The following is a 144,179-nucleotide window of genomic DNA, read 5'->3' as shown; positions in this document are numbered from 1 at the left end:
CTTTGTTCATAACCACTCCTCAAGCCCGAGCTGACCTGCTCTGGACCAAGGTGTTCGACGGGCCAAAAAACCCTGGCCGTTGGCCCAGAGGAAGCGCCGACGAGGCCCGATCAAGTCCCGGAAGTGACGGTGGAAACGCTACTGGTCCTGGCACGCACTAGCACACCCACATTTGGCCCGACAGTACATGAAACACAGCCAGTGTAACCTTTTTGGAGCCCATTCACACACATACACACCCCGGGTAGTCTGTAGGGTAGTGTTTCTCAAATGGTTTTGCTTCAGGACCGCAGATTTTACATAGTCAAGCAAATGTCTGTATTGTATCACAGTAGGTAAAACAAAAACACTGATTTTAACTGTATAGCCACACTCATTACAACATACTCACATTACAAGTAGCCGAAATATCTAATAATAATTAAATTAAAATAATAAATAAAATCTTACATGTTGAAGAATCTTTACAGCACGGATTAAAAAAGGAAGGCAAATGCAACTTATAAATGGAAAGCCATTTACATCACAGCAACTTTTTAATCTCACAATTCTGAGATTATTTCTTCCCATTTTGAGATTATATCTTGTAATTCTGATTTATTTTCTTACAATTGTGTTTACATTACACAAAAGGTATAAACTCCGGATTCTAAGGAAAAAGTTCAAATTTAGATCTAAACTCAATAAACGCAAGATATAAACTCAGAATGCAAAGAAATAGTTAAAAATAGTTAAAAATTGCAATTCTGAGAAAAAAGGTCAGAACTGTGAAATGTTAACAAACAAATTGCACGAAATAAAATCAAAATTGGGTTACACTTTATTGTGTCGTTGTTACAGTGTTTATAGATTTGCCCTCACATTATATTAGGTGGCCTTAAGTACTATGTACTTACGTCAAAAAATAAGTACAATGTACTTACTGTATTTAAATTGTATTGCAAAACACCTTTGCTGATATTGAGGTGGGATACGGGTAGAGTTAGGGACAGGTGTGGTGATTAGGGTGGTAGTAAGGTGGTAAGGTAAGTTTAAGACTAGTGTAAGGGAAGTGCCAACTGTGTAATTACAAATGCAACTACAGAAATTAATTACAGACGTAATTACATGTAGGTATTTTTTTTAAATGTAAGTACAATGTAAAAACATGTATGTACACAATAAGTTGTCTATATATATATATATATATATATATATATATATATATATATATATATATATATATATATATATAAATAAATGCATTTTAATTAATCATTGTATCAAATGATTAATCAAAATGTTAGTACATAGTAGTTAAGGCCACCTAATATAAAGTGGGTCTGTACATTTAAGTACCAAGTACTTATATAGGGTTAGGATTAGGTTTGGTTTAGGGTTAGTTGCCAGGGACAGATTACAACGCACAGGCCTACCGGGCACAGGCCCAGGGCTCTAGAACACAGCCCTGTCATATGTGCCCGAAGCCGAATACCTTTTTCACGAAAGGCACAGATAATGGCTTCAAAACGAATATTGAATAAAAGGGAAAATATTCGGCAGACACAGTCCCTCCTCGTGTTTGCTGGACAGCAGAGCCAGGGGTGAGCACAAAATACATAAATCTTAAATATCACCAAGCAATAGTTTGTTAATGAGTGTGTGAAGTCAAGCGAATGAGACTATTTGACATGTCTATTTAAACGTTTTAAACCTTATACCATATGATACACAAATGAGTGTTAAGTTGTTAACTCTGGAAATAAAATGAGCACAGTGCAATCATAAATCTAATAGCTGTGTGTCTCTCTCAGTGCGTTACTCAGAAAAAGCTTTGTCAAGTCAAGAGTAAGCTCATTCACATTTTTTCGTATTTGATGTGTATTTAAATGTCATAATTGTGTCATAATCAATCCCTGTTGTTTGCATGTAATCATGCAGCGTTATTACACAGTTAATACACAGTTATTATGCAGTTATTACTATAGTAACTACAAGGAACATTTAACAAGAACCCTGTAAAATAAAGTGTTACCTAAAATTGTATGGTATAAACCCACTAATGCCTTGTTGGGCCAGGTGCAATTACAGATGCTGGGTAGTCAACGGTAGCAGTAGTGTAGGGATAAGACACATGGCAGAATGTACTGACGCAAATCCACGTGTTCAAATCCACCTTTTGCCGAACTCGCTCTACTCCCTTTTCCCATCACATATTAGATCGGAAAGTTATTTTCAATAAAAATGTATAAAATATTTGGAAAGTGTAAATAAAGAGTCTAATGTGTGTTTAATGATAAAGGGTTTATTAGGGCTGGGTATTGACAAGTTTCCACAATTCGATTAGATTAGATTTTCGATTTGGTCCAATTCGATATTGATTATTTTGGATTAATATTAGGTTTTTAGAATACATGGCAAATTTTCTCAAGGAAAACAAATCTCTGAACTAATGCTGTAAACTATGGGAGTCAGTTGATACAACATTAGCATACTAATTTACCCATTTACATGCAAACCAGTAAACTGACAATGCAAGTAAACCGCGTTTACATGACTTTATTAATAAACCGGGCTATTTCCTTGTAACATCAAAAATAATAACGTATCTGACTCGTATTCCAAATGTTGTCAGTTGTGATGTTAAATAAAGCGTGCACCGTGTCAGCAGGAGATTTACTGCTCATATTATCCCTCATGCAGTTACAGATGCAACGTTTTGACTCCTTCTACCTTCTACTTCTGCTGCATGAGATGAGAACAGTTTAAATTTTTCATAGTTTAAATTTTCTGGGTCTTAAAAGAGTCTGTGTTTGTGATATTATTTGTGTTCCTTATTTCATGCAAAATGCTGGCTCGCTCTGTCTATATGCATTTAAATCTGCTCTAAGTTTGCGTTTTTGTCACCTATCACATATGCGCACTTCAATAAGCCGACAGAAAGCAGTTGAATGCGCTTACATGCCACACAAAATCGGGCTAAGCGGCAAAATACTACCTTTCCCAACCGGTTTATGCTTATGCCGTTTATGACCTTACTCCTATAAAAGAAACTGAGTTACCGCGTTTACATGACCATGTTCATTGTCGGCTTATTGGGCATAATCGGCTTAAGAACGTGCACTGTAAAAAAATCCAACTTATGTTTTGTATGACAAATTCGGCTTTTAAAGTTTATTCAACTATTTAACAAGAAAAAAGTTAAGAAAACTCAAACAAAGTTTGTACAACTATTGACTCTAATTTGAGAAAACTCAAAAATGTTCTGCAGCTGGTTGTAACTACTAGGGATGCAACAATACAGTTAGTCCACGGTTCAATACATACCTCGGTTTTAACCACGTTTTTTTTTTTTTTTTTTTTTTTTTTTTTTTTGCTATTCTATTCTTAGGTGACAGGAACAGAAAAAGGTTAAGGAGAAAAAAAAATATTGTAATAAAATGTAATTTTTTATTGTAATACTCTTTCTTTATTTTACTTAAAAGACTTGAAAACCCTTACTTAAACTTAAAACTTTACTTAAAAACAACCCTTGTACACATTCCCAATGTATTGTATAATATAAAATAAATATAAAAGTGTTACAGTGGCAGCTCAGAGACATACAGTAGCATTTAAGTATGAAATTTAATGAATAAATGTAGGCTAAATTTAAAAACGGCACCAAAAGTAGTTCTTTGGTGTGTAAAGAACCTTTAAATGGGCTTGAAAGGTTCTTATACGACAGTGGTGCTATATAGCACCTTTATCACCCCAAAGAACCGCTGAAGAACCGCTGAAGAACCATACAGGGGCTTAACAGGTTCTGTATATGGTAACGTTGCTACATAGCATTTCAGTCATCCAAAAGAACTGGTGAAGAACCGCTGAAGAACCACTGAATCACCAAGATTTGGTGCTAGACAGCACTTAAAGTGGTTCCCCTATGATTACAAGCCAAAGAACCACTTTTAGTACTATATAGCACCGATTTTTTTTAGAGTGTACTGTATGAAAGGTCTTTTGTTTTGTTTTTGTTTTTTGTTTAATTCATCATTTTAGAGGTGAACTGTCCCTTTAAGGACAAGCGGTTCACTGGGTTGAGCTGCTGTCAAATGAAGACCTGGTCATGACATCCCATATACACTCTCAGAAAAAAAGGTACAGTGCTGTCACTGGGGCAGTACCCTAAGGTACAAAAGTGAAAAGATACATCTTTGTACCTTACTCACCCCAAAATGGTACATATTAGTACCCTAAAAGGTACATATCAGTACTTTAAGAGTGCAAATTAGTACCTTTTCAGTTTTGTACCTAGGGTATCGCCCCATTGACAGAAATGTACCTTTTTTTCTGACAGTGTACAGACCAATACAGACACGCGATTTTACTTTCACTTTAGACATAAACGACTGAGTTTATATGTTAAATTTGACAGTATTAGTGCAGTAAGACTGTCCAGTAATCACGTGTGTTTGACAGACGTTAAGTGCGCGTGCTCAAAGCAAAACAGCATAAGCACGCAAATTAAATGTTTAACCGACAGGGCTTTAAAACGCGGCTAAACACCCCCTAACTTTATTGCATATGATTGGATATTTGCTTATATCAGCGCGTAGACTCACAGGCACACTCAAACAGCCAAAATAAACTGAGAGACATATTTCAAACGAAGAGAAACGTAAATAATTAAGTAAATGCAAAACCGAAAAAAAAACGCAATTCACCAGCACGTTTTGAACTGTGAATGCCGTACCGAACGGTTCAATATTATATTGAGTATTGTTGCATCCCTAGTAACACTTATTGCAAAGAAAATGCTGCTATTTTTACATATAGTGTAATCTATTGCCATACTTGCACTTAGTGTAAGAATCTATTGGTATTTGAAATTAAAAGTGTAAATTGCAGCAATTGCTATTTTATATGTATAGTGTAAGTAGCATTTATCACTAAGTAAATATGCTATTTTCACTTAGCCAGCTGAAAACGCTGATATCTGCCTAAGTTTTACGATATGTTACTTTGCTGGCTTTTGTTTTAAATCCTTTTGTTCCTTCATCATGCTTCCACTGTGATTGGATGGCTGGGTAAAAAGTGACAGTGATGAGCGTGATGAACATTCTTCAGCTCTCGCCGACCGATAAAAAGCGCGGAGCGTTTAGTGTAAATAGCCGCTGCCTACATTAAAGCTGCTGTCCTTAACTTTTTTTGTGTTCAAGATTTACAAAAATTATATAATGAGAATTTACAACATGGATCCATTTTCCAAACCGTGTTTTTGTCTTACCCTGAATCATTATGGAACACTTATAATAAGTGTTTATATTGGGACTATTTCAGGCCAGACTGGTAGGTACCGCTGCGGAGGAGCACAGTACCTGCGTGATCCGCCATAGACATAAACAGAGAGAAGTAGCTCCGGCTGCAATGCTCTTCCGCAAGACGCATGTTTATTAACCACTAGAGTGCAAAAAGTTACGGACTGCAGCTTTAAATTGCAAGGCCCTACTCTTATTTACAAAGTCAATCACTCTCAGAGAACAAACACAACATAACTGCATGTTTTTTGTGTGACTTCGCACCAGACTAAATGGATGTAGCATCTAATCCGTGAACCAGTTAATTGAGCACTTGTGATATTGGATGTTGTGCCTGGCTATGACGTGTGTCTTCACAATTCTGAAAATAGCTGGCATTTCGCTCTGACCCACTGGGGCAAATATCGCAGACCCTCCCCAAACAGCGTCGCCATCCTTCCAGTCTAGAAGAAGCGGAGAAGATGAACACTAGCTCCCAATGCCACATTCTCCCCAAAGTTCAATCCATTACAGCCATTCGATACGTGAGCCCCATATGGAATCCGCGGCGGTTGCCATGGCATCCGCATAGCAACCAGTGCAGTTGCTGTTGCCTCCAGTTACCTTTTGTAAGCGTTTCGGGGTGAGGGGATGTGAAGGAGGGGTGACCGTGTCTCGGAAGGGTTCAAAGCACTAGATTATGGGATAGAAGAAGATGAAAAATGGGTCACAGTAACAATAGGAGTATACAAGTGACTGACAGCTGTTTTAAAGCTTGTCTGCGTGTCATGCAAATAGCGTTGGGGAAGCGAGGGGTGGCGAATGAACCACCCCTGGTCTCATCTCCTCCATATTGTGTGGGCAGGAAGCTGACTATGATTTCGAGGCTGAATGGGTGCAGTCAGATGAAGAGAATGAGGCCGAAGTGAATGGCATCCGTTCTGGGAAGGCACACACAAGTTGACTCCACAATCTCTGGACCCCCATCATGCCTTTCTGCGAATTAATCTAAGCGAGACTCCGTCCCGGGAGCCAACTGTAAATAACCAATCCCTTAGCCAGTCCGCTGGGGCCAATCAGAGACAGAGCAACACAGGCCTGCTGGCTCCATGTTTAATTCATAAGAAGACTTCTTATTTTAGAATGTACATAAAGCTACAGAATTTTATGCCCGAGCAGGCAAAATTGCTCTTAATACACATACATGTGTATGGTGGAGCTCACGAAAACATGTCCAGGTCACATAATTACTACAAAAGAAAAAGAAGACATGTTATTTTTCAAATTATTTATTTTTTATATATAATCATATTGTTAATGTAATTATATTTACATGATAATAAAGCACATTTTTCACTGAAAATCTTTTTTTTATAATCCCATTTATTAATAATGGTGATTCATATCATAATGCAAAAATGTCAAAAATATGTATTCACTTTTAAATAAAAAATAAGATTTTATTACTGTAATGTTTTACAATAAAAATGACTGCATTATATAATTAACATTATGACTAAAGGAAAATATTTAAAATAAACAGTAAAAATTTGAAAATGCGTTAAATTCTTGGGAAAAATAATGTCATATGCAGAATATAATTGCATGAATTATTATATTTTTATTATTATTATTATTATTATTTACTAAATTGTGCCCTGGACATTTTTTTTGTGAGACTGTGTGCAATTAGGCTATATTTATAATTTTTTTGCATTAGAGGAATAAGAATATGTTTTGCTTTACAGTAATAATTTATATTACAGTAATGACATAGTTATTATATTACAGTTATTGTGACTTCTCTGGCTCTCAAAAGAAGCACACACTCCCTGTTCCACGTGCACATTCTGTCACACTGCGAGGTAGGCACATAAACATGAATATTTCAGATTGTTTCAGATCGCTCTGCATGCCCCCACCCCTCGCTCAGTCTGGTCCCAACAGACCGTGTAGTACTGTATGTTTCTAAATATACATGTGTGTGTGTGTGTGTGTGTGCGCGTGTGTGTGTGTGTGTGTGTGCGTGTGTGTTTATGTGTGTGTGTTACGCAGTCAAGCATCTTTAAGGAAGAAGCGTAAACACAAGATCACAAACCTCATTTAGGTTAGCACATTAGCCTAACTAAAAGTCTGTTGATGTGGGATGATAAAAGAAGATTGTGATAAAACGATCTGTGTGCATGTACTTTTATGTATGTGTGTGTGGGAATGAGGTTCGGTAAATGTGTGATGCAAGCTGATGAAAAAGCTGATGAAAAATGGCAGTGATAAAGCACCCTTAGCCAATCAAACACCTGGCTCTCTGTGATGTCAACACAGATCTGTCTCACTTGAAGGCGGCTCTTGAGCGCTCTTCATGTAACTATGTTCTAGAATATTTTATTCATCTCCTGAAGAATCAGTGCAGGGCTTGAGCTAGAATTTTCCATGGCATCGCTCTGTACGCTTCTAAAGGCGCTGGAATCATATCTCTGCCACTTTGTATATTCATTTATTGCAGCTGAAGAGAGTGCAAGGGAAATATGAGTAAACACAGATGACATTGGCTGCATCCGAAAGCACATACTTCCCTATTATATACTAGGTGAAAAATAGTATATGACAAAAGATGTATGCCCAAATTTGCATTATAGAGAAGTATAAAAGTACTCGGATGACCTACTTCTTATGCATACGATGGACACTTTACAATCCCATGAGGCCACAAAAGAGGATTTTTGAATGGCAGTGAAGCAACCGCACCTTATGATCACGTAATAAGGACAACATGGCGAATGTAGTATGTCTGGATTACATTCATACTACACACAGACACACACAAACACACACACACAGACACACAAACACACATACTAAAGAACAGACTTATTTTTCATGAAGTAATTACTTATTCTTAAAGGAAGTGTATGTAAGATTGTGGCCAAAACTGGTACTGCAATCACTTTCAAATGACTGTAGAGCGGTGTACCCCCCTCTCCCCCTCCCCTTGACTTGAGGTTGCCAGATTGGCTGCAGGATCATCAGGAACGTTTGTAGCTGCAGTTGTGGTAACTAGAGCAGAGCTGGCAACCCGGATGCCGAAACACTACTGACTTCGTGATTGGTCGATAGGTGGAGGGCGGAGCTTCAGGCCAAAACACATGTCAACATCAACATCAGTTGAGGGCTGCAAAAACAACATTCAAATGACAATATCCTGGCCAGACTACTGTTGTAGTCTGTGATATAAGTGTTTGAAATTAACATGATTTCTTAATGTCTAGTGACATATCAGGGCCATTTTATGATTAATAGAAATACATTTCTTACATACAGTTCCTTTAAGTTCCTTCGATTTCAGTTGCAGCCATATTATAAGATCAGTGGCTGACATATAGCCATTCTCTCTCATTGGAATGTTGTTTTAGTGAACGTACCTTGTATACTGTGCTTCAGCCCCACCAACTCCGGATACAGCTTATTATGGGAGCGCACTCTCTCTCGCCGTCTCTGTCTTTCCGCTCACACACATTCGCCCAGCCCCCATTTGTGACCACTACGGGTCACTTCCTCTTCCCGTGCCAGAAAGGTCAAAGGTCATTCTGAATCCACCCCTGTCACTTTTTAAAGCAAACAAAACTGGGATTCCTTTCTCACCATGCATCTGTCCATGTGTGTGTATATGTTCTCATAGTGCATCCTGCTGCCATGTGTTCCCCAGGTAAGTGACGCACACGGACCCTGCCATCCACGTGATGTAAAAGAAAACGTGATTCATCAGAATAGGCCACCTTCTTCCGTTGCTCCATGGTCCAGTTCTGATGCTCACGTGCCCACTGTTAACATTTTCAGCGATGGGCAGGGGTCAGCATGGGCACCCTGACCGGTCTGCGGCTATGCAGCCCCATGACACAGGTCTTTTCATTTCATAAATCTGATTTATCATTTTAGCCGTCCACGTATTATTAATTAAAATAAAGCTTAAATAAAATAAAATACAAATGTTGAATAAAATAATATATAACTAAACAAAGATTAGAAATTTTGCCTTTGCAAATAACTGAAATTATTTTATATAAAAACAAAACTGAAAAATAAAACTAATAAATATAACAAAATTATAAATTTAATTATATTAAAAACATTTAATTTTATAAATGTAATATTCTTTTAATTATAAAAATATATATAATTAACTAAAGTAACAATTTAATGAAAATAAAAATAAAAGCTTATTCAAAATATAGCTAAAACTATGATAATATAAATGAATAATTGTCAAATAAAGGCACGTTCACATTTGCATGTTCAAAGAGTAACAAATTTGATTACAATGATTTTGTTGTCACAAATTTTGAGAATCATGAAAACTTTATTTGGTTGTTGGACAAAATCGACAGTCTTTGAGAGAGGCATCTATTTAAAAAAGTTTATGCTAGCTTATATAATATGCAACATAAAAGTCGTAAAGGTATTTAGTGTTCCCTTTATGAGTAGTCCACAAATTGCCTCTTTTCCTAATCACGACAAACTCCAGATACTCCAGCTGTTCCAGACATAACATTACCAAAATGGTGCTTGGGTGTGTGTGGTACATTCTCAAATTTGCATGTTAATGAGGAGAACGCAATGTTGACTTCCCACAAATTAGTTCTACGTGCCCCAAAATCGAAATAAAATGAGGGCACAAATTAGTGCAGTGTGGCCAATTATTTAGCTAAAATGAGGGAACAAATGAATGTAGCCAGAAATTAACATAAGTCATAAAAATAAATCTTATTTTTGTGAGAAAAATTCCACATGTGAGTAAGAAGAAAGGCAGAGTTTGTACATGCATGCTCATTGACTGTCAAAAGATGTGCTGAAATCTGTGTAGTTTATGAGAGAATGTGCTGTTGGGAATTGTAGTCCAAATGTCAGCTGCAACACTCCTCCTCCCTCCCCTTTGTCCAAATGTCAGCACCTTCGACAAACATCCTAATCACCCCCTCTTACAATCCTTCACAAGATTTAGAGGCTCCCCGATCTCGTTTTTTTTTCTTTCTTTTTTCTTTTTTTTCTTTTTTTCTTTTTTTCATTTTTTTACCCTGTCCAGCCTCTTTCCCAAAAATCTCCACGCGCAGCTAGCAGGACAGCATGGCTCTGCTAATGCTATACAGGCTCAAGTGACCTCTGCAAGCCACCTAATCCAGATGAACACTGTCTAGACTGATCATTACATTCTAATCATGGCCGTTACATGTGCCAGTCCTCCCGGAGAAGAGCTGCCTGCAGGGGGAGATCAGGGCTGGGACGGGTTGAGTGTGCATTAAGGCCGCATCAAATTGCGCACAAACATACATGTGAGATTAATACATGAAGTGTTTTGAATAAATTATGCTAATAGCCAGATTGGAGGATTTAGCACAGACCTAGCCAGCTATGCTAACAATATGGCTTCTCGAACTCATCTGCAACTCCAAACTACATGTGGATTAGCCAGTTATTAGCAAATTACTTATTGGTGCCTTGTGTAACTCTAATTACTCATGATGTAATCTAGACGTAAAATATTGAGTACATTAAATGGAAGGTTAGCATAATTTATTTTGTGTGTTGTTATGAGAACAACATAGACAAAAATATACATCTACAAGCAGGTTTGTTCCTAAAGACTGCTATAAAACAAAACGCAATAAGCAGATACTGACGTAAGCACATGTCAGCCCATACCACCTCCCGGTGTGTACCAGCTCCTGCCATGTGTGAGCGTGCGCATGTGTGTGTTTGTGTATGAAATATTTATGCAGACAGGCAGATGGGAGAATGATGCTGAAGCTTTTTTGACCCCCATCCTCCTTCCTCTCTTTCCTCCCCAGTGTATCTTAGTCTTTTTTCCTCATTCTCTTCGCCTGCACTGCCCTAATCTCTCGTTTTCCTGCCGCCGTTAGTGTCAGCTGTCACATCAGATCACATTATTGGGAAGTGTGTGTAGGTGAGGCACCGTTTAGCAGCAATGCAGCAGCAACTACACTGTGCCATATCTCTCTCTCTCTCTCTCTCTCTCTCTCTCTCTCTCTCTCTCTCTCTCTCTCTCTCTCTCTCTCTCTCTCTCTCTCTCTCTCTCTCTCTGTCTCTCTCTCTCTCTCTCTCTCTCTCTCTCTCTCTCTCTTCTCTCTCTCTCTCTCTCTCTCTCTCTCTCCTCTCTCTCTCTCTCTCTCTCTCTCTCTGTCTCTCTCTCTCTCTCTCTCTCTCTCTCTCTCTCTCTCTCTCTCTCTCTCTCTCTCTCTCTGCGCACACACACACACACACACACACACACACACACACACTGCATTTGTTGCTGTAAAGTTAATGATCTACTCACTGGCATGGAAAAATGTTTATTATTCATTATTACATTTAATAATAATAATAATAATAATAATAATAATAATAATAATAATAATAATAATAATATAACAAACATTATTTTATACTGATTAAAAAAATATTATAAAGAGAAATTTAAAGAAAATAGATTTGCCCTATTTTTAGGTCATTAATAAGCAAATTTGTGAGATTGATCATGTGATCATGTGAATGCCTTTATATTATTATTAGCCATTCAAGCAAAAAAAAAAAAAAAAAAATGAGAACAGGACAAAAATAACAGCATTACAACGACAAAGTATTGTGACTGAATTGTCACATTTAAATTAACCAATTAAATCAAATATATATTAAAAAAAAATTTAAATAGCCCGTTCAAAAAACAGCACTTATTTACTGACCCTATATATATATATATATATATTATATATATATATATATATATATATATATATATATATATATATATATATATATATACACCAAACAGGCATAACATTATAACAGGTGAAGTGAATAACACTGATGATCTCTTCATCACGGCACCTGTTAGTGAGTGGGATATATTAGGCAGCAAGTGAACATTTGTCCTCAAAGTTGATGTGTTAGAAGCAGGAAAAATGGGCAAGCGTAAAGGGTTCAGCGAGTTTGAGAGCCAAATTGTGATGGCTAGACGACTGGGTCAGAACATCTCCAAAACTGCAGCTCTTGTAGGGTGTTATTGGTCTGCAGTGTTCAGTATCTATCAAAAGTAGTCCAAGAAAGGAGCAGTGGTGAAATTGGCGCAGGGTTATGGCCTGTCGCCAATTCACCCCTAGGCTCATTGATACACTTGGGGAGCGAGATCAGATTTGATGTGATCTCATCAAATAGACGAGCAACTGTAGCTTAAATTGCTCAAGAAGTTAATGCTGGTTCTGATTTTTAAAAAATCCGAATACACAGTGCATTGCAGTTTGTTGCGTATGGGGCTGCATAGACCAGTCAGGGTGCCCATGCTGACCCATGAGCAACATTACATGAGCATCAGAACTGGATCACGGAGCAATGGAAGAAGAATGATGAATCACGTTTTCTTTCTTTTACATTATTTTCCATCACATGGATGGCTGGGTGTGTGTGAGTCGCTTACCTGGGGAACACATGGAACCAGGATGCACTATGAGAAGAATGCACAATGAGGCAGTGTGATGCTTTGGGCAATGTTCTGCTGGGAAATCTTGGGTCCTGCCATCCATGTGGATGTTACTTTGACACGGACCACCTACCTAAACATTGTTGCAGGCCACGTATACCCTTTCATGTAAACAAGATTCCCTGCCCTGGTGTCTGTGGCCTCTTTCAGCAGGATAATGCGCACTACCACAACGCAAAAATGGTTCAGGAATGGTTTGAGGAGCACAACAACGAGTTTGAGGTTTTGACTTGGCCTCCAAATTCCCCAGATCTCAATCCAATCGAGCATCTGTGGGATGTGCTGAACAAACAAGTCCAATCCATGGAGGCCCCACTTCGCAAATTACAGGACTTAAAGGATCTGCTGCTAACATATTTTATGCTAGATACCACAGGACAACTTCAGGGGTATAGTGAAGTTCATGCTTTGATGGGTCAGGGCTGTTTTGTCAGTAAAGGGGGACCAAAGGGGACTCTGAAGAAGAACATCCTTTTACCTGTGGTAAAATCCCTGTAAAGGCCTTTTGCCATTGTTTACAGTTTTACTCTGCTTTGAGTATGCAGTTTGCATATCCCCCATGTACCATGCAAAAGTACCTTCTGGGAGAGTAAGGTAGCAATTTATCATATAACCCTCCAGGTGAATGCCTTGCTATCAGTCCCCTGTGGTTTTGATTTAGGAGCGATACTCACTTTTGCTAAAGTGGCCGTATGGCAGCCATCTCCCCGTGTCCTCCCCTTTTATTTGCCCCACACAGGTTGCCTGTCACTCATCACGGTTCTTTGACCCTATACTGATGAGATGTGACCACCCACTGCTGAAAGGCCTCTCAGTAATCCAAACCCCCGTCTATGGTCAGCGCTGTTTGTTTCTGATTAGCCGGCTTTATTGCCAATGTGTCTGTGTTTGTTTGGAGTTGGAGACTTCCCAGCATGCTCACTCAGCTGTCTTACTTCGGGGTCAAATGCTTTTTCGACATGAGCCGACAACACTAAATCTGAATAGTGTTTCATTGCAGTCTTTCACGTGAAGCAAAAGCACTTTTTGTGTCTATCTGCATAAGTGTGTCGGCTAAGTGCCTTCAATGTAAATGTTTTTTTTCCAATTGTGTGTGTGTATGGGATGTTTGCTGAGAGGAGAGTCCTGTCTACATTTGATTGGTCCCAGGGGCAGTAATTATGTGTGTCAGGGGGTTTCTTATAGGGTAAGTACAATTCTATTGATCCAGTGTGATTTGCATCACAAAGCGCAATAAGGAGCCTAATTGGTGCTTGATAGCAAACACATGGCTGAGAAAGGCTCTACATCACATAGTCCTCTTTGTTTCTTACTTGTCCTTTATTTGTGGTGACACTTCTAACACAACTTAAAGTGCTTTAGAGTTACTCAGGAATGCAAAGAGGCAATATACAGTAAAACGCAACGGGCCTTTTAGTAGCAGTGAGCTTTTGTAATTAGTGGTGTTTGCTACGGCAAGCATCTCTATTATTATAGCTTATATTTTAAGTTAGGGATTTCAACAAACCCATAACTTCAAGTATTAAATTTTGCATACTGGCAAAAAAAAATCACATAAACCTACTTTAAAAAAGCTCTAGACTCATCTAGGGACCCAGAACTTAGCATATTATGCAGCATTTTAAAAAAAAAAGAGTTAGCATTAGCAACTACCCAGAACATCCCAAGAAACCACCTAGAATATTCAAATAGAAATAAGCTATATATATATATATATATATATATATATATATATATATATATATATATATATATATATATATATATATATATATATATATATATATATATATATATATATATATAAACTCAAGGTGACCAAGATACCCACAATATGTCAGTCTGTGTGCTGTTAATGTAGTAACTTAATTCAATAACCAAAGGAATCCTGGTTTGTCCTTTCAGAAAGTGTTGTCGTCCTGTACTCATCCTTCTGTGGCTTCAGTGACAGACTGTGACAGAGGGGTAAGTGGTGTTTCCCATTCCAGTGCTTGACCCTGTGCTGAGTAGCACTTTGATGGGAACCAATTACCCCCGGACAGCACCTGTCAACACACGAAGAGAGCGGACGCAGATGAGGCAGATACTCACCTTTACACCCCACACACAACAGGAGCTCGTCTCCTGCTGCCTCATGATCTTTACTTTCAAGGGTCACATAGTACACATCAAAAGAGCAACATTTTCTTCATTTAACTAATGTAAGGACCCAAAGTAGCCCTTTACATCAGTGGTTTTCAATCCTGGTTCTGGGGACCCTCCGCTCCGCACATTTTACAATTCTCCATTATTTAACACAACCAATTCAGATCATCAGCACATTAGGTCCCTCACGAAAAAGAAATGTATTCAAGTGTGTGCTATTAGTATACTTCTTTTTAACAAAAAAAAATAAGAACGTATACTTTGTCTACTTTTTATGTACTTAAAATTGCACTTAAGTATACTTGACTTGTACTGACAGAAAAGTCTATGAAGGCCTACATTAGCCTTTACTTGTTCTTAATCTTTTGGTCGAGATATACCTTAAAGTATAATTAAGTATTCTAAGTAAATTTGTGTTTACTCTTTTGGTTGAGTAGCCTTTTATATACATTTTTTCCAGATAGTTGTACACAATGTCTTATAAACTTATACAGTCTGAAAATATTTATTTTAGAGCTGTCAATCGATTCAAAAATTCAATTGTGAAATATTAAATGCAAGTTAACTCGAATTTTTATCAGTTCTAAATTAACCTTAAATGAATATTTTTCAAGTTTTTAATACTCTAATCAACATGGGTATGGACAAATATGCATGATTTATGCAAATGTGCATTTATTATTAGTGAAATCATATTCAGAGTATTAAGACTAGGAATGTATCAAAGGTCACAGATGTTTTTCAAATAACTTGTTCATGTCTCTTAAGGCTGAGCTTAAAAATTCTTAATAAGCAGTGTTTTCTCTCATTTTAAGAATGTAAATAACGGGAGTTTTTACACTGGCAGTTTAGTTCAGAACGGGGCACGGTTTGCATGAAAAATCGGTCATTTGAAAGCTGTCATGCGGACCTGGGAGCGCACCATGGTACCGAACCCCGAGACTAGCTGGAGGAGATGCACTGAGTTCAGTCAAACTGTGCAGCGATTCACGTGAACAGTGTGAGAAACACAGACTCGGGAGAGCTCTTGTTCAGAAAAGTAACCTGCGCATTCATTTCATTGTAATGTATAGTTCAATAAAACACATAAGTGGTGATGGTATTAATGATAGTGTTAATGATTTACCTCGGATATATGAGCGAGAGCGAGCTTGCAGTGTATTTGCGCATCGCGCATGCAATCTCCCCCCATCACTAGCATGCAAAAAAAAGCCCCCTTCATCCAATATAATAATACATTTTATTTAAAGGCGCCTTTCTCAGCACTCAAGGACACCGTACAAAATATAATAATACATTTAAAAACAGTAAGATAAAAAATAAAAATAAAAATAAGTAGATAAAAAGAATAACTAAACAGCATGTGACATTAAATAGAATTAGCAGTTTGAAACAGATATGTTTTGAGGTGCGATTTGAAGTGAAAGAATGAATCGATGTTTCTGAGTTGCAGTGGTAGTGAATTCCAAAGTCGGGGAGCAGAGCGGCTGAAAGCTCTGCTCCCCATAGTAGTGAGACGGAAAAGGGGAACAAACAAGTGTAAGGAGGAAGAAGATCTAAGAGAGCGGGTAGGGGTTTGAACCTGAAGAAGATTAGACAAATATGGGGGTGATAGGCTGTGGATGGCTTTGAATGTTAAGAGAAGAATTTTGAATTGAATACGGAATTGAACCGGGAGCCAGTGAAGCTGTTGGAGAACCGGAGTGATGTGGTGAATAAATGGGGTTCTGGTTATTATGCGTGGAGCTGCATTCTGGACCAGTTGAAGTTTGTGAAGGGATTTTAGAGGGAGACCGAAAAGGAGAGAGTTACAGTAGTCCAAACGTGAAGTGACAAGACTATGGACAAGTACAGCTGTAGTGTGTGGAGTAAGGGATGGGCGGAGACGATTAATGTTTCGTAGGTGGAAGTAGGCAGACCTGGTAATGTTATTGATGTGAGAATGAAAAGATAATGTGCTATCAAGGATGACACCCAGACTCTTGACCTGGGAGGAGGGTGAAACTGGGGAATTATCAATAGTGAGAGAGAAACTATTGTTTTTCGATAAAGTGGATTTAGTACCAATGAGTATAACCTCAGTTTTATTACTATTTAATTTAAGAAAGTTTTGTGTAAACCAGGTTTTTATTTCGGAAATGCAGTCAGTAATAGTGGTAGGTGGGAGAGTGGATGAGGGTTTGGTCGAAAGGTAGAGCTGTGTGTCATCAGCATAACAGTGGAATTGCATATTAAATTTACGAAAAATATATATTTTTTTTAAATATATTGACCCGTGTTCTGTTTTCTATCATACCCCGTGGATGTTTGTGATTATGTAAGATGCTCACAAATGCACCAGGGTTCAACCGAACCAGGTTGACCAGCGCTGCGGGGGAAACCGAAAACTATCGCACTCGGACTTGGACTGCAGCAAATGTGCTCAATGTAAAAATGCCCTTTTCTTTATTTCGACCTGAAGTTTAATAAAACTTAAACCGAGAAAAATGGTAGTTTATTTGGGGTATATAATGTCACGTGTTTCAGAATAGTAATGTTAATGTTATTTTAAGGTAACGGGTTTCCTCACGTTTTTAAGTTAACTCATTTTACAGAAGTTTACTTCAAATCTACTTTAATCTTTCCCCGCCATTGGCTGAATTTTCTCAGGCTATCCATCCAAGAAGCAGAATCAAGTAATAAAAGATTGCTTACACTATCAACTCATCTCTCTGCCTGCCTGCCAATCTGTTATCTGTCTGTCTGCCTGTTTATTTGACTGTAAACTATTTGTAATCATCTGTCTTTCTGTATACTTATCTGTCTGTCTGCCTGTCTATATACTCATCTGCCTGTCTGTCGGTCGGTACACTCATCTGTCTGCCTGTCTGTTTATCTGACTATAAACTCTTTATAATCATCTGTCTGTCTTTATGTCTGTATACTCATCTGTCTGTCTGACTGTATACTCATCTGTGTGTCTGTATTTCTTTCTATCTATCTTCCTGTCTGTCTGTATACTCATCTGTCTGTTTGTCTGTCTGTCTGTCTTTATGTCTATCTTTCTGTCTGTCTCTCTATCTTTCTTTCTGTCTGTATACTCATCTGTCTGTCTGTCGGTCTGTCAGTCTTTATGTTTATCTTTCTGTCTTTCTGTCTGTCTGTCTGTCTATCTGTATACTTATCTGTCTGCCTGTTTTTCTGACTATAAACTATTTATAATTGTGTATGTCTGTCTGTCTGTCTGTCTGTCTGTCTGTCTGTCTGTCTGTCTATGTGTATATATATATATATATATATATATATATATATATATATATATATATATATATATATATATATATATATATATATATATATATATATATATATATATATATATATATATATATATATATATATATATATATATATATATATATATATATATATATATACAGTGCCTTGCGAAAGTATTCGGCCCCCTTGAACTTTGCAAACTTTTGCCACATTTCAGGCTTCAAACATAAAGATATAAAACTGTTATTTTTTGTGAAGAATCAACAACAAGTGGGACACAATCATGAAGTGGAATAAAATTTATTGGATATTTCAAACTTTTTTAACAAATCAAAAACTGAAATTTTTTATTTCACAAATAAAAAACGTGCAAAATAATTCGGCCCTTTACTTTCAGTGCAGCAAACTCTCTCCAGTTCAGTGAGAATGTTGACCTAAATGCTTCAAAAGTGTCGTTTAAAGTTTGCCACAAGCCACCTGAGAGACACGCCAAACATGTGGAAGAAGGTGCTCTGGTCAGATGAAACCAAAATTTAACTTTTTGGCAACAATGCAAAACGTTATGTTTGGCGTAAAAGCAACACAGCTCATCACCCTGAACACACCATCCACACTGTCAAACATGGTGGTGGCAGCATCATGTTTTGGGCCTGCTATTCTTCAGCAGGGACAGGGAAGATGGTTAAAATTAATGGGAAGATGGATGGAGCCAAATACAGAAACATTCTGGAAGAAACCCTGATGTCTGAGTCTGCAAAAGACCTGAGACTGAGACGGAGATTTGTCTTCCAACAAGACAATGATCCAAAACATAAAGCAAAATCTACAATGGAATGGTTCAAAAATAAACATATCCAGGTGTTAGGCCGGGGACACACTGCAAGCGTGCCGTGAGCGTCTCGGCTGCGTGGCGTGTCCGTTTTTATTTCGGCTCCCATGTTAACCGGTTACCGCTTGCATACTGCCTGCGTCAGCCGCACGGTTCACGCGCGGTCCGAGCCGCGCGGAAAACGCGTGCATGCTTCAAATAGAAGAGTCGCCTATTTTTCACGCGACACGCGAGCGTGTTGGAAGCGTTTCTAGGCAAAATAGCATAGGAAAAGATGTTTATATGCCATTTTGACACGAATACATATTAATAAATGACATTTTGATGTTTGAAAGTCTCTAGGTTAACATAAATGCAGATATAGGCCTAATTGCAATACTAAAAAACGACATAAACCTGTCAATACAGAATGAAATATTCTGTAGCCTATTTTGCCGTCAATACCATATGTATGGCCAATAGGCTACTGCCGACGTTGTCTTTGCTGTATCAATAGGCAATATATTTATATTTAACATGAAGTATGGGGCTTCCCTGTACATTAATAGCAGCAGCAGCGCCGCGTCAGACACGCTTCTGGTGTGCAAAGACAGAGAAAACGCTGCGCAGCCGCCCCGCGGCTGACACGCAGCAGAAACGCCACGCTTGCAGTGTGTCTCTGGCCTTAGAATGGCCAAGTCAAAGTCCAGACCTGAATCCAACCGAGAATCTGTGGAAAGAACTGAAAACTGCTGTTCACAAACGCTCTCCATCCAACCTCACTGAGCTCGAGCTGTTCTGCAAGGAGGAATGGGCAAAAATTTCAGTCTCTCGATGTGCAAAACTGATAGAGACATACCCCACGCGACTTACAGCTGTAATCCCAGCAAAAGGTGGCGCTACAAAGTATTAACTTAAGGGGGCTGAATAATTTTGCACGCCTAATTTTTCAGTTTTTGATTTGTTAAAAAAGTTTGAAATATCCAATACATTTCGTTCAACTTCATGATTGTGTCCCACTTGTTGTTGATTCTTCACAAAAAATACAGTTTTATGTTTGAAGCCTAAAATGTGTCAAAAGGTCGTAAAGTTCAATTGGGGCCGAATACTTTCGCAAGGCACTGATATATATATATATACTCTGTATATTCATCTGTCTGACTGTTATATATGTCTGTATACTTATCTGTCTCTTTCTGTCTATCTATCTTTCTGTCTGTCTGTCTGTCTGTCTGTATACTTATCTGTCTGTCTGTCTGTTTTTCTTTCTGTCTGTCTCTATATATACTCATCTGTCTGTCTGTCTGTCTGTCTGTCTGTATGTTTATCTGTCTGTCTGTCTCTTTATATACTCATCTGTCTGTCTGTCTGTCTGTCTGTTTATCTGTCTGTCTGTCTGTCTCTTTATATACTCATCTGTCTGTCTGTCTGTCTCTTTATGTACTCATCTGTCTGTCTGTCTGTCTGTCTGTCTGTCTGTCTGTCTGTCTCTTTATATACTCATCTGTCTGTCTGTCTGTCTGTCTGTCTGTCTGTCTGTCTGTCTGTCTCTTTATATACTCATCTTCTGCCTGTCTCTTTATATACTCATCTTTCTGTCTGTCTTTCTGTCAGTCTGTCTGTCTGTCTCTTTGTCTCTTTATATACTCATCTGTATGTCTGTCTCTTTATATACTCGTCTGTCTCTCTGTCTGTCTCTTTATGTACTCATCTGTCTGTCTGTCTGTCTGTCTGTCTGTCTGTCTGTCTGTCTCTTTATGTACTCATCTGTCTGTCTGTCTGTCTGTCTGTCTGTCTGTCTATCTGTCTGTCTATCTGTCTGTCTGTCTCTTTATATACTCATCTGTCTGTCTGTCTGTCTGTCTGTCTGTCTGTCTATCTGTCTGTCTGTCTCTTTATATACTCATCTGTCTGTCTGTCTGTCTCTTTATATACTCATCTGTCTGTCTGTCTCTTTATATACTCATCTTTCTGTCTGTCTTTCTGTCTGTCTGTCTTTATATATACTCATCTGTCTGTCTGTCTGTCTGTCTGTCTGTTTATCTCTCTGTCTGTCTCTTTATATACTCATCTGTCTGTCTGTTTATCTGTCTGTCTGTCTCTTTATATACTCATCTGTCTGTCTGTCTGTCTGTCTGTCTGTCTGTCTGTCTGTCTGTCTCTTTATATACTCATCTGTCTGTCTGTCTGTCTGTCTGTCTCTTTATGTACTCATCTGTCTGTCTGTCTGTCTGTCTGTCTGTCTGTCTATCTGTCTGTCTGTCTCTTTATATACTCATCTGTCTGTCTGTCTGTCTGTCGCTTTGTATACTCATCTGTCTGTCTGTCTCTTTATATACTCATCTTTCTGCCTGTCTGTCTGTCTCTTTATATACTCATCTGTCTGTCTGTCTGTCTGTCTCTTTATATACTCATCTGTCTGTCTGTCTCTTTATATACTCATCTTTCTGTTTGTCTTTCTGTCTGTCTGTCTGTCTCTTTATATACTCATCTGTCTGTCTGTCTGTCTATCTCTCTGTCTGTCTCTTTATATACTCATCTGTCTGTCTGTCTGTCTGTCTGTCTGTCTGTCTCTTTATATACTCATCTGTCTGTCTGTCTGTCTGTCTGTCTGTCTGTCTGTCTTTCTGTCTGTCTGTCTGTCTCTTTATATACTCATCTGTCTGTCTCTTTATATACTCATCTTTCTGTCTGTCTGTCTGTCTGTCTGTCTGTCTCTTTATATACTCATCTGTCTGTCTGTCTGTCTGCCTATCTGTCTTTCTCTTTATATACTCATCTGTCTGTCTGTCTGTCTGTTTGTCCGTCTGTCTGTCTGTCTGTCTGTCTCTTTATATACTCATCTGTCTGTCTGTCTGTCTGTCTGTCTGTCTGTCTGTCTGTCTGTCTGTCTGTCTATCTGTCTTTCTCTTTATATACTCAACTGTCTGTCTGTCTGTTTGTCCGTCTGTCTGTCTGTCTGTCTGTCTGTCTGTATGTTTGTCCCTATATACTCATCTGTCTATCTCTCTCTTTATATAATCATCTGTCTGTCTGTCTGTCTATCTGTCTTTCTCTTTATATACTCATCTGTCTGTCTGTTTGTCTGTCTGTCTGTCTGTCTGTATGTTTGTCCCTATATACTCATCTGTCTGTCTGTCTGTCTCTTTATATACTCATCTGTCTGTCTGTCTGTCTCTTTGTATACTCATCTGTCTGTCTGTCTGTCTGTCTCTTAATATACTCATCTGTCTGTCTGTCTCTTTATATACTCATCTGTCTATCTGTCTCTTTATATACTCATCTGTCTGTCTGTCTGTCTGTCTTTCTGTCTGTCTGTCTCCATTGGGTTACATGGGGAAATGGGACCGTGGGAAGTGAATGGCTTTTTTGCAGTGTGTTTACAAATGCTTTGTGCTCCAAAGGCTCCTTGAATTGAGAGTTCATGCCTTGACCTTCATTTTTCACTAGCCACTGTGCTGTGTAATCTTCTTCATTATTTAAACGTTTTCCGCTGTTACCCCTAGAGACCACTCAAATACCCGTTTGTGACCTCGTTTTTGATATTGTATAATTATCATTGTCAGTCTGTTCTGACCAAACTGCATACAGGGTTGCGTTGTCTCTTTTTCACATTGAATTTCAGTAGTTTTTCACTTTTCTTTCAGTAGTTCATTCTTGAAAGTGCACATCTAGTCGCTTTTCAAATCTCAGCAGTGTCCTACTTTATGGGATACATTGTGTGTTTTCATGTTTGTGTTGTATGAAGAGTCCTCACACGCTTAGCATGCAAAAATGTAAAGGCGGCAGAGAAGCTTAAAGCCTTCAAGCAACACTGTTAGGTGAAGACCCAAGAGAAAGACTAGGCAGAAGCTCCATGCCTTCTGAAGTCTACTTTCAGGCATTAAATTTACAAAAGAGAGAGAGATAAAGAAAGGGAGAGAGAGCTGCCTACCACAGCAGAGCAGAGCCGCCATTTGCACAGAATTAGGTCAACACTTTCTCCTCCTCTCCTTCCCCTCCCTCCCTCCCTCCCTCCCTCCCCCCTTTCTCTCCCGCTTCTCTCCGCTCATCTCTTCTCCTCAGCCACCCGATTATAAATTCTCTTTCACATCATAAGAGCAGCTGGCAGTGGAGTGGGAGAGAGAAGCAGAATACAACCCCTCAAGTCTGTCTTCCTCACGTGTGAGCTGCTAGTGTCTTTAAAGCATGGAAGAGAGTCGCTCACAAACCCTGCCACTCTCCATCGACACAGTGGGTACAAAAAGCAGGTGCATGCTGGGCAAAAAGAAAATCGGGTTTTAAGAAAGAAAAAACCACCAGAGAAATTGCAAGTAAGAAACTCGGTACATAAATAATGAGTTGTTACTCAGTAGTGGGTGTTACAATACATCTATATAGATTGATACATCAATCTAATGTCTAACGGTACAAGGTATCAATACAACACGTTAAAAATCGATGCTATTTTTATATTGAAGAGGCACCTTTGTTTAAACAACACATTTTCACACGTCAGTCTATGCATTCTCGTTTAAAGGGGGGGGGGGGGGGGGGGGGGGGGAATCACGTTCTCACCACAAACGAACCGCTCCAGAGTTCGTTTGAAAGCGTACTGAGACCAGCTCTTCAAGGAGGTCTCGGTACGCTTGTTTGGTCCGCACCTGAGTGCGATTGTTGCTTTCAGACCTGACCAAACGAACCGCACCAAAGAGGGAAACGAACTCTATTACGATTCAACCGAACTAAATAAGGCAGGTGTGAAAGCACCCTGAAAAAAAATGATTTTGTAAAAGAGCTTAAATTTAAATTATATGAAATGTATACACACAGTAGAATGATGTTAAGATGTTTTTAAAATGTTTCTTATGCTCACCAAGGCTGCTTTTATTTGATCAAAAACACAGTATTGATATTTTAAATTAATAATATTTTTCTATTTTAATGTACTGACAAAGCTGATATTTTCATATTTTTTATTGATTAGCCACTTTGGTCCTCAAATAACATTTCTTCTCATCCATGTTGAAAATTTCTGCTTAATATTATGTGGTAACTGATACACAATCACTCAAAAGTTTGTGGATAGTTAAAATAAACAAAAAAATAACACTTTTACTCAAGTCCACAGTCACTTTTGATCAACGTAAAAGCAACACAGTTTTCAACATTGATGATTATTATTAATAGAGCACCAATAATAATAATAGATCATTGAGCGCTAAATCAACATATTAGAATAATTTCTGAAGATCACATGACACTGACGATTATGGATGGTGAAAATTCAGCTTTGCCATCATAGGAATTACACTAACAATATAACTAAAATTTTGATTGAACTTAAAGGGAGGGTGAAACACTCAGTTTCAGTCAATCTCTTGTCAATCTTGAGTACCTATAGAGTAGTATTGCATCCTTCATATCTCCGAAAAGTCTTTAGTTTTATTATATTTATAAAAGAAAGATAGGCTGTACCGAGTCTTTCCGGAAAAAAACGAGCGCCTGGAGGCATATCATGTGGGCGGAGCTAAAGAATGATGAATGCGCACAAAGCGATGACGTCCTCAAGCGTGGAGAAGCCCTATCGACCCCCATGGCTATATCGATCTCAGCTAATAGATATATGATCCAGAATCATTCGGAGGCTGAAATAAATTGAACAGGAGAAACAGCAACAGCAGGACGTCCGTCTCTGTGGTATGTACTGTATTTAGTGGCCTGTCAACATTTGTGTGTCTTTACTCGCAGTTTATGAGGACATGATTCGGTTTATGGACTATTGTATGCGACTAAACCTTAGCAGTAGCAAGCAAAACGGTTTTGCACGTCAGACTAGTGTTACGTTATACATAGAACAACAGTGAAGTAACCGTTAGCGCGTTTGAATGACGAAGCACGCGATCGTGTCGTTTACTGATGTTTACTCATGCGACGATAAGCAACAGCACAGACATTTGAAGCAGTTTTACTCACCGGCTGCTTCCAAAACAGGACCGAACCTTTATCGCTGGGACCGCTCCGTCAAAAACACACTTCTTTGGTATGATTTGGTGAAATCCTGACAGCAGTGACCGTGGAGATCCACTTTGCGACACGACTGACGCGATGTTGTGAAGCTTCCGTCATTTCTGCGTTCAAATCGGTTCAAATACAGCGCTGCCTTCCTGGAATGCTCTGCTGAAGCGTTGAAGTCGCTCGACGTCACCCATAGGAATAAAGTGGAGCGTGGCAGATCATAAGTGTTCACGGACGACTGGATCTGCAGCTGAGAGTGTTTATGGGCGTGCATTTCCTCTCTCGCTCTAGTCACGCGTGCGCACCCTACCGGGAGAAGAGACTGTACGGCCCATACAAGGACCTTCCAGTCTATTAACGTCAAGCCGAGCCATACTCGAAAAAAACTCTCCGAAACTTGTGAGAAACCGGAAGGAGTATTTTTGACACATAAATACTCCATCAAACGTCCAACATTAGTTTTTGAAACTTTGTCTATGTTTAGGATGGGAATCCAAATCTTTAACAGTGTAAAAAGCTCAGTATGCATGAAACAGCATTTCACCCCCCCCCCCCCCCTTTAAATTATCTTTCGGAGTTTGTGAAAGACGCTGGGGACAGTCAATAGACAAAGCTGAATCTTCACAAAAATTTACAATTTGCTTGTGTTTAAAGCCTTGTAAAAAGCAGCGCACACTCACCTCAATCGAGGCCACTGAATTTAGACTTATTTTACTTATTTTTTTGCTTCAGTAGATAAAGTCTATGGTTGTAGGAGCCATATTTAGAAAATCCAGATTAAAAAAAGGGATTTGTTTAATTTATTTATTTTTATATTTTCTGTTTTGGCCTAATAATTGGCCTAACCTGTCCACTCGATTGGACTTGCTCCTCCTCCTTGACGCATGCGTCACTACGGCGCGAAAGTGCAGGTCTTAATAGAAACTGAGAGTCGTTGAGTAGACAGGTGAGAGTGTGGAGAGCAACAGTTTCTTCAATCGCATGTTGATACAGATGAACGTTTATTGTCTTTGAAAGTTTAAAGTTTGATTTGCTGGAAAGTAAACCGGAGATTGTAATCAATAAACCGCGACCCTTTATTGCTATGAATACAACTCTGTGCGTGCTTAGTAACGTGTGTATCGGGAGAGACTCCACCGCTTACCTCAAAGGGCTAAACAAATTGAAAAGGAAGAGAACAAGATTAGCCTGAACAATGGTTTTGCATAAAAGGACTTCATCTTAATCGAGTTTATTGCTGTTTCTATATCAGTTCACTGGAGAATAGAGCGCTATGAAACAGTCTTCACAAAAAGTAACTGAAATTTAAAACCGTTTGCTAAATAAACTACAACAGGGAGTGCTAATCGTTTTGCAGAACTTTTTGAGGTATCGGAAACTATCGTATTGCTATGAGAATCAATATTGTATCGAATCGTAATTAATCGTCCTATTTACATCCCTATTACTTCTGCTACTTGTACATTACACATCACGCTGGGAAAGCATTCGTTACATTGGCCTGTTATCATCTCAAATGTGTCACTTGCTATTTGTTACATTCGCACAAAACTCAACAGTACATCAACCTACAAAGAATCTCTTCAGCAAAAGAGTGTCTAATGCCTGAGGCTTGTGGAAATGTATGCTTGTAAACCGGCATATAACAAAAAATGAAATACTGTACTTCCAGCATGCATTGGAGCTTTGAGAGCGGTGAAACCTTTAAACAAGGGAATCATGGGAGAAGGAGTTGAGTGAATAAAGAGGCCTATGCTGATCATTAGAGTATAAGATGGCGCCGTGTCTGAGAGGCATGTATGATTTATGAGAGCTGGCACAGCTGAGTGCAGTCTTGGGCGATCTGTCATCTCAGTCCCTCTGTTTTCTTCTCCTCTCTTCCCCCCTCTCCTTCTCGGTGTCTTCCTGCCATACAGGAGTGATGGACTGAAACACCAGGTTAAAACGGTGTTTAGAAAGGGTCAGCCGCTATAGGACAAACACTCTGAGTACACAGAATTGTATTAAAAAGAGATGTTTACATACATTTTCTGTTCACCACGGCAGCAGTAATTCACCAAATGATGATCAAATGATGGAGAAGAGCATTATAACCGGGCATACATCCAGACGCACTGTGCAGCCAAGCGCACTTTCTGAATTTTAAAGAGCTGATTCAGGTGCCTGGATCATAGTCCAAATTTAGTACGCCAGATTGTGCTCGTCTGCTGCATTCTAGCTCTCAGAATCTCCCACAACGTGAGAATTGCGCCTTGCAGAATGCATTTAGTGGTTTTTGTGAGCATGCGTATGCTGTTGCAAGATTTGCGTAAGTCTGTTATTGAATTGGGAGCTAAAATAAGACCCTATCAAACATACACCCCCTTTCTGTCTTATTACTCTGATGCTTTTTGTTGCGATACGCATCAAAAGGTATTTATAATCAGTTATAGAGATGTGACATTTAGTCTTTTGTTCATCTGTCTTTATTTATCACACATCTCATCAGGCCTTTGTATCTCACATCACAGCGTGGATTCTTCTTGGCTGTTAGGGAAGAGAAAGACAGAAAGAGAGAGAAAGAGAAAATTGAAACTGTGGCTTCCCATCCTTTATCTGCGCAATAATGCTGTGACGATTACACATACATGTATTATTTTACATAACACGTGATTGCAGCATAATCCTGGTGTGTTATGCCTATGTGGTTGCCATGAGGTTTCTGTGTGATTTATAAGGTATTGAAGTGCTATGTGCTTGCTTGGGGTGTTCTGGGTGGTTGCTAGGGCATTAGATGGTGGTTGGTAAGGTGGTCTGTGTAGTTTCAAGGGTGTTTCTGTGCAGTGTTTGGAATGCTATGTGTTTGCTAGAGCATTATGGGTGGCTGCTAGGTTGTTGTGGGTGATTTTAGGGCATTGCCATTAAAGAAATTGGTCACCCAAAAACTTACTCAGCCTCAAGCCATCCTAGGTGTATATGACTTTCTGCTTTCAGCTGAACACAATCTGAGTTATATTGAAAAGGCATTGAATGGTGCTTGGAAAATAGTGTATAAAAAAACTTGGGCACTATTCAATGCCATTACAAAGCTGAGAAGAGCCAGGATATGTTTGGCTGAAAGTAGAAAGTCATATATAATGGCTTGAGGGTGAGAAAATTATGGGATAATTTTCATTTTTGGGTGAACTCCCTGTTAAAAAAGACATCAGCATAAGCTGGTTAGGTATGTTTTGAAGCTTGGCAGCTTGTTTGAGTTAGGTTAATCTTGTCCTTAGTTGGTCATAAACTGGTTTAAGCTGGTCAAATGCTGGTTCTTAACTGGTTCTATAAGCAACTAGCTTAGGACCAGTTTATAACCAGTTTAGGACCACCTTAAACCAGCTCATGACCAGCATAAAACAGCTCAAAATGCTTCAAAGCATACCTACGCTGTTTTGTTAGGTTTTTTTTTTTTTTTTCAACAGGGCTATTCCTTTAAGAAAACAGCACACCTTTCCTCAATAAACCACAAATGATGAGGTATCATTCATGTCTAAAGCACAAATAATAGAAGAGCAATATAGCAGTAGTGATTTTTGCCTGACACAGCAGCACTAGTAACTAATACTGGCTCTGCTTTTATTCACTTTGGCACTGGAGCACAGTCTCACCTGGCCGTTTCATCTTAAACATCCTGTTCACGGGGGATTCCTGGGTGGAAATGTTTGGAGTAGTGAGGTGGAAATGTGGGACATGGGAAGCATTCCAGTTAAAAATGAACGCCTACTCAGCCCACGCTGTTTTCAAATGCTACCGCTGATGCTAGGATGTAGGTCAGAGCTGTCCATTCTTGCTCCTTAGAGGCTAGTGTGTAGATTCAGCAGCTAACTGTATGTTAGCATAGGTCTACCACCATGAGGTTTATTAATGGGGGAAATTAGACCATTCTATGTTGTACATTATCAAAAGAGTTTTGCACAATCAATGGTAAACTAATCATAAGATTTAAAAATATATTATTTTTATAGGACTAATGCATTTTAATTAAAGGGGGGGGGGGTGAAATGCTGTTTCATGCATATTGAGCTTTTTACACTGTTAAAGACTTGGATTCCCATCCTAAACATCATTTCAAAAACTAATGTTGGACGTTTGATAGAGTATTTCTGTGTTAAAAATACTCCTTCTGGTTTCTCACAAGTTTCGGAGAGTTTTTTTCGAGTATGGCTCAGCTTGACGTTAATAGACTGGAAGGTCCTTGTATGGGCCGTACGGGCTCTTCTCCCGGTAGGGTGCGCGCGCGTGACTAGAGCGAGAGAGGAAATGCACGCCCATTAACACTCTCTCAGGTGCAGATCCAGTCGTCCATGAACACTTATGTCGGTTATAGTCCGCGCCGCGCTCCACTTCATACCTCCACTTTGACATCAAGCGACTTCAACGCTTCAGCACAGCATTCCGGGAAGGCAGCGCTGCATTTGAACCGATTTGAACGCAGAAATGACGGGAAGCTTCACAACATCACTTCAGTCGTGTCGCAGAGTGGATCTCCACACTCCAAGAAGTGTGTTTTTGTCGGAGCGGTCCCAGCAATAAAGGTTCGGTCCTGCTTTGGAAGCAGCCAGTGAGTAAAACTGCTTCAAATGTCTGTGCTGTTGCTTATCGTCGCGTGAGTAAACATCAGTAAACGACACGATCGTGTGCTTCGTCATTCAAATGCGCTAACGTTACTCCATTGTTGTTCTATGTATAACGTTACACTAGTCTGACGTGCAAAACCGTTTTGCTTGCTACTGCTAAGGTTAAGTCGCATACAATAGTCCATAAACCGAATCATCAACTCCTCATAAACTGCGAGTAAAGACACACAAATGTTGACAGGCACTAAATACAGTACATACCACAGAGACGGACGTCCTGCTGTTGCTGTTTCTATTTCAGCCTCCGAATTAGATTCTGGATCATATATCTATTAGCTGAGATCGATAGCCATGGGTTTCTCCACGCTTGAGGACGTCACCGCTTTGTGCTCGTCATTCTTTAGCTCCGCCCACACGATACGCCTCCAGGCGCTCGTTTTTTTTTCCGGAAAGACTCGGTACAGCCCATATTTCTTTTATAAATATAATAAAACTAAAGACTTTTCGGAGATATGAAGGATGCAATACAACTCTATAGGTACTCAAGATTGACATGATATTGACTGAAACTGAGTGTTTCACCCCCCCCTTTAAGAGCCATGCTTTATGCAAGTGTCTTAAATCAAATATGTATGGATGGGGAGGGGGGTTGGGGGTGGTAATTTGCACAGTTGTAGGGCTTAAAGGATTAGTTCACCCAAAAATGAAATTTATGTCACCCTAATGTCGTTCCTCACCCGTAAGACCTCCATTCATCTTCAGAACATAGTTAAAGATATTTTATATTTAGTCCAACAGCGTATGGACACTATACTGTCCATGTCCAGAAAGGGAATAAATACATCATCAAAGTAGTCCATATGTGACATCAGTTGGTTAGTTAGAATCTCCTGAAGCATCGAAAATACATTTTGGTCCAAAAACAGCAAAAACTACGACTTTATTCAGCATTGTCTTCTCTTCCGCGTTTGTTTTCAAACCTCAAATAAAGATTCAAACCTTCATGAATCAGCAGATTGATTCATGATTCGGATCACAAATGTGACGTGATTTCAGCAGTTTGGCAGTTTGACACGCGATCCAAATCATGAATCAATAAGCTGATTCATGACATTTTTTTAAAAATGATGAAAGGAAGTGTAAAGGAAGTGTATGTAAGATTGTGGCCAAAACTGGTACTGCAATCACTTTTAAATGACTGTAGAGCGGTGTCTCCCCCTCCCCCTGACTCGAGGTTGCCAGATAGGCTGCAGGATCCAGCAGGAACGTTTGTAGCTGCAGCTGTGGTAACTAGAGCAGATCTGGCAACCCGGATGCCGAAACACTACTGACTTTGTGATTGGTTGATAGGTGGAGGGTGGAGCTTCCGGCCAAAACACAACATGTCAACATCAACATCAGTTGAGGGCTGTAACAACAACTTTTAAATGACAATAACCTGGCCGGACTGCTGTTGTCTGTGATATAAGTATTTGAAATTAACATGATTTCTTTTATGATTAATTGAGACACCTTTCTTACATACAGTTCCTTTAAACAAAGAGTGAAATAAACATAGACTATTTTAATAATGATTTAAAACAAAATGTTGTCTAATTTTAATTTAAAGGAAACAACACTGTGGTCTGATGTTTATAAATAAAAAAATTAAAATTAAAAAAAGTAAAAAGTATCCTACAAACACATTTATGTTAAATGATTTCCTTCTTATGCCAAAGTCTATTTTGTAAATTTAAATAAACCAGTAGGCAGACTGCTTTGAAGGTAAGATGTGTTCCAGTAGGGGGTGCGTGAAGCAGTCTTGCCCCCAGCAGCTCCGCTGTCTTTGGTTGCTCAGCATTTACTAGCTGGACCATCTCTGATTGGCTGCCACATCAATGGACGATAAGCATTTACTGACTTGACAGTTCCTGATTGGGTGAGCTCAGCCGTGTCTGGGCTTCCCCATTGTATTTCAGACAGTGGGGTATACGTCAGTGTGGCAGGAACATTGGGCCGGTGGCATTTAGCAGCCAAAACCCCTCGTTCATCCGCGGAGGGAGGATAATTCAATAGAGAAACGAGGAATCGATTAATTTTCCACCATGTAATTTCTGTGATATTAAATGTTTCTCTCCCTAACAAACACGTTCCTGTTTATCTCCGAAAACAGACACCCAAAATGTGTGTGCTTTAGTATGTTTGCAACACCCAAACCTCGATCCCAGCTGTCGGCTTGTTACCCAACCCCTACCCCCACCCGCCATCCCACACACACACACACACACTTACCCCTCCTATTGTTCCTATTGAACACAGGGACCAGTGTTATTGACTCAGCAGACACACTGACCACTGCCTGGACTCGCTTCAATACTACCATCAACAACACACCCCACTAACACTGTCCGCCATTCCCCTCTTCCCTCTCCACACACACAGACACACACACACCCCACCACCAACTGGCACATGGAGGGGGAGGGACGGATGCCCAAGGGTGAGAGTACAGAGTGAAAAGGATGGCGAAGATATCAAGGACAAAACAGAGAGAGTGTTCGATATTACCATGCATCCAAATAATAGCAGATTGTCAGTCAGACGAGTAAATAGCCTATATAACTGTCTGCCAAATGAGATGATGACAGCGAGATAAGAAAATGGAAGAGAGGCGGTGAGATTTTGACGAGACGGGGGGAGAGAAAGTGAGCAGGAGAGGAACAGTGTCTAAGCGGTGACTGGACTGAGTGATTAGTCTGTGCTGGGTGAAGGGGCTCTAATGGCCGCTCTGTGAGCGGGGGATCGTGACTAATGAGAAGTCAGACAAAGCCCCCCGCATGTCTCCCATGGACACCACCCCACCACAGAGACACACCACTGAGCGAGAGGGAATGAGGGAGGGGATACTCTTTAGGAGATTTTAGATTCAATGATTTTAAGGGGCTTTATGAATTGTTGATGTTTAACTCTATAAAGCCTACTGTATCATAATTGATATGCAAATGTATAAACAACATTAACAAACCTGTTTACTGCCAGCCTTCTTGCATCTGATTACAAGGCCTTTTAGTATAATTTTTAAAATGCCCTACCCCCTTCTTCAGTTACATTTTTATTGTTTTATGTATGAATTGTATTACGTATTATGTATTGTATTATTAGTATGTATTATAAAAACTGTTATATCTTACTAATATTTTAAGATGAACGTACTGGACTGAAGCAGCTTAGCAACTTGATTATTATTATTATTTTTAATTTTTTTATTAATGTTAAAATATAAAGGATTGATTATGATACATCAGGCTTTTGAGAATTTATTTGTTATATATCTCTCAATCATCATTGTATTGCATTGCCCCCAACAATAACAAAACTACAGAGCTTTGATCATAAAACAAATCATTTAAATATAATAAGTTGGGAGATATAGAGACAACTGATATATATATATATATATATATATATATATATATATATATATATATATATATATATATATATATATATATATATATATATATATATATATATATATATATATATATATATATATATATATATATATACATTTTATGTAAGTAGTCTGAAGGTCTCATTGATTAATGCTATTAATATTTTTGGCCATGTAAATATCAGAAGCTGCACCAAATTCCCTATTTTTGTTTAGTTTAAAATCGAATATAATTTAGGTGTTTTTCCCTCTTTGTGAATATGCTCAACACGATCACATGTATCAATAGAGTGTACAATCTCATGGAATGTATACGTCAAAATGAGTTTTGGTCGTGCATATGCAATGCAGTTTTTCGCATGCATATGATACGCTCTTTATGGCTTGCATATAACACGCTCTTGGGTACGATGGGGGTGATGGGGTGGGTGGTCCATATGTATAATACGCCATAAAGTGTGTATTATATGCACGCGAAAAACTGCGTACCATATGCACGCCAAAGCTAATTTTGCCGTATATATTCCAAACTACTCATACTATTTATACACATTTTCGTGAGATTGGGCTCATATGCTCCACAAAAAGCCTAATTTATAAACATTTTTCTGGATATTATCAGGTCTGTAGATCAATTTAAATGCCTGTGATTGGCCAATGCGTGTATGTGTACAATGAAAAGTGACTGTGATTGGTTACAACATGGCAAACTGTTGCAAAACAAAAAACGAATTGCAAACAGAACATGTTGACCCTATACAGGACAACAAAACTAAATTAAATGTTTTTATTCATTAAATGGATCAAATTGAATTATTTATGTCCTCTAAATTTGAATTAGATGATCAACATTCACAGATAATATTGCAATAGATTCTATCCACAATGAATGTTTCAATCAGTTTCTTCAAATAAGTTATCTGTATTTAACCTAGTGGAACGAAAACTCACAAAATGTTTCTTGAAGACGTCAGTGAGATATAGTGTTGTCACATGTCCTCTAGAATTTCAAAAGAGTTACAGATCTCAACAACATATCACACTTAGCATAGATTTGTCCCATTGGGTCTTCTCTTTGGGCGACATTCAAAGGTTTCAGTATGAGCTCAAGACGCTTGATGAGAAATGTTTAAGCTCATTGACCCAATGGGACAAATCTTAGCTAAGGGTACAGCATATAAACTGTACTGTACAGCATTTAAGCCATAATGCTCTTTACCGTCTGTCAGCAATTGTTTCAATTGTGCAACAGTTGTTTGACAATTGTACTCTGAAAGAACTGTAGCAGAAGGCTCATACGTTGAAACACGAGAGCCCCGTTATGTCCCGTGAGCTATGAAATTTTCCTCTGGGTATCATTCTCTCCTCCCTCAAAATGCCTGGCATTCCAAGAGGATTCCAGAAATTCCCTAGGCTCCATCAAAGTGTTTCGCTCTACGTTCTGAACACACGACTCAAGCGTTTACATGCCAGCACTGCGCGCCGTGTCTTGTAAAACTCACATATTCCCATAAACAGCTGATTCTGTTCAAGTAGGCGGGTTTTATTGACATTACAGTTACAGTAGTACATAGTACTGGAGTATCACAAACAAACCATGGCAAGAATTCTTTCTAGCAGAGAGATATTGATCAAGCAATCCAAAAAGATTCTCTCCAATGGATAGGCAAATAGAGGACTTAAACTGTAACAGAGAAACAGCACAATAAGGGTCTGTCAATGGCTAATTATGTAAATAGCTAATAGAGCTATTTAGTCATTCAAGCCCTATTGTTGAGCTGTTCAATGGTTTACAGATTTTATTTATGACCAGGACTGAAGGAATACATGAGCTTTTTATATTCCTATCAGCCTATCAAAAGCAAACACGGCCTACTTTAAATTGTATAGAGTGCTAACGAGGCGAGACTAAATGTCCATCAGCCCTGTATTTCTTCAAGAGAGACGAATATAGTGATTCAGTGTGTCGACACACACTGTAGCTGCGCTCTTTGATCTCAGGCTCGTGTCCTGCTGTGCTGCTTCCTTTTGGACATTTTTTGCTGATTTTATAGCTACAATTTAGTGATTACTGTATAATCAGTGTCTTCTTAAGGGCATATCTTACTTATTTTGTGCAGTTTGTCAAATGTTGTCTATTTTAAAAGTTAATTTATTCATGTGATGGCAAAGCTGAATTTTCAGCATCATTACTCCAGTCTTCAGTGTCACACGATCCTTCACGCATCATTCTAATATGCTGATCTGCTGCTCAGGAAACATTTTTATAATCAATGTTGAAAACAGTTGTTCTGCTTAATATTTCTGTGGAAATTGTCATAGCGTTTTTTTCAGGATTTTTGATGAACAGAAAGTTTGAAGAACAGCATTTATTTAAAATATTTTGTAACATTATAAATGTCTTTACTGTCACTTTTAAAGGGATAGTTCACCCAAAAATGAAAATGTGATGTTTATCTGCTCACCCCCAGGGTTTCCAAGATGTAGGTGTGTTTGTTTCTTCAGTAGAATATACTTTTTTTTTTTTACTCCAACCATTGCTCGTAAAATTCATGTCAAGGGGGTGTTTTGAGAGTAAAAACACACAGACATACGAATCCATATTAAACCCTGTGGCTCGTGGCAACTCGTCTTAAGACACGAAACGATCAGTTTGTGTGAGAAACCGAACAGTATGTATATAGTTTTTACCTCAAATAAAACACTATGTACATCTGCCATCCCCATGGCATCACTGCCTGCAAGGGAGGTCAAATAACACAATATGGCATAGAGATACACGCAAGAGATCACTTCCTCCGCTTGTATTGAGATACGCCATATCTTGTATATTTGACCTCACTTGCAAGAAGTGATGGAGCGATCGCTGCGTTTGTACATAGTGTTGTATTTGAGGTAAAGAATCATATAAATACCGTTCGGTTACTCGCAGAAACCAATCATTTTGTGTCTTAAGACATCAATGTGTCGTCACGAACTGCTGTGTTTAATGTGGATCCGTATGTCTATGTGTTTTTCACTCTCCTATCTCTCATAGAAATAAACTATTGACATGCATTATACGGTAACGGTTGGAGTTAAAAACCTTCATCTGTGTTCTACTGAAGAAACAAACACACCTACATCTTGGATGCCCTGAGGGTGAGCAGATAAACATCACATTTTCATTTGTGGGTGAACTATCCCTTTAAAGCATTTATTGCGTCCTTGCTGAATAAAAGTATTAATTGTTTTTAATTAATTTTTACAACACTTTTTTAACACTTTTTTTTGTTTTGTTTTTTATCTTATTTCTTCTACCCCTCTTAGATGAATGAGCAAATACACAAATTTTGCTTATGCATGTAAATAAAAGCAAGCGTTTTGTCTTTATTCTATCTGTATACTGTACATTTTAAAAATGTAAATGTATTACTATTAATCAGAGGCGGGCAGGGTACACAGCTTCATTACTTGAGTAAAAGTACAGATACCCCTTGCTAAATTGTACTCAAGTAACAAGTAAAAGTACTGCAGTCAGATGTCTACTTGAGTAAAAGTACTGAAGTACTTGTTTTTAAAAGTACTTGAGTATCAAGAGTACATTTTCTAAATATTCCATTACTTCTGCCACAGTGCGAAACATCTACATGGAGTTATGAAAAATGTTAATGTTAATGTCTTGGAGAATGTAAAAGTACTTAAAAGTAAAATCAAGTCATTTTCATCTTTTTACCATGTTGCTTTATTTCACATTTCTCATTTGGCCACAAGGCAGTAGCACAATGGCAACGGTCTGACAAACCTCTGCTAGTTGTAATGGATTTTTTGCACCCACATTTGAACCTGACTGTGTTAAACACACCGCATGCTCAAGAACATCACGGGTTGGCACATTTCCGGGATGGACCTCTGCATCTTCATCCATCTTATCTAAATCTGATCATGGAGTTGACTTTGGCGGAAAGCTGAAGGTGATTGCTGATAGGCTGTCGCAGTCAGTGACGCCTGCAGTCACAAGAAGAAGAAGAAGAAGAAGTAACGGTTACTTACGGTTATGGATGGAAAGTAGCAGAGTAAATTGTAAAATTTTTGCCTCTCAGATGTACTTGAGTACAGTCATGAGTACTTCCCAAAAATAATACTCGAGTAAAGTACAGATTCCTTGTACTGTACTCAAGAAAATGTACTCCGTAACTGTCCAGCTCTGCTATTAATACAGCTTTTGTGTCTCTAGGATGTCAACCCAGATTTCTGTGGAAATATGAACCTAAATAATATTTCTAATAAATAAGTTTTATAACTTCAAGGCTGATTTATACTTCTGTGTCGGTCCTGCACCATAACCTCTATGCCGTGGGCTACGTATCATTTTTCATTTATACTTCTGAGTCCTTGTCTGCGTTGACATGCAAACATGCAGAAGGAGCATGTGTACCCCTGAGGGAGGGGTTCTGACAGGCCAATCACAGAGCTTGCGGTCCTCATATATAGAATTGACGCATTGTTAAATTTTTGGAGAGGTGCATGTCAGGGTACGTCATAGGGTTTGTCTCAATCAGCTCCCTAGTTCAGTAGTAAGGGCACTGATCAGGGAGTCAGCCCATTGACTTATGTCCTGATTAGTGCCCTTACTACTGAACAAGGGAGCTGATTGAGACGCACCCATAGTCTACGCGTGCAACACAGCCAACGTAGCTACGGCGTACACTCAACGCAGAAGTAAAAATTGGGCTTAATGGTTTATCATTTTTAATTACACTGAAAACTGTTAGTCCTGTCTTTGTCAACCAAGTTACCTTTCTGAAGGAATATTACTGCAGCAATTGTTCTTGTAAGTAAGGAGGAAGAAGGCAGGGTCGGCGTGTCTGGCACTCATGGCTTTTATTTCAACACTCTTAAACACGACATAAACATGCGCACCCCGCGCTCACTATACCTCAGTCTCATATAACTTGTACACCACAATCTTTTCTCTGTAGTCCCAGCCCAGCCACAAGTGTCCAGTATGCGTCTCTCTCCCTGTTGCCTGTTCTCTGCTGGCTTATATACTGTCTCTCCATGCCAATCACTGCAATCAGACACAGGTGTTCATCATTATGCACTTGACCTACTTACTCACCGGCACTCTCTTGGCTCTTTTTCTCCATGCGGACCTCGCTAAACCACGCCCCCTCTGCCACAATTACATACCAATAGAGGGAATGCACATGACGTCATCGTCAGCTGGAGTGACTGTGATTACGCCCAGCTGAGTGGCAGAAAGACTGAGAGGCAGCATTGGTTTACAGCGCGAATGCAGCGAAAACACAAAAAAACCAGGCCCGGTGCCAGAGGGGGGTAGGGGGAGGCTTGTCCACGGACCGCATAGTCATCGCTGTTCTGAGCTTGAGACGGACTTGATAATAGCGTGTAATTTTCTCACTCAAACCACTGCCAACTGCTGCAGCTTCTGCTTTTAGAGTGAAACGCTGCACATAACTGCTTGTCTGTGATATGTAATCCTCTGTACGAATTCGTAATAATTGCATATTATCAGCGAAAAGGAGCTAGCAAAAGATCCAGTGTGTATCTGTATTTGCACTCGTCAAATGAATCCATTTCCAACGTGTTTTCGCCTCGGTGAGTAATGTAGCCAATCACAGACATGTTTGTGGACTTCTACAACAGAATTGGCCAATCACAGGTGTTGAATTTGGAATCACTTACCGCTTGAGCATTTGTCCAGGCGCTGAGTTCAGTTAAACATGCACAGCAATCCTCTGTAAGTGCAGACAATGTGAAAATAAGAGATTCATTGTATACCAACGTCACTGCGGAACTTTATGAGATTGCGTTTATTGAATGGGTGACAGCTTTTAGTGAATATAAAGTATATTACCACGACTACTACACGCTTCAAAGCACTGACCCATCCACATATACATGCGGGATTCACTTGAAAAATGTGATGAATGACAGTAATAAACATTCTTGTCGAAATGAGGCTCCTAAAAATGTCAGGAAAACACGATTCCTGGCTGCATATCATTATCCATGGATCACTGAATCTTTGGTAAGTTGTAAGGATTGTTTGCTCTACTCGTGTTTTCCTCCATTAACTCCGGTCACGCAGCAGCTCTTCTGCCACTCAGCCCCGGCTTAGGGGGGCGTGTTACGGCGGGAAAGTGACGTCGATGCATTCCTTCTATATTTTCAATTAACTGGAACATGTTTAAAGCTTAAAGGAACACTCCACCGTTTTAAGAAATAGGGCTTATTCAACTTCTTTCCTACATTTAGATATGTGGGCAAATGCATTTTTGTCTCAGTGCATGCATTGTTTTAGTTTGGCAGAGTTGCCGCTAGCTTAGCTTAGCATAATGAATGGAATCCTATGTTGCCAACTTGGGCGCAGAGATATCACGCAACACATTGCGATCGCTCAACAGCCGGAGGACGTGAGGATGAGAGCCGTGATATCTCTGCGCAGCAGTAGCAGTGCTACGCCTGTGTGCTTCCCCATAATATAGTCCTAAGTCAATATCTGCCTAGGAAATCGTCTAGTCTTAATCTGCATCGCTATTTGTACTCATTGTGAATACGCAGGCCACAATAAGTAATTAGGTGATGGTTTTTTGGATCACTTTTACTCGAGACATGCTCTGGCAACATAAGATTCCATTCATTATGCTAAGCAAGCGGTGACCCTGCCAAACTAAAACTATGCATGCACTGAGACAAAAGTGCATTTGCCCACATATCTAAATGTAGGAAAAAAGTTGAATAAGCCGTATTTATAAAAACGGTGGAGTGTTCCTTTAAGGTTATACAGAAATTGATTTAAGCACCAGGTTCATAAGATCACCCAACTATTATAATTTCTTTTGACATGTTGCTCTCTTTTTTTGCACTTTGAAAGGGTTTCGCATTGCATCCTCTGAACACGCCTGCATTTGATAAGCCTGAACACAATCCACAGACATTATTAATAACCCCAGTGAGATTCTGACAGGGCGTTTTGACAGTATCTGACATCAGGCAATCTTATCTGAGAAGCAAAGGATTTTGGGAGGGACAAAACAGCGATGAGCTTGCGGCAGCCTTCCTGTCCGGGACTGTCAGTGCATCTCGCTCACTTCAAAAGACGGCAACTTCACAAAGCCCGGATTGTTTAAGGCTCGCTCCCGAAGCCGGAGAGCTCAACTGCTTTTGCATCTCCCCCCACTCGCCGTCCCATAAAGAGAGTTTTAATGACTGCCTCACAAAGCATACTGTTGTACCAGCTCCGCACAATCATTGTCATTGAAAAGGACTTGAACGTTTAATTAAATCTATAAGCTTTGGTAAACAGTCATTTGGATTGAGCGGTTGTCTAATAGGGGACTGTATTGACAATGAGTCTATGACCATGGCTTTCAGAGAGGTCAAACCTGAGTGCTGGCAGAGTGGGGGCAAGTGTGGATCGGCCAAAACGCCCATTGCCACATAAGCATCCAATTCTCATATTTGCTGGGTCACCACTGATCTGCCGGAACCTGTGCTAACGAACGTACTGGCTGGTGGCGCTCAGTCTCGCACCCCTGTGAAGAGCGGTGTTAACGAGGCCAGATTTTAGAGGGAACCAGCAGGCGGTCACTTTGAAGCAACATTTGCATCCGTGAATACAGCAGGGCTACAACCATTATGAAAATAGTATGCTGTTGTGACAGTCCCCAACAGGGCTACTTCCTCAGATCCTCCATGTAGCCACTTCCTCTTCTGTGCAGACTATTTTGGTGATGGCCCCGTGCCATTCCGACTGATTGACAGCTGTTAAGTGCTGTGAGAGGAAATCATCCCAAAGGCTTCAGTGTCATTTCAGGGTTATGCAGCCACGGTTTGAGATGTCCTCCAATGTGGTGGGACGGGGCAGCTTTCCAGACAACTCCTGGCGCATCTCTTGAGCTGCTTTGCCATGAGGTTTGCCCTCCCTCAAATTTTGGTTGGTGACCTAGTTTGGCTGCCATTCACATCGAGCAGCGAGAGAACCTTTGGCATAGTTTTCATTTGCACAAATAAGCTAATAATGGTTCACCCCCACTTCTCCTAGGAAAGCAAAAAGGGGCAAAGATGGCACCACTTCGTCCTAAAAACAAAATGAGTGTGAAAACAAAATGAAAATGATTGTGGTCAGGGTGAATGTAAGAGCATGAGTAAGCAAGCAAGCAATCGTAAGAACCAACCTATTTGCTTAACAACGATAAATTTACTACGTATCCTGCCGACAGACAAGGAACGAGGACACATCACAATCTTTAGCTGATTTTCCACCGTCGAGCCAAACCATTGTAGTTGCTTAACCGTTCCATTCAAGGCATATATGGTTTAATGTTCCACTGTGGGGCTGATAGCAGAGCTCTTCTGCAAACATGATCTGTCCCCGGCCACTGATGTGATGAGCCCGTTTTTTCCAGCCTCTTCACTAGAAATGCACTGAATTGGGCATTGGATCAGTCTTTAGCAGCATGATGGTGGACAAGGAGTATGATATATTGGGAGAAAATCTCTTTGGAAACTAAAGTTGCCAAAGGCTCTACTGTTCTTTTTCTATCTGTAAATATATTTTGGGAATCTACAAAAATAAGGATTACTTAAAACCAACTAGGGATTTGTCAATCTCAGGAGCCTGCTGGATAATGTATCATTTAATGGTGTATAAGGATGATGTCTCAAATAAATACTGTTCTTTTGAACTTTTTGATGAATCAAACAAAATGTACTACGTTTTTTACACAAATATTGAGCAGCACACCTTTAAAAAATGTATTGAAAGACATTCAAAAATGTTCAACATTTTATTTTATAGATTTTAAATTATATGTTGTTTTGTTTTTCTTGAGCAGCAAATCGGCATATTTTTAAATAATTTCTGAAGGATCATGTGGCACTGAAGCCAGGAGTAATGATGTTGAAAATTCAGCTTTGCATCACAGAAAAAGAAAAAAAAAAAAAATATTTAAATTTTAAATATTCGTTAAAACTTATGTAACAGAGGCCAGCTAGTAGAAGTTGCTGTGCGAGTAAACCTCACTCCTCTGACTTCAAAAGACGCGCTAGCGACTGACGCTAGGGGTTGCAGCTTTTAGCCTCCTTTTTAGAGCGTCTGAATCTCATGCCGGCAGACCAGGGTTCGAGTCCCGGTCCGAACAGTAGGGGTTACATTGGTGCCGTGACCCGGATGGGAGTGAGGTTTAGGGGGGTGAGTGTAACAGAGGCCAGTAAGAAGTAGTTGCTGTGCGAGTAAACCTCACTCCTCTGACCTCAAAAGACGCTCTAGCGACTGACGCTAGGGGTTGCAGCCTTTAGCCTCCTTGTTAGAGCATCCGACACTCATGCCGGCGGACCCGGGTTCCAGTCCCGGTCCGAACAGTAGGGGTTACACTTATATAATATAATATATATTTGTTTCATGGGCACGCTGTCAGTGTTCATAGCCGAGTTGTAATATTTCAGAAAATTACAGTTTTACTGTATTTTTGCTCAAATAAATGCAGCCTTGGTGAGCATAAGAGACTTTTTTCAAACACATCACTGAATCTTACTGACCTTTTTACCAACTTTTGAATGCTTGAGCATCTTAAATGCATAATTTAAGAAATGGGATTCCAATTGGGAATGAAAAAGAAAAAATACATATTGGAATAAGCTATAAGAACGACACAATAACCAATACTGAATAATGAGAAGAAGGCTGAGAATGGACGTATCTCTCATTACTGCCTTGGCAGGAGAGACGATCCTCTTCACCCCAGAATCTTTCAAACACTGTCTTCTCACTCTGTCTCACACACACACACAGACACACACACACACCACCATATACAAGTGAGGGTAACTGCTCTTTTTTCATTAATTAGATTTAGCCTCTGTCAACCAAAACCGAGCTTATCTCTCTGCCCAGAATGTCCACAGCGCTGTCGCCAAAGCACACTGTTCTTTATCAGAGCGCTCGGGCTCAAAAGCCATGGCTCCATCATTTAAATGCTTGCCTTTTCTTGTTTCGCCCCTCCATTTTGTTTCTTTGTGCTTTGGGTGGAAAGGGAGGCTGTGTTTCATGCGCACGCTGTCAGTGCTCATGTCCGAGCTGTGTTAAAGCAGTGTGTCAGCACTGTTTTCCTCTCATAAATAGCTCTGTCTTCTCTTTACAATATCTTCCTCATTGTGCATCTAATAGGGTGTGTTATTATGAGCAGACAAAATAAGCGACAGCTGGGTGTGAATGTGTGTGCATGGGTTTAGTATGGGGGAAGAATCAGTGCGGTTCAGTAGGGCAGTGCAGGCCCACTGGCAGTGCAGCTGCAGCATTACTGGGTCAGTGTGCCATCGAGTTATTCGGCAACACTGTTCTCTCTCTTTATCTCTCTCTCTCTCTCGCTCTATCTCACCCTCCCTCTCTTACTCCCTCCCTCATGCTTTCATGTTGGACATCACCCTTAAAAATGCCAAACTGTGCCAGGCAGTCAAACGCTGTGCACTGTGGTCAGCGGCCTTTCTTCTTTTCCTTCCGTGAAGGTGTCTGTAACCTCTAGCATTTAGTGGTGAGGTTAAAGAGGACAGGCTGTTTTGCATGCTCTTAATATTTAAGTCACCATTAAGTCAAAATTTTAAATATTTTTTTAATGGAATATCGCGGTGTTTATTATGAATGATTTATAATCACAATAAATTCTGTAGGGAACATCTCAGTTCTGATGACATGTGTACTGCCGCAAGGGCGGGACAACCTGTCACTCACATGAGATCACAGCAATAGAATGCAACAGTCGGGCTCCAGAAGTAAAAACTTTCATTTTCTCCAGTAGGAAATTGATTTTGAACAATAACTTATAAACCTTCAAAAACAGGTTGTTAATCCATGGATATTTCAGCATTATTTCAGTTTGATTGTTTTTTAAATAATAGTGTTTAACAAGTTGAATTCTTGGTGAAAAACAACATTACTCATGGTGCTATACAGAAAATTACACCAATCAGAGAGTCGAAAAAAGCAACACACTCCAAAATAGCTCTTTAACTCCACCCACTCCCATGAAGCACTGTGAATGTAATCAAGTCAATCTCCCTACGCTCTCAAAATACTGAAGTGTGTGTGTGTGTGTGTGTGTGTGTGTGTGTGTGTGTGTGTGTGTGTGTGTGTGTGTGTGTGTGTGTGTGTGTGTGTGTGTGTGTGTGTGTGTGTGTGTGTGTGTGTGTGTGTGTGTGTGTGTGTGAGCCTGTTTATGTGGTTTATGAGGACACAAATTTGTATAACTACTTGGTTATTACGCTGGTATTACACTATAAATGTCGTTTATGAGGACATTTCAAATATCCTCATATTCCAAATAGCTTTAAAAACATACTAAATTATGTTTTTTTGAGAAAGTAAAAATGCAGAATGTTTCCTGTGATGGGTAGGTTTAGGGGCAGGTGCAGTGTAGGGGGGTAGAAAATACGGTTTGTACGGTATAAAAACCATTACGCCAATGGAGAGTCCCTGTAAACCACATAGACCAACATGTGTGTGTGTGTGTGTTTAAATGCGTATTTTGGAATAAACCTTAAATATATTGTTTGTAAATTAGTAGTTTTATATTTCTCTATTGTTTTTCATTTGATTATGCCGTTCACAATGCTTCAGGGCTTTCCCTCACTACAACCGTTGAGTACACAGTCTTGTACTTTTGTCTTTTTGTCTGATTTTTAAATGCTTCAAATCAAAGTTTCTAGAGTTGTGATTCACCTCAAAGCTGATTTTCTTGGTTAATAGCTTATAACTTTTTAATGAAGACTTTTAAAAAATCCCTATGGGAAAAGATACAGCGGCACTGAAAAAGGGGGCGGTGCTACTACATTATATAGCAAACCACAATGATCCAATGAACCAATGGAAGGATGGAAAAAAATCAAGTTCTGTCCTTCTTTTTTTTTCCTCTAATTCGAGAAGCCATTTCACGTTACTATAGCGATGAAAAGACACAATGTCCGTTTCATTTACATTTATAAATGTCATTCAATCAGTCGTTTTGTTTGATCCAGTGATAAAGTATGTGCCCTCTATATCTAGTGCAAGTGTTAGTTCTCCACACACACCCACACATAAGATCACACATTCACAAATTGGGTTACACAATTTTGTGTCCACAGCCCTGTAAAACTGTTTAACCCCTTTTTGACACGTGAGCATACCACTGACCTTATTACTAATACTACGACAACAGCTGTAAACAGGCTTGTTTGTTTGAGCTGCGCAAATGCACGCACCGAAAACACACCAGGTAACCTAAACCTAAACAACAGGTTGAAGTTAAAAATTAATCAGTTTTGCAACCGAGATAGTCTTACAAACAAAAAAAATAGTGCATGATTTTATACATGATCAACGGTGAGAAAATGTGAGTAGTGCTAGACAATGTAAAAGTATCTAGCATGATTGTTTGTGGATGGTTGCTTTGGGCATTATGATGTGGTTGCTATGGTGGTCTGGGTGTTGCTATGTGGTTGCTAGGATTGTTGCTTAGGCGTTGCTATGGTGGTCTGAGTGGTTGCTAAGTCATTACTAGGGCATTTTGAATGGGTGCTAGGGCATTAACTAGAATGTTCTGGGTAGCTGCTAAGGCTTTACACTCTTAGAAGAAAAGGTTCTATATAGAACCTTAAAGGGTTCTATCGGCGCTATGTATTTGGAACCCCTAAAATGTTCTATATAGAACCCTTTATATAGAAGTGCCAAAAGGGTTCTTTCTTGTCATTATAGAACCTTTTTTAGCATAAAAGGTTATTTGGAGTTAAGTAAAGAACCCTATGGTTCTATATATAGAACCCCAATGAACCTAATGAAGTGTACTCAGCTCCAAAGAACCTTTTACGCTAAAAAGATTCTATAATGACACCTTTGGCACTTAACAGGATTCTATATAGAACATTTTAGGGGTTCCAAATATGTAGCGCTTTTAAGGTTCTATATTGAATCTTTTCTTCTAAGAGTGTATGGTGTTTTGGGTGGTTGCTAGGGTGTTTCTAGGATGTTCTTTGTAGTTGCTAAGGCATTAACTTGGGTGTTTTTAATGGTTGCTAGAGCAGGCATGATCAGGGTGATTCTAGGTTGTTGTGGGTAGTTGCTAAGGCATTACCAGGTTATTTCGGACGATTGTTACGGCATGATTCTAGGTTGTTGTGGGTAGTTGCTAAGGCATTACCAGGTTATTTCGGACGATTGTTACGGCATGATTCTAGGTTGTTGTGGGTAGTTGCTAAGGCATTACCAGGTTATTTCGGACGATTGTTACGGCATGATGTTCTGGATGGTTGCAAAGGCATTACTAGGGTGTTTTGTGTGGTTGCTATAATTGCTAGGTGGTGGTTGCTTGTCTGGGTGCAAGATATGCACTGAATATTGATAATTAGGGTAAGAGGGATTGTTTAAATCACTACATTTAAAGTAACACTTTATTTTGGTGGTCCCCTTTAGACATTCTATCAACTACGTTGCACCTCCATGTCAACTTACTCCCATTATAGAGTATTAGTGGACTGTCTTCTGCTCCCCTAACATACTTTCTCATCATAACAATCTGAGTTAATTTTACTATACATTTTGCTTCTTTTTGTCAAGTTAAAAAAGAAACATTTGTTATGCAAACTGTCTTTCCTCAGATGTGTCTACTGATTGCTGATGTGTTTCCTATGATGGCTCATTCACTTCCTCATGTGCTTGTGTGTGTGTGGGTGAATGTGTGTGTGGGGAGAGCTCTGCCCTACGCAGAAAAATAAAAATAACCTTTAGATCCATGTGAGTAGATTTAGCCCACGTCCTCACGTTTTTCTATTCCGCTCCCAGAATCTAGTGTAAAATGAGTGGTGGAAAGGAGAAACAGAGTGAAGAGGAGCGAAGCCATTAAAATATGATGTTTTATTAACAAAATTCGGGAGGAAAACATTCAAATGATCTTCCCAATCTGCAGGAGAGGAGGCTTATGTATATAGCCGGCTCAGCAATGTTCCTCCACAGTTTTTTCTGCATCCCTCCATCACCCCGACTACTCACTATCGGCTTGTTTTCATCCCAGCCAGGGATACGGGGGGAGTACTCAGGGTTTGGGCCATATTCTGAACTAAGAGCCCTCTCCTCTGACAGCACACCTAATACACATACTTTTTTACTATATATGATTATTTGAACTCATGAAAAGAAGGAGATGGACCAAATATGGACATTTATTTTTGTTTTTAATAAAAGAAAGGGGATTTGAAAGGTGGTTGGCACCTAAATCCATTCAGCCTAATGTCCAATGTGTCCATCAAAATGGCAGTGGCTGTAACACACTGGCTGGCCTGCATGTTATCTCCAGACTCACCTGTGTCTGCATTGTGCTCCTTGTATCAATCTCTAGCCTCAGGCTATTCATGGCAGAGTCTATACACAGTTCTCAGAATTGCACTGTGAATACAGTGGTTTCGTGTGATGGGTGAAACCAGAGGTGTGTGAGGTAAAAGTCCCCTTTACACCTGGCATTAACATGCAGCATGTCCATGCCAAGTGTGACATATTTAGTTAATCCTGGAACAATATTCCTGTCCGGAAATTTGCATATCTCTATAACCTAGCCCTATATGTTATCCCTTAAATCAGAGGGAAATGATAGGTGAATCTGACTGGTTAATTGGAATGTTGTTCCAGGATCAACAAAGATGTTGATCCAGGAACATGTTGTACTTGGTGAAATCAGATTATGCTTTACATGCATTTCGTATTTTGATAGTATATAGTTATGCTTTAGCTCAATTGTTGCAATCTTACTCGCTCAACAAAATGTAAAACAACACTTGGCTTTGTTGTCTCATTAACAAGTAAGATATTAAAACATTGACAAAATTTTAAATAAAATGGAAAAAAACGTAGGCCTACATTTTAAGCTGAATAATAGCTGATTTTTTATTGAATATTAAAGCCAATTATAGGTCATTAAAAAAATATTTACTGACTATTAAAACCATTAGCATCATTCAAATAATAATTTGATGAATTCTAAAAACACTTTTTATTTAAAACTAATAATTTAGCATTTAAAAAAAGATGGGTAATGATTTATAGGTCGGTCGTGTTTCCCTATATATTCCCACAGAAAAAGATATGTGTTAGTTGAAAAAAGTCCCCAGCAAAAATTGAGAGAAGTTGCATATTCGAGTGGAATATTAAATTGGATATGTTTAATAAATCACGTGATCAGACTGCAAGACCTACATTTATGTGATCTTTTTCACATTGGAAGATAAGAACAAAAATAAATTAAAACAAACTTGCAAGAATCTAAAAAACCATGACAACAAATTCTGACAGATAATGATTATAAATAGCACAACCTCATCTTACTGGTCTAGTAACATGTGCATAACAAAATACATTTGCTTTAGCTTATATTTGTGTAATATGGTCAGAATCCATCCATGACCACCTCTGAATGTACTTTCAATGATTCGATCACGATGCGTTGTGATAGCTTTTAATATAGCTAAATCTGATTATGATCCAATCACAAAAAACCAGGTGTGAAGGGGGCCAAAGGGCAGCAGCATGCGAAAGACATGCATCTGTTCGCAATACACAAACAGCTTGAGCAGTGTCGTAATTCAATTCACAGTATCTCTCCTCCATGCAGTAAACAAACCATTTTTCTTGTTTGGAGATTGCAGTAAGACAGACAGCTCCAGTGTCTCCATAAAGGACATGAGGACCATTCTGTGAATTGTTAGTGGTCAGGAGAATGTGGGATAGGTGGTAGATAATAACATTTAAATAACAAATACACCTTTTTTTGTGATTTAAACAGCTGAGGAGAGGTCAGCTCTCGCGGAATGAGCGCGCGAATACGAAGTAAACACTATTAGATGGTAAACAGTCGCCTCTAATGTAATATAGGACCATCCGCTCAATGAATAGCTTGGTACTTACTGAGGCAGAAATGCCCGTGTAAATTTGATCTAACTCTGTTTAATGGCTAATTGGCATATTCACTGGAATTTACCCTCTGGAATTTCCCAGATACTGCTGATGCTGCCTGTTGTGAGGAGGTTACACAAAAAGGGAAAGTAAAAGCAGAAACTGACATAGGGGGCAGATGTGACAAAGCGAAAGTGAAAGCCACCATCTGAGAGTAAATGTTGAAATAGTGAACTCATTCAAGGGATTCCCGTTGAATGCCATGGCTCAACAAAAAAAAACCTTAGGTTTTTACCACGTGCTAGTTAGTTTGCAAACACAGGTGGGGCACATATCTTTCATAGCATCACCAATAGCCTACGTCTGGGTACAGCAGGTGCTTTCCATGCGGTCAAATGCAGAACTAACAGAGGCCAAATGCTGGTATATTGAAATACAACTATGTTCCTCTAAAGGGAAGTAAAGGGAATGTTTGATGGATTAAAGTCCCATGTTTAGGGACTTTACTGTTGGTGTTGTTGAAAAATCCTGGCTTAAAGGGATATTTCACCAAAAAATATTTCTTAGGAAATTTTCTTTCTTACATGGAAAACAAAAGGAGATATGAAGACAGAATGTTCGTGCTGGCATCTTTATAATTCATGAAAGCATATAGTGAACAGAGGCTGGAAAGGAAAACTTAGAAAGCACTAAATACCACATTCTATATTCATACTATAGTTTTGTGTAAGAAGCACAACAACATTTGCCATCATCATTTACTCACTCTCATGTCGTTTCAAACCTGTTTGAGCTTCTTATGTAGATCACAAAACCATTTTGAAGAGTGTTTGTTCATACAATGACAAACCAAAATGTACACCTTCAACATTTTCTCATATTATCACAGTAGAAAATGGTAAAAAAAAAAAATTATGACAAGAACTCAGTTAAACTGTGTGAGACCAACCAATCAGCTGTCAGCTGTTAAATTTAAGTGCACAATTAGATAATACCATTTCAACCAAATTCCTATGCAATGCTTAATTTTAGTCTGGTGTAAAAGGTCGCATTTGCGATTAAAGAAAAAAACATGGTCAGGTCAAAGTGTCAAAATCATTTTGGTCCCCAATTTTCTTTATCAATTTTACTGGCAGTCCTGTATGAAGAATTTTGGGTATAATCTCAGTTTCCTTTGTTTTGCTATCCTCAGCTTACATAAATTAAATATAGTGTCCTGCACCAACTACTAAAAAATTATATCTGGTGTCTGAATAAATTAAGCTTTTTGGTTTGACTGTAAGTCAGTGGGGTCCAAAATAACATTCAACCTTATTCATTTTGGAACGACATGAGGGTGAGTAAATGAAAAAAATAGACTTGAATAGACTTTTCCTTTCATCCTTGCATTTCTGCATATTCAAACTTTTTGACTGTTTGAAGATTATTATTATTATTATTATTATTATTATTATTATTATTATTATTATTATTATTATCACTCTTTACCTGATAAAATTATAAAATATGTTTTAACTGCATCAAGAAGAGTGAGAAGCTGCACATAGGGCAGCATGATGTACGGCTCTCTAAACTTTGTTTCCAGGCCAGATAGTTTATTATTGTGACATGCCAGTCAGGCCTTATGCGAAACATCTAAGAAAACGTCCCAGAGCTGACTGACCTTTAGGCCTTTTGACCCTCCAGCACACTAAGGCTCAAATCTAAAGTCAAGATTATTTTCTTGCCTTCATCTTTGCCCGAATTGAACATCTGTCGCTTAAAAAGCAATGCCATATGCTGCCATTGTCTCCGGAGATTCTTATCTCGTCTTACTGATCGATGACGACGGCCAGATTAAAGCAGCAGACATGTTTTGGATAATAGCAGTGTGCGTTTAATCAGCTAAAAGTCACCTCTGGTGGGGAAACTCACGAAAACCTAATAAAGTACTAGTATGTTACTAGATATTTTGTAACACAGAAATTTTCACAGCTGGCAAAACTGTTTAGTCAAAGCTTTCGGTTAATAGGAAGAGGAAAATGGGATGTTTGTGTAAAGTTGTCAATGTGTGAAACTGTAAGTAATTTTTGATACATCGATTTATTAAGCAATACAATGTTACATCTCTCTACTTCTGCCCCCCCCCCCCTCTTTCTATCTCTCCCTACCCTCCCCTCATCCCAGCTTGTGATGCTCATCAGTTGCCTTCTGAATGGAGAACAATAGGGCCTTTTGAGGATATAAATCTCACTCTGTGTTCAGGCATGAAATCTGGGCAACCAAACAAAAAGGGCCATTGAGTGTTGTGAAGAAAAAAAAAACAAGAAAGAGATAAGATGCCCCACGTTGAGTATAGCAGAAACCAGTCAACTGCCCCTGGGCCATATGAGAGAGAGAGAGAGAGAGAGAGAGAGAGAGAGAGAGAGAGAGAGAGAGAGAGAGAGAGAGAGAGAGAGAGAGAGAGAGAGAGAGAGAGAGAGAGAGAGAGAGAGAGAGAGAGAGAGAGAGATGCTATTAGGAATCAGAAATAGACAGAGTTTAGAGTGGGTCACGCACCTCCCCTTGATGTCCTCCCCCGTGCTCTCACTTCCATCAGGGGAGAAGTTTGCTCAGAGGACAACGGAGCAACAGCATGTGCTGACTTCTCTTCCAGACAGCTGAGTTTAAAGTTTAAAAGTGCACTCCGTCTCAGAGTTCTCGCCTCTCACACCCTGAGGAGACTCTGAGCCCGCGCGGTGTCTTCTGCTGAGTCATGGAGTCCTGCCGGTGGTACTAGACAAAATATCATAACCTATATAATTATCATGGCTCAAACCGATCACACGCTAGAGCTCACATGCTCCTGAGAGCGTGCTGTTGTTTAGCCGATGTCAATGCACAGCACACATCTCGATTACAAATCTCAGATGCAGAGAAAAAATGTAAGCTCAATTATAGGGGCGTGCAGGGCCGAATTTACCACATATTGTGACATATGCAAAGTAACCCCACCCAAACCAACCCCCCACAAATACCCTTCCTCCTAACCCTGACCTCGGTAGCTTATATACATACTAGGCTATATCATCACCGTTAGCCCAAACACTCATATTCAAAATGAAACTATCAAGAAATAGGAAAACACACTGTACTTTTTTTTTAAATATATTTAAGCACTGTGTTGTCAAAGTCGATATTGTAGCTTTATTTATTTTCAGACACGTGCATATGTCATTTTTAACATTCTACCAAAATCAAGCTCAAATGGAAATGGCTTTTGACCAGAGGATTACGGACATACATTTGTTCTGTGCATTACTCTTTCATCAACTTACAGTTTGTACATTTTACTGTAGCTATGTGGCCACTTTGTATATATATAAAATGACATTTTGAGGGTCTAATTGAGTAACAAGGTTTAGTCACAAGCTCTTTTTTATTAGTTTTCAGTGATAAAATATTTGCAAAACACACAGACAGACATAAAACCTGTAGGGGTGATTCAAGTTATACTATATTTTTATTTTATTTTATTCTCCCTTTCTGTGTAAAGCATTTTGAATGGCCACTGTGTATGACATGTGCTATATAAATAAACTTGCCTTGTCTTGCTAGTAGTAATGATTTATAGAAAAATATGATGAAATATAGAGGTATGTCTTAAAGAGTTTTACCATTATAGTTATTTCTCCTCCGTGTGATTGGGTCCCCTCTGGACATGCGAGCATAAACACATGCCTAGAATGCCTATATGCATAAATCCGGCCTTGGCTGTGTGGAAAGAAAGGGCATAATATTCATTATTTATTTTTTATTATTCAGCTACTAATATGACATGTATGTATCAAAACTGTAAATATGTGAATGTTTTAATTTAGCTATTAAGTTGAAATGCCCTGATATTAGACTAGTTTCAAGGTCAATCCATTGTGACTCCCAAGAGTGAGAGGGCGTTCAGATGTTTCTGTAGCATCTCGGATTGAAACATTAGGAGCAAAAGATTTGTTAAAGTTGGATTCATTTCCACAACTAATCCAGAACTCTGATAGAAAGACAAATTGTCATCGTTCAAGAATTTTACAAATTTGTTCATATTTTACGCATTAGAATGCATTAAATTGATTAGAGGTTAGAGTTAAAGGGTTAGTTCACCCAAAATAGAAAATTATGTCATTGATTACTCACCCTCATGTCGTTGGACACCCGTAACACCTTCATTCATCTTCGGAACACAAATGAAGATATTTTTGTTGAAAGCTGATGGCTGAGAAAGGCTTCAGAAAGGCCTCCATTGGCATTCAGTACATTCCCACTCACCCACTCACAAGACCCATAAAAGGCACTAAAGACGTCATTACAAAGTCCATCTCACTACAGTGGTTGTACAATAATTTTACAATGCGACGAAAATAGTTATTGTGCGCACAAAAATCAAAATAACGACTTTATCCACCAAGTTATTGACGTGAACTCGACGCATACGCGAGAATATGACGCAGATTCCGCTGTTCAGGGACATGACCCGGAAGAGGAGGAGCGCTGCTATCGTACGAGTTTTAGGTGAGTTCACGTCCGAGAACTGCACGGAAGACAATATCTTGGCGGATAGTCATTATTTAGATTTTTATTCTCGCTGCTTGGTAAAATTATTGTACAGCCACTGTAGTAAGATGGACTTTGTAATGACGTCTTTAGTGCCTTTTATGGGTCTTGTGAGTGGGTGAGTGGGAATGTACTGAATGCCAATGGAGGCCTTTCTGAAGCCTTTCTCAGCCATCAGCTTTCAACAAAATATCTTCATTTGTGTTCCGAAGATGAACGAAGGTGTTACGGGTGTCCAACGACATGAGGGTGAGTAATTAATGACATAATTTTCATTTTTGGGTGAACTAACCCTTTAAGGCATTTATAATGCTACAAAAGTTTTATCTTTCAAATAATTGATATTCTTTTCAATGTTAATTTCTGTTCATCAAAGACAAAAAAAGACAAAAAAAAATTATATTCTATTCCCAAAAAAATATTAAACAGCACAACTCTTCGATATTGATAATAATGTTGCACCAACTCACCGTATTAAAATGATGATAGAAGAATCATGTGACACTAAATACTATTTTAATTTGTAATTATATTTAAGTATATGGCTGTTTTAACTGGATTTTTGGTCCAATAAACACAGCCTTGGTGCACATAAATCTTACACCCCAAACCTTTGAACAGTAACATAGATTAATTGCTGTTCATTATTACATAGTGCTCTGTTGGTGCATATAAATTAAAATGATTTAGTCTTATTCCTTTTAGGTTTTAATTTCCTGAATCCTGGGAAACATGCCTTAACTGTGTTTTAGTTTTTACATGAAACACAAGACTGAGAAATATTGAGATATTACAACTGAGATTGGCAGCACATCAGCCCGTTAAATGCACCAAGGGGGATCTGGGTAACTCAGAGGAATGTGAACTCTGCTCACTTGACCTTAAGGTCGCAGTGGTAACCACTGAGCCTACCAGAAAACTCTGCTTTGGTTGGGAACAATTCTAAGAGACTTGAATGTGTCATTTATTCTTTCCTTGGCAAATTTCCCCCATCCATTCACTGCACTGGACTGTAAAGTCAGCATCTAGTTTCAGTTGAGTCCATAATGCTGTGGGGCGACCAACCCCCACATTCACACCATCCTCCTCTCTCGCTCCCTGCTGTGACCAAAACAGTCACAGATCTGAACAGAGACTGAGAACCAGTTCTCACCTGCCCTGTCGGTCTGATGTCCCTATCATTGGCATATCAACACACCCATTGACATTCATGTGCGAGATGTTGCTCCTGCAGGAGTTATTTGTTGTCTGGCCATGCAGCTCCGCAGGGATTAAAACACCAGGCCAAAGACGACTCTCTGCTGGATGGAAGGTGTAAACTGCAGGCCTCACTGTAGTGGACGCTGGCCATTTACTTTTCCCTCCGACTTTCGAATGATCTGGCGACAATAAAGGCCTTTCAGCTATTAGGAAAGGGGAAAGCGAGAGTCTGACGCATGGATGATGAGGAGATGTGTCTTGACCCGTCATCAAGAAAATGAACCACATCACAAAAGCTCCGGGCACAAGAAACCCCCCTTCTTCACTCCATCACACCCAACCCCCAACTCTCTCCCTGGAGAAAAAGAGGAGACTGTTTCAATATATGAGCTTATTCATTACATTCTCTCATCTGACACACACAAGAAACGTATTCTGCCCCGTTCCCCCTCCCTGAGGTTCTGGACATTCTGAGAAAGTGGCGAGATGCAAATGCGGTGAAACATTCTTCACGAGCGTTTGCATGCCTTGCATTCCTCCACAAACAGTTTAGACTTTATGTCATTTGACAAGGCCGAAGAGAAAAAAACAAGAGGGCTACGTGAAGGAGAGAAAGGAGAATAAGAAAAGATTTATATGTTGTATAATATATCTTAGAGAATCATTGATGGCACTTTGAGAAGATCTGATTATCAATATAAAACAGTGAGGACCAATAAAACAGTGACGCTCAACTATCGGATTGCATCCCAAAATGGGTCACAGGTCTGTTCTCATGCTAAATACCATAAAATCATATATAGATAGGATCATAAAATAACGTTTGAACGTTTAAAAGGGAGGATACATTTCTTGCCATATCTTTTCATAATGCCAAAGGTCATGAGTCCAATCAAACTTTATGGTGGCTTGGTGCAGATTCATCTGTCACTTATTAATATTGCTAATACTAAAACATAGTTTGGCCAGTTTGTTATATGTTTACCAGACTGGTAAATCACACTTTTGCATCTGTCCATGCACATTTATGCCTATGTCATATTATAATACATTTGTTTTTTGTTAGTTTATGCAAATAAATGAATACATTTCAATTTTTTGTCATGAATTGATTTTTAATTCATGCTGTTATGAAGTCTTTTTTTTATACCTCAGGTATGAATATTGTGTTCATATTGCCATTGCACACAATCAACATACAGGCTAACTAATATAAAAATATACTCCTCAATTATATTAACCCAGAATGTAAAAAAAACAATAGTAATCTAGCTGTTAATTCAGTTCTTGAGTACGCATTCACTAATTACATGAACAGTTTAATGAAGCCTACAGGTTGTTTATCAGAGAAGTGGGTAAAAGTGTGCACTTATATTAATCATTAAATGGTGCTGTTGTTTTGAGGACAGGGAGTTGAGTATATTGGACTACAGAGCACATTCACCACTGACATGTCATAAATGCTTTATGGCTCAATGGGTTCAATTAAACCGAAACCCCATTGCTCTCAGTGAGCAGAGAATTCAACAAGTCACCCTGTTGGTTCCCTCTTCTTTCTAGTTTGATGCCATTTTCTATTCCATGGACCCATAGTGGAATCAAAGAGGTGGGACATGGAGGGTTCAATAAGTGGGCGGGGCGGTGCTTCAGATTGGTTCGAGTTCCTGAGGCACGCCCATGGGCGGGGCTTTTGGTTATCTTGAAGCGCTGTGGAACTAGAACTGGTAGTAGTAGGTCGCCTTCGACGCTCACGGGTGGAAGACGAGAGTGGATCATCTCAAGGTTTCCTTTTAAAGGAAAAAAAAAATCTACTTTCCTTGCGCCTTTGGATGCACGTTACGCCCGTTGGTCTGGATTAATTTTTCTTCCACCTACCTGAATTTGAGTTCTTTTTCATTTACTTTAAAACCACATTAAGCATAATGGGATCCCAGGCATCAAAGGGAGGAGTGGCTGTGGAGGGGAAAGCCGCCGCTGCTGACCCGGCTGCCGTCAAGACTAACGGACAGGTAATTCATCTCCATCTGCGACACACCCACATCTGACCAACAAGTGCTTCGGCGAGAGTTGCAAAACCACCGTCAGCGATTTAAACATCACTACGAGTGTGACGAAAAAGACGGTGGTTTTAATGGAAAAACAACGAAATAGAAGAAGTATATCATTTATTCATTGTCTTATTTACCATTTCATGTCTCGTGGCACGCCGGGAAGCCGTACGGGTTCTTTCGAGAGAATTACATTACGCTATTTAAACACGGTTTCCTGTCTAGAGCTGAAAGTGGATTTTTGTATATGTGTTTACGATTTATTACTACCGTTTAGGTCCGTTTCTAGTGCTTAGAGACGGTCGGTGTTGTTGCCATGCGATCTCCATTATTGGCAGTGTAGGAGGATGCTGCACGTATTCACTATGCATGGGTTAACAGCAGGGGGTTGCGATCAATATGGAAAATATTGTTATAGGTGGTGTTTGACAATATTGGTGTTTGAGTTTTTCCAAATCTTTTTATTTCAGTATTTTATATATTCTTTTTGTTACATTTTTGTGTTAGTTTATTATTTATGTATTATGTTTTTCTCTCTTTTCATTATAAAAAATATAATTGTTTGAGGTTATGTCTGGTTCTGTTAGATTTTTTTTTTTTTCTGTGAACCGCGTGGAGTTTTAATTCATCAGACGCATGGGCTTTAAAGTCTAGACATTGAGACGAGAGTCCACACTTGGTCGTGCTTTTGATGTTTTATGTGACTAAAAATCTTTCTTATCAATGAGTGTACTTCTATTTTATGTTACTTTTTTTAAATCGACGTTTGTAATTATTCTATCGTCGATGGAGAAGTGGTAAATGAAGCTCAATGAAATTCTCCATCGTTCGCTCGATCTCAGTCTTTTGTTCCAAAGCTGCCGTCTCGGTTCGCATTGTGTGTGTTGTGTGTGGCTCTATCGCCCTCGCTTGGTGGTGTGCGGTACTGCAAGGCGTCACCTCGAAGACATGCATTATTTACGTGACGGGTCACTGATGTGTCTGTCGACGATTGAAGGAATGCCCATACACATATGTGTGTATAGTAGCCCCGCAATGAATATTCAACCATATTGGTTTGTGTTGCATTAAAAAAAATGTCATGTTAATTTTTGTTTTTCTTTTTTCAGGAGAACGGCCACGTTAAGACTAATGGCGATGTCTCTGCCAAGGCAGAGGGAGACGCCGCCACCACCAACGGTTCTGCGGAGGCAGCCAAGGAATCTGAGGCTGGAGCCGGCGATGCCATTGAGCCTGCGCCCGCCGCTGAGGGAGAGGCCGCCAAACCAGAAGGAGAGGCCACCAAGGAGACCCCCAAGAAGAAGAAGAAGAAGTTCTCCCTGAAGAACTCCTTCAAATTCAAGGGCATCTCGCTGAAGAAGAACAAGAAGAGCGCTGAGGTGAAGGAAGAGGCTGCTGCTGCTGCTCCGGCCGCCGAAGAGAAGCCAGAGGAGAACGGGGCGGCCACTGAGGAGAAGAAGGAGAAGGAGGAGGAGGCCAAGGCCGAGGAGACACCCGCCCCCGCCGAGACCCCCAAGGCCGAGGAAGCCGCAGCGAAGGCTGAGGAGCCTGCTGCTCCCAAGGAAGAGGCTGCTGCACCTGCTGCAGAGCCCACAAAACCAACAGAGGAGACCAGCTCAACACCTGCACCATCCGAACAGAAGGAGTGATTGTACTTCACAAAGGACTTTGTGAACTGTTTTTCCAAGAAAAAATATATATTTATATATATGTGTATATGTATACATATGTATATATACATGGATATATGTATATGTATATATACACATGTATGTGAAAAAAGACTCCTTGTGCCACTTTCTTCAAGATATAATAACAAATGACAGACTAGATTCACTAGTTCACTTCCCTGATTATGACTCAAAGATCTGGAATTCCGAGCGAAAGCCGAAACCTTTTGGAAGCAGGATGTCTGTGCAAGAGTGAGTGGAGGAAGGAATCAAGGAAGAGCATCTTTCAAGCCCACCACCGAATAGATGCGACTATACTGATGAATTGTGCAAGAGAAACATCACCACATATAATGACTGTTAAAAAAAGGAAATCGAAAAAGACTTGCCAACTTTCTACATTCCTATATTTTAACCCAAATTTAAGTATTTTGTGGTGTATAGAGAACCATTTTAAATATCCAGAAGGCTTTGTCTCGTTTGTTTGAAATCGCATTTTAATTTTCATCTTGGCTTTAAAAAAAACAAAAAAACAATAAAAAAAACACATTTGAGCTTGCTATGTTCACATTTGAAGTTTTAAAAAAAAGCAGAGTTGTTATGTGTTAAATGTGAGCCTTGATCTGCTTTTTGGTCTCTGTAAATACATTTGACCAATTTTGTTCTTTATTTTGCTAATGTTTAAAGATGTTACTGGTTTTATTGTAAAGTTGATAATGGTAAATAAATGTTGGTTACCTACATATGTTCACTTTGTGTTTGTCCTTCTTCACAGTGGCTATTTTCCAAGATAAAGCCCCCCAAATTTTATTTTACATAAGTCACTGATGAGCCACTTTATCTACATTCAGACATGTAAAATTAATCCAAAATAGAAAATCTCATACTGACCAAATACTTTATGACTAGCCAAAAACCTAATCAGTAATGTGGCCAAGCTTAAATGCAGTATGTAAAATCAATTTACTTTACTTCAAATTAAAACATCTTGCTATAAGACCACTGTAAAAGCATAATTCCCCTCAAAAAAATCTCACAGTTAAGTCAAATTATTTAATTAAATAACGAATAGTCATTTGTGTTTCATTACACACTTTCACATTTCATTCATGGTTCGTTGAACCTCAGGCGATTTTGCTCGACAAAAAGAGCAAACAGTAAATATTGAAAAATTACAGTTTTCAATATTTAACGATTATTGAAACATTTTATCAACGGTTACATAGAACTGCTTTCTAATAATTTCGCTTGTAAAAAGAATTCTGTGAGGATTTGATGATAGGACGATCCATTTACAAAATAGACGTGAAATCATTGGGATAATTGCTTACTGTGCTATTTTTCTCCTCCCCCGTCCTTGGACGATTAACCATCACATTGTAAATAAAATATATATAGACCTATATATATTAGGAATCTTATTTATTTCCCCCGTCTGTCTCTTTATGGTAATGGCAACAGATTTATCGCTGGGGTTTGGAGAATCAAATATAAACTGATGGCGCCATCGTGTGTTGGATTGCAGCATTCCAATCACCTTTGCTACGATATTTTTTCATACTTATGGATTAAGTACAAATGTTTAGAAATATTTATTGAATTTACTATTGGGTTTCTGAAAATGGTTGTTTTATTGCATCTACATTCTGATTAAACAAACACCATCTTTTTGAATTGCGTTTTGATGCAAACGGTCAAATTTTAGCATTCAATTAAACATTTAACCCTCTATCTTCTTCCTTTTTTGGCACTTTTTTATTCCCATTTTCCTCCTCTATGTTAATAAGTTAATATGTTGATAGGGCTATGCATCTTCTGGCAGAATAGAAAATATGTATGTAACATGAATTATGGGGAAATAAGGCTTTATAAGGTCTGACCTTATGGAACCTTGTTGGAATGACAGGATGGCCGTTTCAGATATAGTAGTAGTGCTGGGCAATAACTGATTATATGTAATTGGATGACAAAATTGTATTATATTAGCCTACATTTTAAAGGGATAGTTCACCCAAAAATGAAAATTCTGCCATCACTTACTCATCCCAAAAAAAGGAAGTAGGCTAATACAGGTTTGGAACATTTTGAGGGTGAGTAAATTATGACAGATATTTTTTTTTTTTTTTTTTTTGAACCATCACTTTAAATGCTCATCAGATTAAAGTTAGTTTTTTATTGATTACATATTATTGACACAAATGTATTGATTTCTATTATTTTAATTATCAGTGAGTAATTTAATCAGATATTACTGTCTTTAAAAGGCTTTTGTCTTTCAAACACAGTAAAATCCACAAAATGACAAAAACAAAAAGAAATGAATAAATACATAATAATTTAGGCCTATCTGTGTACATGCCAAACCGACTGCATGAGTGTAGCAAAGTGTGTGTTTTAGTTTTGTGAATTTCTTTACACAAATTTTTGTGATATCTTTTTTAAGAAATACACTCCTGAACAAAATCTTAAGACCAGGGGATTCATTGCAAGTTTTACACATTTCGCACTTGTGGATCATAACCAGGTTGTAAGTGCTAATACAAAATTCCAAAAGAATAAACAGGAGCAAGAGACAAAAACTAGAGAGTAGGCAATTTATTGAAAACTGCATTTAAACTCAAACAGGCCGTTCATCAGCTGATCTAAAGTTTAAGACCATAGCCCTAAGACCATAGAGAAAATAAACGCACAACAGTACTAAAAGTGTCAAAAAAGGACTCAGTAGCGAGTACCCCCACCGTTCTTGTTGATCACTTCAAAAACTCGTTTCGGCATGCTTGATGCGACTGTTTCCAGGAGGCTGGTGGGAACGTTGCTCCATGTGGTGAAGATGGCTTCACGAAGGGCATCCATGGTCTGGAACTGACGTCCATTTTTGTAAACTTCCCTTGCCATCCATCCCCAAATGTTCTCAATGGGATTTAGATCAGGGGAACACGCAGGATGGTCCAAAAGAGCAACGTTATTCTCCTGGAAGAAGTCCTTTGTCAGGCGGGCTTTGTGAATTGCAGCGTTGTCCTGTTGAAAGACCCAGTCATTACCGCAGAGACGGAGGCCCTCGGTCAAGAAGGATGCCCGCTGCAACAGATCCACATAGCCAGTCGCCGTTTGACGCCCCTGCACAACCTGAAGCTCCATTGTCCCATTGAAGGAAAAAGCACCCCAGATCATGATGGAGCCTCCTCCATGGTGCCACGTAGGAAACATCTCAGGTGAGATCTCCTTGTCATGCCAGTAACGTTGGAAGCCATCAGGACCATCCAGGTTACATTTTTTCTTCTCAGACAATATAACTTTCTTCCACTTTTCAATGTCCAATGTTTGGTGCTCCCTTGCAAATTCTAAACGGGCAAGTTTGTGTCGTGGGAGGAGACGTGGCCTTTGGAGACGTTGTTTGTTCTTGAAGCCCTTCTCTAGCAGATGATGTCTTATGGTTACTGGGCTGCAGTCAGCCTCAGTAAGGGCCTTAATTTGGGCTGAGGATCGACCTGTGTCTTCACGGACAACCCGTCGGATCATGCAGCTCAGTGCAGGTGAAATCTTTTTGGGTCTACCACTTGACTTTTTGGTCCCATAACTCTCAGGATTTTTTAAGAAATGTAAAATGACTGTCTTACTGCGTCCAACCTCAGCAGTGAAGGCGCGTAGCGAAAGGCCTTGCTTGTGCAGCTCAACAATCCTGCCATGTTCAAAGAGAGAAAGCCTTTTTGCCTTTGCCATCAGGAGATCTTGAAAGTATGACTGCTTGAAGAACAATGACATGAAAGCCATATTTTTGTGCAGATTTGACCTTTTTATGGCTTTGGTCTTAAACTTTTGATCAGCTGATGAACGGCCTGTTTGAGTTTAAATGCAGTTTTTAATAAATTGCTCTCTATTTTTTGTCTCTGGCCCTTGTTTCTTCTTTTGGCATTTTGAAGCAGCACTTACAACCTGGTTATGATCCAATAGTGCGAAATGTGTAAAACTTGCAATGCATCCCCTGGTCTTAAGATTTTGTTCAGGAGTACATACAATGTTTTCAGAAAGTTTAAAGCTGCAACACAAACTCGTCAAACAGAGATCAAGAATCAGCTCATGAATCTCAACAATAATGGTGACAAACCAAAAGCTTATGCCACATGCATTCATCCCATGCATGCATGGATGAGTTTTGTACTATGGTGGCTCCCAGCATGCATTGTGGCATGAGGCTTTTGGTTTGTCACCATTATTGTTGAGATTCATAAGCTGATTCTTAATGTGTGTGTGTGTCTATGTGGTACCATAGACTATAACATCTTGTACACACTGAATATCTAAAAATAAATGTGCAAATAATGACAACATTATTACAACAATATTAGCTACACAAACAAGATTGTTTTTATAGTAATCACTCAGATATCAAACACTTGCCAAGCTCAACAAATGCATGTGATGATACCATTATCATCTGATCATATTTTTCTCCTGGTTATTTCTGCTGTTTCAAATGTGATGAATAAACACACAGTTCCAGCAATCAGAGAAAAGCTGAAGTGAAAGCATTAAGGGTCAAGAGCTCAAATAAAGGAGCCACTTATCATGATTCTGGTGACTTCAAATTAAACCTTCAATGATTCGTCAACACTAAATCCTGTTCATCTCAATAAGAGCTTCTCTCTGACAGAAATAAAGTCAGTCTGGTTATAGACTGACTTAAGTAATAACAAGTGAAGAGCATAGTGAAAGCGTTTGAAAAAGACATGATGTGATTGGCTGCCAAAACACACACTTCTGTTCTATCCAGAGTAACGTTTTAACACACATTGTGTGTTATATCTATACAACATATGTCAAAATACCATCACTCAGTGTGTTTTTTTGTTTTTGTTTATCACATCTCTTTTTGCAGTGTAGGTGGTACACATGGATGGCAGGACCCAAAGTTTCCCAACAGAACATTGCCCAACATAATATTTTTCCCATAGTGCTTCCTCTGGCCATGTGTTCCTCAGGTAAACGATGGCACACGCATGTGACCATCTACGTGATGTGAAAGAAACCGTGTGTCATCAGACCAGGCCACCTTCTTCCATTGCTCCGTGGTCCAATTCTGATGCTCACGTTGGTACTTGTACTTTCAGCAGTGGAAAGGTATCAACATTGGCACCCTGACTGGTCTTAGCTATGCAGCCCCATATTTAACAAACTGCGATGCACTGTGTATTCTGACTCCATTCTATAAGAACCATAATTAACTTCTTGAGCAATTTGAGTTACAGTAGCTCATCTGTTTGACAAAAGCTTTTTCCCCACGGGCATCAGTGAACTTTGGCCGCCCATGACCCTGTCGCTGGTTTACGACTGTTCCTTCCTTGGAACACTTTTGATAGATACGGACAACTGCATTTCGGGAACACCCCACAAGAGCTGCAGTTTTGGAGATGCTCTGACTCAGTCATTTAGCTATCACAATTTCGCCCTTGTCAAACTCACTCAAATCCTTATGCTTGCCAATTTTCCTGCTTCTAACACATCAATTTAGAGGACAAAATGTTCACTTGATGCCTAATATATCCCACCCACTAACAGGTGTAGTGATGAAGAGATAATCAGTGTTATTCACTTCACTTCATGATGTTATGCCTAATTTTTATATATGTTTTATATATGCACTGTAAAAAGTAATTCAGGGTGTTGTCTGTAGGAATTTATTTTAAAAAGTATATTTATTCCAATAAATTGATTTTCTTTTCTTTTTGAATTAATTTAAGTTTTACATAAGTAAAAAGTGTGAATGTTTTTGCAACTTATTATTACCTATCAAAAAAATGATTTCCCTGACCTTCACAATAAATTGTTTCTACAAAACTCTATTTAAGTGTTTATATCTGAAGTAAAACGTCACGACACGCCCACATGCTGCAGCAGAACAACGAACGAGATCGTTGCGCGTTGTCACCTGGCTGTACCGGACCAGTTTCGGGTTTCTGTGGAGTTTTTGAGGATCTTACAACGTACAACCGATGTAAGTATAGCTATTTACATTGCAAGTTAGGTTTTAGCCGAATGAGCACGCATTTTTTAACTAAAATGTAAAAGCGTCGCCTGTTTCAGACAGCATTAAGTTTGTCAGTTTTGCTGGCGCCGCATGAGGCCTACCGAAGGTCGTGAAATTAACAATAAAAGTTACGTTAACTGTTAGGTTTGTAGTTACTGTTATCCCCGCATGGCTGAAAAATATGAGGACATGACATAATATATTCCTGGTGTCTCTCTGCAACGTGGTATCATGAAAATTCGTAAATGTGTTGTTGTGTTGCAAAGCAGCTGTTTATGGACCTAACGTTAGTCCGCTTCAACATTGTTTAATCAGTTTTTAAATGCTTTAACTTAATCTGTTGATATATTTGTCTGAAATATTTTGAAACCATTTGATCTAGTAAAAAGATTATATATTTATTTTGCGTTGCATTAACATCAATGATCCTGATATTTTCCTAAATAAACTTTTGTTTCATCTGTGTTGCTTCTTTAGAAGACCATCAAATCTATTGGGAGGAAAAGTTCATGGAGTAGGTAAGCTTTTTAGTAGGTTGAATTGAGATAAATGTTTCAGAGGTTTATTGTTATCTGTCATTTAAAGGAATTAAGGTAACCAAAAGTCAGTTATTGAGTGTCAGGAAAAAAGGAACGGAAAAAAAAGTATCATCCCTTTCTGATTTTTGGATTGCATTAAAATGAAAGGTTGTCAATTCTTGTGTTCCAAATAACAGTTAAACAATTGATGTATTACAGGTAAATGAAGAATTCCGAAGGTGTGCTGCAGTTCCACTAGAATCAGTGTTTATGTCCCAGCTGGACAAGTACTCCAAAACTTCTCGACCTGTTTAGTGCGAAGGGTGGAGCGGTTGGTCAACGCATCAATAACTTGTTAATGGAACTGATACAGGTGAGGCGAAAGTGGTAACAATGTTGCAGGGGCATATTCATACAATACGTACTTTATTCTCTTGTCTTGCCTATAGATGAATATTGCAAAAAACATTTTTGTTTACAGCTGCTAATTAATTTTAAATATAAAAGAAAGAAATATGCCGGTAAGCTCTGTTAAATAGGTAGTACAGACCCACACTGATAATTGCATTGTAGTTATATTGCCTGCAAGATTCAGTTTTTCATTATTCATTTGCCAACTATAGGATCCAAGTACCTCTGTGGTGAATGAGAGACTCTGAGATGTGAAAACATGGGAGAGAGTGGGCAAGAGCTCATCTCTGACTACTATGTAAGTATTGTTTAAAAAGCATAGTTTTAATTTTTTTTGGGGGGAAGCATTTATTCCTCAGATATCAATCTTATGTCTGTCTGAGTTTAATACGGAGCTGGAGTTGAGGATTGGTTAGCTTGTCTAAGAACAAATACTATAATTGGGTGGAAATGGCTTGTCTGATGGCTCAGTCAAAAGTTCAAAAACACACCTACAAACAACCAAATGTCTGCACAGGAACCAGTTATCAAAATTAATCTTTTGGTCTTCCAGTGGCTAGTAAACTTGATTTAAAATATACTGTCATATTTTTCAACTGCAGCTTCACAGAAGTAAAATCCTTGTTTACATGAATGCAGGAGTCATTAATTATCTGCTGATATAACTGTAAGAGTGGCATTTTCAGATACTTTTACTTAACCACACCTATGTGTTACCAGCTGAACCCCTCTCCCCTTTAAGGATTTAGGCCTTGGAGGTGACTTGTGTATGTGATTTAGTCTCGCAGGTTTGTTGTGTCAAGTGAGACTGTACTGAAAGTTGTACTATGAAGCCAGTTCAACAGGCCAGGCTTACTGTGCAGGAGCTGGCTCGTCCAAACTTAAAACCTTTTGTGAACTTTTAATGTGTGATTTTATTGAAGGCTTTTGAAGATTGTTCTCTGTTGCCATTTATTGTTCTGTTTATGTCTCATACAGGGAAAAACAGAGAGCAGTGTGCACAAGGACTTGCGCAATATGCAGATATATGTCTGTCGTGAACCAGATGCAGTAGGCATCATCGTTGAGGGAATCCTAGGGCATGTTGCCTGCTTCTGGGTATGACATATGCTCTGAACCTGCAGTATCCACCACAACTCTGCAAAACATCTGAGATGTTCCAAAGACTTTTTGTGGGACTTGACACACTGCGCCCAAAACCTTCCTCTTGATTCATGACATTAAAAAACAAACTTCTGATTTAGTTGGTCAAATGCCAGCCTCACACTCATAAATGGCAATCTTGTGTTTTTCAGAAGATTGTTCTGAATGTTTAATTGTTAATTGGCTAGTAGAATATGGCACAGATTGTACTTAAAATGTGTTCTTGTATTAATTTATTATGTTTTAATAAATATGAAAAGGTAATGTACTGTACATTTTATGTATCGCTCAGGTGAAGAGTCACTGTATTTTAATGTCAGTGTTAAGAGTACACAGATTGAACTTTGAAGGTGTTCAATGCTGCACTTAAAGATGAGGTCAGAAGTTTCTGTAATTTTTTATGTTACAAATGTTTACATTACCATTATTGTTACATTAAAATTGATTACAGAAAATGTACCCAATTGTTTATGACAGCTGTTATAGAGCAATAAACGTTGGAAACGAATACATCGCTTTCCTTATTTATTAAAGTTATGGCAATGGTAACTAATTATTTAAAGTGGATTAAGAAATAATTTGTCTAAATTAATAATAATAATAATAAATTAATTAATTTGAGTAAATTAATTAATTAAAATAAAAACAATTTTTATTTTAAATTTTACTTATTTTAACTAAGTATGATTTGGTAAATTAATTAATTAAAATAAAAACAATTTTTATTTTAAATTTTACTTATTTTAACTAAGTATGATTTGGTCGATATGCTGCTCATTAACACAATGGTTAAACTCAAATGTTTTACTTTATCTTGTAGACTCTACTTAATTTTTTAGCATACAGTAAAATAGATAATACTGATTTTTACCAACTCAAAAAACCAAGAAGTTCACTAAACTTACAAAAAGTAGTTGGAAAATGTTGCCTTAATTTTTTTGAGTTTTATTTAAGTAACAGTTTTTACAGTGTGCCTATATATGCCTTGTTATACCATATTTTTTATATTTAGAAGTCTCGTATGCTTACCAAGACTGCATTTATTTTATTAATAATACAAAAAAACAATACATTTTTTTAATTAAATTAAAATATTATAATAAAAGTAATGTTGTGAAATATTATTAAAATATAAAAAAATTCTGTTTAAATATATTTAAAAATGTCATTTTTTTGTGATGCAAAGCTAAATTTTAAATGAAATAATTATATGTTACAAAAGATTATATTTGAAATAAATGCTGTTCTTTTAAACTTTCTATTTATCAAATAATCCTAATTTTTGGATTATTTGGATCATGTGACACTGAAGATTGGAGCTCAAAATTGCTTAAATCCCCTTTATTTCCCATTCTGACATTCAGTTTGGAGTTCAGGAGATTGTCTTGACCAGGACCACACCCCTAAATGCATTGAAACAACTGCCATGTGATTGGTTGATTAGATAATTGCATTAATGAGAAATTGAACAGGTGTTCCTGATAATCCTTTAGGTGAGTGTGTATATATATATATATATATATATATATAATATAATATATATATATAATATAATATATATATATATATATATATATATATATACACTCTAAAAACTAATACTATGATTTACTCAATTTTTTGGGTGAAACATTTTTACACTAAAAAAATTGAGTAAATTTTAAAGCAGTGAAATCAATTATAGACACCATATGATCTGAGTAAATATAAGTAAAAAAATTAAGTAAATCTGAGTAACTGCATTTGTTACATTAACAAATTCAATTGAGTAGAAAAAAATGGGTAAAAGGCATTTTAAAAACCAATATTTATGACTAATATGAACTGTTTTTATTTATGAGTATTACTAACTTGTATAGTATAACTTTAATTTCCTCTAAACCTTTGTAAAATACTCCACAGTCCACACAAACACACTTATACATGACATGGCCTTTATTGTTGACGAGTACAGCAATAACGTTACAGCATATATTACTGTTTTGACATGTAAAGAATAACAGTTATTTTACAACATTTAAACTCATGTGACAAACATTTTAGAAGTAAAAATTAAACATTTAAAAGTAATTCAAGTGTAATCAACCGGTCTGTTATCCCATTTCCACCGTATCAGCGCTGTTTCTCCAGCCTGAGATGCGGTCTGCGGGTGGCAGGGGCGAGGCTACATAAGGGCCAGGGTGGCACTGGCCCACTCAGATTGACGGCTGGCCCACCCAATCAGAACAGACAAAAAAAAAAAAAAAAATTGGGATAGCAGAAAATAATATGCCTATGTGACAACACAAATCACTTAAACACGTACAAAAAGTTTCATTAAAAAAATAGGGCTGTCAAATATGTTAATAACGCGTTAACGCAAATTCATTTTAACAGCACTAAATTTATTAACGCAGCGTGCATTTTCTGTTTGATCCGTGGCATAGGGCATAGCCCGCATGATAGCCCGTAGTTGGAAAAAGTGAGAGCAGTCAGACGCAAAGGATGCAGCAGCAAACATTAATAGGGAAAGAAAAGGGTTGACATTACTATTCTAAACCAAAAGTGCAGTTATTGCCTACATAAGCTACCACATAGCCTAAGCTACCACATTTTTTGTTTAACTTTTATTAGACTTCAGAAAGAAAAGTGCGTTTTTTTCATTGAACACATTCTCTGCAGTCTGAGCGCGATGCACTGCAGCTCACTCTCGCTCATGTCTGAGGTAAATCATTAACACCATCACCGCTTACAGTACACCTGTTTTATTGTACTAAATACATTACAATCGGCTAAAACGAATGCACAGGTTACTTTTCTGAACAAGCGCGCTCCCAAGTGCATGTTCTTCACACTGTCCACGTAAATCGCGGCCCAGTTCGGCGCGCACACGCAAAATACCGGCAGTTCAATAGGGAGCGCGCGTCTCTTAAAGGGGCCGCACTATATTCCTACTCGTGGAGTATGACCCTCCTTCAGGTATGGTGTGGTTCTGGTGCGCTCACTGGTACACATTACCAATTTTTCATACGAACTTTTCCCTGTTCTGAATTAAACTGCCAGTGTAAAATCTCCCTTTATATTCTTAAAATGAGAGAAATCACTGCTTACTCTTAATTTTTAAGTTTAGGCTTAAGAGACATGAACAATTTCTTAAATAAACATCTATGACCTTTGATACGTCTAATCTTCATGCTGTATTGATTATTATTGAATAAGTATGGTTTCACTAATAATAAATGTACATTTGCATAAAGCATGCATATTTGTCCATACTCATGTTGATTAGAGTATTAAAAACGTAATTTAAGATTTACAATTGCTAAAAATGTGCGATTAAATTGCGATTAATCACGAGTTAACTCATGACAGTCATGCGATTAATAGCGATTAAATATTTTAATCAATTGACAGCCCCATTAAAAAATAATTACTGTAGAGCGAAAACATTTTCATATAACTGCCTTATTGCAACAGCCAATCAATAAGCTTAGTAGTAATGTTTAGCCAATCGCGTATTGTTGAGGGGATGGGAAGATGAGTTTACGTCTGCTAGTGAAATAAACTTTTAACACGGGCCACGGTGCATAACACGAGACGAAATTCTCACAGGTTAAGCTGCAAAAACATGTTTGACAACAGTTATACTGAGTTGCTTGACAAGAACTGGTTATTCCATTTTAAAATGAACCCAATTACTGAACACTGATGTCTTGTTAGTGGTCATATAGCAGCACAATATCTATATTTGTCTTCCTTGCAATAGGCTTTGTAGCTGCTTGTTATAAATTAATTTTGTATATATGAATTATATGAATTATATTTGTTGGCAAAAAATAAATCATATATAGCTTATATTTACTGTCAAGTGATTTTGTCCCATATTGTTAAATTTGTGTAATTTGAGAGTAGTCATTGAGGTCCACCCTATTCCACCAAGGTCCACTCAGTTAAAAATGTCTGGCCTCGCCACTGGCGGGTGGACTTTGAACTTGAGACCGCTGTCCTGCTGAAAGATGCTGCGAGGCGCCAGACTCCATAACCTGACAATTAACAAACAGTGCCCAGTTTTAATAAGATTTTATCATCCAAATTCATAATATTCATTATCTTTAGGAATAAAGTTGTGTGTTTTGAGCAACACAGCAGGCGTTTCAAAGACCAACGCCACACTTTAACTTAAGGTGACTCACACTGTCCCTGTATGTTGTTTTGAATTAAATAAAATGCCTTTAAGCACAGTAATGATTATATAGATAATAAAAAAAAACATACAAACCTGAATTTCACAGAGGAAATGCCCCAATTCTGCGACGCTGAGAAGAAGAAACTGCTCTGGTGACTGAGGAGAATTCAAAAATCCGCACTCACTCAACCGTCGAGCTGTCGTCGCGTCAGAGGGTGGGGGAGGGGCGCATTGTTTTAATCGAGTAAACTTACTCAATTTCTTCAGTGTGTGTTAAATATTAATAATCTTGATTTTAATTAAGTAATATTTGTGGTTCTTTAAACAGATCGGTTTAATTCTCCATTCTCAAATATTTTTAAATAAATTTCGCAAATGTATTAAGTATATTTAAAATAAATAATTGGTTATTTGAATACTAAATTATTTTAGTGAAAAAAACTTAAATATAACTATACATTTTAGACAAAATTAACTGTTGGATTTTTAGTCAATTATTTTGGTATGTTTAACTAAAACCATCAAGTTAATCATATTGAGAGATTTTATTAAGTTAATGAAGTTAATTATTACTGTGATATTTACTAAGCCACTGAATTATTTTTTAGAGTGTATATATATATATATATATATATATATATATATATATATATATATATATATATATATATATATATATATATATATATATATATATATATATATATATATATATATATATATATATAAAACAAAGAATGGTGTGAAAAGGTAAAAACATCCAGTATGCTGCAGTCCTGTGGGCGAAAATGCCTTGTTGATGCTAGAGGTCAGAGGAGAATGGGCAGACTGATTCAAGCTGATAGAAGAGCAACTTTGACTGAAATAACCACTCGTTACAACCAAGGTATGCAGCAAAGCATTTGTGAAGCCACAACATGCACAACCTTGAGGCAGATGGACTACAACAGCAGAAGACCCCACCGGGTACCCCTCATCTCCACTAGAAATAGGAAAAAGATGCTACAATTTGCACAAGCTCACCAAAATTGGAAATTTGTTAGAATTTGGCATAAACAGAATGAGAGCATGGATCCATATGCGTTGTTATCAATGTGCAGGCTGGTGGTGGTGGTGTAATGGTGTGGAGAATGTTTTCTTGGCACATTTTAGGCCCCTTAGAGCCATCCTCTGACTTCCAGCAGGATAATGCACCATGCCACAAAGCTCGAATCATTTCAAATTGGTTTCTTGAACACGACAATGAGTTCACTGTACTAAAATGGTCCCCACAGTCACCAGATCTCAACCCAATACAGCATCTTTGGGATGTGGTATGGGAGCTTCGTGCACTCGATGTGCATCCCACAAATTTCCATTAACTGCAAGATGCGATCCTAATGCGATCCTTCTGAAGGCGAAACACAGTATAAGTGTCAAACACAGTATTAGTATGGTGTTCCTATAATCCTTTAGGAGAGTGTATACATATACAACGGAACCAATCTGAGAATAGGCCTATAATAGATGTTCTTTTTTTTCCTGCCCACGTGTTCATGGGTTATAACCAATCTGTCTCACATGGGACAATAAATAAATAAATCAGAATTGGGTATTTATTATAAATATAGTGCTTTCAGTCAGTAGATTTGATTAGTATAAAGGAAGCTGAGGAGAGGAAAAGAATGTTGTTTAAATACATTTTAAAATAATAGTAATACAGTAGTGATAATGCAGCAATATGTAGGTTACAGATGTAGCATATACAAATTCCTTTTGACATTGATTGCTATTAACTTAACATATTTTAATTTCAGTAGATTCGATATTAGAGTCTAAAGAAGGAAGTAGAAGAGGTTTGAGGTCTCTTGCATCCTAATTACATTCGTTTACAACTAGGGAAGAAAAAGTTGTGAATAAACTAATTACAACTGATTGTCATAAATACAATTATTCCGTAAATCTTTTTTCTTATGTAGCCTATAGACGTTCCAACAGATGTGAGTAAATGGAACTAGACCTAAATACTTGATTAAGACAGCAAGTGAATTGATTGGCGGAGAAACGCAAGACTCACGCCCTCCGTGATGGAATTTGAACTGTGATTGGCTCAAAGCTACCCGAGACAAGTTGCTATTGAAGTTCCTCAGTGCGCAGAAAGCCCGGCAGGCGCAGGCTGTAATTGGAGGGTAAAATGGCGCTGAGTTCTCAAGGAACAAAGAAGAAAGTTTGCTATTATTATGACGGTAAGAATTGCATTTTTACCGGTGAAATATCGCGCTTATATTCTCAGAGAAATGAAACGCGGTGGCGCCTCTGGATAAATTCTGCATACTGCTTAAGTTCCTCTGAGTGCTGCTTAATTGTTAGCCGGGTTTAGCCGCACGGTGCTAATGCTAGTGTTAGCTTAGCGTGCTAGCTGCTCTTTCATCCTGTTGTTCTTATTCACTGTTAACAGTAAGTCCCTCAGCATGGAGCTAACACCAGCAAAATTCACAATCTTTTTGCAAGTGCAATATCGCATACACTTTCCCACTTGTATTCTTTATCTCCGTAAGCCTCGATGAAATTAGCTTCACACTATGAGCCGTAAGAGTTCATGAATTGTGCTCGTTGCATGTATTGATGTCTTCACAGCTAGTAGTAGCATCACTCCAAGCGTGTGAATGAATCCCTCTTTTGTAATGGGAGCAGTTTTGACTTTATTTTTCCATGCTGTTTGCGCTCTTCTTCCCTTATAGTCACGTATTAACATTGTGTTGTTGATAGCGATGAAATTAATAATCAGGTTGAATCTTGCAGCTGGCTTTGTGTCTAGTTCAAGGCCTGTTGAAAATATTGATTGTTCCATAAACTCGCCAATAATTCAGAACTCTATCATTCAGAATTTATAGTCTTCAAGTCATCAAAAATATTGTTTTTATTATTATAACTTTTTATTATATTGTTGTACAGGAGATGTTGGGAATTACTACTATGGCCAGGGTCATCCAATGAAACCCCACAGAATCCGGATGACCCACAACCTTCTGCTCAACTATGGGCTGTATAGGAAAATGGAAATTTATGTAAGAAATTCATTACTACCTTTTTATATTTTATTGTACATTTGTCTTCAGGTTTTTTTGGGTAACTAAATTTATTAATTCGTTTGCATGTTTAGCGGCCTCATAAGGCCAATGCTGAAGAAATGACCAAGTACCACAGTGACGACTACATCAAGTTCCTTCGTTCCATCCGCCCAGACAACATGTCTGAGTACAGCAAGCAGATGCAGAGATGTGAGTTGATGTTTTTTTCTTTTTTTCTCTCAAGTCTTAAATGAAAAGTCTGCACTAAATTTAACTGATATACAAGTTACTTTGGACTTCTTGGATGTACAGTGAACATGTTTTAATTGTTTTTGCAGTTAACGTAGGGGAGGATTGTCCTGTCTTTGACGGCTTATTTGAGTTCTGTCAGCTCTCAACAGGTGGATCTGTTGGTAAGTGTTTTTCATTTGTAAAAAAAAAATTGCTTATGTTTGGTACTTTTTTTTTTTTTTTTTTGCACCTAACAATATATTCTAATAATTCTCAGCTGGGGCTGTGAAACTCAACAAACAGCAGACAGACATTGCCATTAACTGGGCAGGAGGCCTTCATCATGCCAAGAAATCTGAGGCATCTGGATTCTGCTATGTCAACGACATCGTACTGGCCATTCTGGAACTTCTCAAGTATGCTCTTTACTTATTTTTATGTGTAAATTTTTTTTTTTTGAAAGCAGTTTTTTTTTTCGCCTTAAAAGGGGGGGGGGGGGGGGTGAAATGCTGTTTCATGCATACTGAGCTTTTTACACTGTTAAAGACTTGGATTCCCATCCTAAACATAGACAAAGTTTCAAAAACTAATGTTGGACGTTTGATGGAGTGTTTCTTTGTCAAAAATACTCCTTCTGGTTTCTCACAAGTTTCGGAGAGTTTTTTTCGAGTATGCCTCGACTTGACGTTAATAGAACGGAAGGTCCTTGTATGGGCCGTACAGTCTCTTCTCCCGGTAGGGTGCGCGCGCGACTAGAGCGAGAGAGGAAATGCACGCCCATAAACACTCTCAGCTGCAGATCCAGTCGTCCGTGAACACTTATGTCGGTTATAGTCCGCGCTCCACTTTATACCTCCACTTTGACATCAAGCGACTTCTACGCTTCAGCACATTTCGGGAAGGCAGCGCTGCTTTTGAACCGATTTGAACGCAGAAATGACGGGAAGCTTCACAACATCGCTTCAGTCGCATCGCAAAGTGGATCTCCACACTCCAAGAAGTGTGTTTTTGACGGAGTGGTCCCAGCGATAAAGGTTCGGTCCTGCTTTGGAAGCAGCCGGTAAGTAAAACTGCTTCAAATGTCTGTGCTGTTGCATATCGTCGCGTGAGTTAACATCAGTAAATGACACGATCGGGTGCTTCGTCATTCAAATGTGCTAACGGACTCTATTTTTGTTTTATGTATAACGTTACACTAGTCTGACGTGCAAAACCGCTTTGCTTGCTGTTGCTGAGGTTTAGTCGCATACAATAGTCAATAAACCGAATCATGTCCTCATAATCTGCGAGTAAAGACACACAAATGTTGACAGGCCACTAAATACAGTACATACCACAGCGACGGACGTCCTGCTGTTGCTGTTTCTCCTGTTCAATTTATTTCATCCTCCGAATCTGATTCTGGATCATATATCTATTAGCTGAGATCGATAGCCATGGGCTTCTCCACGCTTGAGGACGTCACTGCTTTGCGCGCTCGTCATTCTTTAGCTCCACCCACACGATACGCCTCCAGGCGCTAGGTTTTTTCCGGAAAGACTCAGTACAGCCCATATTTGTTTTTTAAATATAATAAAACTAAAGACTTTTCGGAGATATGAAGGATGCAATACTACTCTATAGGTACTCAAGATTGACATGAGATTGACTGAAACTGACCAACCGCAAAAGTACTCATCATTTTTGGACTAAACCAGCTGCCGTAGTTAGCTGCGCTGACATTGTGTGCATGACATTACCTGTTAGATAGTTGGAAATATTTTCGGGAAGATGAGCATGTCAGTTAAGAATAATTAATGCATGCCTCCGAGTGACGAGTTATGCGTGCTCGCCGTCTGCAGTGCATTAGAATGTTGTTTTCACGTCGCATCCGCGCTTCATTATAGAAATGTATTGTTTGCATACTGTGGTAAATACACACAGTGTAGTAGATTATGGCCAGGGACAAAACTAGCCAGCGCGGTCGTCTCTCCATAGTGTTATTATAGTTTGCTGGCTTTGCCTCTTCTGTTGGAATTTTTCCACATGTAAATTATGACCAATCGAAAAGCAGTTTAGGAAATACACCATGGCCAATGAGTGATGTGGATGTTGTCACGTGCCTGCGTTTTGGTTTGTTTCAACTGGTTCGGACCAAAGCAATCGGTGTGGTCTGAAAAGGAACCAAAAAAGCTGCAAAATGCAACACTGTATAATTGTATGCCCTTGGTTCGGACCAAATGAACCGAACTAGAGATGTGAAAGCACCCTTAAAGTGTTTTAAAGCACACTTTGACAATAAAGGGGTGGTTCCTTGTTTTGTTTTCTAGACTTGGTTGTGTTTATGGGGTGCAGTATAACATGTCTTAATACTTCTATTTTTTAAAACACCTTTTCTTATATTTTACGTTTATTCCACTGCCATCTCCGCTGTCCTTTGAACGGCTCGTTTGCTTCCTGCTTCTATGAAGCCCATCCCTCCACAAACCGCAATGGTCTTAGATTGGTTAGATGGCCAAATGTAGTTTCATGTATTTTTATTGACTGAAGTGCCAAGCACAGGTTGTCCGGAAATGCCACGGCCCTTACCATTACAGGCAGAAGTCTTATCTGCGGTAACTAGCAAGGGTTTATGATGTCACCAACCTGGGAAGAAGGTTGTTGTAGTCCAAACCAGCTGTTTTTGTAGGCAATACACTGCCATAACTTTAAAAGACAATATCTGCTTGCATTGAACTTTCAGCGCTGTAACTTTGCAGATACTTTTTATGCTCAAGCAGCAACATTACACACTAACTAAAGTTAAAAAAGTAAAATTGCATGCAACGACCCCTTTAAGCAAGGTTGCCTTTTAATCTTTCTAGATACCATCAAAGAGTGCTTTACATTGACATTGACATTCATCATGGTGATGGAGTTGAGGAAGCCTTCTACACAACTGACCGTGTCATGACTGTGTCCTTCCACAAATATGGAGAGTATTTCCCTGGTACCGGAGACCTCAGAGTAAGTCCCTGCAAGTTGTTGCAAGTAAACCCTGTTTTTATAATGTGGGCATGAAACTAAATACTTATTTTCTTTTGTAGGATATTGGTGCAGGGAAGGGTAAATACTATGCTGTAAATTACCCGCTCAGGGATGGTATTGACGATGAATCCTATGAAGCCATTTTTAAACCTGTACGTTTGTAAACCTTTGATATCCATAAAAGTGTTTGTCGTCTTAAATTGCAGTGAAATAAATGAGTGCTTCTGAATGTCCTGCAGATCATGGCCAAAGTGATGGAGATGTACCAGCCCAGTGCTGTGGTGCTCCAGTGTGGTGCTGACTCTCTTTCTGGAGATAGGTTGGGCTGCTTTAACCTCACCATCAAAGGTATCAAACTCAATCAAACCCCCAGATAAGTCTCTAAGGTCAAACTCACTTAAGAGGTTTGACATTTTTTCACTTTACCATCCTCACTGTGCTTGGCTGGAGTAGTTCCACATTTTTATTACATTGCACACACTACTAGATCACGTGGCGATTGCAACAAGCACCGATTTGTTCAAGATTCTTATGCGCTTGCGACTGATATTTGTCTAACCAAACTGCTGTGGGTTCTTCAGGTCATGCTAAGTGTGTGGAGTACATGAAGAGCTTTAACCTCCCCCTGCTCATGTTGGGAGGTGGAGGTTACACCATCAGGAACGTGGCCCGCTGCTGGACCTATGAGACGGCTGTAGCGCTGGACAGCACTATTCCCAACGGTGAGAGACTGATTGTTTTGTTAGATTGTTGCGTTTTGTTCTTTTGATGGTGAACATAATTTAACTTGTTCTTTCGTTACATCAGAGCTCCCGTACAATGACTACTTTGAGTATTTTGGACCTGATTTCAAACTCCACATCAGCCCCTCCAACATGACCAATCAGAATACAAATGACTATCTGGAAAAGATCAAGTAAGTGGAATGAATAGACCTGTTTTGTGTTTGCCAACAGAAATGATGTTTTTGTGGGTGGAGCCTACGTACAGTAGCAATCTGTGGAAGCCACGGAATAAAAGACTACAAAAAGTTCATTTAGAATTTCTTACAAATCTGACAGTTTTTCTCGCAAATCTGAGTTTCTCACAATTCTTAGAGGGACAAACAGAATTGTTAGATGCTTGTTTTTCTGTCCCCCTAAATTTATTATTCTGTGGATTTTTGCCAGTTTTCCTCCACTTGTTACTGCTACCAAAATACTTGTGCATCTGCACCAAAGTGACGTCTGCTCCAAATTAGTCTATAGCCACACGTTCTATTTAATTCATTTATTTACAATACATATTATTTCAAAGCAGTTTTACAGAAAATTCTTGTTTCTACATTACAATTACGTTCCCCCCTAAGTTTTAAGACAATACAAATCATGCAGTTAGCTAACATCGTGAATTCATCTAGGCATAATTATACAAAACTGCCACATTTTCTATTTATGGTAATATTAATTGAGAGTTGGCATCATCTGATGTCCTGGCAGGGGTTGGAAGTGTCCATTTAGTGTAGGAAGGTCACTTTGGTAATGCAATCGCTTAAGATAACCACATTTATAATGGGTTGGATTACTTTATCAATGCAAAACAATTTCCCTTTAATATGCTTAGTAACTAATTAAATTACACATTTGAGCTTAGTGATACAACAATTACAGTAATTTTGTAATTTAATAACTCAATTTCATTACACGTATCTACACTGAACAAAAAAAAGGTAAATATTACACATAATATTTAAGTAGTTATGATGAATTAAATATTAGTGGAATGTGCTTTTTTAATTTAAGGTGACTTTGAGAAAAAATTTGAGTAAATGGAAATTACCTGTTTATATTTGATTTTCAGTTGTTATTCAATTAATAGTCTGTTTGATGCTGGCACAAGTAGAAACAAACTTGTTATTGCACTAGCATTAGCAAAGTTATTGCTTATTAAATAAAGCAACATTATTCAATAATAATAATAATACTTGCAGTTATTCACATCACAACCTAACCATAAGCTCTACTCTTTTGCACAATGGTAACGGTCAAAACTTCATCATAACAGAAATTCTTTCAAATGTCAAACATAAATGAACATTATAGATTAACAGATGTTTCCCTTCACTCAAAAACACATCAAACAACACTTAATTTCAATATTAAGCAAAGCATGTGGGGAACTTACAATGGTGTCTCTAAATAAAACTGCACAATTCTGCTAATTCAAAACTGCTAATTCTCTTAAAATAAACAAGTACCCTTATTTTCCTTAATTTTATCAGCTTAATCGCTTCCTCAGTTCAAGCCTCAAAATTGCTTACATTTCCTTAAAAAAATTAGGAAAGTGTATCTCTTGGTTTTATTTCTATACAACATTGAACCACAATGTACTTATACATAATAATAATAATAATAATAACAATAAAAATATACACACTATTTTTTAATTATCACCTTAATTTTTTTGTGATCAATTACAAGACCCATGATTAATTGTTTAAGTGTCACTCCTTAACCCTGCATACATTTTGACCCCCCTCAGTGTTGTTTAATTAGTTTTGTTCCAATGTTATTTTTTTTATTTCAAAGTAATAAAATAACAAAACGTTGTTGTAAATGCAGTTCTCATTAATTCCAGTGCAAAAATCACTGAGCAATACTGATGCATCTAATTCTCAATAGCTCTTCAAATGTTTTATCATTGAGTCTGCTCTGAAGATCTTTCCTGCAACACTAAAGATTCTCAGGTGCAGTTGAAGCTGCTATGGCAAGATGGACATGTATATGAATTTCTTTGAAACTTTCTTGAATTTAAATTCTACTTCCTTTAATTCAAATTTAAATTGTAATTCTATATCCTGTTTTTGACATAAATTCAAATGCAAGACTTTAATTGGAATTTGGGAGTCATTCTCAATTTAATTCTGAATTGTGCACAATCCTGGTTGGCATCATCTCTTCACTGGTGTTGGATCACCTGAAATTGATGGATTCAAGTTAATTTGAAAAAGTATGATTGGAATTTTTTCCAAATTCTGATTTGATTGGGTTTGTAAATATTAGGTTTTTTTTTGTTGACTTGGTAAACCCATCGGATCTGCCAGAGATTTGATTTCGCCCTGCAGCTCAGTCTGGAAACCTGTATATTCATTTCTACTGCTTCTGTCACACTTTTGCAGGAACCAATTACATACTGGCTTATCCACCTATTGGCAAGTTAAACACAATGACAGATGGAAAAGTAGTGTGTCAATGCCTGTTGATCACGTCTCTTGTGGCCTGATTGGTTGAAGGACTATCCATTTGTGTACAGTCATTTGAATTATGCTCGTTTATCATGCCTCTTATGCAGAAAATACAGAGCAGACTTCCCAGCCCAATGTTCAATCTTGAAAGCACAAACAAAATCTTGTTTCAATTTATTTTAAACGTTGTAAAAAAACAAACAGATTTTAAGCCAGTATCATATCTGCAAGTTGTACATTTAAAATTTGTTCATTGTCTCTTTTTTTTTCTTTCTTTTTTTTCTTCTGTACAGACAACGGTTGTTTGAGAATCTGCGGATGTTGCCTCACGCCCCAGGGGTTCAGATGCAAGCGATCCCGGAGGATGCTGTTCAGGAAGACAGTGGAGATGAGGAAGACGACCCTGACAAACGCATCTCCAGTGAGTTCCAGCTTTATTCCGTTGTTTCCAGTTTTTTGACCACTGACTGTCAACATGGAAAGATGCATAATTGAACTTCTTGACTCGTCGTTGTGAACTGGTTTCATGCGCACCGATACTGACAAATAGAAGTTTAGATCTGTGTCCTAAAGACAGAGCATGAATGAATGAATGAATGCATGCGTGTCATTTTTCTTGTCTCCAGTCCGTGCCCATGACAAGCGAATAGCCTGCGACGAAGAGTTCTCAGACTCTGAGGACGAAGGGCAGGGCGGCCGGAGAAATGCAGCCAATTACAAGAAGCCTAAACGAGTGAAGACTGAAGAAGAGAAGGATGGAGAAGAGAAGAAAGGTGAGCCAACAGGTACAGCTGCTTTTTTATTATTATTTCAGGCTCCTTCATATTAGCAAGAACATGTTGAACTTCTGTGAGATTACAATAAGTAGCCCAAACTTCAATGTAGTTCAACTTTTTATGCAAATGCATTAAAGTTTAGTAATTAATTAAAAATGTGAAATTGACACATGGACCCTCCCATTTGATAACAGATGTAAAAGAAGAGGAGAAAGCTTCAGAAGAAAAAATGGACACAAAGGGGTAAGTTCTCTCATATTGTGGGTTTTAAATGTGCTCAGGTTTAGTGGTTTAAACATAATAGAGTTTGTACTCTGTAGGCTTATTTATTTATTTTCCCTTGTTTATTATAAAGAAATGTATTCAGCAAGTACACATTAAATTGATCAAAAGTGACATACATTTATGATGTTACAGAATATTTATATTTCAAATAAATGCTGTTCTTTTGAACTTTCTATTCAAAGAATCCTGGGGGAAAAAATGTATCGGTTTATACAAAAAGCAGCAAAAACTGTTTTCAACATTTGATAAAAATAAATGTTTCTTGAGCACCAAATCATCATAATAGAATGGATCATGTGACACTGAAGACTACAGTAATGATGCTGAAAATTCAGCTTTAACATCACAGGAATACATTACTTTTTAAAATGTGTGTGTGTGTATATGTATATGTGTATGTATGTATATATATATATATATAATTTTTTTTTAATTTTTTTTTTTTTATTGGTAATAGGGGTGTGCGATATTGACAAAAAATATCAATATTTTCTCTGATGATAATTAGACGATATTTTATGTTGTGCTGGTGATCAGCTGACTCTCTCAAATCAGTTTTTGACATTCTTCATATTCTGTGTTGTCAGTTCACAGCAGTGATGGAAATCATCTTTCCAAAAAGTTTAAATGTATTATTTTTCCTCTTATGAGCATTTTTACCTAGTTGTTGATGTTTTAAACATAACGTTAAATACTGATATAAAAAAAAAAATAATTAAAACGAAAAGATTATTTAAATGTCAAATTAAATCCGCTAGTAGGCGGCAGCAAGTCACTGTTAATGAGTGAGTCATTGATTCAACCGATTCATTCAGAAGTGATCTTAATCTGTCTTAGCCTTTTGAACGAATCATTTCAATCAATGATTCAGTGACTAATACATTCAGTAAGGTAACACCACGTGTGTTGCTCAGATGCGATTACAGTGCTGTGACTATGAACTATTCTCGTTGGCGAAATGGAGTAAAAATGGGCAATATGGTGTCTAAAATGTAAGTCACCTAATATTAAATTCTTGCTTCGTATACATGTATAAAATCAATATCACATTTATCATGCTGACATCTGGATTTTTCCTGTGATATTTATTAAAAAATAAAGTATAACTAGACTCGCATGCAGTGAAAGCGTGCTCCCACACTAGTCTAATCTTCAAGACTACATCACCTAGTGCATGTGCACACACACTGGGTGTGTGGGAGGGATATACTCGATAATGTCAGAGCGCACATCGTTAAAAAAACAATTACGATATATATCGCACATCCCTGATTGGTATTAATTTTCAAAGTGACTGTTTTGACTACTTTTGATCAAATAAATGTGTGGTTGGTGAGACTTCTTTAAGACGCTGCTTTCAAAGACATTAAAAATGCTAACCCCTGAGATTTATATTTGCTTAGAGAATTGCTTGAATGTTTATGATTTTTGTTTTCTTTATTTACAGGCCAAAAGAAGAATTAAAAACAGTCTGAGAAATGGACATGTTGTCCTCATGGATGCATGAACTTAAATTGTCATACACCCTCATCTTTTCAAGCAACAAACCCACATATATACACACACATTAGATGTTAGCTCTAGTCCTGAGCTAAGGACTGTAAATTATTTTGTAAGACTCGTTTTACTATTTGTATTCTAATGAAGCGGTATAAAAGTTTTTACATTTACAAGTGTGAAATGACACTTCTTTTCTTTTTTTTTGTGCTTTGGAACCATGTTTGTTTGCCTCCCACCTTTAATCCTTATGTTACTGTTTACCAACAATAGCACCTCAAACAGGACCAGAGATAGCACATCTTTCTCTCCCATCATGGGAAGCTTTCCCCTTGAATTGGTTTTAAATCATGGATTGACACACATTGGCCGCTCTTTGTTTTCTCTGCAGATGCTGTTTGAGTACAGTGTCCTTTACCTCGTTTTTAAGCGCTAAATGTTTGTTTTTATTAAGGTGTCTGTCTTGGATGGCTCTGTATCGAACTTCCCCCCTGTGTGGTGGGGCATGGCAAAGACTTGCTGTATTGCTGTTAGTTTTCAGATTTTTTTCTGTTGTGGTTACGCTAGCAGGTCAGTCACACGGCTGACCATATATAGCCGTTTGGAGTTCCAGAGTTCAGTGGTTGTGAAATGTCCTTATTATAACAATGACTTTGATAAATAAAGAGAGATTCTCTGACATTTGTGGATTTCATTTATCTTGCACAAAAACAAGTGTTCACAGATTGTTGGAAATCTGGTTGAGATTTATACTAAGTATGTGGTTTATCAGCGATTACTTTCAAATGAAAAATGCATCTGTTACATTAAGGCTAAGTTCATAAAGTTGTTTGTGAATCGCTGCACTAATCAGCGTTTCATCTTAATTTCTTTTATATATACAGAAATACCAAACAATCTTTGTCTCTACGGGAAAATGTATTTAACAATCAATTTCATTTTGCAATTATACATTCTTGGCATTTAATCTGACTGGTTATTACATTAATTATAGGCCTAAGCCAGATCCAGAAACAATTTACAGCACTAAGTGTAGCTACTTTTGGTTTTGGTCCCGTCTTGCTCGCACCAAGGATGATAACTTGGTGCAATCATATGGCAGACCCAGACCTCACTGAAGTTCCTCTGCACTCCACCTCTGCAGCCTTCATCATAATGTTCGTGGTATCATATTTAATCGCCATCACCAGCTTAACATACACCCCTAACCACCAATTTAAAACAAGATTTCTAAAGGTTTTAAAGTTTCATGAAACATGTTTCAAAAGTACCATCAAATGCTAGCTGTGGAATATATTTGACAGACCTGCACATAAAATTAGGAGGCACAGAAACACTGCAAAGCTAAGCAGATGCCAAGTAGCATTTTCAGATGATCTAACCCTGTTAATGTGTGTAAAAACCAACAGTGGAATCACCCAAACTAATGCAGGCATACAAATTTAGTTGTTAGTTTATGATAGCCAATATATTTTATTGCTAACCTTGTATTAGTTAGTCAGAATCAGCGTTCCGAACAGTGATGGCAACAATGTATATAAAGACAAGCAATTAAAAAAACAGGCCACTTTATATCTCAAACCCAGTTTATTCAGAATGCTAAATTCTTTAAATACACATTGCTTTAAATGCAATATTTGTATGAAGGTGGCCATAGTCGATCAGGCGGTACTGCGGTGATGGTGGGAATGCTTGCAGTCACTGGTTTTTACGCCTCAAGCTCAAAATCAAAATAATGGGGATCGAAGTAATGAATTCTGACGTAACCATCCTCTCCTCCGCTGCTATAACTGTGGATGGAAGATGGCAGTGAAATCTTTAAGGACAACAATGGAAAAATATGACAGCAGCTCATTAAAACAGTAAGAAACGACAATGAAGTTACATTTCTAAACAATATATTTTCCTATTACATTTTTTAAATGAAACAATTATTAACTAACAAACAAAGATAAATAAATGATGTAAACATATATTATTGCCCCTAGTTAATGTTACCTCATGTCAACAAATGGGACTTGTTGTAAAGCATTACCAAAACTTTAAAGTGCCCCTATTATGCTATTTTAAAGCGTTCTAATTTTGTGTACTTGCACAAAAAAACATATTTACACTTTTTTTTTTTTCATAATATACTTTCCAGCATCACATTTTTTTCTCAGTGTCTGAAAGGGTTCGATAAAGGATTCATCATCTTCAAACCCATCCTTTTACGAGCCTACTCTATTCTGATTGGTCAGGTGGCCCAGTGTTGGAATTGGTCAACCAATAACATTGCGTGTCGGAAACAAAACGGCCAATACCATAATCGAAGGCTCAGATTACATCTAGTATTAAGATGCGTTTTGGTCGATCGGATAACAAGTGGGCAATTTTACATACAGTTGTAAACGGTGTCTAAAAAATTGAGCTTGTCCACTTTCAACCCCTTCCAGAAGCATTTCAAAATGCATTCGACTGGATTGCTTTTGTAGCGTGACCGCTCATGTGGTTGAATGTGTTCGAACAGCCACAAAAGACCACCTTCTCTCTGACTACTGACCTAACGCGTAAACATTATAGGAAGTGTGCTTTTAGGAAGCCAGCTTTAAGGAAGGCATTTAAACTTTGTCAGTTGAAGACCCAAGTCTGGTTTGAAGAGGACAATCATACCAAACCCAATGTTCTCTCGCCATTCCTGTTTTCTAACGAACTCGTATCATTCGGCTGCATCTTGTGGCTGTCAGAGCGGAAGCGAAAGCTGATGCTCTCTGTGCTATGCTGTCTCTGGGCGCGTTCATATGTAAATTGTGTAAGCTTATTTTGTCCATTAGATTGAAAGATCTGGAAAGAACCTATACGTCATAGACCTAGAAGAAATCAGAAGAGAAATCGAAAATGAACAAAAGACGATGCATTATCTACTGCACAAGAGGTGTGATCAACGGTCACCGACCCATTGCTTCTCTATCCGTCATCGCGTTGAACCCGCCAATAACACCAGGTGGATAAGCCAGTCTGTGATTGGTGCCCGCAAAAGTGTAATGGAAGCAATAGAAATGTAAAGGTTTTCCAGACAGAACTGCAGGGTGAAATCAAATCGCCGGCAGATCAGGCTGGGCTTACCCAGTCTAATACGACAGAGCTGTCCGTTAAAGATGACAAAAATAGTATGTCCCAAAGCTTACATACTCTTCTGCTACACACTCAAAAGTATCTACTTTTTATTCACAAAAATAGTACATACTTTTAGGATGTAGTACAAGTAAGATGAATTTGGACAGGTGTAAACGGAATCTTAATACCAGGTGTAAACAGGGCCTAAATTCCAGCTCCAGAGGCTTCCTCAACAATTGTATACACACTGATATGAACAGTAACGACGGTAGAAGTGATGCTGTATCCACCCCTAGTCCTCCCCCTTTTTGAAGTTCTTTGTTCTCGCAACAGAGAAAATGGCGTCTTCTCGACAAACAACAACAATAAAACCTCAGCTACAACTACAGTCAACCTAAAGGTTGTTTACAGGCAGCCAATAAAAAAACATCTGCAAATCGGTTGCAAATGTATGGAAGCCCGTTTCCGACTTATTTTTTCCACAATTGCGAGTTGTAAAGTCACAATTCTGACTTTTGTTCTCACAATTGCGTGATACTAAGTCAGAATTCTGATATATAAAGTCACAATTCTGACTTCTTTTAAAATCAAAATTGTGTGACAAGGTCAGAATTCTGAGATATAAACTCACAATTGCGTGATATAGTCACAATTCTGACTTTATTTCTCAGTCAGAATTGTGACTATCATGCAATTGCGAGTTTATATCTCATAAATTCTGACTTTGTCACAGAATTGACTTTATAACTCGCAATTGTGAGAAAAAAAGTCACAATTACTCTTTTTTTATTTTTGTTTTATTTAGTGGTGGAGACAGGCTTCCATACAAGCCTACGTTGTGCTGGAAGTGAGACTGAATCGGTTCTTTCTTTTGGGACACAATAACTCCATGTGTTTGATGTTGCAGACCTTCTACATTTACAAACAGCTATATAACACACTACATGAAAGGTAATATCGCAAAATGCATAATAGGGGCACTTTAAATTCACATATGCAAAGGTTGAGTATGAACCTTTTCCCATCTGGGTGGAATGCCACACAGTTGATAGGGCCGAAGTGTCCCTTCACACGTCCAAACTCCTCTTCATAAGCCGCATGGAAAAACCTAGAAGAGAGTGGCAATAGTTGGTTAGATTTTTTTAAACCATAACACATGATTTTCAGGTTTCCCCCCAACCCTGGAAAGCACATTTAAAAAGGTGTAGGTATCACAAATAAACACTAACCTGGCCTCGAATTTGCCAATCCTAGTAGATGTGGTTGTGACTTCCATAGCCTCCTGACCACCTCCCATCACCACCTGAGCAACACATAACATCTCTGCTATTGCCAATGTAGAAAACATTTATACGGACAACACACATTGACTGAAGTTTAGTGCGAGAGAAAAGAACGTTTCAGAGACTTACGTGATCCATGATGGGCGAGATGGCTGAGGAGTTAACAGGTCGCTCTGTTTTGAAGGTTTTGATGTGATCGAGTGTCGTGGAGTCAAACAACTGAACAATGAAAAAAAAGTGGAATGCGAGTCAAACTAACCAATATTTATTTCAACCAGAGTTCATGATTCAGTTTCCAAAACAAACCTTGGCAGTGCAGTCTTTGGAGGCAGTGATGACCATCGTGAGATCCACAGATGACTGGATGTCATTGATTTGTTTGGTGTGTTCCTTTGCCTTCTTCAGAACCTCTCCTGACTAAAGAATCACATACATTAGACACAGACACTAGGCACTACAATGCACGCATATTGTTGAGAAGTTTGGGGTTGGTAGATTTGAAAAAAAAAAAAAACCTTTTGAAGCCTCTTATGCTCACCAAGGCTGCATTTATTTGATCAAAAATACAGTGCAAATTGTAATATTGTGAAATATTATTACAAGTTTTCTATTTGAATCTATTTTTAAAGGAACTGTATGTAAGAAATACATTTCAGTGAATCATAAAATGGCCCTGGTATGAAGAAATCATGTTAATTTCAAATACTTATATCACTGACAACAGTAGTCCGGCCAGGATATTAATAATAATAATAATAATAATGCATTTTATTTAACAGCGCCTTTCAAAACACCCAAGGTCACTTTACAGGGAAAAACAGCAATAACAATATAAATACATAAATCAACACACTTAAAACACACATGCATCATAGAGACAGAAAAATAAGTAGTAAATCATAAAAAAGCCTGTGTAAAAAGGTAGGTCTTAAGACGAGATTTAAAAGTATGCAGACTGTCAATATTACGGATATCGAGAGGGAGAGAGTTCCACAAGCGAGGGGCCGCATGGCTAAAAGTTCTAGCTCCCATGGTCTTTAAGCGTATACGTGGTAAGACAAGAGAGAGTGATAGTGAGGATCGTAAAGTGCGTGAAGGAGTGTAAATATGAAGAAGATCAGTAAGATAGGGAGGAGCTAGACTGTGAAGTGCCTTGAATGTGAGAAGCAGGATTTTGAAGTCAATTCTATATTTCACTGGAAGCCAGTGAAGTTGCTGGAGAGTTGGTGAAATGTGCATGGTAGAAGGAGTTCTAGTAAGAACACGAGCCGCAGAGTTCTGAACCAACTGAAGTTTATGGAGAAGTTTGGAAGGAAGACCAGTAAGAAGAGCGTTGCAGTAATCAATACGTGAGGTAACTAGTGCATTAATGAGAATTGCAGTGTTGTTCATTGAAAGGGATAGACGAAGGCGATTAATATTACGCAGATGAAAATAAGCGGTACGTGTAATATTATTAATATGGGCTTCAAATGAAAGTGTGCTATCCAGAATTACACCCAAACTCTTAACCTGTGAAGAGGGATAAATGAGATGTTGATCAATATCCACAGGTATATAGTCAGAGTTTGTCAATGTGGATTTTGTCCCTACAAGTAGGACCTCGGTTTTGCTACTATTAAGCTTAAGGAAGTTAGCTGAGAGCCAGTCTTTAATTTCAGCCAAACAACGGGACAAGAGAGGTGGTGGAAAAAAGTCAGAGGTTTTGGAAGATAAGTATAGCTGGGTGTCATCGGCATAGCAGTGAAAGTGAATGCCATATTTCCTGAAAATATGACCAAGTGGAAGTAGATAGATAATGAATAAAAGTGGACCCAAAACAGAGCCCTGAGGAACACCAGTAGTGACTGTCGATGATCTTGATCGGAAGTGCTTTAATTGGACAAACTGAGTACGGCCAGAGAGATATGATATAAACCAGGACAGGGGTATGCCAGTGATCCCAATAGAAACTAACCTGTCAAGGAGTATTTTGTGCGAGATGGTGTCGAAGGCCGCACTCAGGTCGAGAAGGACAAGAATGGTTAATAAACCAGAGTCAGCTGCCAACAACAAGTCATTAGTGATTTTGACAAGAGCTGTCTCTGTACTGTGGTGCGGACGAAAGCCAGATTGAAACTGCTCAAACAGGTTATTTTTGGACAGATGATCATTTACCTGTGTTGCAACACATTTTTCCAGAATTTTAGAGATGAATGGCAAATTAGAAATCGGACGGTAATTATCTAGGTTAGATGGATCCGCCCCTGGTTTCTTAAGGATTGGAGTAATAATAGCAGATTTGAAATAGGAGGGTACATAGCCAGAAGCAAGTGAACAATGGATAATTTTAGAAATTAATGTAGATAAAGATGGTAAACAGGCTTTGACTAAGTGAGTTGGCAGAGGATCAAGCCAACAGGTAGTAGGCTTGGATTCCCGGATAAGACGCAGTATCTCCGCATCAGTTGGTAATAAAAAAGAAGAGAGACCAGAGTGTGGGGACACTTGAAAAACTGAGCAGCAGTAGTTATAACCTATGTTACTAGCAAGTATTTGTTGGTGAATATTTTTAATCTTAGACTCAAAAAAAGTCATAAAATTGTCACATAGTGTGGTAGAATACATGTCTGATGGCAGAGAATCCGGTGGTCGTAAGATATTTTTTACCACAGAAAAAAGAGATCTTGAATTTGTTTCTCTGGCTCCAATTAAAATAGAGTAATAATCAGATTTAGCTTTAGACAGTGCATCCTTATAAAGTTGGACATGTTCAGAAAGCATTTGTTTATGTACAGTGAGACCAGATTTGGCATACAGACGCTCTAACCTACGACCTTTAGTTTTAAGTTGACGAAGTTCTGGGGTAAACCATGGAGCAGAATGAATGAAAGAGACAGTCCGGGTTTTCACAGGTGCATAATCATCCAAAATCTTAGTTAGTCCATTGTTATAATAAGAAACCAGTACATCAGCATCAGTAAAATCAGCTTTGCTGGAAAAGATGGCAAGTTCATCAGAGAAAGAAGACACATCAATGTTCTTAATGTTCCGAAATTGGATAGAACGACACAGATTTACCTTAAAAACTGTCAGTTGGATGCAGAAAGACACAAGTAGATGGTCTGATATGGACAAGTCGAAAACAGAGCAATTATACGGAATAATGCCAGAACAGCAAATTAGATCAAGGATATGCCCTTTAGAATGGGTGGGCAAGTTAGTGAATTGCAGCATACCAAAACTATCCAGACAGGATAGAAAATCACTTGTACTTGTGTTGGTGACTTCATCTATATGAATGTTAAAGTCCCCCAGCATGATAACATTCGGAGACATGGGACATATGTAAGTCAGAAGCTCAGAAAGTTCAGTTAAAAAGAAGGGATTGCTCTTAGGGGGGCGGTAGATAGACATGAGAATGGTAGGAATAGCCCCATTGATTTTTAGGGCAATCGATTCAAATGAAGAATATGTAGGCACAATTAGCTGGGATACTTTCCATTTCTCTTTATGAAGTATTGCCAAACCCCCTCCCCGTCCAGTAGCGCGGGATTTACAAATAAAGGCATAACCCGGAGGAACAGACTGGTTAAGATGGAGAAAATCATCCTGTTTCTGCCAAGTCTCAGTTAAACAGAGGAAATCAAACTTACGGTCAGACAGCATATCATGCACCAGAGGTCCTTTATTGGAGAGTGATCGTACGTTGAGTAATCCAAAGGAGAGATTGTTTTTTCCAGTATCGTTGCCAACCGATCTGGCCAAATTGGTTAGTACACCATGATCAACAGTGCGTGTAGACCTCCTTGCTGGACGTGGATTCGACGACCAGAATGACCGTATTGAGCACGAGTCATCGATGGTGTAACTTCGTCGAGACCCACGATGACTGTACGGTCGACGTGGTTGATACGCAACATCTGGATGGAAATGTAAAGCTGACGGGAGTTCAAAAGGACGGGAGCGGAGCTGGAGAAGTTCCGCCGCAGAATATTGAAGGATCAACACTGCAGGGTGGTATATTGCAGAGAGGATGACCCAGACGTAGTTAATCCATACAAGCAGTCCGATGATCTTCATAGTTGCTTCCCGCGCCAAAGGCACCTCGAGTGAAGAATCAGAGGTCAGTAACCGGCAGGCAAACCGGCAGCCGCGAGAAGTATCACACAGATCAGCTGATAGCGTGCGGTGGTCCGAACTCGCTGTAGTCAGCGTAACAGGCAGATCACAGATAGATGATGGCTATAAAACAGCTTAAAACAGCAATAAAACAACTACTAAAAGTCAAAATATCCAGGAGCAGCGGCAGCAGGTAGCGCCAGCGTTCACCCCGGATATGACGCCCCGGATATTGTCATTTAAAAGTTGTTGTTGCTGTCCTCAACTGATGTTGATGTTGACATGTTGACGTGTTTTGGCCTGAAGCTCCACCCTCCACATATCGACCAATCACGAAGTCAGTAGTGTTTCGGCATCCGGGTTGCCAGATCTGCTCTAGTTACCACAGCTGCAGCGAAAAACGTTCCTGCTGGATCCTGCAGCCAATCTGGCAACCTCGAGTCAGGGGGAGGGGGAGAGGGAGACACCGCTCTACAGTCATTTGAAAGTGATTGCAGTACCAGTTTTGGCCACAATCTTACATACACTTCCTTTAAAACGTAATTCATTCCTGTGATGGCACGTCAGAATTTTCAGCACCAATACTCCAGTCTTCAGTGTCACATGATCTTTCAGACATCATTCTAATATTCTGATTTGGTGCTCAAGAAACAGTTCCCATTATCAATGATGTAAACAGCTGTGCTTCTTAAAATATTTGTGAAATCCATGATCATTTGTTTTCCCAGGATTCTTGGATGACCGAATGTATTTCATGCTATTTTTTAAAACCATTTGAATGTATCCTTGCTGGATAAAGGTAATCATTTATTTTAAAAAATATATATATTTTCCTGACCCCAAACTTTTAAACAGTAGTGTAAAAGAAAGAATAAACCCAAACCTTAGCACTGAACTGGTTAATTTCTCCATTTTCATGGCCAGCGATCACAAACTCTCCCAGCGGACCCCATACAGCACTGGTGATCTTTGATTCACTGCAGGGCACAGACATATACGGGTGGTTGTCCTCTGTGGGTGAGAAACAAAATATGAAGACCTCTGACGGGAAGCATCAGCAGGTACCACTTTAATCACCAGCGGTCAAAATACTAACCGATTTGCTGGGGGTCTCGCAGGTCGAAATAGTTGAGAAAGCACTGGTAGCCCATCTGCTTGTCTGTGGAAAACATTATGATGTTCCCACTGAAGTCAAAGCCGCATGTCCTCACCGCAGAGCTGGTCTCCAGCAGAGCCAGCTGCTTTCCTGAGGAAGTCAACACATCATTAAAGGACACTTTAAAACTGTTGTTTGACATTTTAAAAAAGACTGCTTGTTTACAAAGCATTTAAATTGACATTAAATATTAGTTTTCTATGCATGGTTTGTGAAAAGAAGCTCAACTTACAACAATGAACACATACAATAAAGAAATGATTATGAATGTAATAATAAAAAATAAAATAAAAACTTGATGATGAACATTTTCATTTATTACTTTTTTTTAATTATATATATATATATATATATATATATATATATATATATATATATATATATATATATATATATATATATATATATATATATATACATACACACACACACACACTCCAGTGGTTTGACTGGAGACTGTAAAAAAGGCAGAAATTGAGAAAATGTGGTTAATAATAATACGTAAGTTTGATATGGTTTTTAAATCGTAAAAATATATATTTTTTAAATGTATTATATATATATATATATATATATATATATATATATATATATATATATATATATATATATATATATATATATATATATGGTTTGACATGGCATGGTTTGACTGGAATTATATATATATATATATATATATATATATATATATAAAAAACATTCAAATGCTTAAATTGAGAACATTTTGAATAGTTTAGTAATAATAACTAAAATTATATAATTACTACAATATGATTTTAACTATATAAAAGGCTGAAATTATTATTTTTTTAAATATATATATATATATATATATATATATATATATATATATATATATATATATATATATATATATATATATATATAGATAGATAGATATAGTAATAAACTGCAATTTTGCATTTAATAATAATGGTAATAACAGTAATAGAAGCTATTTGTTTTACAATATTGTTTAATATTTATTTGATCAAAAATACAGTAAAAACAGTAATATTGTGAAAAATGTCGATATACAATGGTTACACACTTAAAACTGATTGTGGTGTTTATATATTTGTACGACTGGCCAATCTATAGGGCAATGGCAATGGAAACTAACTTTATTGTACTCTGAGCATCCCTTCGTGGTCAGGAGGATTTCCGTTGTGTTGTGATGATTTCGTTGTGTTGTGATGATTTCGTTGTGTTGTGATGATTTCGTTGTGTTGTGATGATTTCGTTGTGTTGTGATGATTTCGTTGTGTTGTGGCGATTTCGTTGTGTTGTGGCGATTTCGTTGTGTTGTGGCGATTTCGTTGTGTTGTGGCGATTTCGTTGTGTTGTGGCGATTTCGTTGTGTTGTGGCGATTTCGTTGTGTTGTGGCGATTTCGTTGTGTTGTGCCTTGTTTCCGCTGTTTTGTGGCAATTTCATTGTGTTGTGCCTTGTTTCTGTTGTGTTGTGGCGATTTCATTGTGTTGTGCCTTGTTTCCGTTGTGTTGTGCCTTGTTTACGTTGTTTTGTGGCGATTTTGTTGTGTTGTGGCGATTTCGTTGTGTTGTGCCTCGTTTCCGTTGTGTTGTGGCGATTTTGTTGTGTTGTGCCTTGTTTCCGTTGTGTTGTGGCAATTTCGTTGTGTCGTGCCTTGTTTCCATTGTGTTGTGGCGATTTCGTTGTGTTGTGGTTTAATTTAGTACAACTGCACTACTGGGCCACTGTAATTTTGTTTTTAACTCAAAAACATGTATCCTTCTGTTGTTGTCATGTATCAAGTAAAGTACAAGTATATGTGTATTTTATATTGTAATTATTCACTGCCAACCTGTTTCACAGTCCCAGAGCCTGCAGCTGTTATCAGCAGATCCAGTCAAGACGTTCTTTGTGTCCCCTTTAAAGCGTGTTAAGAAACATTTTCCGAAAACAAATGACAAAGTAATAAAGACCATTGCAGGTGAAATATTCATGTATACTGGTATCCGATTTACCCAAGAAAAAAATTATAATAAAATTCATCTAGCATTTCTTCAACACAGATGATCTTTTAGAAAGGATACAATCACAATCCACACACCAGACGGCACCGGTGTGTCCATTATACGTGCCGAGCCTTTCTCCATTGACAGAGTACCAAACATTCGCAATCTAAAATTACAATTAACGTTATGCGTTAAAAAAAACACAATCCCCAAAATGCACTGACAAAACTGTGATGTTGTAGTTTATCACTTACTGGATCCTTGGCTACTGAGAACAAGAGATCTCCCTCTCTGTTATATTTGATCTGGGTGATGGACCTCTCATGGCCCTGCAGAAGAATGGGTTTCTATAGAAAATATAAAGCATGAGTGTTTAACACAACCAAGACCAAGAAACTGTAGATACATATAGTCGTAAGGCTTGCTTTAAGTTAAGTGTTATCGCTCTTCCTCGTATTGTCGTAATACAGGTGACGCTACAGTGATAATACAGTCATCAGCATCACTTCATAATCATAAGAACATTTGGCCAAATGTAAAACTTAGCGTGTTAGCTAACGTTAATGAAGAACCAACAGTCAACAGACTTCCGGTGCGTTTGCGTTAACTTACGTTTTATAGCTCAAGTAACACGTAGATATATGCTTACCATTATCGCCGGTTTCGTATGGGCAGAAAACGATGGCAATTATATTGTAATCTGCCAGAGAAAAACACAGTACGCGGTACGCGTGCTCAACTGCGCCCGGTTAGAAACGGAAAAGACGGACTTGACTTCCTGTACAGACAAAAACTGGTCCCCATTGAACAATAATACACCATTCTAACGGTCCGGTAACATAAGATTCCCTTTCCCTTTCTATTATTTGTCGCGAACATTAACTCGACTGGCCACAGAGACTTGTTCAATTTTACTTTAAGTTTAATATTTGAAAACATAATTCTATTTAAGTTCAAACTTGTAATTTCAGCCAAATAAGGCAAATGACATTGCAGTTATTATGTTAAAAACTGACTAAGTGTCTAGAGAAATAAAAAACAACAAAGGTGAAAGAGAACATTAATTTGAAATAATAAACACTGCGAACTTGTTTAAAAAGAAAGAAAAAAAAAAAAAAAATTATATATATATATATATATATATATATATATATATATATTATAGACACATACATACACACCCACACATTTTTTAAATATTAAAAAAAGAAAATATTGATTTCATTTAGAATTATTTGTTTGCAAATACCGTTAATAATAATAATAATAATAAATATAGAAGCTGCTGCAAATTAGATTTACAATATTAATGTTTAAAAAAACAATATTTAATATTAAATGTTGATGTTATCAATGAATACAAAAATCACATTAATTTTCTTAATATTTTAATTCGCAAATAAAATGTATACAGGGTGTGAGAAAACAACAGATCTTTGGTACCTTCTATAATGGGAATGTCAAATTGAAAGAATGACTGGCAAATGCATGACCAGCAAATAAGGTCAAACAATGATTTTCACACACACACGGTTGACAAACTTTAAAAAACAAAACAAAACAAAAAACAGAAAATCTAAACGGATTCAGTAACCTTGACTGGAATTAAATATGGAAGATTTTACATCGCCAACTGATAACTTAACACTATACCAGCACTTTTGTACTCCACTCAGAATGCTACTGAAAGGGCACTGAAATAATATGATGTCAATAGACTGACACACACACACACAAAAATATTGAAGAGTGCTGAAATTGACTGACATCTTAGAACTAAGTCACTTTGTGTAGAACATACATTCATTACTCAACAAGTCAGTGCTTTGCTCACATGCTAAACACTGAGATGACATGAACAGAGCTAGAATTGCATAGTGTTCTTGAATCTTCTTTCTTAATCTGATGAGATTCAATTGTTTTTAATGTTAAACACATTTAGTAAGCCACTAATGCAAACAGCCATGGGATCAGTATCTAAAACAACCGGAAATATGATAACCGTCCAAACTGAAAATCACACACTGAATGAAATTCCTCCGTGGTCATGACATCATTTAAGTGCACATTCCTAATTAAAAGTTAATGGAGTGGGTTATAGGAATGTATATACAATGCTAGATAGATTACCTGAAAAAAACTAGTGGTGTTTAAAGATGGTGTAAACAAGTTAAACATATATGTGATAAATTCAAGTGTTGTGCAAAAGCATAAAGAAATTTGGGTTCAGATTAGATGAGCCTTAAACTAAAAAAAAAAAAACTAAACAAAAAAGTTAGTCTTTAACTGTAGGTCTACATTTCTAAAATATGAGAAGTGATGAATAATAAATCATACATTCTTTGTTTGGTGACACTAAAAGAGAGTGGCTGGGAAGTGCACAAGCAGATTTAACCTAACACAACTTAAGGCGAGAAATGAAATAAAAACACCCCCAAAAAATGCATGTCACATTACAACCGCTGTTGCATGGCAAAGAACTTTCCCTCAATTACAGCAAACTGTCTGTTAAGATTCTTTACGGGGTTTTTTCAGCCAAACTGAAGAGACAAGCATTTAGTGGACAAACACTGAGCATTCCAAGACAGCAGCAACATCCATGCCCCTCTAAATGCATGTATGGAATTTTCTCAGGATAAAGCAAGCCACATAAAAACCAAAGAGTATAAACTCAGCATAGGAATCATGTTGAAGGCAAAAATCTTCCCTGACACAATGAAACCCCCCAAAAGCAGACGAGTCAGCAGTTCTGTCACTGACGCAGAAAAACTAGACGGCGACTGCTGGGGGAGGGTCGGGTTCTGGTAGAGGCGGGAAGGATTGTGTGCGTGTCCTGGCCCTCCCAGAAACAGCAAGACTCAATCTTGGGTTGAGCACACCTCTCTGTGACTCTCGGCCTCCAGATCTGGACTGCAGTGGCACGCCAGGCTACAAGCTGTTTGTGGAGTTTCTGGGCTGTTCTGATGCACAGGGCTGCCCTCTTCAGAGTCTATCGCTTCTGGCGGTGACCCCGTCTCTGTTTCTGGCCTATTCTCCACGCCTGTGGAGACACCCTGGACCTTCTTACTCAGCTCATTACGCTCTATCTGTAACGCACGACAGAGCTTCTCCAGTCGCTGCACCTTCACCTGCAGGCTTTCAAATTCCTTGTCACGTAGTGTTTTCTACAGTGGACAACAGAGAGAAAACAAAACTAAAACGTACAAATTTCAAACAGTTAATAATGTAACAAAGTTGGAACTTTTAGCTGTAAAGGCCCTGATATACTTCAAGCAAAACTGAAGAACAAAGTAGTGTGACGTCATCAAGGAAGTTTGTTTGAGTTCGTTTAAAGAGATAGTTCACCCAAAAATGAAAACTGTCATCAATTACTCAGCCTCAAGTTGTTCTTAACCTGTATGAGTTGTTCTTAACCTTCAAAATATCTACAGAAGAAGATATTTTGAAGAATGTTTGTAACCAAGCAGATAGAGCAACCATTGACCACCATAGTAGGGAAAAAATACTATGGTAGTCAATGGTTGCTCTATCTGCTTCGTTACATTCTTCAAAATATCTTCTCTTGTTTTCAGCAGAACAAACAAACTCATACAGGTTTAGAACAACTTGAGGCTGAGTAATTGATGACAGTTTTCATTTTTTTTCTGTTGAGACTGTCAAGGTCAGATATCCGCCATTGAAAACAAACAACGGAGAGCAGCTTTATAGTAGAAACTGAAGCTATAATTCTGATCAAAGGCTAAACACTCGTTTTAGATGTTTTAAATGTTTGTTCACCCAAAAATGTATATTCTGTCATTAATTACTCACCCTGGGTACTCAGGACCCGTAAGACCTCTGTTCATCTTTGGAATGTATAAGATATTTTTTGTTGAAATCCGATGGCTCAGAAAGGCCTCCACTGGCAGCAATGTCATTTCCTCTCTCAAGACCCATCAAAGGCACTAAAGATGTCGTTACAAAGTCCATCTCACTACAGTGGCTCTACAATCATTTTGTGAACCGACGGGAATAATTTTGTGCAAAAAAATAAAATAAAAAAATCTACCTGACCTAGACCTCTGACGTGAACTCATGAAGCACCACAATGCATGCGCGTGAATATTACATAGAGCCATTTTGCAGCTCTGACAAGGCACTTTCACGTGCACTTATTCATTTCTCGCAGTTCAGGCTTCCAAGAAATGCACACTTTAGCACCATTTTAGCACTTCGTCAAGACCTAAAGCACAATGGATGTAGAATTCAACAGCTTATATACGGCGCGTCTTTCTCACTTGTAAACAAATTTCCTCGCTTCCAACAGCTCTACGTTATATTCTCGCCCTTGAGTCGTGGTGCTTAGTGAATTCACATCAGAGGCCCAAACGGAAGACAAGAACTTGTAGAATAAAGTCGTTATTATTATTATTTTTTTAACACAAACTATTCTCGTTGCATCATATAATGATTGTAGAGCCACTGTAGTGAGATGGGCTTTTTAACGATGTCTTTAGTCCCCTTTATGGGTCTTCAGAGAGGAAATGACATTGCTGCCAATGTAGGCCTTTTTGAGCCATTGGATTTCAACAAAAGTATCTTTTTTTTTTTCTTCAGGAAACCGTGTTTCGAAGCTCAACAAAGGTCTTACGGGTTTCAAAGGAGATGAGTGTAAGTAATTCATTTTTGGATGAACTAACCCTTTAATACTGTAAAGCTGCTTACCTTTAAACAATCTATTGTATAACGTGCTATGTGGAGGCTATCCTATAAGACTCGGCATGGTGTTCTCAATGCGTAGCAGAAAGATCCTAAGTTCAGGCATTAGCTCTCTTTGGTGGGTGTTCACATTTATTATAAAGGTAGAAAAGGTATTTTACATAAAATTATACTTCCCCCAGTGCTAATTAATAAAGTGCTGTTGTGCTGTCGGTGGAGTGGGTGCTCACACAGCTATGGTAAGAACCATGTGTTCCCCGCCATCCACACCTTCCATAACGGATTGCCACACCTGAAAATATACCTAACGCCCAGTAAAGTACCACACTTAGTGCGATAGAGTCTAAAAGGTTAGTAAATGAATAAATAAATTAAAAATAAATAACTATATAAAAAAACGTGATTTGACTTGACTGGAGTGCTGAATTGCAGAGCTGGTGAAAACATATCCACATCGATGATTAGATACATTCTTGCCCCTGAAAGGAAAGCGCACAGCACATTTACACATCCACCTAAACGTCTCTCTCAGCAGCCCCGGCGGCATCAAGATGTTCGCTGACAGTATACATGCTGAAAACTATTTTGAATATCTTTTTACTACCAAGTGAGAACAAAAAAGAACTTTGAGTGTATCAGGGCCTGTCAAATATGAGAACAGAACTTAGAAGATCTGAGTACAACTATCACCTCCTCTGCCATCTCCAGCAGAGCTTTGTTACTGCTCTCCCATCGTGACCTGTACATGGTTGTTTCCTTCTCCAGCTTCTTAATCTTCTTGGTCATCTGCAGCATGAGACAAAAACAGATTCAAGCACCGGCTTTCACATAAACACAACCTACAGATTGATGTAACAACACTCAAGACCAACTACATTCTATGCATGAATAACAGGACTTGCAGACTAAGGCCCTGTCCCAAATCGACACTTCATATGCACTTAAGGTCTTGCGGACTTGAAACGGCTGGCGCTTATCCGTGTCCGTTAAGTCCACAAGGACATAGGGTGTCCCATTTGTAATTGTAGGTTTCAGAAGTGTGCCCCTTTGCGGTTGATATGCACCCTCAATGCACACTTTTGCTGAGCATGCACTTAAGCGAGACCCGCAGCAGACTTCTTCCTGACAGTCAAAGCAGTCACAAATGTGCGATATCGAAGAAAAATGCGATAACTTGATAAATAATGCGATATTTGATATGCAATACGATATTGCTATTAGTTTGTACAATCTAATTAAATTATATATTAAAAAATATTTAAAAACTGTGAATGATATTATTTATGTTTCACATTCTTTCTGGAAAAAGAAAGCATCGCTACAACTTCTGAAAGTGACCAGCAGTGTTTTAGCAAAAATGTATGTCATAAATCTGACAATATTATTTTAACATCACGGTAAACAAACAAAAAATGTAATGCAAATATTTAAATACCAAAAACTCTTTGCGTGACTTGGTATTTATCTTTTTTATTAAAAGTAGTAGTCTTCATGTGAATTAAATGTACACAGATTTTCTCTTGTTCTTCTGTTGTTTGACAGACAGCTGAGTTTTTACTGTATTGGGCGGCTGTCACTTTAAAGCAGCACTAGGTAACTTTTCAACCTTCATAATATATTTTTTAAGACTCTTGTGATGATACATCGACTTACAATAGGTTGAATGACACGTCTGCCATAGCCTGATGGGGTCTGTATCGTTTTTAATCGTACTTTTAAACTTCGGGTTTCGGGTAGTAACCCGAGAAAAAGAAAAGAACTACAAAATTCGACTGCTTTACGGCATATGCGTCACTTCCACCAACACACACACTTCCTTACATTCGGACGTGCGAGCCCAACTTTGTTCGTCGGATAATATAGTCATGTCCGAAGCAGCAGAGACAAATAAGAAAGAGAAGGTTTTGTTGGAGGAAAGCAATAAGAGGAAATGAAAATGTGATGGGATTAAAGGCAGGACGAGGATCAAAATTTGACCAGGGTTTGCTCGTCGGCGTGAGCTGAAGGAGGCGTGCCCGACCGATGCTGTCATGCTTGTTACGGTGAGCTACCACTCAAACATTGAACTGAAGTATCATATACATTCTGTAAAACGGTAACCAATAGACTACTATAATGACGCTGGCTTGTAAACGTGAGCATCGTGATTATTTGGCGTTTGAAAAAAATAAAACCCATGAAATTATATTCATATGACATGCTGAAACATATGCCACTGACTGTAACGTTACCTGGGATGAAGACATTTCACACGCGACGCCAGAAGAACTCCTCTTGCAGTTTTCAGGGGAACTGTTAGTGCTGCACCGACCCGTGGGACGCTTTTATGAAGTTATTTGGCCCGCACCGCACCACTGTATATATTTTTACAGCCCGCCGCGCACCCGCGACCATTAAATAGACATACGGGGTCCGCGGGTTATGAGACGACCCGCGCATCACTAGTTCAGGGCTATCAGGGTTGTCATGTCAACAAATGCACGCGCGATGGCATCCCCTGTTGTAGGATGACAGCTTACGACAGTAGTTGAGGACATTATTTTTTCCAAACTGTAGGGGGACCCCGAGAGCAAAAGTAGCCAAGTGGGGCTTTAAGAACTAATGCACGAATCCTATTGACACGCATTCAGCTTCTTTCCCCGACTGTTATTGTACACTTAAAACATAACCCACTGGGTTTACATGAATACTCATCAAGCCATTTTGACATAACTGTGCTTGTTGACAGCTTTGAGTGTGTAACAAGACATGAAACAGAACTGAAGGGATCACACGCTTTCAGAGAGGCGGCTTGTGTGCACGTTTCGCTGTGTGTGGCAGACAGCGCGAGACTGCAAGGGGTTGTTTTTCGCAAGTTATTCCCTTTAATAACTCTTTTTAACATCAAGCAAGTCACATAAGGAACAGTCGTGTACCCAGTGTATTCTCTGCTATATGCGTCAACCTAAACCATACTTTTCACAATGTTGAAGTAACCTATAAAAATCATTCAGATATTGCGTGCCATTGCAATATGTACATTTGCAATATTTCGATAATTTCGATATATTGCACGCGAGTGTTTACGGTGTCTTTGTAGGAGAGGGAAGTCCATCCACTAATACTAAACAGTCACTTACCTTTTCCATTTCTTGTTTGAAAGTTGTGAACACCTCGTTGCTTTTGGAAAGCGTGTTTTGAAACTCTTCAAACTTCTCTGTGTACAATGAGAGCTGAAAAAGACAAAATAATGATATTTATTTTCATTAAGACATTTTAGCCGTAGATTTACTTAGTCAAACATGTGACAAAACCTGAGTGGCGCTGGCGCATGACCGTGTAAACCACCATAACTACAATGCTACAGAGTTCCGGGGAGTTGCTAGATCCCTCCTTCTAATCCATGCGATCTTTGGCTGAGTGGTATATACCAGAGGTTTTCAAACTTTATGATGCCAAGGACCTAGCCTGGATGCCAGCCAAACTCAGCCCTGGCCACAACATTTTGAGCTTAGGCAGTTCGGTCTGGACTTGATCCATAGAGGAGTAATTATGCCCTAAAAGAAACTGTTCGGACCGATGAAATTGTCAGGACGAGCTTTAGACGATGATGGACAGATGATAAACAGTAACGTAATCATCCACATCAAAGGCGCTTGGGTTGAATTTATTCTAATCCTAAACTGAGAACTTCTCCGTTCTTTCCGGAGAACTCTGAAAAAAAAGACGTTTAGGGGGTAAAATGTGTGTTATTTTGGCAAGGTTGCCTACTATTTTAGGTTTTAATGGTTTAGAAAGAAATGCTCACCAAGGCATATAACAAACACATAACTGTGTTCTATTTGAATGTATTTTAAAATGTCATTTATTCCTGTGATGTCAAAGCTGAATTTTCAGCAGTCATTATTCCAGTCTTCAGTGTCATATTCCTTCAGAAATCATTCTAATATGCAAACGTTGGTTTTTAAGAAACATTTCTGATTATTAGCCAATGTTGAAAACTGAAAGGTTTTGTGGAAACTGTGATACTTTTTTTCAGGATTCTTTGATCCTTTGAACAGCATTTATATGAAATTGAAATTTTGCAACATATTAAAATGTCTTGTCACATTTAATTGTAATGCACCCCATAAGATACAAAAAACACTAATAACTGGGGTTGTCCTATATGTGTGCAAGTTGGGTCAGAACTGTCTTATGTCCCTCACCTGCTGTTTCAGATGAACCTCCTGCTGTTTCATGAGCTCATACATCCTCTGAGACTCAGCTGCCTCTTTCAGGAGCTGGAAAAGAAAACAAATTGAGACCATAAGAATCAGTGACTGGCACAGTAACTTTACAGTACATTCACCCCAACAATTAATAGAGAATAAGTCTGTTTCTGCAACTTCAGTTGACTACAGGTTTGAAGTACTGGGCAAAAGATGTAAAAACTCACAAAGTCTTTCTCCTTCTGGTGACGGTCCTCTGAGTCCTTGAGCAGTGCCTGTGCCTGATGAAGCTTTGCATCTACCAGCTGCTGTTGCAGATCTTTGTGCTTGAACACCTTGTCAATATGCTGAGAGAGAAAACTAAGGTTGCTAAACCCTTAAGGACAGAGGCTCCAAACCTTAACTCAAGTAATACATAAAAATGTATGAACATCACTGTAATAAATAAATAAACTTGTGTTGTACTGAATTGTACAGAATAAAAAACAATGAGCTTAATATGGGATCATAAACAGTATTGTACTGTATCGTTTGAAGCCTAACAAACAGTAGCAGAGATGTTTTCCCATTTAACTTGTTAAAAGGCATTACTGTATTTTTCTTTCCAGAAGTTCTCTTCACTTCTGTAACTCTCACCTCCTCTCGAAGCTCATACTGCTCAATAAGTTTCTTTAGTTTGTCAGCCAGCTCCATGTTCTCCTGTCTCAGGTTTGCATTGCGCTCGTTGTGCTGCTCCATCTGAGCTTGGATGTCATTCAGTGTCACCTGGAAATGTGAGGTCACTTCCTTTCTTTTCTCCTCCTCCAATCGGGCACGTTGCACACCATCCTCCTGCCACGTAAAGCAAACAACAATCCATTACTCTTATTAAAAAATATATAATAAAACAAGCTTCTGGTTAAGTAAAAAGGAGTTGGAACAGACCCTTAACCCTTAAATGCATACCTCGAGTATTTAGTGACCCTGGACGTCATTCATTACCCTCTTCCTCATTCACAGTTAAACATTAACCATGTTATTATTCCTCAATCAATCCATTTTAAACAATATAACTTTTAAAAAATATATATATATAATTAAATGGTAATGGTATATAATTAAATGATAATGGTAATAATAATAATAATAAATATGAAAAATATAATAATAACGATGTATGTTCTTCCAAACATACATTGAGAATTTCTTATATTTGATATATTAAATTAATGTCAATTAGTGCAGCTTGTGTGGAGTTAAGGGTAGGCATAATAAGCTTTAGCTTCAGCCTACACCTTTGGTCAATAAGAGTGTAAACTTTATTTTATTTTGTTTAAAAAAAAAAATGTTTTTATTTTATGGTTATGTATGTGTGCATGCATATACAGTATTGTATGTATGTACCCATATGACTAGTGCTATTTTGTGTAAAATGATTGCAACTGGAATTTTGATTGTTGACCAAAAAGAACTAAAAAAAAAAAAGCCTGTTTTTGCTGAATGTACTGGAGCTCCGACGAGGACAGTGATGATTCTATGAAACATCTGCTCAAACTGAACCCTACCAAGCTAAATTTGCTTTATTTTATTCTTCTGTAATTGGTACTCTAATATCAAGAGTTTTACATATTACCGCAACAAGCAGAGATCCATCCATGTTAGATATAGATCCGGGTCGCTAAAAATCCCCAATATGTAAGAATGCATGCGTTTAAGGGTTAAACACTGCTGAGGCAAGACACTTATGAACACATTTGAATTAAGATTTTGCATGTGGCAGGCACCAGAGATGAGGGATTACAATATACCCTCTCTGCATAAATAACAGATTTCTTGTTATTTGCATTCATATCAAGTTAGCGTACCTTAAGTGTGCGGTTGTGTCTCTGCAATTCTCGACAGAGACTCTCCAGCTTGCTGCGCGCTAGGATGGCCTTGCTGTGCTCATTTCTTAATTGGTCCTTCTCCTGGATCAGATGCGTCTGCTTCTTCTGCAGAGACCGCATCTGTTTCTGAGCATTACGGTGCTCCTCTAGCTAAACGAAACAAAGCAGTACATGAGCATTATTAAAATTTGTCTAATTTAGGGTTGTCTTAATACCAGAATATGAGTAGGCGATAACATATGCATTGGGTAATGACAGTGGTAATAGCACTGAGAAACATCTTTAGAAATTTATCACTGAAAAAAGATCTTAATGTGTAAATGTGGGCTGAAAAAGCCCTGTATTTCCCAGTATTGTATTCATATAGACAAACTGAAGCCCAGTCAGCTGAAATGGCAACACACATGGTCTGCCAAAGGCTGTGGGAGATCAAGTCTTACCAGCTCAGCATACTTCTTACACAGACCACCCAGCTTCTCCTCTGGAGTGCTCAGTGTGTTGAGAGTCTGCATTAGAAGGGTTATCTCCTTGCCTACAATGCACAAGTCGAGAATGGAATTTAGGTTAAGAACGGGTCTGAGTATTGACACAGATTTGATGTCTTGATTCGACTCTGATTCATAAGATCTTGATTCGAATCAGATCTCAAAAATATTTTAGGTACATGTCAGGAAAATTGTATTGTAAATGATGCAAACTATACATGGAAAACTGCCACTTGACACCACTACAATATTAATGATTAAAATCAACAGAGCCCAAATTCAATTGCAATTTATTTTTAAATGTAATAATCAGCACTCAAATAAAAACTAGTTAACATTTAAACATTTAAATTTCAAATACAAACTTTCTTTTAATGATATACCGGTAATAATTCTAATCCAATTTGTTGCAAAGACTAAAAAAATTATTTTACGATTCAAGAACCGATACTGGCTTGTTAATAGTTGTTTATAGAAATTGGTTAGTCAATATTTTCAACCCAAAAGATAGTCAAAGATTACTAACAGATTAACAACACTAACTCTATTATGAATGAAGGTATGCCAGTACTAATGGTGAAAGACATCATTGATGAGCACATTCTGAATGCCCACCTGCATTCAGATCAAGTGTGTGGGATCACTTTGAATTGTACAGAATCACAAAGAAAGAGCTTGATATGAATTGAGCTTTTGTAACTGAGGCCATTACTTCAGTAAAATATGAGACTACAGTAACACATGGATGTTAGAAAGTATAAATAATAAAATAAATGCACGTTTCACCATATTTAATATAATAAACCATGAGAACTACCAAAAATGACAGAAACCTGGAAATTTTTGTCGCTTCATAAAATTAAGGCTCAACCACTGGTGTCACGTGGACTATTTTAACAATGTCTTTACTTCTTTTCTGGGCCTTGAAAGTGGTAATTAAATTGCTGTCTATGGAAGGGTCAGAGAGCTCTCTGATTTCATCAAAAATATCTTAATTTTTGTTCCAAAGATAAACTCAGGTCTTGTGGGTTTGGAATGACATGAGGGTAAGTGATTAATGACAATTTTCATTTTTGGTTGACCTTAACCTTTAACAAGGATTAATCTATATTTAATTTATACAGTTAAGATTATGCAGTGTTATTTTACATTTGATTATTCCGTTTCCGTACCTGAATACTTTAAAAGGAACATGCCGACTTTTTGAGACTTTAGCTTATTCACCGTGTCCCCCACAATTAGATAAGTCCACACATAGCACTTTTATCTCCATGCGTGCCATGTCTGACGCGCCCACTGCTAGCCTAGCTTAGCACAAAGACTGGAGGTAAATGGCCCATCAAGCCTACTGCTAAGTGATTTGAACATGATGTAACTACACACATCACAACATGTAAATAGGAAAATGTTGGCATTATTTTTCCAATTACTGAGCAGTAGGCTATATGAAGCCATTTACCTCCAGTGTTTGTGCTAAGCTAGGCTAGCGGTGGGTACGTTAGTTACGGTGAATAAGCTAAAGCCTCCAAAAGTCAGCATGTTCCTTTAAAGCACTGTTTATTTCATTTGTATCGTTGGTCTGTTGCATCTTTTTTTAGATGTTGCTTGTAATGTGTTTATTTGTTCTTATTTTACTACTGAAGACTCACAAAATGTTATTTATTTATTTACATGTATTTTTTTTGGTCGGGCCAGTGAAAATTTTGGCAGGGCAAGTAAAAAGCTGAACCACTTTCCAGAATGCAGCAGTAGAAAAACTCCTTAGCGTTGAGCACTGAATTGTGCCGCTTAATATTTTTGTGGAAACTGTGATGCTTCTTTTCAGAATTCTTTGAGGAAAATAAAGTTCAAATGATAGATAGAAAAATGTAAATTTTTAGTAACATAATATCTTTGTGTTTGTCTTTACTGTCACTTTTGATCAGTCACTTGCTGAATAAAAATATGAATTTCTCTCTCCCCCACAAAAACTATTAGTGTACATAAGCATTAGGTTGGTGGCGTTACACATTTCAGCAAACGCACTGACTCACCCAGTCCCTTCACTTTCTTCTTCTCTTGCAGCTTCTTCTGCTCCTTCTCCACGCATCCGTTGCCATTTAGTTTGGCCTCCACCTGTTTGCCATCAGACAGCCCATTCACTTCCACGCTGTCAGGCTGGCCATTGGTCACTGCCACATCCTCGCTGCCAACACCACCATGCTCATGACAATAGGTGCTGAGGATATCCTCCAGCTGTCTGCTCAGCTCCTCAGCCATGTCACAGGAAGCAGAAAGGGCTCCAGCCTCTGCCACTGAACACAAAGGAGCATGGGAAAAAATACAGCAATGGAAATTACTTTTTCACAATGAAGATGTGTTGTGTTAGCTTAGAACACACAAAAAAAATCCTTTATCAAATGCTCTCAGGGTCTCCCTTACAGCCTTCATTAGTCTGAAGATTGTTGGTTGGCGTGCCGACCGACTGTGTTTCGGTTTCTTTGGGGCTGTTGGTCATCTCAGATGCCGCAGTGCTCTCCTCCGTATCATCTGCACTGCTATCAGCAACTGGATCCTCCATCTCCCTTCTCTGCATTGCTAATCTATGAGCAAATATTAAAAAGACACCACAGGTAAACGACTAACGTTACAATACGTCACATTCACTACATTAAAAAAACTTAAACAGTTTCGGTTTCAATTCAGTTAAAACGAATCTGCTGTGTAAGAGACTTACAAAACAAACGAGGGTGACACTTGTTGACTATATATCTCACATTAACGCGTTAATTACTAAAATCCGACTTGAGATCACATTTAGGATAATCCATCCTTAAATGTTTCTTGCAAACTTCAGTCAACAACAAAGAGATTTTCCTAAAAGAACAAGCGTTATATTTATCTGACGGCTTATAACTGTGAATAAACATACAAGTATAATTGAGAGCGGTTGCTGTGTAACATCTCGCTCGACTAGTTTAGCAGTCAAGGCTAACAAAACGCGCAGATAAACCTCTGCTAACCGACTTGACGCGCTCTACAGTTTTACAAAGCAAACACACTGAACGTATCTGTGCTGTCAGATATTTGTGTTTAAAATAATACCAGTTTCTGAGTTTGGTCCAAGAAACCACTTCTGATGTTTGTCACCACTCTTTACCCTTCCCACTGCTGCTTCTAACTGACACAGGAAATGCCAAGGAAACACTCGAAGATGATTGGTCGAACCCTGGAAACCTTCCGGTGTATTATTATTATTATTATTATTATTTATATATTTCAAATGGTATTTTACTTTGACAGTGGTTTATTATTTCTTTGTTTTTATTGTATTAGCTTTAAATTAATATTTTGTTAAAAAAATAATATTAAAAAAATACAGTACGTTGGCCGTGATTGGACCAGCGTCACCCTTTTAGACCATGAGAATCGATTCGCAAAATGATTCACTGAAACCTGCTGGTCAAGCTGGGAAAACTAAACTAACCCTGCGTCCCAATTCGCATACTATCCATCCTAAATAGTATTCGAAAATAGAATTAGTATGTCCCAAATCGTAGTATGTTGAAAAGAGTATTCCAAAGATTCCCGGATGGTTTACTATTTCCGGTCCGAATTCACAGTATGGATCGATGGGCACTCTAACGGCTGATATTGCCCACAACCCATTGCGAGTTGGACGAGGATTCGATTAGAACTACAAACGCGGATAAAAACCGTTAAAAAACTACAAACATGGCGGATGTGCGAGTTCGACGGTTAAGTAGAGAAGTTTAGATAAAGGGGTTTGAGTGACCAACTACCAATATTTAACCTGACAAAATATATTTATTCAGTGTTGTCACATTATATTCCACCTGCAGCAGCATTGAGAACTTTTGAAATGACACGTTTGGTCTTTAACTTTTAAATGCATCATTATATTTAAACTGCAAACACATGACGAGAGTCTCTGCATTAAAGACCCACAAATGGCAGATCAACGAGCGGCTACATTTCTCTCCGATACGGTAGGAGATTAATCTGCATGTGGAGGATTTGAACTGTGACGAATCTGACGATGATTGACAGGGCAGTTAAACGGTGACGGGATGCACGTAACTAAGCGACAGAGTCCGTTAAAGATGGCGAAGTAGTATGTCCCGAAGCTTGCATACTTTTCTGCTACACACTCAAAAGTATATACTTTTTCTTCACAAAAAGAGTACATACTTTTAGGACGTAGTATAAGTAGGCGAATTGGGACGCAGCATAAATAATACAGCATTTACAGGCAAAACACAATACGCAAAAACAATACATGAAATTCTGAAATGAACTAAAGCTTATTATAAGTTTTACAAGTGTTTAAAACTGGAATAAAATATTATTCCAATATATCAACATTTCTTGAACAGCAGTATTTTGAAATATTTAAAATCCCTTAATTAAATCCTTAATTTAACCAGTTAAATCAGTTAACAGCATAAAACTTAGGTACAATACAGTAAAAACATAATAAAGCTACAAATAACATGGCTATAATAAACAATGATAAAACTAAACGTGCAATCCAGAACGCCTGGTTTGCGGAAATCATGTGACTTGTGAGTTCAATACAAGCTCCGAACCACTGATTCGACACAAGAGATTAATAAAAGCTTCGAAGCTTCATGTTTTGCAAGCGTCAGCGTCAACGCCATATTGGACCGGGCAACTCACTCTCTGGGAAAAAATGCCTGATTCATGTGTTGCTTGGGGCTGTAAAAATCGCCGCACAACCCAGACCAAATCCCGGGGCATTACCTTTCACAAGTAAGATTGAACAATTGTTTCTAGTAGTATTTGGTTGTTATAACGTTATGTTGACAGAGCCAGGCTAAGCTAGCAAACACAAGCTAGCTACGACAGCTGAGCCTATGTAACAAATATTAAAGGTAAAGTTTATATGCTTTCTTATAAAGTCTCAGGTTGTATTTTAGATTAAAACCATAAATTCGACCCATCACGACCTTTACAACTCCATCTCACTGTTTTGAGCAGCGCCACCAAACAACCAAGCTGTGTGCCACAGTCTTTCGCTAAAAAAAATTTCAGTATAAAACAAAACAAAAAACAAGTCGAATTAACCTGGTTCCAAAGCGCCTTTTATTCTCACCTTTTATTCTAAATAATACTAATAAAATATTATGCGTGAATTATTGATTTACAAATAGTTTATTTTGACTTTTATTTTTTTTTAGGACATTTGAAAAACGTATTCTAACGTATTCTCATAAAGTTGAACGTGACCGACTGAACGGGAACTGATTTTATTTAAATTATTTATTTATAAAAATGGCCAACTTTTATTTAATAGAATTAAAACCAGTATCAAACTGTTAATAAAATAATTATGAAATGTATAAAATAATTATATGCCTACACTTTTATATGACCTAATAATTAAATATAGGCCGTAATAATATTGCTGTAAATAATAAAAAATATACATATCAAGTGTAAATTATATCATGATTTTAACTGAAACATACAAAATAATAGACACAATATACCCTTTGGCGCATGACGTCCTCTGTAGTGGACAGATGTATTTTCTGTCACAGAAAAAAAACGTACATTAAATGTATTATTAAAATCTGGATAAAAGTATTTGTAACATTTTTCACTGTCTGGTTATCTGAGAATTAACACTTATTCCTTAGGTACTTGGTGCATCTCCTCTTTCCTCCGCTATTTTAAATGCATGATGCAATATCTCAAAACAACAAAGATAAAAATACAATAATTAAACGGAATTGTAGGCAATGTTTAAGGGGTTGGCAACTTGTTTGGGACATTGTAATAAAACTTAAATGTTTCAAAATGGCTTCCAAATATCTGTCCACTGCAGTGGATGCCATGCTTGAAGTTAAATGATTTGTTATCAGTTTTTACTGGTATTCTTAATTAGAAGCGTAGTCCAGTTCTTTGCTTATGATAATTTGTTTCTGTTATTTAAAAGCCAGATTCACACTTATCAATAACAGTATTTAAGTATGCGCTGTGATTATTGTTTGTAGATTTCTACTTAAAAATATACAAATGGTCTACCATGACGGTGATTACTTTTTCTTTCAGGGAACGCCTTAAAATTAGACTTCATATGTTCTTAGGACGGCTAAATAAGGCTTTCATCTGCAGCCCATCAGTTATTTTCACCAGGGGCCGATTGCACAAAACTAGGATAAGGGATTAAGCTGGGATATCTTGGTGATCTTGTCATCTGTGTGCAAAATTTAGTACACCGCTGTCGTGTACAAGTACCCTGAACACACACTCACACCAAGAACGATAACGAAAGATAACTTTATATTAGCAGATAAATTCAGCCAGGATCACCAAGATATCCCGGCCTAATCCCTTATCCTAGTTTTGTGTATTAGCCACAAAAGTAGCCACATTGAACTCGTTTGATGTGTTCTCCTGCCATAAATGAATACATTTCTGCTACAATATATAATCTCTGAAAACAGTGACCAAATATCGAACCTTGAGTCTCCAACCTTTCCACTGATATGTTTTGTCAAGAAGATTTGATTATAAAATTGTGCTGTAAACATTAGGAGGAACCCACTAAAAGGTTTTAAAGTACTGTTTCCATGGTAAAGCATTGTCTGATTTTAGAACAATTTTCACAGGATGAATTTTGAGCATTTAAGCTTTTGATGATCCCTAATTTATGATGATTACTAATAAATATTTGTGGCTTGGAAGGGATGAAACATTGACAGATCAATGCTTCAGGTTTATGGACTTTTCCCCCCTAGTCACATTACTGAAAACAATTTTTTATTTTATTTATTTTTTTCTAAGCCGACTTTTATTACAAGCTCCTCGTGTCATTTGAGTGACTGACATAATAATGGTATCTGTCCATCTCACTTCTCTCACACTTTGAAGGTTTCCTAAAGGTAAAGCGTTGAGGAGGCAGTGGGAAATTGCCCTAAAATGGGAAGGTTTTTCCGCCAGCAATTCCTCTGTGCTATGCAGCGAACACTTCAGGGAGCAGGACTTGGACAGGACGGGTCAGACCGTCAGGATCAGAGATGGAGCTAAACCATCTGTCTTCACTTTCCCGGCTCACTTACAAAAAGTAGGTCTACCTCTAGATTAAAGGATTTGATAGCTAGTCATTAGGCTTGTTCAATTGTTTTTCTGCATTTTAGCCAGTGTCAGCGAGGACGACAAAAACCTCAAGGAGGGCTGAAGAGAGTCTGCCAGTGGAGCGACCTCTGCAGGTCCAACAGACTAAACCTCTGCCGAACATAGTGAGTATTTGCACTAATATTGCGCCACACTGCTGTGACAAACATAATGTAAAGGAATTCCATCCTTTCTTCTAGGACCACTCGTATGCACTGCCAGCAGATCCCACAGGTCTAAAGGCCAGACTTAGTGAAGCCTTGGCTAGAGTGGAGAGTCTGGAGAGGGACATGAGGAACGTGAAGAAACGAGAACTAAGGGCAAAGAACATCGTGCTTTCGCTGCTAGAGGATCTGAGTGGAAAGAACGTCATAAACGAAGAGCTGGAACACAAGCTCAATTTCTACTCGGGGAAAATGAAAATCCAATAAAATGTTGAGCTTCCACGTTTCTACAAATTCCCGGATATCATTTCAAAGGGAATTTAACGGATTCATCTATGCTCGCTGAATTTTAAAATCTTCTCGTTTGACCTCCTGCCAAAACGGGGCCATGAGTATAAAACAAACTGTCCACATACATGGTCCAAAAGCATTCATCTAAGAGGATATTTCATTCTTGTCATCCCACATGCACATACATTGCAAAGTTTTTTGTTTGTTTAGCTGTTTTAAACAAAAAATAATCATTTGATAAAATTCTGCTTCATTTTCACACGGTGGATGCCAGGTTTGGCCTCAACGTGTTAGATATGTTGATAATGTACAGTATGTGATATTGATATGTCTGTGGTTCTAGTGCAGTAGTTTGGCAGGGCAAAAGTTTTTTTTTTTGTTCTGTGTATTAATTTTTCAAATGCAGTTTGTGATAACTTCAACAAAGTCATGTCTTGTGCATTGCATGAATTTCACTTTTGTGTTTTTCTAATTATCATGTGTGAATGGATAAGTTTGAATAAATATCTATTGTAATATTACAATGTTATTCTCTAATTATTGTAATTTTTATACACAGATCAGGCATAACATTGACAGGTGAAGTGAATAGCACTGATTATCTCTCCATAACAGCACTTGTTTGGTGGTGGGATATATTAGGCAGCAAATGAAATATTTTCTTTAAAGTCGATGTGTTAAAAGCAGGAAAAATGGGCTAGTGTAAAGATTTGAGTGAGTTTGACAAGGGCCAAATTGTGATGGCTAGATGACTGGGTTAGAGCATCTCCAAAACTACAGTTCTTGTGGGATGTTCTCAGTCTGCAGTGGTCAGTATCTATCAAAAGTGGACCAAGGAAGGAAGAATACATCAAGGCTCATTGATGAATGTGGGAAGCAAACCATGGCCCCCGTGGACTGATCAAACAGATGTAGCTACTGTAGCTGAAATTGCTCAGGAAAGGAATGCTGGTTCTAGAAAGGTGTCAGAATACACAGTGCATCGCAGTTTTTTGCATATGGGGCTGCATAGCCGCAGTCTAGTCAGGGTGCCCATGCTGACCCGTCCACTGCTGAAAGGGTCATCATGAGCATTAGAATTAGACCATGGAGCAATGGAAGAAGGTGGCCTGGTCTGATGAATCATGACAGGTCAGGGCTATTTTGGCAGCAAAAGGAGACCAGCACAATATTAGGAAAGTAGTCATAATGTTATGCCTGATCAGTGTACATAAATGTAGTGTGTGTATATATATATATATATATATATATATATATATTACCAGTAAGAAGTGTGGAAACATTAAGTGTTTTTTTTTTTTAGTGTCAATCTCACTACATTTATTTAATAAAAATAAAAAACACACAATACAGTGAAATATAATTTGAATTAATTTTTGTAATATATATTTTAAAATGTAATTTGTTCCTGTGATGGCCAAGCTGAATTTTCAGCATCATTACTTCAGTCTTCAGTGTTACATGATCCTTCAGAAATAATTCCAATATGCTGATTTGGTGCTAAAGAAACATTTCTTATTATTGATGCTAAACATTTGGGCTGCTTAATGTGCCTTTGCTAAATAAAAGTATTATTTTTTTTTTATCTTACTTACCCCAAACTTTTGAATGGCATTGTACCATGATTTCCAATATATTTATTAAACAGCTAAAACCTTTCAACATTAATAATAATCTTAGAATGATTCTAGATCATTCAACTACTGTCAAAAACATTTAAATAAACACATTTAAAAACTTGACCAGTAGTGTACACACGTATATGAGGAAAATAGTGACAAGCGTTCAATGTATTTGATGTGTGTTTGGATATTGTGGTTATAATTTGAGAAATATTTCAGGAAATGCATGTATGCAATCGGGAAAGTAACGACAGTAACCTGCATGCCACAATAACAAAACAATGGATAACATTCGTAATATATACATAAATATGATAAGCTATGATAACAAACCAATATTGGTTTACCAAAAAACACATTTATCGGTGGAATGGTAATTTTTATAAAACAAAATTAATTTTAAAAAAAGGTAATTAAAACATGAATAGCTGGTTAACTGTATTTATCACACATACTGACTTTACAAAAGTAAGGTGCACAAACAGATGTTTTATCATTTTATTCGTATCTGGACAAAAAGAAAAAACTGTTAAACATTTGTTCAGAATTGTTCATGTATATGTTTGTGTGACATGTTCAGTTTGTGTGTCCGTCACTCATTCATATCGTCGGTAAAGTCAGTCACAGTATGGGCAATTGTAGGCAGAGGAGGAAAAAAAAAGATTTAAATATAAATACATTTAAAAGGAAAGAAATTACCAAACCAGGATACAATATTCACCTGGCCAAGTCTTAATATTGTGTATGAAAAGTACTTAAACACGTAGCATTGTAAACACAGGCGAGTCAGCATTACAACACAACCATATGCATCAGCTCAAGGTTTGGAAGAGACAAAAAGTCTCAAAATGTCAACATCTACAAGATCTAGGACGGAAGACCATAAAGACCCAATTTCACTTATTTGTGGCCTTTTGTAAATATTTTATTGTTTTCTGCACTTCTCAGAAGTTATTTTTAAGGAGTAAAGAGCTGCGCTCAACTTTAAATTGTGCCAATGTAACAATATAATCGTTCAATTTCTGGTTGAGGTGTAATTCACAGAGACACAGATCGTGAGACACCCAGATTAGTTTTGTCCAATCTTTTGGCTTCTCAAAGCTATGTCCTTAAATGAGAACAAGATGTCTATGAAAGAGGCCGGAACTGATTTGGATTTGCTGTAATTGTGCTACAGTTAGTTACAGAGGGAAGTCAGACTGAGAACAACATAGTTGGGTCTACATGGTCAGCTAGTGCGCTTATAAACAAGAAAAGAGCTACACATACATACACACACAAATACTCAACGAGGGCAAAAAAAAAAAAAATACAGTTTCCTTCGATCGTTAGTATCCCCACTTCCTTTACGCCAATAGAACTACGTCCAAAATGAACAACAAGCTAAGCAAACAGAACACATGAGAGACAGTATTTCAACATTGCATTGGCCTTGGTTAAAAGTATTAATTCTCCAGCACAATAAATTATGCATTTTTCTCTTTATACCTTTGAGTTTACCAATTTGGTGTACAAGTAGCAGACCATCACATCTCTAATGAAACTGTGGCAGGCAAAGTAACCTCTAATTTGATAAGAAAATAGAGCAGCAATATTTGCACAAAATATGTGCACATTCAAGTAAATAAAGAAAACTAAATCAAAGACAGAATGATATGCATCAGCCTCTTGTCTTTGTTGGTCTGATTGGCACTTTTGTGAATAGGAGTGCATTTCCATTAAGAGATAATTTCTTTGCTTTTTTGATCAATGTATGAATCCACCCGGCAGTCTTATAGACCATTAGATATATTTAATAAGCATAGTTTTTTTTTTCCTTTCCCCCATATAACCAGTCTTATTTTGCGTAAAAAAAAGTCAGGACTGCAGCATCCTCGTTCTGAGATCGACCAGTAAACGCAGCAAATGTCGCCTAATATCACACAGAACTGAGAAAAAAATATCCTGTGTGAAATCACCTTGTTGTTAAAGTACATCAGATTGTGAGGAGGTATATTCAAAAGGTAAATTCAAGCGGCTCAAATTCAAAAGGTTTCCTGAACCAGAATTAATATGGACACCTCCTTTTGGTTCGCATCAGACATTGACATTTATAGAAGGAAATAACTTCTAGATATTAGTCAAGCAAAACGTATCTGTACCAAACAAAGGACGCAGCTCCATTAAGAACAGATGCTGGATGCCGATATGAACGTTGCATCGCTTCCCTCCCTACATCATCCGTCAGTCAACGTCTGTTTTCATAGATACAGGCCTGAACTAAATCAAATGACCCCTAGCATTCACTCAGAAATGCACCCTTTCTGTCAGTGTATTACGGAGGTAGAGGAAAATGCTTCCATAAACGACATGAAAAGTTTACTCACGGATTTAAAGTAAACCACAGCAAGTTTCGTACGGGGCGGGAGATTAATATTCAAACTTTTCATGCCTTCCGTCTGAAATCGAACTCGGTTGTTTTTGAAGGTTTTAACTTTAAGTGCATCAACTCAAAAAGTGCCAAAGGGTGAAGATGTTTGGAGATTATGGAAGTCACTTTCCCCTCGGATTTTGCTAATCCGTACGTGTACATGTTTATGAAGTGTATTCTGGTCTTGTATGCAATGCATGTGTGCAAGGTGTGTGCAAATATAACAATATCTATATATATTTTTTTGCCCATATATTTCATTATATAAATAAGTATTCCTTGCCATACCTACCAAAACAACAGAACCCAGAACTACTCCAGCTAATGAGCATAAGATATTAGTTCAATGAAGTTCTGGCAAGGGATACAAAATGGTTGTTGGTACCAACAGAACACCATGCAAAACCCCCAACATGCACATACTGAGGGCTGCAAGAAACAAACACCTTGAAGTTATCAGAACCACCTAGTATTACTATGCTCCAATTAATGAAGAGAAAAAAAAAAAAACAAGAGCAGAATTAAGACTCCATCATGTGCATCACCCCGGCCCTCAGATGTGTGCTTATTTTCTCCCAGAACACATTTCAGTTAAAGCCTTTTGATCAAAAGAAGAGTTATTCATAACACTGCACACCACAAATATCCTACAACTAGATCTCACCTCTGACTGGTAGAAAAAAGAAAAATGGGCATTATCTTTACTAAATGGGCTCTTTGTGCCGCACTTCACCAGTCATTGTCTTTTAACAGTAATGACTTTTTTTTTATATTAGGATACTTCTTTACTAAAATACCTGGATTACTTCAACACCACCCACCACCACGTCAAACAGACTACATAAACTCCTGTCGTTTCCACACCCAGCATGGTCTGAAATGATGACGTCGATGAACACTAATACTAAGAAAATTGAAACCGCTCCAGAAAGCCTTTGAAAAGTGCTGAAATTGCCATGAAACGCATCTGCCGAGATTACGGTGGAGTTTTGTCTATAAAGCATGGCCTGTCAAATACAACTAGGCTTTTTAAATGACCAGTAAGGAACAAAAGAAAGAAATTCTACAGCACAACACTTGATGAAATTCAAACCAGGATCAATAAGATAAATTATGAAGATCAGGGTTTTCTGATTTTCATTAGACGAGTAAACGATTCTCTCATCTTTCAGTGAAAGAGGTAAACTGAAGAATAGCTTTCCTTAAAAAAAAAAAAAAAAGAACAAAAAGAAAGAAAAAAAGGACACAGCGCCACGATTTCTACCTGAGGGGGATGATTATTTAGCTGCATCATTGAGGGGGGTGGGGAAGAGAAACTTAAATCCAGCTCTCTCTTGGGTGTGACAGGGCAGTGGATTGGTTCCCCTGCTTAAAACACCTCAATGTTTAAATAAATCAGTCTGGGTCAAGGGTCGCGTGTCGAAACCTGGTTCAACTAGATGTCAATCGTCGCGAGTGTTTCCGACGTATGTTTTAGTACAGGTATGGGGTGCGGAAAGGTGTAAGGGTTGGGGGTGGCCGGGAAGAGTGTAAAGGCTGGTTATAGCTGGAAGCCCTCCATGGGAGCCTCCTGCTGGGGGAAAAGGAACTGCTGCTGGTTCTCATCCACCTGTGGTGCCAGACTAGCATCCTCTTCCTCTACTCCAAAGTAGTGCTCGATGAGGTCAAAGGCTTTCTGGTAGATCTCCTGATTTTCGTGACTCTGTAGGAACTCGATTTTGTCCAACCCTGGCAGAGAGAGATAAATTAATACAAGTTTATATTTCACAATAATACTATAAATATTTTAACTATTATTTATCGAATACATGCAGCCTTGATGAGCAGAAGCTATCCATCTAACTATGGAGTGATGAAATGAATTGCTGCAACGATGCAGTGACAGACCATAATTGATAGCCTACTGACATGAAATCATTTATCACATGCATACTACTCGAGCTACAGTAAAATGGCGGAGGGAGACAAAACACAAAAGTAATAAAATTAAAAAGCACCTCCCATTTTAAAATTTACAGTGGGTGAGCGAGCATACAGTGTGTACATAGATCGCATTCGAGGTAAAAAAAAAAAAGAAGAAGATATAAATACTGTTCGGATTTTCGCTGAAACCGATCATTTCGTGTCTTAAGACATCAATGTGTGGTCACAAGCCGTAGGGTTTTATATGGATTCGTATGCGTATTAGGGGTGATTCAGAATAATCGAAGATTCTTTGCATCGATATGTGGAGCCGGAATCGACCAACGATCTCACAGTCGAATGTTCGCGGGTGTTATGAAATGAGGATCATACCATTTTTGCAATATAGGGATGCTGAATATTTTAAAGACATGGCGCAGCGCTGAGCTTCGCGTCCGATGTGAGGCCGCTTTAAGGACGCTGAGCTTCGCGTCCGATGTGAGGCCGCTTTAAGGACGCTGAGCTTCGCGTCCGATGTGAGGCCGATTTAAGGACGCTGAGCTTCGCGTCCGATGTGAGGCCGCTTTAAGGACGCTGAGCTTCGCGTCCGATGTGAGGCCACTTTAAGGCCGCTGAGCTTCGCGTCCGATGTGAGGCCACTTTAAGGACGCTGAGCTTCGCGTCCGATGTGAGGCCACTTTAAGGCCGCTGAGCTTCGCGTCCGATGTGAGGCCACTTTAAGGATGCTGAGCTTCGCGTCCGATGTGAGGCCGCTTTAAGGCCGCTGAGCTTCGCGTCCGATGTGAGGCCGCTTTAAGGCCGCTGAGCTTCGCACCGGACTCAGGAAGTTGTTTAAAATCCTGCTGCGCCACAGAGTGCCATTTCAAGGTTTTATATTAAATTTATATTTCCCTCAAATCATCAATGAACATACTGATTTCACCCTGTGCTACAAGATGCACTCATCGTGCAGCTCTTCTGTCAGAAGTCAATTAAAAATTTAGCATGCATATATATAATATGCGTGTCCGGTGTGAGATAACCGAGACGCGGTGCTGAGCTTCGGGTCCAGTGTACGACCCCCTTTAGGCATAATGGGCTTAAGAACATGCATGTAAACACACTCAAAGTGTTCTTTTCCTCTCTGGGCAGGTATTTTTTTAGGTTTATTTATCAAAATGTTCTTTTATATATTTGTGTGATGCTCTGTATTTCGATCGCGGCTTTAAAATGTTATGAGAAAACGTTTTACGAATGTTTATCCACCACATTACCTTTTATTTAAACCTAAATAAGAAAGCCATTGTCAGTTCGTCTGTTAGTTGGCAGGCAGTTTTGGTCATTTTAAAAAAGCTGTTGCTGTGTGTAGTATGTAAAGGAAAATAAAAATAGTTTTACCCTCCTGCTAAATAGTGTCGTGCCCCTTCAAACCCATTCACACACACACATAGATGATTCAACTATCAGTCGACCATAGAAAGATTCAACAATTCTGATTCAAATGTGTAAATCCTTAGTCTGGGGATTTACCACCAATTTTCATATTTAGGTGAACTATCCCTTTAAATCTGTCTCGACAGCATATCGGCGGGAATTTACACCTATTTTTTTTTCACAACAGGATAGATATCTGATCAGAAGAAATGCATGAAGCGACCAGATGTAAACAGACCCAATATGTCTGTCTGTCTGTCTAGATCTATCTATTCAAACTCTAATCTCAGCTTTGCCATTTTTCAACATATTTTTGATGTCTCTGTACATACATGCAATTATACAATAATGTTGATGTAAACCGTGGTTTGGTGAATTAATGTTACCATAGGCTTCCTCTATGAGACCGCAGTAAGGGTTGAGGCCACTGCCGTTCTGTTTGGCCTCCTGCTCGCCCAATCTGAGTACGTTCTCCAGACCATTCAGAGCCACCAACACGATCTTGGAGTCCATCACAGTCAACAGATCACAGAGAGGTTTAATGCAGCCCAAATTCACCAGATACCTATAGAAAAGAAGCAGATGAAAGAACAAGAGAATGAATAAACAGCTGCATGTGTATCACCAAATGTTAATATTCTAATCAATAGGAAATAGTAGTAAAGATCCTGCTTGGAACAGTCCTAAAAAAACAGATTTATTAAATAAATCCAATAGATTAATTTTTGGCACATACCATGTATTCTCCCTATGCTGCTTTTTGTAATTAGTGAAATTAATCTATTTGTAAAACCAGACATGCCCCAGTACGATTGGGACAGCACATGTTCTTCAGTAATTATTTTCTCAACAAAACAAAAAGAAAAATCATAATTTAATTTCCCTTAGTACAAATAACTGAAGATGACATTAAGGGAATTTATATTTGGCAAGCCGTGCCCATCAAATCACTACGTGATTCAGAGTTTGCATTTCAGATTTAGACACAATGATGCCATGAATGAGTCAAACATCCTAAGGTCAGCAAGTGAACAACAACTATATTAGGCAATCAACTGGCTCCTTTTTTCCTCCCTGTTCTTCACCAATTATACAAAACAAGTAACATGGACCAAAGAAAAAAAAAAAAAAAATTATCCTTGTAGTAATTTAAATAGGCAAGACTAGCATTTTTATTTATGCGAGCCTCTGTCAAAGACAATTTTTTTATCCTTACACTGGTCCGTGTGCTAACCAGAAGCAATGCGATAAGATCAAAACAAATTAGAAGAGCGTGAATTAAAGGGTTCATTACATGAGAAATTAAATGTGCCTTGATTTGTTGTCATAAAAAAGGTCTTTATGCCTTTAAAACATCCTGCAAGTGTCATAGCTTAAAACGGCCTCCTCATTATTAACCAAGCATTTCTTTAAAGCAAGCTCCAAAGCTCATTTGGATATTTAATAATAATAATAATAATAATAATAATAATAAAAAAAAATTTTTTTTATTTGTGACACCACATGGGCAATACATTTGCATATAACAGCCTCCAAATTAAAAATAACAGATTTGTAAATCGAACAACAGGCCCCACCCACTGGTATTTGGTCACTTAACAGCTGACATTTGCCTACACTGGATGTGTTGCATCACGTTGAAAGCAAATAGAACCAATTGTAAAAATCACTGACACGTCTACACTGGATAAAGTATAGAGATGCGTGTTTAGTTTCCAACATAAACCACACGCTTGAGTACGTCGACAAGACAAATAGAAGAGTGAAAGAACGTTTGCTTTGACGTATCAGTTTAAACAGCTCACTTGAATCTCTTCAGAAGGATCCCAGCGTCAGAAACAAGCGGATGTTTTATTTTATTGGTGTCCCGGATCACATCTGAGGATATGTTTGTTCGGAGCATTTTGTTTTGTAAACGAGGCACAGCGTAATGATAAAGTTAGCAGAGAACGTTTTTTTGAAAGATGCAGCAAACAGTATTGGATCTGACATCACCTACATAAAGTGTAATTAACTTTGTCTGTAAATGTTGTTGGTTTTTGGATAAAGTTTTTTTTTTAATACACTTACTAATGTGCAATGGCGAGTGGGAGTTGATACCCCATTGTTAGCATTTCCTATACCATGACATAAGCCATAACAGTCAGCCTCAGGAGTCAACCTCTAAAAGCTGATCATTTCAGAAGAGGGTCAGAATGAGGGTTGAAAATAAATCCATTATAAATAAACCTCAAGGAACAAATTCAAATAATATATTTTTTTTAAACATCCAATGCTTCAACCAAATTTTATAAAGTGTGCAAAAAGTGCAGTGCTTCCTAGTTCTACGGCAGAAGGACTCGTGTGCATGCATCATGGTGCTTTTGTGAACAGCGTCAGCCAATGGCAAGCCAGAATTCTGGAAGTGCTGCACTGTTTACACTATGTCAACAGCGTAAGAGTCCAACACAGGATAGAAGAAATTGTTGAATTAAAGTAGTTATTTTTGTTTATTTTTTGCACACAAAAAGTATTCTCAACGCTTCATAAAATTAAGGTTGACCCACTGGAGTCATATGGACTATTTTAATGATTTTTTTTTACTGCCTTTCTGGACATTGAAAGTGTTAAAGGGGTGATGAATTGAGAAATCAACTTTCCCTTGAGCTTTTGATATATAAAAAGGTCATGGCAATAAGAATACCATATACATTTCAGAGCTGAAAACTTCCTGGTTAGTCAAAGAAAAGCTTTTATAGACACCAGGCCCAGAAAACGACCTTGTGCTTCATCCTTACATAATCGAGTGACGAAACAGAATAATCAGCACGTCTAATTCAGTAGCCCCGCCCACCAACTCGTGGAGCTGTTCGGATCGCGCTAGCCAGCAGCAATAAACATGCCGAAGACAGCAAGATATTGCTCTATTCCTGGTTCTGGAAGAACAGTCGCAGCATAAGCTTCATTCGGATCCTAATATTAGGAATATGTGGTTGAACTTTAATTTGCAATGAAGTTGGAACTCACGTAGCGAAGACGTGTGTTGGTTTCATTTCACTGCAGAATCATTTGTAAAAAAAAGTCTCAGGTTGATGCTGGATTTGCAGCCAAATTGAGATTAAAACACAATGGTGTGCCTTCTATATTGGATCCGACAGAAATGGTGCAGCACACTTAAGTAAAACATTTTTTATATGTAATAGTATTGTATTTTTACAGATTTTTTTGATTATGTGTACCTTTAGCACGCTGTCACAGGGCTGGAGAATCCCTTATTTGTTGGTTCATTGCAATTCGAGGTCAGACTCGGACATGTAATGTTATGGACCAGGGCTCGCAAAGCCCAACGTCCCGGGGCTATGTGTTTTCCAGATAGGCTAACAAAACGTAAGCCCTTTGGCAGGCCGGTGAATCTTAAAATAGTGAAATAATATTCCTTTCTTGATCTGCGGTGTTCTCTCTCTCGACTTGACATTTAAACGCCACACACTCCAGTGTGTGTGTGTGTGTGTGTGTGTGTGTGTGTGTGTGTTCGCACATATCCACCGATCGGGTGGGCCATGTAATACAAAAATAATATTACAATCAATCGTGGGTGGGTAAGAAATAAATCAATGTGTTTGTTTGATAAAGACGTTTAGAGCCCTGTGGTCGAGAGAATCATTGTGGTTGCCGCTTTCAAAACAATCCCTCACTCATGTGAACTGAACTGACAGGGTTGCTGAAGCTCATTAAATATGCAAATCTTATCCAATCCTAGGCGTTTATTTTCAAGTCTCCAGTGCGGCACACCCATCAAAACCAAGCGTTCAAGAGAGAGCCTCAAAGCGAGTGTAGAAAATAGCCTATTACTTATTAGTTATGATGTTTTTAAATGTAAAAACTACACGAACGTCATTAGTTGACCTCAGACAACAGTATACAATTTTTTTTTTTTTTAAAGCCAGTTCACGACACCTTTAATTAAATAGCTCTCTGTGGATGGGTCAGAGCGCCCTCGTATTTCAACAAATATCTTAATTTGTGTTCCAAAGTTGAACAAAGGTCTTACAGGTTTGGAACGACATGAGGGTGAGTGATTGATGACAGAAATGTAAATTTATGTGTGAACTCTCTCGAGGCCATTTGCAGTTAAGTGTGCATAGTAATAAACACTTTAAGCACACAGCTACTTCCAGACTATGTGATCTCACTAGACAGCATGAAAACCACACTGCAATTCAATCTGGATAAACGCATCCAAAATGCTTCCTGGTGATTCTCTAAGATGTGTTCTAATGGCCATCTGAGAAGGTCCAACTTGGCCAGACAAACATTGTGGGAGCACTTTAAACGGGCTCCCATTCTAGACGTAAAGAATCATGAGAAATTATTTCTGAGGTCATCTCTAACTCCATTATATCTTGATGAGTGTGGATCATGATTCTCATCAACCTATGCCATGTGACTTGACCGTCTCAAAAAGCCAGACATCAACATACGAGTGCAGTGTGGCTTTTGAATAAGAATCACCCATTTAGACAAAAAGAGAATGTCTGACAAACAGGTAAAATTATATTAAACAAATTATAGGCTGGCAGTTGTGTCAATGACAAATAAGAGGGTAAAACATAAAGAAATGTAATTGCAAGAGGCATTTTGCTCTATTTAAATGTCTGTTGTAGTTCCACTTTTAGACACCGGGTGGAGTGTTATTTTACATTTGATTACTTATTCAATTTCTCGACATAAAAACTAATGTTAGACCTACCTGAAAAACCTGAAAAGCATTATTTTATTAATATCTTTGCTCAATAGTATTTATTTGTGCTGCGGCTTGTATTTAAATTATGTTCTTATTTTCTTTTTTTTGACAGTAGTCCTAGTTAAATACAGAACTGTACCGTCAGTGAACCTAAAACCGTGATACAAACCGAACCGTGAGAGGGTAGCACACACATTCTCAAAGCAGAATTCAGAGGAGCCATTTTAATCTAGATTAATTTTGAAATTAAACAAAAATTTATCTATCTATCTATCTATCTATCTATCTATCTATCTATCTATCTATCTATCTATCTATCTATCTATCTATCTATCTATCTATCTATCTATCTATCTAATATTAGAGGTGGGCATAGATTATTTTTTTTTAATTCGCTGTCGCTGAGAAACAGAGTTCGACCCGACGAGGTGAGATCTTGCATGGAGCCCCAGTCAGAGGGAGATCGACAGTCATGTTTAGCTTCTTCCATGTTCTAATGATTGCACCAACAGTGGACCTTTTTCACCAAGCTGCTTGGCAATTTCCCAGTAGCCCTTTCCAGCCTTGAGGAGGTGTACAATTTTGTCTCTAGTATCTTTGGACAGCTAGTTGGTCTTGGCCATGTTAGCAGTTGGGTTCTTACTGATTGTATGGGGTGGACAGGTGTCTTTATGCAGCTAATAACCTCAAACAGGTGGTTCTAATTTAGGATAATAAATGGAGTGAAGGTGGACATTTTAAAGGCAGACTAAAGCCTAGTTCACTCTGCCCGATTTTTGCCCCGATTTTGAGTCGCCGACAGGTTTTGTGAAATCGCCGACAAATGCCCGAGATCACAGGTAAATCGGTGCTCGTGCACGCGAGTGACAATCACGCAGTGTGAATGATCAAAGACGCGATCAGAGAGAATCGCCGACGAGTCGCCGACTCCGGTGAGATAACTGGCATGCTAAATATCTGGACCTGTCGGCGATTGAAACGCTGTGTGAACTTACATCGGCGACGGATGACCGACAGCCAATAAAAGAGTGAGATACAGGGCAGCAGGAGGTTCAGGGAGGAGTTATAGAGCAGAATTTCAGTATTTTAATAGATATATTTACAATTCTATCAAACAGAAACAAAGGCCAAACATTTGCACATCCAGCCACAGCAGCAGCACATTACAAAATTGTTTATTTACCTCAAACTGTCTTTGCAGAACAAAATCCTGGCTCCCTCTGTCTCTCCAACAATTTCTTCCACCATAATATTTTTTCTTTTTCGCCAAAAATCAGCGCACATACAATTTAAAGCAAACTTTGTGCAGTTTATCATTTTCCATAACTCCGATCTGACGCACGTGTGATCTCGCGTTGTTTATTTGTCACATCGCACGTGTGTTTGGGAAACGTAGTTTGCGCACCGGTGAGAGAGAGCGTTGTCGGCGATTGGCCATTCTTCCTCTTGTTCAGTCATGCAGTGTAAACTCCTCTGTCATCAAACCATCGTGCAGTGTGAACACAGCAGTGACTGAATGATACACCAGATAGTCATGCAGTGTGAATAAAGAAGTGACCCAACGAGTTTGAAAATCATGCAGTCTGAACTAGGCTTAACAGGTCTTTGGGGGTCAGGACCCACACAGAACAAAGGGTGAGCACCCCCTGCTGGCCTCACAAACACCTTTGCCAGCGGCAACCTAGTTTTCCCCAGGTCTCCCATCCATGTACTGACCAGGCTCAGCCCTGCTTAGCTTCAGTGGGAAACCAGTCTTGGGCTACAGGGAGATGTGGAGGCTGGCCATTGGCAAGATGGTCATTTGTCGCTTCAGTAATACTTTTTTTTTTTTTTACTATAAAACATGTCATGTTTTATGTACTCTGTATAAATGGTTTTTTTTTTTTTTTTCAAAACTGTATGAAACCAACGTGAACAATTAAAAAGATTTACTGGGGTTCAATATAGAACCCTAGGGCTCAAAAAGGTTCTATATAAGAAGAAATGTCTTAAATGATTGCACAATATTTGCACAAAACAGGTTATTTCTATTTTTTCTAGTGATAAAATATGTTTATGAGCTGTTAAATTAATTAAAATAGAAAATTAATTAAAACTAAATCCATAAAATGATCTTATGATGGAAACCCCTAAAGATGATATAGGAAGAGCCTGACTGAACCCTTTAAGCTTCTATATAGAGGCTTTTCTTCTAAGAGTGTACCATTTAACAAATATTTAAACTGACTCTAAAATGTCATGTGGTGGAACCATAAAAATAGTTAACATTTGACTTACACAGTGAATATATGAGTGTGCGCACAGTTTTTTTTAAAGGTATTCCATATCCAAATTCCAAAATATTTCCAAGGTAAAAAGTATTTTTTTAATTTTTTAGGAAGTAGCACAACATAACATTTTACAACCTGAACTAACCATACTTTGTCATAAAAAGGTCAAATTATCTGATATTTAAAGAGACTTGTGAATGGCAATAAAGCAACCTAACTGACGCTGGTAGGTCACATGATACTGACAACATGGTGAATGTGGTGTCCAGATTACTTTTAAACTATATAGAAGGTTCCTTTTAGTGGTCATGAAGTAATACTTATTCAAAATAAGTACCTACTCAAGAGTATGTGATTTCGGACGCAGCCTTATTGACTCTGACAGCCAAAAAGGTATCTTCAGTAGGAGTGAGCGATATTAACATCAATTTTCTGGGATTTTATCGATAAGACTATATTTTGACAAGCGTGTTATTGTGCTGGTACCTTGGTTTAGGACTAACATGGATGGGATGCCTTGTATGAGGTTTCCCAAAAAGTTTAAATAGATTTTTACGTTTTATGGCCATTTTTACATTTATAAATATATATTTTTTAACCTAATTATATGCATGCATCCTCATCTTGTGTCAATTTCATAAATGTAATCCTATTCAATTATATTAAAAAAAGACCATGGGACTGTTACCAATCAAATTAAATAAGCATCAACAAAATTCAATTTTGCAATGGAGAGGAAACACGGAAACTGCATTTGAAGTGGCATTTAGATGCATTTAGACTGTTAAAGGAACACTCCACTTTTTTTGAAAACAGGCTCATTTTCCAAGTCCCTTAGAGTTAAACAGTTGAGTTTTACCATTTTTGAATCCATTCAGCTGATCTCTGTATCAGGCGGTAGCCCTTTTAGCATAGCTTAGCATACATATTTGAATCTGATTAGACCATTAGCATCGCGTTCAAAAATGACCAAAGACTCACTATATTTTCCTATTTATAATTTGACTCTTCTGTAGTTACATCGTGTACTAAGACCAATGGAAAAGGTCATTTGTGAGCGCAATGCTAATGGCCTAACTGATTCAATGATGTATGCTAAGCTATGCTAAAGGCGCTACCGCCAGATACAGAGATCGGCTGAATGGATTTAAAAAATCTAAAACTCAACTGTTTAACTCTAAGGGACTTGGAAAATGAGCCTGTTTTCAAAAAAAGTGGAGTGTTCCTTTAAATGCATCTCATATGTGACAAATGCATAAATAATGTTCTGGTGTTTTAAAAAAAAGGTTTTTCAAAATATTTCAAACATGAAAAGATACTTTAAATCTGAAATTAAAAGTGCCAGTAGGTGTCAGCAAGTCACATTTAATGAGCTAGTCGTCGAGATTGAACATGGCAGTCTTGGTGACGGGTGCCATTTTTAAAAAGACACACTCAGGGCTCACCTGATCTGCTCGGGCGTGCCACCTGACGTGGCATTAGTGATCGCCCATGCCGCCTCCTTCCTGGTGCGGAATTCTGCTTTCTGTAGGATTTCTATCAAGACCGGGAAGATGTTTGCATCTATTACAGCCTGCAGACGAAGAAGACGGTGAGAAAAAGAACAGAGGATTAAAGCCATCCTTAAATCCAAAAAGAAATCCCAAGTTGACACTGCAAACAAGTTCACTCCTTTGAAGGTTTGAGGATGCAGCGTAACCCTGTCGCATGTGATAAACAAGCCGAGCCCTCCCGGTAGCTAATGTGGAGTGTGGGTCAGGGCGTACCTGAATCTGTGCTCTGTTTCCCGCTGTGATGTTGGAGATGGTCCAGCATGCCTCCTTCCTGATGGATTCCTTGGCGCTACTGAGCAGGTGCAGGAGGCAAGGTAGAGCGGAGCAGTTCAACACCACCTAAGGCAAAGAAAAAGAGAGGTTGAGGAGACCATCCATCTCCTGTCTGAAAACAAAGATAATCATACATGAAGACAAATAAGCACTTCTGCTCACACACAAACACACCTGCGTCTGAATGTCATCTCCTGTAACTATGTTTCCAACGGCCCTCAGAGCTGGAGAGGCCACCTTGTAATCAGTGTGCCTGCAAGAAAAGAGGAAGTAGGTCATCTAAAACAGTTTAAACCAGTGGTTCTCAACTTTCTTGAATCATAGTCTCCCTGTTGCCCTACATAATATCCAAAGGCCCCCGACTGATACAAGTTCTACAAGATACCGCATTTCTGCGGTTTTCAAACTTATTTGTATTAACAAAAACAGAGCATTGATAAATGAAAGAACCACAAATTAACATTTATGATTTTAGAAGTTTCAAGAGCTGTATGTTTTTTAAATCTGTTTTTCAATTATGTTTTTACAGGGTATCTGCAGGTTTCACCAAGTCAAATGTAAGTCTTTTTAAGACCTTTTTTAAACCATTATGAATTAAATTTAAGACCTATATCACACAATAAAATAAACATACAAAGGAAATGCAGAATCAATAAATTACTTGCAAAGCAAATTAATTTATTTAAATTGAATGAAGTATTAGTAAACTTGCACTTATTCATAGCTCAATAGTACCAGGATTTCACCATATATATATATATATATATATATATATATATATATATATATAAATAAAATATTATACATAATTATACACAGCACAGTGGTGTGCTATCTATCTTTAAAAACATGATTGCTAAGGTTGGAAATATGTGGAAATATATGGAAATTAAGCAATTGCTTAATATAAATTTTAAAAAATCAAGTAATTACTCATAAAGTAAATGGTCAGTAAAAAATATAAACAAATGACAATACAACAAAGATACATATAAAAACAGTGCTTTAAGTGTAAGTGCCGTTTCTCCTGTTTGTTTAACATTAACAAAGACATGAGCGGTGCAAGCTAGTTTGCTTTCACTTTGAGAACTTACTAATTCGCAGACCCAATATTTACTGACACACGTCCCAAACCTTTTTACTCAAGTTCCGATATGGACAATAATGTGGGTTTTTGATCGTGTAAGAGTAATGAGCCTAGAAATAACATTCGGTACACTTGCGCATTCTGACATCAGAGTTCGTAGTTTACATCACTTTTATTACCTCTTTTTAGTGGTTACCTCTTTTATTTGGTCATTATGCAGGATGGTGAGAAAGATTCACCTTCACTTTCACGATCAGGGAACTGGAAGAACAGCTGAAGAATAAAATCTGTTTTATGCGTGTGTGGGGGTCCAATCCGTAAGAGGCTCGTGCCAATAACAAGAAAGCTGATTGGCTGCAATATAAGATGCATGTTGGTCTAATCTGCAGTTGTAATACAGCAAACAATAGTTGGACTAGCGAAAGAAAGAACTACAACACTTCGGAATAAACACGCGCGCGTTACATGGACATAGGAAAATTAAGACCTGTTTAACATTATTTAAGACCTAGAACTCAATACTTCCGCAAATTGAAGACTTAAGGCCTTACATTTTGATTTTGAAATGATTTTGAATCTTAAAAGACATTTTAAGACCCCGCGGGAACCCTGTTTTAAAACTTTTGGTAACACTTTACTGTTTTAGGACCCCCCCATTAAGCTTGACTGCTACTGGTTGAGAAAATAAATAATAGCATAAATAATAATTTTCAAAACATCTACTTTTTCCCTGTTTTTTTATTAGCCTATACAAATCAAATAAGTGGATTTATTCAAGAACACATCTTTCATTATGTCCTGCTGGATATTCAATTTTCCCAATAAAATGTCATTATAGAATTTACAAGTGTAGCAGTTTCATGTTGACTTTTTAAATATGACCTAGAAATGACAACGTAGTCAACAGCTGACTCACATGAGCAGCTCCACCAGCCTCCTGCAGACCCCTGAATCAATAACTGCCTGGATCTTCTCATTGGGCCCATCAGAGAGATATGAGAGGGCCCAACAGGCATCAGCCAGCAGGTCTGAATCACTGCTGAACAAAAGACGGGACAGCACAGGCAGGCATGGAGACACCTACAAGAGAAAAAGAGGGCTTTCAATATGGTGTGTGTGTGTGTGTGTGTGTGTGTGTGTGTGTGTGTGTGTGTGTGTGTGTGTGTGTTAATATTTGAGATATTAATGTACAGTACACTATCCTTTAAAAGTTCGAGGTCAGTAAATCTTTAGTTTTTCAAAGAAGTCTCAAAGTTTGCATTTCTTTGATCAATTATTATTTAAATAACTGATACAATTATTTTCAATTATTTTTAAATAACTGATTTCTATTTTAATGTACAATCAATATGGAGGCAAACATTAATTTTCAGCATTACTCCAGTCTTCAGTGTCACATGATCCTTTAGAATTAATTTTAATATGCTAATTTGCAGCTTGAGACATTTTTTATTATTATGAATGTTAAAAAATATATATTTTTGTGGAAACTTATCCTTTTCAGGTTTCTTTGAAGAATGGGAAGCGTAAAGAACAGTATTTATTTGAAATAGAAATCTTTTGTAACATTATAAAAGTCTTTACTATCACTTTTGATTAATCTTTACTCAATAAAAGTTCATTTCTTTAAAAATAATAATTACTGACCCCAAAAATATTTGAACCACAGTAGTGTTGGGCAAGCGATTAAATCGCTAATATATATGTATGTATATATATATATATATATATATATATATATATATATATATATATATATATATATATATATATATATATATATATATATATATATATATATATATATATATATATATATGTGAGTGTGCAGTGTATAATTATGTATGTATGTATGTATGTATGCATGCATGCATGCATGCATGCCCTGTAGACATATTTATATAATTTATCTTACATAAATGTAAAAAATGTATTCAATATATACATGCATGTATTATGTATATAAAATATATATCATATATTATTATATATTATACATAATTATACACAGCGCACACACGTTATGTAAACAAACTTATTTTGGATGCAATTAATCGATTGCCCAGCCTTACTATAAAGAAATATCTAATAAATACATAAATAAAATCAAAATTCCACATTGGATTCAAGTCAGTTTTGGGCGAATTGGGTAGTTTCCATGGTGTAATGGCTTGTTGGTAGGGCACTGTTCTGGGTAACGTCCTGGCTCTAGGTCTAGGACAAGAAACTGTATAAAAAAATGGTATTGCTATTTTTTTGTATAACCTTGGGTACCCATTTGCTGGTATTTCTAACACCTCTTAAACTTAAGCAAAATAAGTGTGATTAAGGGTCAGAGAAGCAGTACAGACCTTCTCAAAGTCTGGGGGTGGACTTTTGCCTCTGCAGAGGTTGGACAAGGCCCACACAGCATTCCTGGTCATTGTGAGGCGAGTTGATTTGGTCAGCAGCCTGGGGAAAAGTAGTATAATAAAGAAAACAATAAATCATTCAGCTAAAATGTTTGTTTCTTCAGCAAATTATGTTAAATTCATTCAAAAATTACTAGTATTGTGGTCTCATGTTAGCACTCACATCAGTAGAGGTGGAAGGATATTACAGTTCAGCACATAATCTCTGCACACAGCGCTGTCTCCCGCAATGTTCCCCAAAGCCCAAACAGCCTGTGAGACAGAGATTCATTAACATATCCACATGGGATTCAAACTCATTTAACAAACAAAACAAGGAGACTTATCCCTTGTAACTTTATAACTCGCACCTGCTCCTGTACGTCTTCAAACTCAGAGTTGAGAAGCTCGATAAAGACAGGTACGGCACCGGCCTCAATCACAAACTTTGTTTGCTGAGATGTTCCAGATGCGATGTTAGTCAGTGCCCAAGCAGCCTCAAACTGAGAGTAGAAAAAAATAAAAAAAATAAAAATAACACACACACACATTTAAGGACCTTACTTTAGCATTTCAAATGGGGAAAAAAACACTTTTGTCATCAAATCTCACCTGTAATGTGCAATTTGTACTTTTCTGAAGGAACTCAACAAATCTATTCACAACTCCCTGTGTGCTTATCACCTCATCAATAGGTGGGTTTGGTTCTGAAAAACACAAAGATGGATTCATTTAAACTCAGGGACGCTTTTAGGCAACTCCAGACATGTGATTGTTTAAAATACCTTTGGAAAGTAGTTTTCTGAACCTCTGTGTTGTGACCAGCTGTAGTTCAGGCTCTTCCGAAAAGAGCATTTCAACCATGTCTCTTGTAATTACGCCATCCTAAAAAAAACAACACAAACTTGGTCTAGATCAATGACCATAATTTGTTTTCAGTCTAGGTTTGAACCTCTGAGAAGTTCAAATCAATGGCGCTTATTGAATTAAGGGGTCATAATGTACTACTAACAACAGTCCCAAAGTTACATCACCCTGTAAGTGATATAATGGGAGAAAGCAAATTGTGCATTTGGGTTTGAATGGGTTTAAACTCACTGGGGCTGTGCTGGAGGAGACGTAGGAATCCATGAGGGGACTGTCAAACATTCCCCCTTCTTCACCTAGCAGCTCCACATTCCTCCTCTTAAACAGCTGTCAAGAAATGGAGAGTCAATGATGTAAAATTGCATCAATTGATGTGACAGAAGTTAACATGAGACAGCATTCATAACCCATTTAAAATTTGTAACGTGATGCATCCATTAGGAATTATGAAAAAAATGTATCTCGTTTTCCACCAAAATATTAAGATTTTCAACATTGATGATGAAATTAACAAATTAGAATGATTTCTGAAGGATCATGTGACACTGAAAGGGATAGTTCACCCAAAAATTGTGTCATCATTTACTCAACTCTTATGTTGTTCCAAACCTCTGTATGACTTTCTTTCTTCCGTTGAATACCAACATTCGTTAACATATCTATTGTGACCAAACAGTTGATGGTAGCCATCGACTAAAATATATTTTGTGTTCAACAGAAGAAAGAAACTCATACAGGTTTGGAACTAGATGAGGGGTGAGTAAATGACTGATTTTTCCTTAATAGGTGAACTATCCCCTGAAGGTTGGAGTAATGGTGCAGAAAATTCTCTTATCACAGGAATAAATTATATATTTTTAAATATATTTTGCAAATAGAAAATTATTTATTTCCAAAGAAAGAGAACAAATGAAACATCCAAAGAAAGAAATGAAACAAAAACGAAAGAAAGAAAGGTCACCTGTTGCTCTCGTTTCTGTTTCCTCAGCTGAATGCCTTCCTCCTCTCTTCTTCGACGCATCTCATCCAGGTTAAGTGCTTTGTTCTTATAGCGGTTCATCCTGAAATTATCCTTTGCAGGACTTCCTGAAGGCTCTGCAGAGCAGGACGAGTTAGAAACATGTTACAGACATCTCTGAAGACAACTGCATGACATAAGAAATCAAATTTGTCTTGATCTTTTGACATATAAGAGGACTTTGAACCATTAAAACATCCTACAAGATTGTGAGATCTGTAACGTTTGCCTGCCTCCAGAGAAAGACATCGATAAATAGTTTTATATCATCACACACTGGCCCCTCCTACTGGCGTTCAGTCACTTAACGACTGGCATTTGCCTAAACTGGATGCGAGCGTTGCATCAAAAGCAAAATAGCAAATACAAGCCCGATTACAAAAAAGTTGGGACACATACACAATTTGTTGTACAAATTGTGAATAAAAAAGGAATTCAATAATTTACAAATCTCATAAACTTATATTTTATTCACAATAGACTATAGATATCAAATGTGGAAAGCGAAACATTTTGAAATGTCATTATGGATTTCATGAGAGCTACACATTCCAAAAAAGTTAGGTAGCAATAAGAGGCCGGAAAAGTTAAATGTACACATAAGGAACAGCTGGATGACCATATTTGCAACTTATTAGGTCAATTGGCAAGATGATTGGGTATAAAAAGAGCCTCTCAGATTGGCAGTGTCTCTCAGAAGTCAAGATGGGCAGAGGATCACCAATTCCCCCAATCCTGTGTCAAAAATAGTAAAGCAATATCAGAAAGGTCAAGAAAAACATTTCAAACTCAAAAACAAAAATTATCATTACCTACAGTGCATAATATCATCCAAAGATTCAGAGAATCTGGAACAATCTCTGTGTGTAACGCGCATTCACACGGGGCGTAGGCATTAACGCTTTCGCTTTACTTTGAATGGGTGACATCATCCATTGCTGAACTGAATTGTGGGTTCTGTTTTGTCGCTTCACTCGCGCTGCAAGTGACAGAAGTTGAAGATTTCTTAACTTTTCAAGCGCCAGCGCAGGCTTCATCCAATCAGATCGCCGTATGCAAATATCGTAGAGCAGATGCTAGCCAATTGCGTTCATTACTGCTCAAACAGTGAACCATCCAGACGCAGCTCCCGGACCAGTACGTGATAGTCTCCCCACTGTCGCCGCTTTTTCAGGATTGAATGTTCCCAACAGCTTCGAGCACCACGTCGCCTGAGCCTGTGCAGTGCACTGACAACAACTACACGGGCAATCGCATTCGCACATACAACCAAATCGGCATCCATTTCGTCTCACAGACTAGCAGTCAGAAAAGGCGTTTTTTTGTTGTTGTGTTGTGGTCCAAGCGGTAAGTAATGTGATTGGCTGTTGTCACTATGACGATCACGTCAGCACCAAGCTTCAGCCACGCCCTCCGTCAAGCGGTAACGCCTATGGCTCGTGTGAATGCAGCGTAAAGGGTCAAGGCCGGAAAATCATACTGGCCCTTAGACGGCACTGCATCACATACAGGAATGCTACTGTAATAGAAATCACAACATGGGCTCAGCAATACTTCCAGAAAACATTCGTCGCTGCCGGCTAAAACTTTATAGGTCAAAAAAGAAGCCATATCTAAACATGATTCAGAAGCGCAGGCGTTTTCTCTGGGCCAAGGCTCTTAAATAGACTGTGGCAAAGCTGAAAACTGTTCTGTGGTCAGAGGAATCAAAATTTGAAGATCTATTTGGAAAACTGAGATGCGATGCCACGTCATCCAGACTAAAGTGGACAAGGACAACCCAAGTTGTTATCAGCGCTCAGTTCAGAAGCCTGCATCTCTGATGGCATGGGTTTGCATGTGTGTGTGTGTGTGGCATGGGCAGCTTACACATCTGGAAAGGCACCAATGCTAAAAGGTATCCAAGTTCTAAAACAACATATGCTCCCATCCAGACGTCCTCTCTTTCCGTGAACACAATGCATTTTCCAACATGACAATGCAAGTCCACATACTGCATTAAATACAACATCATGGCTGCGTAGGAGGATCCGGGTACTGAAACGGCCAGCCTGCAGTCCAGATCTTTCACGCATTGAAAACATTTGGCTCCTCAGAAAGAGGAAATGCGATAAAGAAGACCTAAGACCGTTGAGCAACTAGAAGCCTGGATTAGACAAGAATGGGAGAACATTCCTATTAATAAACTTGAACAACTTGTCTACTCAGTCCCCAGACGCTTGCAGACTGTTATAAAGAGGGGTTGATGCCATGAAGTTTAAAATTCCTTTAATAGTTCCTTGTGCTGTGTGTCAGCTATTGCAACACAATCACCCCGTTGTAAAAAAACACATTGAGTTATTAAATACTTGCAAGATCATTTTAATAGTAATTGATCAATTTTTTTATATGAGAAAAAGCTTAAAAGCTTTATCATATAAAGTGAACTCTTCAGAAGATCGATTGATTGCCTAGACTTTCAATAGAGGGACAAAAAAAATATTATATTAAAAATATCTATTTGACAGTATATGCAGCGATTTTTCCCCCCGTGGTATTGAAAATAGCATTGAATATCGATGTGACGTTTTGACACCACCCCTCAAAGAATTCAAATCGAAAAGAACCAAATCAAAAGTAAGAATCGGAATCATTCAAATCAAAACGATGCCCAACCCTAGTAATTACACAAGACAAAAAAAATGTATATATATTAGGGGTGGGAATCTTTTACCATCTCACGATTCAATTCGATTCCGATTATTGAGGCCACGATTCGATTCATAATCGATTTTCGATTCAAAACGATTTGATTTTGAAAATATCCAAATTAAATCCGCACCCGCCCAGACCCGTTAATATTTGGCCCGTTACCCGACCCTGCGATAAATCACACACGCTAAAATCATTCAAATTAAAATGCATTATTTTTTATCTTGCACCTCACCTAATGAAAGAGGCTCTGCCTCTTGTTGTCAACAATTTCATATACTCCACTCACCAACTTTAGTTTGACTTAACATTTAACATTTATTACAATCACGAAATGGATGTCGAACGTGCTATATTCATTGCTATTCCTGCAACGCTCGCTCCATCTGGGCTACGAGAGGCATCAACAAAAGTTGCACTGTCGCAGTGGTGGTGATGTGATGGGTCAAATGGCATATCGTTGTTGGGTGTTTGTGTAATGGTAATTTGGACCTAGAAATTGTAATACAGTATACCGGCGAACATTTAAAGGACTTTAACCAAACTAAACGAAAGTAACGTGGGCAGCCCCTGCCACGCGCACACACATTATAAAACGTAAACACAACTCAAAGTCAAATCCAGGTCTGGTGATCTCTCGTCTTATTGGTTTCGCTCGTCCATATGCCCCCTAGCTCCCTCAGAGGACTCAAGACCGGTGTGGCTCGCAGGTGACGCTTATTCACAATCTCGCTCGTCCACCTCGCCACAGAAATATTGCACATAATTTTCATCCGCCCTACTACCCGCCCGCACAGAGTTAATTATCCGCCCTCATCCCCACCCGTGATTTTTATAAATGTCACAATCCTGTTTTAGCCACTTTTATGCCGTTGCAGGACTCTACGACGCGTATATAGGCTAGTTAAAATATAGAGGCGAACAGCCAGCTGATTTTATTAATTTATTAAATCGATTCTTGGACATTTCAGATCGATTCTGAATCGTTGCAAATGAGAATCTAGATTCTTCTGTGAATCAATTTTTTAGCACACCCCTAATATATATAACAACGTTCTAGTTTTTATTTATTATATATTTATTTGTTTTTGGATACTCTCATGTAAACATCATACATATTGTGCCTTTAACAGCATTTCCATATAAGAAACAACAGTTCAATATCAGTTAATGTCAGATTTTGATGCTGAATAAAAATGTTATTTAAATGCGAGTGTGGCAAGCAGTTTTTAAGATTTAAGGATTTCCCTATTAATATATACAGTCAGTGGTCTTGGATGCCCGAAATAGCTGCCCGGTGGTGTTGCAAGTATGGCAACAAGTGACCAGACTTTACTTGAAAGGGACTTTCATCCAGTAATATGCAACATTAGCATTAAAACGATCCAAATCTCAGTGCCGCACCTATAAAACAAAAGCAGTATAAACCACTGGTAATACTGAGAATGGTTTATTTGTTTTGGCTACTTCTGGATTTAGTTTCCGACTTGAACATGTGACATCACAGCTCAAATATAGGAGATTCCTAAGACCACATGCTGAAAATGCCAAACCTTTTAGAAGTGGCTGTTCAGTGTCCACATCATTTTGGCCATCCAGTATATTTTCCATTGTATTTAAACTTACACTGGGGTCAGTAAGATTTTTGTTAATACTTTTATTCAGAAAAGAATAATTAAATTGAACTAAAGTGACATTTATTATGATTTCTATATCATATGTTATTCTTCTCAGAAAAATTTAGGCAGCAGCTGCTTTTAACATAGATGATTTTTTTTATATATATGGAGCACCAAATCAGCATATTACAATAAATTAATTACATTTTAAAACATATTAAAAGAGAAGCGTTATTTTAAACTGTGGTACCATTTCAAAATACTATACTGTTTTTACTCTATTTATGATCAAATAATTTGCAGATTTTTTTATCTATTTTAGATTTTTAATCTAAACTGAATGACAGTGTATAAAACAAATGTCTTGTACCGGTCAAATGAGAATAAAGATCTTGATTTGAACTCCACATCCCAATTTGATTGCTAAGTAATTATCTTTGTCAAGGAGTTGCTAGTGAGGAAAATATGAGACAATATGATATTTATGTATTTGGGCATCTTGACAGGAAAAACAAAACAGCTACGACAATTTCAATTGGTGTGCCATCTGCAAGAGCGCACGTGTCGCCAATAACGAGACTAAAATGGATGTAGAAGTGCGTAGCTTATTAAACCCTACCTTTCAAAATATAATAATGACTGCTAGAGGAATTGTTCAGCAGTCTCAGCAGCTATCTCCAGCTTCATTACTCACTTTGGTCTGTTTGTGCTGAGCACAACACACTTGAACAGAGCCACCCGGAGTCAGTGAGCAAAACCACTTTTATTGAGGGTGTCTAAACACTGTTTGCATGAGCAAGCAGCTAAAGCAGCCTGTCTCAGCATTTGTGTGGCACTGAGAGCAGAAGAGGCTACGAATGATGACTGGCTAATGCTACCGAATGAACATCAGGGTGCTAGCAAACAAAGTGCCTAAGGGTACAGTTGCTGATCTTGGATACGCTCCCATCCTTTCTGTTAGATCTTATTGTAGTGTCTCAAAGGAGGAAAAAAAGGCAAAATCAGCATTGGCACCACGTGAAGTCCGCCATAAGCTTCAGTCAGTAAATCTGCAGTAATGGAACACAGAAATTCCACAAGTATCAGCTTGACTGCTATTGCTAGAAAGGAGTCTCCTGATGGGTGAGGTTTTGGGCGAGGATGCATTTCTATTGAGTTCCATTAGGAGCAATATAGGCCAAGGCTTAAAGACAATAGTTCGCCTAAAAATGACATTCGTCATCATTCACTGTTGTTCCAAACCTATATGAGAGCAAGAACTATTGAATAATCTGTATGACAGTTCGAAAGTTTGGCTCTTTTGCTCATCAAGGTTGAATTTAATATTTTTTTAAAATACAGTAAAACATTAATATAATAATATATAATTATATTTTTAAAAAAAATGTTATTTTAATATATCTTCATATTTTCTATGTTTATTTTTTTTATATTTCTGTGATGGCAAAGCTGAATTTTCAGCAATATTAGTTACTTCAGTCTTCAGCATCACATGATCTTTCAGAAATCATTCTAATATGCTGATTTGGTTTTCAGAAAACATTTCTTATTTATTATCAATGTTAAAACAGTTGTGCCGCTTAATATTTTTGTGGAAACCTGATTTAAAAAGAAAATAGGATTCTTTGAGGAGTTATTTGAAATATAAATCTTTTATAAGAACAAATGTCTTTACTGTCACTTTTTCATTCATTTAATGCATGCTTTCAGAAAAAAAAGTATAAATTTCATTCACTCAAACATAAAAAATATCATTCTTAAAGCCCATGTATTATAGTTAGATTGGTTAAAAAAAAAAAAAAAAAAGCAACCCGTTACACCATTGTTCAAAACAAATGTTTTGAACAATGGTGTCGGGTTGCTTTTTTTTTTGTACCAATCTAACTATAATAAATGGGCTTTAAGAACTTCAGCTTTCAAGAGAACACAAAATAATAACCAGATCATTGAGTCAGGAGCAAAACCTCAAGAACTCGTTCAGTCAGATTATAGCAAATGAATCATTCAGGACAGATCATTGAATGTTTTTGGTAATAAATCAGATATCACAAATCAATGACATGTCAATTATTTGACTAACTCATAACTCGTCTGTCCCTAATAAAAAAAAAAGGATAACATGCAGCTTCAAAACACTTAGAATATAGTGTCCAAATCATATGGCTAACTTTTCAATTTGGGGGGAGAGGGAGTGTGAAATTGGGTAAAGTGGCCAGGATATTCTTCTGCCCCATGGAAGAAAGGAATTAATTAATATGAGGATGAGTAGGATGTTAATTTTTTGGGATGAGCTATTCCTTTAAGAATGGAAAGATCATCATAATGACCCTAACAAATTTAGATGGGTTGACAAGCAGGCTGTGGCTCAACCTGACTCAAGCTCTCCATGACATAGTTACCATCACATGGGCCTCACAAATAGCAGTGTGGGCTGGGCCCCTGACACAGAACTATTTTAAAGGAGTGTGTTTGCTATGGTTTAAAGACACATAGGGACAGACAGCAGACAGGCTCAGGGTATCCAAAGGTTAACTTGTAAAAGGTACTCCGTCCAAAAGGAGTTTTAGTACCAAGACAATAGTTTCAGGACTCGACAATAAGGACTGCATGATGGCCTGAGGCCAGAATGAAAAGCACTGGTCCGATTGGGTTTATCATTTTGTACATGCTTTTACATTGTTAATTTAAACATTTAAGCAATAAAAAAAAAGACAACAATTAGGTATGTGTGAGATGTCTGAATTCTCTCAGACAATTCAAGAGAACCACATTGATTTATCTTTCCCGGTTGAATAAACAATTACACAAAACTATGTACAAATAACCATCATGACCAGTCTCCTCATCATAAACAGCCGGTTACGTCTTAAGTAAATGTAAAAAATTAGATGTGTCAGTAGTTCTGTGCATTAGGTATTACAGTGACAGCAGCCTTAAGTTCCGTAGCTTTAATAAGGATTAATCTATATTTAATATACACAATACTATGCAGTGTTATTTTATTTGTGATATGATTTGATTTCTATAGTATTTAGAAAGCACTCATGTCATTTGTATCTATGTTCTACTGTATCTCTCTATTATATCGCTTGTAATATATTAGTTTTTACTAAACTAAAGTAAAAAAAAATATTTGGTTTTGCTATGATGTCGAAATTGAGAATCAGAAATTGCACAAGCATCCTAAATGTTGGTGCCAAAAACAACTTTATATTTTAGAATTCAAGGTGAAAAAAACTGCAAAATGTGCCACGGTGTATGAAAACCTCTAAAACACCATGGAAAAGATGCCAAATATCACATTAATTTCCACTGTGATGATTCTTTGAAATAGTAGCCTGAAAAAAAAAGAAGCAAGTCAGCAGCAGTCAGGTTCTGAGTCTCTGACATCCTATCTGACCGTCCTGTCTGTCTCATTCCTGTCCTAACCTCTTCCTCCCTTCAAACAACCCATTCACCAGTGTTCTCTAAAGCTTGGGAATGGGTCCAAGTAGACATGCATCATCACGATGAGTGATGTTTTATTGTTCTTGACAACTTTACCAAAGGGTTACAACAAGAAACAGCCAATTTACTTCCATTCGGTGATGTAAAATATAAATAAACATTTGAAAAACATTTTAAACAGAAACGATCACGGTTGGTCACGTGTTACAGCTGACTGGTGAACTCGCTGACATTGTAGATCAGTTGTTTAGTCTGTTTAACCCAGTCAGCTGTATACATACCCAGACAGTATTCATGTGAACTGTGACAGTTCTTCATCGTATAATGTTGAAGCGTTTCCTCTTCAGCAACTGTAGGACTCAAACATGAGACGATTTCACAACATCTGACTGAACATGACCAAGCGTTTACACCGGCGAAGATTCAAAACCGCCTTCCACTTCAGTCAACTCCGAATAAATCACACAAGCGAAGTCTGAAAATCGTTTTAGCTTGAAATATTTGCTCTTTGGTCCACTAGTAAACCTATAGGTCGAGTACAGCAATGTGCTAAGCTAACTGCCGTTTACACTCATGCTGTAACTGACATGATGTAGCTTCTCTCGGATTTTCAGCTACAGATTTGCTCCCTAAAAACCGCGACAAGAACTAACTCATCAAAAAACAGTATAGGCTGAATACTTACCCATCGTACTTTCTTAACTGATATACGCCTTGATGATTGGTAATATCAACGCTGTAATCTTAACACTCTCCTTGTCTTCCAGAATTTGCTTCTCACAAACAATATGTCGGTGATCTACGGAGAGCAGAAGGGGACAAACTTAATGACAGCGTTTCCAATTTGTGTCCTGCGAAACGCCAAGCAAAAACCGAGAATAGTCTGTCAAAAATAGATAAATAGATATATAGTCTATAAATATTATATAATATATGTTTTTATATTTACTACATCATTACAAGTTATGGAAAATATTAATATATAAATAGACTATTATTTGACTTAGCTTGTCAAACATATTGGTGAAGAAAACAACAACATACAAAATGCTTCAATATAGTTTTCAGTGTACATTGATTTATTTAGTTAAACATTAATGCAGTTTTGCAGCTGGTTGGAGGGGATATAATGTTTCAGTGCGTAGGCCTAATTATTTTTACTGGGGAAGTTCCATATAGCCTACATTAATGTTTTTTTTTTTTTTTTTCATGAAACAGTAGAATACTGAAAAAAAATGTTGCAAAATAATATTATTAAATATCATACTGACAAGTATGTTATTTTTGTTACTCGTCTTATTATGCACATCATTTATGCAGAACTGAACTGTTGTGTTATGGTGTTAATATGCACAAAATAATAAAACCATATTTTTTTACTTGTTTTTGAAATGTAGAATTTATTATTAATGATGAAGAATTCATCAGCTGAGCATTTTTTATTCCATGCTCCAAACAAAAAAGTAAATAATAAAATTATATTACTTATCATATTTTGTCTATAAATTAATTTAATAATATAGGCTAAACAAACAAAATTGATGGATAATGCAATATTTCTTGAATTTATATTAGTATTTCTTTAATTCTTATTCTTTTCTTTCTTTCCTGATTCAGACCAAAGAGACCCATAAATTTAGCCTGCCCTGAATGTGGCAATATGGA

The 144,179-nt window shown here is 38.0% G+C and overlaps 6 protein-coding genes and 1 long non-coding RNA gene across 8 annotated transcripts; 4 read left to right on the top strand and 3 right to left on the bottom strand.

Moving 5' to 3' along the window:
• The first annotated feature begins 56,424 nt into the window (after positions 1–56,424).
• Positions 56,425–59,168, top strand: marcksl1b (MARCKS-like 1b). Its single transcript, XM_067425905.1, has 2 exons — positions 56,425–56,716; positions 57,865–59,168. Exons 1-2 carry the CDS (start codon positions 56,630–56,632, stop codon positions 58,402–58,404), a joined length of 627 nt encoding a protein of 208 aa, XP_067282006.1. The 5' UTR covers positions 56,425–56,629; the 3' UTR covers positions 58,405–59,168.
• A 5,018-nt stretch (positions 59,169–64,186) lies between these two features.
• LOC137047942 (uncharacterized) lies at positions 64,187–67,032 on the top strand. The gene is made up of 5 exons (XR_010899288.1): positions 64,187–64,417; positions 64,928–64,968; positions 65,188–65,341; positions 65,592–65,677; positions 66,358–67,032. It is a non-coding gene; the product is annotated as an uncharacterized lncRNA (long non-coding RNA).
• A 5,743-nt stretch (positions 67,033–72,775) lies between these two features.
• On the top strand, positions 72,776–83,434 carry hdac1 (histone deacetylase 1). Of its 2 annotated transcripts, none has more exons than XM_067426779.1 (14): positions 72,776–72,912; positions 73,622–73,734; positions 73,830–73,947; positions 74,076–74,150; positions 74,246–74,384; positions 76,812–76,953; positions 77,034–77,126; positions 77,214–77,322; positions 77,556–77,696; positions 77,782–77,890; positions 80,491–80,618; positions 80,824–80,970; positions 81,168–81,216; positions 82,706–83,434. In XM_067426779.1, exons 1-14 carry the CDS (start codon positions 72,861–72,863, stop codon positions 82,731–82,733), a joined length of 1,443 nt encoding a protein of 480 aa, XP_067282880.1. In that variant the 5' UTR covers positions 72,776–72,860; the 3' UTR covers positions 82,734–83,434. The 2 variants fall into 2 exon arrangements, with proteins under 2 accessions (XP_067282880.1, XP_067282879.1); XM_067426778.1 differs by having other exon boundaries at positions 80,824–80,982.
• Positions 83,435–84,323: 889 nt separating this feature from the next.
• On the bottom strand, positions 84,324–95,178 carry eif3i (eukaryotic translation initiation factor 3, subunit I). Its single transcript, XM_067426780.1, has 11 exons — positions 95,022–95,178; positions 94,627–94,719; positions 94,451–94,538; positions 94,219–94,284; positions 92,332–92,481; positions 92,119–92,246; positions 87,441–87,551; positions 87,264–87,353; positions 87,081–87,154; positions 86,867–86,959; positions 84,324–84,545 (listed from the first exon to the last, which is right to left on the bottom strand). The coding sequence occupies exons 1-11, from the start codon at positions 95,022–95,024 to the stop codon at positions 84,464–84,466; spliced, it is 978 nt and encodes a 325-aa protein (XP_067282881.1). The 5' UTR covers positions 95,025–95,178; the 3' UTR covers positions 84,324–84,463.
• Positions 95,179–95,743: 565 nt separating this feature from the next.
• Positions 95,744–108,810, bottom strand: txlna (taxilin alpha). Its single transcript, XM_067425908.1, has 11 exons — positions 108,695–108,810; positions 108,032–108,192; positions 107,644–107,904; positions 105,566–105,657; positions 105,105–105,275; positions 103,897–104,091; positions 103,488–103,607; positions 103,258–103,332; positions 102,190–102,282; positions 99,761–99,856; positions 95,744–97,536 (listed from the first exon to the last, which is right to left on the bottom strand). Exons 2-11 carry the CDS (start codon positions 108,183–108,185, stop codon positions 97,231–97,233), a joined length of 1,563 nt encoding a protein of 520 aa, XP_067282009.1. The 5' UTR covers positions 108,186–108,192; positions 108,695–108,810; the 3' UTR covers positions 95,744–97,230.
• Positions 108,811–110,231: 1,421 nt separating this feature from the next.
• si:ch73-130a3.4 (uncharacterized protein LOC664763 homolog) lies at positions 110,232–113,726 on the top strand. Its single transcript, XM_067425653.1, has 4 exons — positions 110,232–110,383; positions 112,511–112,703; positions 112,777–112,878; positions 112,954–113,726. Exons 1-4 carry the CDS (start codon positions 110,304–110,306, stop codon positions 113,182–113,184), a joined length of 606 nt encoding a protein of 201 aa, XP_067281754.1. The 5' UTR covers positions 110,232–110,303; the 3' UTR covers positions 113,185–113,726.
• A 1,588-nt stretch (positions 113,727–115,314) lies between these two features.
• kpna6 (karyopherin alpha 6 (importin alpha 7)) lies at positions 115,315–143,318 on the bottom strand. Its single transcript, XM_067424904.1, has 14 exons — positions 143,200–143,318; positions 134,701–134,834; positions 133,971–134,066; positions 133,658–133,757; positions 133,485–133,579; positions 133,244–133,375; positions 133,057–133,145; positions 132,834–132,933; positions 131,399–131,562; positions 129,570–129,648; positions 129,336–129,461; positions 129,015–129,142; positions 120,963–121,141; positions 115,315–118,968 (listed from the first exon to the last, which is right to left on the bottom strand). The coding sequence occupies exons 1-14, from the start codon at positions 143,201–143,203 to the stop codon at positions 118,781–118,783; spliced, it is 1,614 nt and encodes a 537-aa protein (XP_067281005.1). The 5' UTR covers positions 143,204–143,318; the 3' UTR covers positions 115,315–118,780.
• Positions 143,319–144,179: the final 861 nt, after the last annotated feature.

This window comes from Pseudorasbora parva, chromosome 19 (assembly GCF_024679245.1).
Source record: "Pseudorasbora parva isolate DD20220531a chromosome 19, ASM2467924v1, whole genome shotgun sequence".
Taxonomy (NCBI): domain Eukaryota; kingdom Metazoa; phylum Chordata; class Actinopteri; order Cypriniformes; family Gobionidae; genus Pseudorasbora; species Pseudorasbora parva.
The sequence above is the reverse complement of the archived record's forward strand: the minus strand, read 5'-3'. Positions and strand labels throughout refer to the sequence as shown.

Coding starts and splice junctions, on each gene's coding strand:
- marcksl1b (XM_067425905.1), top strand. CDS start 56,630: ATGGGATCCCAGGCATCAAAGGGAGGAGTGGCTGTGGAGGGGAAAGCC. Junction 56,717..57,864: donor CCGTCAAGACTAACGGACAG/GTAATTCATCTC, acceptor TTCTTTTTTCAG/GAGAACGGCCACGTTAAGAC.
- hdac1 (XM_067426778.1), top strand. CDS start 72,861: ATGGCGCTGAGTTCTCAAGGAACAAAGAAGAAAGTTTGCTATTATTAT. Junction 73,735..73,829: donor ATAGGAAAATGGAAATTTAT/GTAAGAAATTCA, acceptor TTGCATGTTTAG/CGGCCTCATAAGGCCAATGC. Junction 77,697..77,781: donor GGACAGCACTATTCCCAACG/GTGAGAGACTGA, acceptor TCGTTACATCAG/AGCTCCCGTACAATGACTAC.
- eif3i (XM_067426780.1), bottom strand. Junction 86,960..87,080: donor ATTGGCAAATTCGAGGCCAG/GTTAGTGTTTAT, acceptor ACTCTCTTCTAG/GTTTTTCCATGCGGCTTATG. Junction 84,546..86,866: donor TTCCACCCAGATGGGAAAAG/GTTCATACTCAA, acceptor TTCCATCCACAG/TTATAGCAGCGGAGGAGAGG.
- txlna (XM_067425908.1), bottom strand. CDS start 108,185: ATGCAGAGAAGGGAGATGGAGGATCCAGTTGCTGATAGCAGTGCAGAT. Junction 103,333..103,487: donor ACCAGAAGGAGAAAGACTTT/GTGAGTTTTTAC, acceptor TTTCTTTTCCAG/CTCCTGAAAGAGGCAGCTGA. Junction 97,537..99,760: donor TGCTGGAGATGGCAGAGGAG/GTGATAGTTGTA, acceptor TGTCCACTGTAG/AAAACACTACGTGACAAGGA.
- si:ch73-130a3.4 (XM_067425653.1), top strand. CDS start 110,304: ATGCCTGATTCATGTGTTGCTTGGGGCTGTAAAAATCGCCGCACAACC. Junction 110,384..112,510: donor CGGGGCATTACCTTTCACAA/GTAAGATTGAAC, acceptor CACACTTTGAAG/GTTTCCTAAAGGTAAAGCGT. Junction 112,704..112,776: donor TCCCGGCTCACTTACAAAAA/GTAGGTCTACCT, acceptor TCTGCATTTTAG/CCAGTGTCAGCGAGGACGAC.
- kpna6 (XM_067424904.1), bottom strand. Junction 132,934..133,056: donor ATCCTTCCACCTCTACTGAT/GTGAGTGCTAAC, acceptor ACTTTTCCCCAG/GCTGCTGACCAAATCAACTC. Junction 129,143..129,335: donor GAAACAGAGCACAGATTCAG/GTACGCCCTGAC, acceptor CTTCGTCTGCAG/GCTGTAATAGATGCAAACAT.